General features: G+C 42.5%; 2 protein-coding genes across 8 annotated transcripts; both read left to right on the top strand.

Moving 5' to 3' along the window:
* The first annotated feature begins 46940 nt into the window (after nt 1-46940).
* LOC110530203 (protein FAM110B) lies at nt 46941-97145 on the top strand. Of its 7 annotated transcripts, none has more exons than XM_036985758.1 (4): nt 46941-47272; nt 85798-85894; nt 93848-93881; nt 94593-97145. In XM_036985758.1, the coding sequence occupies exon 4, from the start codon at nt 94781-94783 to the stop codon at nt 96041-96043; it is 1263 nt and encodes a 420-aa protein (XP_036841653.1). In that variant the 5' UTR covers nt 46941-47272; nt 85798-85894; nt 93848-93881; nt 94593-94780; the 3' UTR covers nt 96044-97145. The 7 variants fall into 7 exon arrangements, with proteins under 7 accessions (XP_036841653.1, XP_036841651.1, XP_036841654.1 ...); XM_036985756.1 differs by having other exon boundaries at nt 94590-97145; XM_036985759.1 differs by having other exon boundaries at nt 94578-97145.
* A 14753-nt stretch (nt 97146-111898) lies between these two features.
* Nucleotides 111899-122530, top strand: bpnt2 (3'(2'), 5'-bisphosphate nucleotidase 2). Its single transcript, XM_021613079.2, has 5 exons — nt 111899-112655; nt 114951-115110; nt 117416-117511; nt 118136-118297; nt 120947-122530. Exons 1-5 carry the CDS (start codon nt 112317-112319, stop codon nt 121216-121218), a joined length of 1029 nt encoding a protein of 342 aa, XP_021468754.1. The 5' UTR covers nt 111899-112316; the 3' UTR covers nt 121219-122530.
* The last annotated feature ends 21649 nt before the right edge of the window (nt 122531-144179 follow it).

Raw genomic sequence — 144179 nt, 5'->3', positions numbered from 1 at the left:
AGAAAGTCCAAGCGTCTTCGACAGAGAGGATCAGGCTGATTCTATTCCAATTTACAGAGGCCAGGTCATGAAGGAAGGCTTGCTCATTTAAGTTTTTTAGCAAGCGTCTATGACAATTAAGGACAGGTCGTTTCACTGAGCAGCCATTACGTACACAGGCTGTAAAACAGTGATCACTAAGGTCATTACAGAAAACACCAGACGGACACCTTTCAGGATTATTTGTAAGGATAACATCGAGGAGAGTAGCCATTTTTGGGTGTTTGGAGTTATACCTTGTGGGATTGGTAATAATCTGAGAAAGATTTAGGAAGTCTCATTGCTTTAGGACTTGGTCAGGAGGTTTAAGTATGTCCCAGTTTATGTCACCTAGCAGGACACATTCAGACTTAGTGTAAAGGGCCAGGAGAGAGCTTAGAGCAGGTAAGGTGCAGGCCGGTGCTGATGGTGGATGATAACACCTAGCAACAGTCAACAAAGAGCTATTTGAAAGTTTAACGCTTAAAACCAGCAAATCAAACAGTTTGGAGACAGACTTGGTGGAGACAACCGAGCACTGAAGGTGTTCCTTGGTAAAGATTGCCTCTCCACCACCTTTGGAAGATCTGTCTTGCCGAAAAAGGTTATAACAGAAAGGATAATATCAGTGTTCAAAACACTCTTTCTTAACGACGTAGCTGAATGATGACATGGATAACATACAGCTGGCTGGGTTTTCGGTCGATCGGCAAGATAGAACAGCTGCCTCCGGTAAGACAAGGGGTGGCGGTCTGTGTCTATTTGTAAATAACAGCTGGTGCACGAAATCTAATATTAAGGAGTCTCAAGGTTTTGCTCGCCTGAGGTAGAGTATCTCATGACAAGCTGTAGACCACAATATTTACCAAGAGAGTTTTCATCTATATTTTTCTTCTGGTAGCCGGGGACTTTAATGCAGGGAAATGTACATCCGTTTTACCTCATTTCTACCAGCATGTTACATGTGCAACCAGATAAAAACAATCTCTAGACCACCTATACTCTACTCACAGAGACGTGTACAAAGCTCTCCCTCACCCTCCATTTGACAAATCTGACCATAACTATATCCTCCTGATTCCTGCTTACAAGCAAAAACTAAAACAGGAAATACCAGTCACTCGCTCAATATGGAAGTGGTCAGATGACGCAGATGCTAAGCTACAGGACTGTTTTGCTAGCACAGACTGGAATATGTTCCGGGATTCTTCCGATAGCATTGAGGAGTACACCACATCAGTCACTGGCTTCATCAATAAGTGCATTGATGAGGTCCTCCCCACAGTGACTGTATGTACATACCCCAACCAGAAGCCATGGAGCTAAAGGGTAGTGCTGCTGCATTCAAGGAGCAGGACTCTAAACCCGACGCTTAAAGAAATACACCTATGCCCTCCGACGAACCATCAAACAGGCAAAGCGTCAATACAGGACTAAGATTGAATCGTACTACACTGGCTCTGACGCTCGTCGGATGTGGCAGGGCTTGCAAACTATTACGGACTACAAAGGGAAGCACAGCCACGAGCTGCCCAGTGACATGAGCCTACCAGATGAACTAAATCACAGCTATGCTCGCTTCGAGTCAAGCAACACTGAAGCATGCAACAGAGCATCAGCTGTTCCGGACAACTGTATGAATATGCTCTCCTCAGCCTTTAAACAGGTCATAATTCACAAGATCGCAGGGCCAGATGAATTACCAGGATTTGAACTCAGAGCATGCACTGACCAACTGGCAAGTATCTTCACTGACATTTTCAACCTGTCCCTCCTGTATGTAATAGCAACATGTTTTAAGCAGAAAACCACAGTCCCTGTGCTTAAGAACACTAAGGTAACCTGCTTAAATTACTACCAACCCGTAGTGCTCACGTCTGCAGCCATGAAGTGCTTTGAAAGGCTGGTCATGGCTCACATCAACACCATCATCCCAGAATCCCTAGGCCCACTCAATTTGCATACCGAAACAGTGGACTGTAACTGGAACAGAAACAATAATGCCTAGGGAAAGAACCAAAGGGAGTGACATATATAGGGAAGGTAATCAGGCAGGTGATGGAGTCCAGGTGAGTCTGATGAGGCGTTGGTGCGTGTAACGATGGTGACAGGTGTGTATAATAATGAGCAGCCTGGTGACCTTGAACGCTTGAGAGGGAGTACACACAACATAATCATTGACTATAGCTCAGTGTTCAACTCCATAGTGCCCTCAAATCTCATCACTAAGCTAAGGACTCTGGGACTAAACACCTCCCTCTGCAACTGGATCTCCTGGACTTCCTGACGGGCCCCGCCAGGTGGTAAGGGTACGTACCATCACATCTGCCACGCTGATCCTCAACACGGGGACACCACAGGAGTGTATGCTTAGTCCCCTCCTGTACTCCCTGTTCACCCATGACTGCATGGTCAGGCACGACACCAACACCATCATTAAGTTTGCTGACAACACAACAGTGGTAAGCCTGATCATCGACAACAATGAGACAGCTTATAGGGAGGAGGTCAGAGACAACCTCTCCCTCAAGACAAAGGAGAATGATTGTGGACTATAGGAAAAGGAGGACCGAGCAAGCCCCCATTCTCATCCACTGGGCTGTAGTGGAGCAGGCTGAGAGCTTCAAATTCTTAGGTGTCCACATCACCAATGAACTATCATTGTCCAAACACACCAAGACAGTCGTGAAGAGGGCACAACAATGCCTATTCCCCCTCAGGAGACCAAAAAGATTTGTCATGGGTCCACAGATCCTCAAAAAGTTCTACAGTTGCACCATTGAGAGCATCCTGACTGGTTGCATCAAACAACTTGTATGGCAACTGCTCAGCCTCTGACCACAAGGCACTCCAGCGGGTAGTGCGTACAGCCCAGTACATCACTGGGGCCAAGGTTCCTACCATCCAGGACCTCTATACCAGGCGATGTCACAGGAAGGACTGTTCTCTCTGCTACCGCACGGCAAGTGGTACTGGAGCGTAAAGTCTAGGTCCAAAAGGGTTCTCAACAGCTTCTACCCCCACAGCTTATCAAATGGCTACCTGAACTATTTGCCCCCTCTGAACTATTTGTGTGACAAATAACATTTGATTTATTAACGTGCAGAAAACCCAGGCTTTTACGAAAGCAGAAATCAGTGAAGCAGATATCAGAGCACAAGTCAGAATTGGGGCTAGCAACGGTAGATGGGCCAGGGTGTACATGCACATTTCCAGATATAATCAACAGTAATACAATCAGGCCACGGCAGAGGACAGGGAGAGCTCTGCAGTGTTGATTTTTTTAATGGTATTTGAATGTAAATCAGAAGGTAACAAGATCATATTGTACAGAAATTTCATTAGGTAACATGAATACAAAGCCGGCGAGAGGTTGTTAGAATAGGATGGGAGGCCAAGAGTCCATGTAACCAATAGAGAGTTATAGACATTGTCTGTCCCACGGTTGGGTAAACAATCAAGTTTATACTCAACAAAGCACACAGGAGTCATGGGGCAAACAGCATAGAATAGAACAGAATAGAATAAAACTTTATTGTCTATCCAGGATGGACATTTTTCTTTGGAGTCACCTTCCATTACAAGAATCACATACACATACACTCACATCATACACATTTAAACCAGTCAGTCCATCATGTTGCATACACTAACAACATAGAGGACACTTAATACATTCACTCACAAATGACCACTGTCCCAACTGCACTAGAAAGATAAGTAAATATACCGATAAAATGTACTTTGCATTTCGTAGTCCAGCCGCACAAGAAACAAATGAATGTTTGAACACGTTCTTCTTGGCCATGGGCATTCTGAAGCTCCGGCCAGAGGGAAGCCTCTCGAACTGAGGGTGTAGATGGTGTTAGGGGTCGCCAACGACAGCCAGTGTCTTCTTTTTGGTTGGCTTGTGGAACAGAATGCTCAAATGTGCCTGTGGTCGACCAATTACTTTGCTGACTGTGTTTACTATTCTGGTCAGTTTGCTTTTGCTCATCACACTCAGATTACCAGACTGTCATATTGAACGTGAGGATGCTCTCCACCATGCTGCTGTACACCCTCTCCAGAACATGCTGGCTGATCCCGTTGGCTTGCTTTAAAAAAAAAAAAATACACAGCATTCTCTGTAAAAAGCCTGTTATCAATTTGTGTCCCTAGGTATTTGTTATGGGATTTATATGAATAATGACTAAATTATGTATACTTTTAACGTAGAACTATAACTAAACAGAATACTACCTTGTCACTGTATGAATGTATGAATCTTATAATAATCATAACACCGAATATAATGTGTGTAGTTTTAGTCAAGAATTAGAACAAGGACTTTCTGTTCCTTGTTAGAAACTAATGGAGCTATCGTCAGACCGGCTGGAATACTGTGTTACTTACAGGACATTCTGTCCCCACCCAGGGAGGGGAGAGACTTTGGGCTTGTAGTAGATTGTTCAACAGGTGGCAGACAATGTGAGAAGGCTTGTGAACTATATTGCCATTGTATCTGAGAGGAGGAGGGACATTTATGACGAAATGTGAAGTATATAAACCAATGTACATGGTATTATGACCAGAGCTCTCGAGAATAAACGCTATTGGCAAATTTTGGTGGCTGGTCTCTGTTCATTTTATGCAAATAAGAACCTTACAAATTCTTAGAAACTGAGTGTTTTAATTGAATTGGTTAATGAACAAATAAGAACTAAATTCCTCTAACAGTATTTAAAAACACTCAACCACCTCCACTGGTTGGTTGTTCAGAGAGAGGGGTTGTTCATCATGAGAGGGCCCCATTCATATTCAATTAAATAAATAAAGCACAAGAAAAAACCTGGGGCTTGAGGCTAGCCATTGTAAGTTCAAAGGGTCACTCGCCCCAACAAGATAACTTTGCACACCTGGATTGTATAATATTTTCTCATTGTTTTTTTAAACTCGTCAAGCTCTGTCAAGTTGGTTGTTGATCATTGCTAGACAGCCAAGTCTTGCCATAGATTTTCAAGCCGATTTGAATAAAAACTGTAACTAGGCAACTCAGGAACATTCAATGTCGTCATGTGGTGATGCGCAAGTTGATTTATAACCCACCCGTGGTGCGGACGGATTTAGGGTAATTAAATATTGTGTGGATGAATTGCAATTGGGTGGCAAGTGGGTTGAATGAAGAGAAAACAATACCTTAAAAATCCCTTAAGTGTATAATTCTTGTGCAATTTATATCTATAGGCTACATTGATGTTTTTCTTTCATTATTTTAGGCTAACTGACATTACTGCATAAGCCTAAACTTTAGGGTCTAACTGTGTGCGAGCCAAATAACCTATAAGCCAATTGTCAATCGCCAAATGCTTTTGGAAGGGGCAGAAAAAGTTTATCTCAATCCGTGGAGACATTGACAATGTCTGAGTTTAATTCAATAAGAGAAAAGCTGCGGAATGGAGAGTTGAAAATAGAGATGGGAGGGCCAGAAAAGTAATGTTTGGGAAAGATTTGGTGAAGTGGTAAAAGAGGATGATAGCAGTGTCCGCTATGTTATGTGTGATGATTGTGAGGCGCTGAACAAATTCAACAGTCACAAGATGGGGACATCAAATAGAGAAGTTCAAGGGAACTGTAGCCTACTGTTCAGATGGATTAAATGGAACCTAAAATCTGGACACTGACTGTATGTCAGTAACTCACATAGTCTTAATATTAATTCCTGCAGAATTAAGCACTTCTTGCAGTAAAATTATACACCAAATGTAGGCAACATTTTGACTAGGGAACAGGAATGGAGAAATATGGCTTCTTTCTTAGAATGCTAATGCTCAGTTAGATGTGTTATCTTTATCTGCACCATATAAAATATGCATCCAAGCCAAACTGAAACCTTATCAGGTACATATTGGGTCGTTTTGACAGCTTTCTATTTCCTTTTAGACTATGTCATTTGGACATTTGGCACAGAAAATGTTTGCATTTTCTCCGAGGTCCCTAAACGTATTTGCTCCGCATAAGATGACAGAGAAAATTACAGATGTCAACTAGATGAAAGCATTCATTATATGCATTTATGACACTATTCTGGTGACCAATGTTTTTTTTGTCTTCTTGGGCAACATATAATGACAGAAGAGAAGCCGCATGTATTTAATTATAGACAAGTTGACTAGAAATGAGCTTACCAAAACGTTGGAAATTATAAAGAGAAACATTTCCAAATCAGGCAACAAAAAATACTGTAACCCTTTCAAAAGCCGTTCTGCAGTATTTGACTGTAGCCTACAGCACATTTTCTATATTAGCGCGTTAGGGTTGGGTGCAGGCCTCAGATTTTCACTTTATCACATAGGTTTTTATGAAATAACACATATGGAATCATCTTGTAACCAAAAAAGTGTTAAACAAATGATAACGGAATTTATATGTTTAAAGTAATGATTAGAATATTCCACCCTGAAACCATGTCATTGTGTGAAATTGATTAGAATCATAAAGTTACTAGTAATGAGGTGTGTGGGTTTAGTTTGTAAAATTATATATCTGTACAATATATATTTATAGTATCTTAAACACAGACTGTCTGAGCAAAATTTGGTGCCGACCTTGCTAGGGGCCTCTGAGAGATTTGGGAGAGGGCAGGGAGTATTTCTCACATCCTCCCTAATCTTGAGGGAGGACAGGGAGTGCTTCCCACTGTCTCCCTAATCTTTGTCGGCTGGGTAGTGATACCGTGTGTGCATAGGATACCTACTGTTCGTGTATATGTATGTGCGTATGATATCTGCTGTTTGTGTGCGCCGCTATGGATGTCTTTGTGGATGTCTTTGTATTGTGGACTTCAGAACGTTCTCGTGAATAAACTGTACTAATATTTTGCATAAGCTGAGTCTTTGACTAATTATTATTAAACCTATGGTCTTACAAACCTCGGGGATTGGTCAAAGCTATTGATTGATTGTTATTATCATTGGGATTGAAAATTCTCGTGGCAGCAAATCAACATATATTTGATATTTTTAAAAGTAGCCATCCTTTTCCTTGATGACAGCTTTGCACACTCTTGGTATATGTGTTATTTCATACTTTCGATGTCTTAACTTAATATTCTACAATGTAGAAAATTGTAAAAGTAGAGAAAAACCATGGAATGAGTATGTGTATCCAAACTTTTCACTGGTACTGTATGTAGTGACTGGGTGTAGTGATACATCGTCCAAGGCGTAATAAATGACTTCACCATGCTCAAAAAGATATTCAGTGTCTTTTTTTTTACAATTCTCCTTTTTTTGGAAAACCTCCCTGGTTTTTGTGGTTCAATCTGTACTTGAAATTCACTACTCGACTGAGAGACCTTACAGATAATTGCATTTGTGGGGTATTAAGATAACATATGGAATTGTTTTAAGACGGTTATACCATGGATCATTTTGCTATTTCATTTTGAATTTTAGAACACCTCAATATTGAATTTGGCCCTTACTGCTATAACCCATAGAATACATAAGAAAGGTACGGAAATATTTGTTTTTTCGACACATTTAGCCCCTTTTTTGGGACGCTGATTCCTAAGGTTGCAAGTTCAAATACAGTGTTTTAAGCTATCCCAAACCTTAACCCTTACCTTAACCATTTGGAGTTAATGCCTAACCTTAATATGTCAGAGTTAATGCCTGAACTTAACCCTAACCTTAAAAATTAGTTTGCAACAATTTTGACATGTGACGTTTGAGAAACATAGATGAACGTCTAATTCTGACATGAGAGAGAGCTAGTTGCCACCTGATCAATGGAACAAAAAAACAAAAGGCACATGTTTTATTACACTACTAGGTACAATTTCTGAATTGCCAGACATTTATTAGCCTGATGATTACTGGGGAGGTTCAATAAAGATATGAAAACAATTTACCAGTCCGATCTGATGTGTCCCTTGTCAAGCTGCCATGGAGCTTTGGTTCAGACTGTTGGCCGGATAGAGAGAGATAACCCACTGCACCCTACTCCCCGATCAACAGTCATAGCGATTAGCAAGCAGTCCAGGGCACTGTTGTAAAATGGAGATACTTTAAAAAGTGAAAGGAATGCAAAAGGGAAGAGAGAGAGGAGCCCTCAGGGCAATTCATATTGACAAAGCTATTGCAGTCTTGTGCTATCTTGTGCTCCTGAAGATGAAGCATACATTACACTTGAGGGGATTATTTCAGTGGTATTATCCTGTATTTTGTTTTACTAGACAAGAATGACTAGAAACAGTTTTGACGTGGATACTTTATCCAATCATATTGAAGTTTGAGTTTACAGTAAATCTGTAGCTGTTACATACCCAATATTTGTTCAAAGATTACATGATAACAACATGATAGACTACTTTTTTGAACTTCAATTTAAGTAAGTACTGTAAGTATAAGTAATTCAATAAACAGTAATTATGTCACTCAAATAAGTTAAACAACAAGTAAGTAATTAAACAAACATATTGTTGTTTCAGGGAAACCAGAAGAAACCAAAATGATTTGTTTGGTTATAATGACATTGCAGTTACTTTTACAGTGCACTTTTAGCATATTGTTAAAAGTAAATGACATTAAGGGGACAAGAGAGCTGATGTCCACAATCGGTGCTGCTCCACTCTCTATGATTCACAGATAGACTTATGGGTGTAGTAGGGTTATCATAAGTCTTGGATGTGTTCATCTTGAACAAGCAAACAATAGGACTGGATAGAAAAGGAGGTGGGATTAGCATTGATACAGCTGGGCTGATGATGGAATTACTTTGACACTATGTTGATTTTGTTATGTGATCATTTATGATTACTTATGATTACTTATGATTACTTATGATTACTTATGATTACTTATGATTACTTATGATTTTCATACTTTCAGCAAGTTTGATGTAATGGAAGACCTACACTGTCCCATCGAACAACCTCTACTTTGACACTGACCCACGCACGCACACACGCCCGCCCGCCCGCCCGCCCGCCCACCCACACCCCCCCACACACACAGCTGCACCTTGACACAGACAACAGATGATAGCTGTGGATAATTGGCCTTGACAGTAATGCTGTGTGGAGGATAATTGACCTTGACAGTAATGTTGTTTGACAGATAAGAAGCTGTAGAGTTATCTGCCAACTAGAAATGTATGTCAGATATTCTTCCTCTGAAATACAGTAGTACTGTGAAGCAGGCAAAGATCTGGATAAGAAGAGTGAACGCCTCATGTAATGGTGATCCACAACCTCGTATCGATCTCTTCCTGAATTCTGCAATTCAGATCTAGACCTGGAAGAACTGTGGACTTCTTAGCTAATCAACGACCTTGATCAGTTACAGTTGAAGTCGGAAGTTTACATACAGTGTACACCTCAGCCAAATGCATTTAAACCCAGTTCTTCACATTTCCTGACATTTGATCCGAGTAAAAATTCCCTGTCTTAGGTCAGTTAGAATCACCACTTTATTTTAAGAATTTGAAATGTCAGAATAATAGTAGAGAGAATGATTTATTTCAGCTTTTATTTCTTTCATCACATTCCCAGCAGGTCAAACGTTTACATACACTCAATTAGTATTTGGTAGCATTGCCTTTAAATTGTTTAACTTGGGTCAAACGTTTCAGGTAACCTTCCACAAGCTTCCTACAATAAGTTGGGTGCATTTTGGCCCATTCCACCCGACAGAGCTGGTGTAACTGAGTCAGGTTTGTAGGCCTCCTCGCTCGCACACGCTTTTTCAGTTCTGACCACAAATGTTCTATAGGATTGAGGTCAGGGCTTTGTGATGGCCACTCCAATACCTTGACTTTGTTATCCTTAAGCCATTTTGCCACAACTTTGGAAGTATGCTTGGAGTCATTGTCCATTTGGAAGACCCATTTGCGACCAAGCATTAACTTGATTAACTGATGTCTTGAGATTGCTTCAATATATGCACATAAGTTTCCTCCCTCATGATGCCATCTATTTTGTGAAGTGCACCAGTCCCTCCTGCAGCAATGCACCCCCACAACATGATGCTGCCACCCCCGTGCTTCATGGTTGGGATGGTGTTCTTCGGCTTGCAAGCATCCCCCTTTTTCCTCCAAACATAACGATGGTCATTATGGCCAAACAGTTCTATTTTTGTTTCATCAGACCAGAGGACATTTTTCCAAAAAGTACGATCATTGTCCCCATGTGCAGTTGCAAACCGTAGTCTGGGCTGGGCTTTGTGATGGCCACTCCAATACCTTGACTTTGTCGTCCTTAAGCCATTTTGCCACAACTTTGAAAGTATGCTTGGGGTCAATGTCCATTTGGAAGACCCTATTTTTGTTTCATCAGACCAGAGGACATTTCTCCAAAAAGTATGATCTTTGTCCCCATGTGCGGTTGCAAACCGTAGTCTGGCTTTTTATGGCGGTTTTGGAGCAGTGGCTTCTTCCTTGCTGAGCGGCCATTCAGGTTATGTCGATATAAGACTTGTTTTACTGTGGATATAGATACTTTTGTATCTGTTTCCTCCAGCATCTTCACAAGGTCATTTGCTGTTGTTCTGGGATTGATTTGCACTTTTCACACCAAAGAACGTTCATCTCTAGGACACAGAACGCTTCTCCTTCCTGAACGGTATGACGGCTGTGTGGTCCCATGGTGTTTATACTTGCGTACTATTGTTTGTACAGATGAACGTGGTACCTTCAGGCGTTTGGAAATTGCTCCCAAGGATGAACCAGACTTGTGGAGGTCTACAATTATTTTCTGAGATCTTGGCTGATTTCTTTTGATTTTCCCATGATGTCAAGCAAAGAGGCACTGAGTTTGAAGGTAGACCTTGAAATACATCCACAAGTACACCTCCAATTGACTCAAAAGATGTCATTTAGCCAACCAGAAGCTTCTAAATCCATGACATCATGTTCTGGAATTTTCCAAGCTGTTTAAAGGTACAGTCAACTTAGTGTATGTAAACTTCTGACCCACTGGAATTGTGATACAGTGAATTATAAATGAAGTAATCTTGCCAAAACTATATCTTGCCAAAACTATAGTTTGTTAACAAGAAATTTGTGGAGTGGTTGAAAAACAAGTTTTAATGACTCCAACCTAGGTGTATGTTAACTTCCGACTTCAACTGTATATGCAAAGGAGGAAGGGAAACACATAGACTAGAGTTGAACAATGTGAGCTATGAGATGCCTCATATAGGTTGTGAACTATTGCTCTTCATTCCTGATCCTTGGGACCCATAGGGCGTTCAGGCTTTTGTTCTATACGAATTCTAACACATCATCAAGCCCTTGATTAGTTGAATCAAGTGTCTTACAACAATGTAATGTATAGGTCGCGTATAGTTTACCCATCTCCTTATTTTGGAATTTTTGTATTTGAATCTGTGCTTGAAATTCACTACTCGACTGAAGGACCTTACAATTATTTGTATTTGTGGGGTAGTAAACTAACATATGGAATTGTTTTAAGATGGTCATACCATGGATCTATAGCTATTTCATTTTGAATTTAGGACCCCTTTAGGTATCCCCAAAAAATATTGATCTTGGCCTTTACTACTGTAGCCCAGAGAAACGCACTGAATAACACATTCATAAATGGCAAAAAAAGACAGTCAAAAAATAAATAATATGGAATATTGTTTTAAAGTGTCTATCCTATATCTAGGATATATAAGAAAGTTCAGGATTTAAAAAAAAAAATTGACACACATTTTTTTTTTTTGCCACAAAACTACCTTCATACTTCAATTTGTTTGTATGGGTTACCTTCAGGTGAGACACTTGTGGGGCTCGGATTTTGATGGGGATTATTTTATTGTGTTAATTCATACACCACCATGATATTCAATAAGGTTGTGACAACAAAAAGACAAAAGTCACACAGTGGTGGAATAAATGATTTAGAACCACAGAGTTACCGCAAGTCAGCACAAAGACAACAGGAGCACTGCCTCCGCTATTCAAGCACCATTTCAACTTAAACATTTAAACATCATCAAACCAACAAGGCTATATATGCTTAAAAACCCCTAGAGTTGATTGATGCACCGGTGCGGGCAATCTAAGTAACCTAATAAAAAATCCCCATCAAAATCCGTCAATTTAAGCTAGAGATATCTGTTTTTTCCATTTGGATGCATCTCAATCCACCACATCCGCCTATGTCACACTTCCTTATCTGGGGTGAAAGGTGACAGAGCTCAAGCAGTGTTTGTCCATGAGACATTCCGAAAATCAGTCTTCTCAGTCTGTAACATTCCGAAAATCAGTCTTCTCAGTCTGTAGCTTCTGAACTGTTTGACATTCCGAAAATCAGTCTTCTCAGTCTGTATGTCATGTATTGTCATGTTGTGTCCTGTTCCTGTTCTTTCTCTTCACCCTGTCTCCCTCTGCTGGTCGTATTAGGTTACCTTTTCTTCCACTCTTTCCCCCAGCTGTTCCTTGTCTTCTCTAACTACCTCGTTCACCCCTTTTCCCACCTGTTCCCTTTTTCCCTCTGATTAGGTCTCTATATCTCTCTCTGTTTCTGCTTCTGTCTTTGTCGGATTCTCGTTTGTGTTACTTATGCCTGAACCAGACTATCGTCGTGTTTGCTGCAACCTTGTCCTGTCCTGTCGGAATCTGCCTGTTCATCTAACCTTGTCCTGTCCTGTCGGAATCTGCCTGTCCATCTGAGCCTACGTGTGTTTCGTCATTAAAGAAACTCTGTTTTGTTAATTCGCTTTTGGGTCCTCATTCACGCACCTGACAGAAGAATCCGACCAAGAATGGACCCAGCGACTTCGGATCCTCTCCACTCAGCCGTCGAGATCCAGGGAGCGATGCTAGGCAGACACGAGCAGGAATTGTCTGCTGCTCGACATGCCGTTGAGACCCTGGCCACCCAAGTCTCCAACCTCACAGAACAGGTTCACCATCTCCGCCTCGATCCACCGGCCACTTCCAGGGCTTTCGAATCTCCGGAGCCCAGAATCAATAACCCGCCGTGTTACTCTGGGGAGCCCACTGAATGCCGCTCGTTTCTCACCCAGTGTGATATTGTGTTTTCTCTCCAGCCCAACACTTACTCCAGGAGCACTGCTCGTATCGCCTACGTCATATCTCTCCTTACTGGACGGGCTCGTGAGTGGGGCACGGCAATCTGGGAGGCAAGGGCTGAGTGTACTAACCAGTATCAGGACTTTAAGGAGGAGATGATACGGGTTTTTGATCGATCTGTTTTTGGGGAGGAGGCTTCCAGGGTCCTGTCTTCCCTATGTCAAGGTAATCGATCCATAACAGACTACTCTATTGAGTTTCGCACTCTTGCTGCCTCCAGTGGCTGGAACGAGCCGGCTTTGCTCGCTCGTTTTCTGGAGGGTCTCCGCGCAGAGGTAAAGGATGAGATTCTCTCCCGGGAGGTTCCTTCCAGCGTGGATTCCTTGATTGAACTCGCTATTCGCATTGAGCGACGGGTTGATCTTCGTCACCGAGCTCGTGGAAAGGAGCTCGCGTTCTCCGTTGCCCCCCTCTCCGCATCACTACCATCTTCTTCTGCCGGCTCGGGTGCTGAGCCTATGCAGCTGGGAGGTATCCGCATCTCGACTAAAGAGAGGGAACGGAGAATCACCAACCGCCTCTGTCTCTATTGCGGTTCCGCTGGTCATTTTGTCACTTCATGTCCAGTAAAAGCCAGAGCTCATCAGTAAGCGGAGGGCTACTGGTGAGCGCTACTACTCCTGTCTCTCCTTCAAGATCCTGCACTACCTTGTCGGTCCATCTACGCTGGACCGGTTCGTCAGCTTCCTGCAGTGCCTTGATAGACTCTGGGGCGGAGGGCTGTTTTATGGACGAGACCTGGGCTCGGGAACATGACATTCCTCTCAGACAGTTAAGGGAGCCCACGGCCTTGTTCGCCTTGGATGGTAGTCCTCTCCCCAGGATTCAGCGTGAGACGCTACCTTTAACCCTCACTGTCTCTGGTAATCATAGCGAAACCATTTCTTTTTAAATTTTTCGTTCACCTTTTACACCTGTTGTTTTGGGCCATCCCTGGCTAGTTTGTCATAATCCTTCTATTAATTGGTCTAGTAATTCTATCCTCTCCTGGAACGTCTCTTGTCATGTGAAATGTTTAATGTCTGCTGTCCCTCCTGTTTCCTCTGTCTCTTCTTCACAGGAGGAGCCTGGTGATTTGACAGGGGTGCCGGAGGAATATCACGATCTGCGCACGGTGTTCAGTCGGTCCAGGGCCACCTCTCTTCCTCCACACCGGTCGTATGATTGTAGTATTGATCTCCTTCCGGGAACCACTCCCCCCCGGGGTAGACTATACTCTCTGTCGGCTCCCGAACGTAAGGCTCTCGAAGATTATTTGTCTGTAGCTCTTGCCGCCGGTACCATAGTCCCCTCCTCCTCTCCCGCCGGAGCGGGGTTTTTTTTTGTTAAGAAGAAGGACGGGTCCCTGCGCCCCTGCATAGATTATCGAGGGCTGAATGACATAACAGTGAAGAATCGTTATCCGCTTCCTCTTATGTCTTCAGCCTTCGAGATCCTGCAGGGAGCCAGGTTTTTCACTAAGTTGGACCTTCGTAACGCTTACCATCTCGTGCGCATCAGGGAGGGGGACGAGTGGAAGACGGCGTTTAACACTCCGTTAGGGCACTTTGAATACCGGGTTCTTCCTTTCGGCCTCGCTAACGCTCCAGCTGTCTTTCAGGCATTAGTCAATGATGTCCTGAGAGACATGCTGAACATCTTTGTTTTCGTTTACCTTGACGATATCCTGATTTTTTCACCGTCACTCCAGATTCATGTTCAGCACGTTCGACGTGTCCTCCAGCGCCTTTTAGAGAATTGTCTTTTTGTGAAGGCTGAGAAGTGCACTTTTCATGCCTCCTCCGTCACATTTCTCGGTTCTGTTATTTCCGCTGAAGGCATTAAGATGGATCCCGCTAAGGTCCAAGCTGTCATTGATTGGCCCGTCCCTAAGTCACGCGTCGAGCTGCAGCGCTTTCTCGGCTTCGCAAACTTCTATCGTCGTTTCATCCGTAATTTCGGTCAGGTGGCAGCTCCTCTCACAGCCCTTACTTCTGTCAAGACGTGCTTTAAGTGGTCCGTTTCCGCCCAGGGAGCTTTTGATCTCCTCAAGAATCGTTTTACATCCGCACCTATCCTTGTTACACCTGACGTCTCTAGACAGTTCGTTGTCGAGGTTGACGCGTCAGAGGTGGGCGTGGGAGCCATTCTTTCTCAGCGCTCCCTCTCTGACGACAAGGTCCACCCTTGCGCGTATTTTTCTCATCGCCTGTCGCCGTCGGAACGTAACTATGATGTGGGAAACCGCGAACTGCTCGCCATCCGCTTAGCCCTAGGCGAATGGCGACAGTGGTTGGAGGGGGCGACCGTTCCTTTTGTCGTTTGGACTGACCATAGGAACCTTGAGTACATCCGTTCTGCCAAACGACTTAATGCGCGTCAGGCGCGCTGGGCGCTGTTTTTCGCTCGTTTCGAGTTCGTGATTTCTTATCGTCCGGGCTCTAAGAACACCAAGCCTGATGCTTTATCTCGTCTCTTCAGTTCTTCAGTAGCCTCCACTGACCCCGAGGGGATTCTCCCTGAGGGGCGTGTTGTCGGGTTGACTGTCTGGGGAATTGAGAGGCAGGTAAAGCAAGCACTCACTCACACTCCGTCGCCGCGCGCTTGTCCTAGGAACCTTCTTTTCGTTCCCGTTCCTACTCGTCTGGCCGTTCTTCAGTGGGCTCACTCTGCCAAGTTAGCCGGCCACCCTGGCGTTCGGGGTACGCTTGCTTCCATTCGCCAGCGTTTTTGGTGGCCCACCCGGGAGCATGACACGCGTCGTTTCGTGGCTGCTTGTTCGGTCTGCGCGCAGACTAAGTCCGGTAACTCCCCTCCTGCCGGCCGTCTCAGGCCGCTTCCCATTCCCTCTCGACCGTGGTCTCACATCGCCTTAGATTTTGTCACCGGACTGCCTTCGTCAGCGGGGAAGACTGTTATTCTTACGGTTGTCGATAGGTTCTCTAAGGCGGCTCATTTTATTCCCCTTGCTAAGCTTCCTTCTGCTAAAGAGACGGCACAAATCATCATCGAGAATGTTTTCAGAATTCATGGCCTTCCGTCAGACGTCGTTTCGGACAGAGGTCCGCAATTCACGTCTCAATTTTGGAGGGAGTTTTGCCGTTTGATTGGGGCTTCCGTCAGTCTCTCTTCCGGCTTTCACCCCCAGTCTAACGGTCAAGCAGAACGGGCCAATCAGACTATTGGTCGCATCTTACGCAGTCTTTCTTTTCGCAACCCTGCGTCTTGGTCAGAACAGCTCCCCTGGGCAGAATACGCCCACAACTCGCTTCCTTCGTCTGCGACCGGGCTATCTCCTTTTCAGAGTAGCCTCGGGTACCAGCCTCCGCTGTTCTCATCTCAGTTCGCCGAGTCCAGCGTCCCCTCCGCTCAGGCTTTTGTCCAACGTTGCGAGCGCACCTGGAAGAGGGTCAGGTCTGCACTTTGCCGTTATAGGGCGCAGACTGTGAGAGCTGCTAATAAGCGTAGAACTAAGAGTCCTAGATATTGTCGCGGTCAGAGAGTTTGGCTCTCCACTCAGAACCTTCCCCTTAAGACAGCTTCTCGCAAGTTGACCCCGCGGTTCATTGGTCCGTTCCGTATTTCTCAGATCATTAATCCTGTCGCAGTGCGACTTCTTCTTCCGCGATATCTTCGTCGCGTCCACCCGGTCTTCCATGTCTCCTGTGTTAAGCCCGTTCTTCGCGCCCCCGCTCGTCTCCCCCCCCCCCCCCCCATCCTTGTCGAGGGCGCACCTATCTACAGGGTCCGTAAGATTTTGGACATGCGTCCTCGGGGCCGTGGTCACCAGTACCTAGTGGATTGGGAGGGGTACGGTCCTGAGGAGAGGAGTTGGGTTCCCTCTCGGGACGTGCTGGACCGTTCGCTGATCGATGATTTCCTCCGTTGCCGCCAGGTTTCCTCCTCGAGTGCGCCAGGAGGCGCTCGGTGAGTGGGGGGGTACTGTCATGTATTGTCATGTTGTGTCCTGTTCCTGTTCTTTCTCTTCACCCTGTCTCCCTCTGCTGGTCGTATTAGGTTACCTTTTCTTCCCCTCTTTCCCCCAGCTGTTTCTTGTCTTCTCTAACTACCTCGTTCACCCCTTTTCCCACCTGTTCCCTTTTTCCCTCTGATTAGGTCTCTATATCTCTCTCTGTTTCTGCTTCTGTCTTTGTCGGATTCTCGTTTGTGTTACTTATGCCTGAACCAGACTATCGTCGTGTTTGCTGCAACCTTGTCCTGTCCTGTCGGAATCTGCCTGTTCATCTAACCTTGTCCTGTCCTGTCGGAATCTGCCTGTCCATCTGAGCCTACGTGTGTTTCGTCATTAAAGAAACTCTGTTTTGTTAATTCGCTTTTGGGTCCTCATTCACGCACCTGACACTGTAGCTTCTGAAAGGTTTGACCTACAAACTATTACAAACTGCCCAGTCTATGGAGAAAGGATACTCTCACGAACACGATGGTGTTATCTTTTGCTCTACAACCCTAACAAGTGTCACGGGACTCGTCTGGTAACCGGTACTGTATTTTTTGCCATTTATGAATGTTTTATTCAATGTGTTTCTCTGGGCTCTAGTAGTAAAAGCAAAATTCTATTTTTTATCAAATCATTTATTTTTTTATATTTTTTTGATAACCCCCCAACGGCTTAGATTTACAGTGGTTTTAATACACTGAAAGCAAACTTAAAGGTACCAACACCAATTTGGTCCAATCAATGTTGCTAAATATCATGTGGCTGTCCATGGCACTGATTTCTGTCTGTGTGGGCATGTGTGCTTGCATGTGCAAGTAAAAAAATAAAATAATACTCAGTTAAATGCCAATGCCATCCTCCTCTCTTTCATGTTGGCAAAGCGGTCTATGGCTCTGTCATACAGTACACTTTTAGTTGTTGTTTTCATAGGCTACCTAGCTAAAATGCTTGCTAGACTAACTTCCTCTCATGGGCAACAATAAACCAGCTATGTTAGCTAGCTATACTGAATAAAAATATAAACGCAACATGTAAAGTGTTGGTCCCATGTTTCATTAACTGAAATAAGAAATATAAAAAATAATCCATGCACACAAAAAGCGTATTTTTTGTACGTATGGATTTTGGGCACACATTTGTTCACATCCCTGTTCGTGATCATTTCTCCTTTGCCAAGATAATCTGACAGGTGTCATATCAAGAAGCTGATTAAACAGCATGATCATTACACAGGTGCACCTTGTACTAGGAACAATAAAAGGCCACTCTAAATGATGCAGTTTTGCCACACAACACAATACCACAGATGTTTCAAGTTTTGAGGGAGTGTGCAATTGGCATGCTGACTGCAGGAATGTCCACCAGAGCTGTTGCCAGAGAATGTAATGTTTATTTCTCTAACATAAGCTACCTCCAACCATAAGCCGCCTGGCTCCCAAGTGCTTCTCCCAGTCCCAGCTGCTGAAAAACATTCCCACAGAATTATGCTATCACCACCATGCGTCACCGTACGGATGCTCTCAGGCCCACCCATGGATGCACCCTTGTCCAATCATGTGATTAGGGCCTCATTAAGGCTACATATTGCACTTCAATCATCTCAGGCCAGTGGCACAACATATTCATGTATGGTTAGATCAGAATTGCCGTTATGATCATTGGCCTGTACAGAGAATTAAGTCTAAACCACAAGTCCAAATCCCCATCTACAACCATGGTTTAGGAAAGGGCCGATTTAGCAAGCTAACTACTGAAAGACATCGACACAAGCAGACTAGAAACAGACTAGAAACAGACAACATTTTCTGATAATGATGACGTTTCGCTTAGGATGTGATTCGCCAGGACAAAACACAGTTGAGCTCAGCTTAGCGCTGATTGGTTAATTGTTTAATAAAAATGCTATCATTGGAGGCCAAATTCTGGTTGGCATCAATCAATCAAATACGTCATACTCTTTTGTTCCTGACAGAGGAGCGCTGTTTCCCTTACTCGGATGATTTCTCCGGTGAGATTCAGCCACTTTCGAATTGACCGAAAATGATAAAAACACAGAGAGAAGAAAGATAAATTATTTATATATTTTTTTTATTGTTCATATTATATATATTGTATATTTATATTGTATATATATTGTAATATATTGTATATATATATTGTATATTTTTTTTATTGTTTATTGTTTGTTTGGGGAAGTCTGGCTTCCCTCGGCACCCATGAATACACACCACTGCATAAAGGTTCCTTTTTATAAACTCTAATTAGATTCGGATTGTCTGAAGGACTAGTCTGGAGGAAAATAACACTGCATTTTATGTATAGTAGCCTATGTCTATAATTCATTATCTTTGTTGTTAGATCTCTTTATCAAAACATCTTTCAACTTTGTTAGGCTACTTTGCAAAATGAAACATATTATTTGCTAAATTCTTTCAATATGTAAAATGTGTCAAAATGTTATTCTAAAACAGATATTTGGGAATTGTACCAATGGCAGTATCAAATGCCTGGATTAGCACATTCATTCCCTGTAGCTGCTGATGTGAAATCAGTATCGCATTTCCTTCCCTTACGATTAAGGTTCCAATTTGGGGATGGTAAACTGATCCTACATCAGTGCCTAAAAGCAACCACAACTGGCAGCGTGTAGGGAACTCTGGGTTGGATTGTCATGTTACAAACTTGTTTTTCTTTGTGTGTGTGTGCTGCCCCCTTCTGTTGAAACAGTATAACATAATCAAGTATAACAGATAAGAGCACAGCAGTGAACCCCCCTGATGATATCTGATTCTGTGTGCAAAACCAACATCTCTGTGCTCTAAACATTGCATAACATTCCCAATGTTGTGTTTGTCCACCAGTGTGTCTTCATACAGTCATCATGACCTTCAATGAACAAAATCATTTAAAGAACATAATGTCAAAGTATTGTTGCCTGCATGTTTTTTTTACTTACTAAATAAACAATAGAAAAAATAACTAGCTTGCTTGTAGATTATTCATCTCCAATTCATTATATGGTCTCCTATTAATATATTAATTGCATAGATCCATTGCTCATAGCTGTTATGCCCAAAATGACACTTTGTCAACTCAACATGTTGTCAAACTGAGGATGTCAAATTGATACACCATTTCGGTGCTAAAGGCCTTGCAGAGTAGGGGTTGGATTCTGGACTCTGGACTGAAAAGAAAGCTTTTTAGGTCAATTATACCCTGCATGACTGCCCCTCCAGGATTTAGCAACCTCGGACACACAACCGTATCAAACCTCATTGATTCCTACCCAGTCTGTCTGAGAAAAATGGATACAATTGAGAAAAGTACATAAAATATGAATAATACTTCATGTGTTAAGAATCTAATGGTTTTGGCTTTTTTTAGGCTCTTTGGAATTATAGATTTATGTTTGAATGTGAGGTAGAATTAAAAAAACAAAAAACATTTTCAAAAACAAACTGTATCGTTGGTGGTCCTGATTCAACACACCATGTTTGAATCAAAACACAGATACACCAATTCCACTACAGAATTACCCATGAACCCATCTCCTGTCACCCACTGACATCCTAAACGGGGCTGTGGTCAGTGGTTAAATTCTCCTAACAGCCACTAAATAACAGTCACCGTATTTATCTCTCAGTGTGTTTACAAATGTAACCTGCAGCAGTAGCGGTTGACTGTGTATCAGCTAGTCATTTCAGGATGATCAGGCCATTTCCTCAGAAACGGCATCTAACAGCCCGTAATTCCGATGTACCTTCATGTAGTATTCCAGAGCATCGTGGGAATTCTTTGGAATTGTAGAACATTGGTGGGAATCCTGTTTCTTGGAAAGCATGTTCCCAGAAGTATAGTCTGAAACCACATTGTATTGTTTCTTCATAAATCCCAATTCCCGATTTCTGAAATTCACCCAACAGTCATTTGATTTAATGCAATTCATTATTTTACATAAACCATAATCATATGTCGTAGGTCATAACGGAATTACAGCATCTGCATCCAACCTAAAGTATAGAGACAAACACTCATATTACATCACCTGTATTAACATGTATATCACATCTACATACCGTATTTAATCATCTATATGTTTATTTTTTAAATCACATGGATTATCTCAATCATGTGATGTGACTATCTAATGTCGTGGTAGTCTTATCCATGCAGTTATTGTTGTGCTGTTTCTATCTCCATGTATTCCTTGCTGGATAAAAGTGTGTCACAGTAACCACGGCGACATCACATTAAACTTGAGTTTATCCCTCTGGTGACAGAAACACTTACAGCAGAACTGCCATCTCCACAGCTTCACCCTTCAACAGCATTGGAGCCAAACGGCTTTTGATGAATTCAATAGTTTATTCCCCTCCCTGCAATGTTTACAGCAACAGTTCAATACTTCACTCCGTTAGGAAAAGTTTCACACCATATTGGATCTGATCAACTGATTTATAGACCCATTGTGTGACATGGCATTGTCAGTGGTGAGGCCCGAAAATCTGTCTGTCTGTCTGTCTGTCTGCCTGCCTGTCTGCCTGCCTGTCTGCCTGTCTGTCTGCCTGTCCATCGGTTTTACGCAACAACACAAAGGAGGCATGCTGTTGAGTGAAATATCTGCTGAGTCTCTTGCATAGCAACGGAAGATCTATAGCACTCATCTGTTAAAGTCATTTAGCCTTTTTGAGGTTAACCTTTCTCCTTCAGAATGGAGTTGTTGATGGATAAACGAGCAGACAGACAATATTTAATGCCTTTTAACTGAAAAGCAAGCTGAAGCTATCAAGTTGATACGATGGCCAACTGTGATTATTACAAATCATTGTACAAATCTGAACAAAACCCCTAATCTCCCAATGCAATGAGGTAAAGGCCTATATGTAAATCATGTTGCAAAATGGCTACTAACATTCATCAGCAAACAAACCTCTTAAAGGATCAAATAGATAGATAGGCTTACTTATGCAGACACACTTACAGTACAGTATACAGAAACCAAGACAAACAAAAACGATCTGTTGAATGATTACAACAATTACATACAGTACAGTGCATTCGGAAAGTATTCAGACCCCCTTGACTTTTTCCACATTTTGTTACGTTACAGCCTTATTCTAAAATGTTTTTTTAGAAATGTTTGCAAATTTATTCAAATAAAAACAGAAATACCTTATTTACATAAGTATTCAGACTCTTTGCTATGAGACTCGAAATTGAGCTCAGATGCATCCTGTTTCCATTGGTCATCTACAAATTGATTTGAGTCCACCTGTGGTAAATTAAATTGATTGGACATGATTTGTAAAGGCACACACCTGTCTATATAAGGTCCCACAGTTGACAGTGCATGTCAGAGCAAAAACCAAGTTATAAGGTTGAAAGAATTGTCCTTAGAGCTCAGAGACAGGATTGTGTCGAGGCACAGATCTGGGAAAGGGTACCAAAAAATGTCTGCAGCATTGGAGGTCCCCAATAACACTGTGGCCTCCATCATTCTTAAATGGAAGAAGTTTGAAACCACCAAGACTCTTCCTAGAGCTGGCCGCCGGGCCAAACTGAGCAATCAGGGGACCAAGAACCTGATGGTCACTCTGGCAGAGCTCCAGAATTCCTCTGTGGAGATGGGAGAACCTTCCAGAAGGACAACCATCTCTGTAGCACTCCAACAAGCAGGCCTTTATGGTAGAGTGGCCAGACGAAAACCACTTCTCAGTAAAAGGCACATGACAGCCCGCTCGGAGTTTAGCAAAAGGCACCTAAAGGACTCTCAGACCGTGAGAAACAATATTCTCTGGTCTGATGAAACCAAGATTGAACTCTTCGGCCTGAATGCCAAGCATCACATCTGGAGGAAACCTTGCACCATCCCTACGGTGAAGCATGGTGGTGGCAGCATCATGCTGTGGGGATGTTTTTCAGTGGCAGGGACTGGAAAGATGAACAGATCAAAGTACAGAGAGATCCTTGATGAAAACCAGCTCCAGAGCGCTCAGGACCTCAGACTGGGGCAAAGGTTCACCTTCCAACAAGACAACGACCCTAAGCACACAGCCAAGACAATGCAGGAGTGGCTTCAGGACAAGTCTCTGAATGTCCTTGAGTGGCCCAGCCAGAGACTTGAACCCGATCAAACTCTCTGGAGAGACCTGAAAATAGCTGTACATCATCCAACCTGACAGAGCTTGAGAGGATCTGCAGAAGAATGGGATAAACTATCCAAATACAGGTATACCAAGCTTGTAGTGTCATATCCAATAAGACTCGAGGCTGTAATCATTGCCAAAGTTGCTTCAGCAAAGTACTGAGGAAAGGGTCTGAAAACTTATGTAAATGTGATATTTCAGTTTTTTACTTGTAATACATTTGCAAAAAATTTTTTTAAACAGTTTTGCTTTGTCATTATGGGGTATCGTTTGTAGATTGATGAGGGGAAAAAAAACGATTTAATATATTTTAGAATATGGCTGTAACGTAACACAATGTGGAAAAAGTCAAGGGGTCTGAATACTTTCCAAATACACAGTGTGTGTGTGTATGTTTATATGTGTGTGTGTGTGTATATATATATATACATACATACATACATACATACATACATACATACATACATACATACATACATACATACATACATACATACATACTTTCTGAATACTTTCCGAATGCAGTGTATATGGTCATGTTAAGTAGCCCTAACCTCCTGCAGAATAAAGTCCTTTCCACTCTTCATAGCATTCCTATGTTATTAGACTCGTTGTACTGGGGTCTGTGTGGATCTGCCTGGTCCTGGATGAGCCCTGATCCTGGTGATACTGACCAGGGAACAAGCCCTACTATAGAGGGGAGATTACGCTAAATCATTCTGTATAGTGTTTTTGCTGTTGGACTACCTACATTCATCATTAACGTAATTACAATCCTCTCTCTTGGATTGGCACTGACTGACTGTACTGTACCGTGCTCTTCTCCTCTGTGGAAAATGCTGTAAAAGTTTTTGTGTGAGGCAGAAATCTGTCAGGGTCTCACAACTCATCATCACTAATGATCTCCATATGGGGGGACTGCAGCTCCATGCCGCTTTACTCACTTCCTGTTCTGACTAACCACAGGGAGTAACACCAGTGAAAAAATTCCTGAACTTCTGGTGTAGAAAAAACTAATACACAGATTTGTTTCTGACCATGTGATTTGATAAGGTTGAACTCCATGCACACAAGAGAAACTCAGATTTTCTCTATAATGTGACAATCGGTTAATAAATATCCACTAAATGCGGTTGTGACAAACACAGAGTGTTCTGTTAAATTCCTACAATGTGGCTCTAACTTTTGAATGGTTGGAGCTATAACCCAGGGGTACTCGAGTACTATTTGAGAAGGTTCAGTCACACACATTTCCTAGGTGGCAAAGGTCTGAATGGATATTGTCATTTATCGACGTAGTAACAAATCCCAACCTGGCAACCCATGCGACCCCAAACTGTTCAAACCCTTCTTGTTGGCAGAGAGAACATTTTGCAGTTTTCAAACTAATTGTCTGTAATTCTACATGTTTTGCCATGGGGCTGGGAAAAAAATGTTGCAGTTTGAAAGGTTAATTTCCAGTAATTCTACATGTTTGGTCTTATGTGGGCTTATATGACACCAGTGGTCGAGGCCCGACTGACCCCCCCCCCCCCCCCAAGAAAATGGAATAAACAACCCGCGGTCTGTTTTGACCCCGTTCTGGGTCCGAATCCAAATTGGATTTGATTTGGTCCGCCTGTTGAGTACGTCTGCTATAAGCTATTATGAACCCATTCCTGAAAACTAAGACTCCCAGGAACATGTATACTACCTGTCAAAAGTTTTAGAACACTTACTCATTCAAGGGTTTTTCTTTATTTTTACTATTTTATACATTGTAGAATAATAGTGAAGACATCAAAACTATAAAATAACACATATGGAATCATGTAGTAACCAAAAAAGTGTTAAACAAAACAAAATATATTTTATTTTTGAGATTCTTCAAATAGCCACCCTTTGCCTTGATGACAGCTTTGCACACTCTTGGCATTTTCTCAACCAGCTTCATGAGGCAGTCACCTGGAATGCATTTCAATTAACAGGTGTGCCTTGTTAAAAGTTCATTTGTGGAATTTGTTTCTTCTTTTTTCTTCTGCGTTTGAGCCAATCAGTTGTATTGTCACGAGGTAGGGGTGGTATACACCCTATTTGGTAAAAGACCAAGTCCATATTATGGCAAGAACAGCTCAAATAAGCAAAGAGAAACGACAGTCCATCATTACTTTAAAACATGAAGGTCAGTCAATAGGGAACATTTCCAGAACTTTGAAAGTTTCTTCAAGTGCAGTCGCAAAAACCATCAAACACTATGATGAAACTGGCTCTCATGAGAACAGCCACAGGAATGGAAGACCCAGAGTTACCTCTGCTCCAGAGGATAAGTTCATTACCAGCCTCAGAAATTGCAGCCCAATAAATGCTTCACAGAGTTCAAGTAACAGACACATCTCAACATCAACTTTAGAGGAAACTGTGTGAATCAGGCCTTCATGGTCGAATTGTTGCAAAGAAACCACTACTAAAGGACACCAATAAGAAGAAGAGACTTGCTTGGGCCAAGAATCATGATATCCTTTGGTCTGGAGTCCAAATTTCAGATTTTTGTTTCCAACGACTGTGTTTGTGTGATGCGGTGTGGGTGAACGGATGACCTCCGCATGTGTATTTCCCACCCTGAAGCATGGAGGAGGAGGTGTGATGGTGCTTTTCTGGTGACACTGTCTGTGTTTTATTTAGAATTCCAGGCACGCTTAACCAGCATGGCTACCACAGCATTCTGCAGCAACACGGTATCCCATCTGGTTTGGGCTTAGTGGAACTAAACTTCTTTTTCAACAGAACAATGACCCAACACACCTCCAGGCTGTGTAAGGGCTATTTTATTGAAAGCAATGATGGCGTTCTTTTCAGATCGTAAAGCAGTCTTACAGTCAGACTGATTTGTAATAGACGGTCATAGCCCCAAATAAAAAAAGTCAACATTCACTGTTGATTGTGTCACTTTTCTTTTACCAGGTTTAAAATAGGGTCACGGACCAAAAAAAGTTTGGGAACCCCTGCCACAGGGTCTATGACTAACCTGGTCTCAGAGTTTTTCTTGTCAGAAAAGAACTGGCCCCCCAAAAATGCCCTCTGTCTCTCACATAGACACATTTTCACTTAGCTACCTTTTACCACAGTGTAAATACCAAATATATACTTTATTGGAGGGCAAGACTAATAGCACGCAATGAATAAAAGAGTGAAAAGGACTAGAGTGCCCGCTAAAAGCAAACCTTTGGTGAGTGCATCGCGGGCGGTTTATGCAATTTTCAGCCACAATACTGTTTTGATATCAATCTTTCATGATTCAACACACTGTCTCTCTCTTCCCAGAATGTCCTCTGGATGTACTCTCTGAACCCTCTTTATAAATTCATCATCTCTGCTGAGCTGAGGGAGAAGGCACGGTACAGTTCCTCATGTTGGCCACGCAGTTTAGTCCCCCCCCCAACCACCCTTTTCCTTTGTAAACCTTTAACCCAACTCTATGACCTTTGTCCTAGTTGTTTCGGTTATTTTAGACAGACTGAGAGAGATGCTTAACTTGGTAAAATACAAATTAAAACCCTGTAAGAGGCCAATATAATAGTTTTCAGACCAAAACAAAACAGATTCTGACTGTAGTTCATTCATTTTGTTTTATTCCAAATGAGATTAACATGGATAGAATCTAGATTACTTAGATAAATCTTGTGTATCACCGCAACATGCATGCCTCCTGCACGTGCGCTCTCTCTCTCTCTCTCTCTCTCTCTCTCTCTCTCTCTCTCTCTCTCTCTCTCTCTCACACACTCCCTCTCTCTCTTATCTCTCTCTCCCAGATTTCTTTCCCTCTCGCCCTCCTCCCTCTTTCTCTCCTGGTGCTAGTTCAGCAGACGCTTCCTCCTTGAATGAGCACTTCCTCCTCGGGGCCCTGTGATCAGTGGGGCGGCTGTTATGAGGAATGTGGAAAGGAGAGCATCAGCACAATGATCTCTCTCTCTCTCTCTCTCTCTCTCTCTCTCTCATTCTCTTTCACTCTCCCCTCTCTCATTGTTTTCCCTCTCCTTTTCACCTCATCACTCTATATAATCCCTCTACACTCTACCCTCCCTTTCCTCTCTTGCTCTCTACTTTTCTTTACCTCACATGCTACTCTGATCTTATGAACTGCATGGTCAGGACACTGTGGATATTAACATGGCTTTGAACTACTCTAACCACCTGGTATTTCTGGTATAGCACTGCACAACGGCACCATACCTTTGCATTGTGTATTCTTACTCTCCTACAATAGCGTGTCAGCGTGAGTTTTTCTAAAAACAAGATCCAAGCAGGGATATGATGAGCAACCTCAAATGTTCTCCTCCGGTCTCGAGCAATACCCAATGTTATGAATAATACATCATATATGCTCCATACTTACAAATCATTAGTTTACTGTGACCTTAGAGAACATCTCTACTTTATGAATACCAGACAGAGCCCAGCACCGGCCCTGATTGGTGGATGCGTGAGTTTCTGTGAGTGGGGTCCGTTCAGTACTGTTGTCTGCCAGTTCTCTGGGAGAAGAGAGTGTGGGAACATGACCTACATTATACTGGGGATTGGTTGCAGATGCAGCCTCGGTGCCGTTGTAGCAGGGAGCTGCTATTGAATCAGCAAAAACCCAGGCTTCCTCTGAGGTTTGCCCCCAAGCACGAGCTCTCTCCCTGGGAGGAGGTGTTGTGTGTCTCTTTATGTGTACTCTATCTTACTGTGCACGGGACATGAGGAGGGAGAGAGACAGAGACAGAGAGGGACATAGAGAGAGGGAGGGGGAGAATGCGGAGAGATGAATCAAATCACATTTTATCCATTCAATGCATTGTAAACAACAGGTGAGAGAGAGATAGAGAGAGAGAGAGAGCTTCCATCATACTATAATTCACCGCTGCGGGAAATGCCCTCACACTGATATCTGTCTAATACACAAGACACTTGTAATTTCATCCATTTGATATGAAGTCGTTCATTGAAATATATACAGTCAAATCAAATCAAATGTTATTTGTCACATGCTTCGTAAACAACAGGTGTAGACTAACAGTGAAATGCTTACTTACGGGTCTTTTTCCAACAATGCAGTGTTAAAGATAATATATGAATAAATACACAATGAATAACAAATAACAATAATGAGTAAAAATAACATGGCTATGTGCAGTGGTACGATGTGCAAGGGTACGAGGTAATTGAGGTTAGCTATGTACATATACTGTAGTTAGGGGTGAAGTTACTAGGCAACAGGATAGATAATAAATAGACTGAGCTGTAGCGTACTGTATGTGGAGCAGTAGCAGCAGTGCATGGTGTAAGTGTGAAAGTGTGTGTGAGTGTGTGTGTAGCATCAGTATGCATGTGTGTGTGGGCGTATGTAGTGTGTGTGTGTTTAAAAAAAAAGTAACCTTTATTTAACTAGGCAAGTCAGTTGAGAACAAATTCTTATTCACAATGACCGCCTACCCAGGCCAAACCCGGACGACACTGGGTCAATTGTGCGCCGCCCTATGGGACTCCCAATCACGGCCGGATGTGATGCAGCCTGGAATCTAACCAGGGACAGTAGTGACGCCACTTGCACTGAGATGCAGTGCCTTAGACCCCTGCGCCACTCGGGAGCCCATGTATGTTGTATGTCAGTTTAAGTACTGCATATGTGAGTTTGTGTGCATAGTCAGTGCAAGAGAGGTAGTTCAAAATAGAGTTGATGCAGGTAGTTCAGGTTGCCATTTGATTAGCTATTTAGCAGGCTTATGGCTTGGGGTAGAAGCTGTTCAAGAGCCTGTTGGTTACATACTTTGTGCACTGGCACCGCTTGCTGTGCGGTAGCAGAGGGAACAATATATGGCTTGGGTGACTGTAGTCTATGAAAAATGGTTGCGCCTTCCTCTGAAACCGCTAGTTATAGAGGACTTGGATGGCAGGGAGCTGGGCTCAGTGATGTACTTGGCCGTACTCACCACCCTCTGTAGCCCCTTGCGGTCGGGTGCCTTGTAGTTGCTGTATCAAGCGGTGATGCAGCCAGTCAAGATGCTCTCAATGTTGCAGCTGTAAAACATTTTGAGGATCTGAGGGCCCATACCAAATCTTTTAATCTTTTAAGGGAGGAAGAGCCGCTGTCATGCCGTCTTACCACGTCGTGGTGTCAGAAAATGTGATGGTGGTTTTGGAATCGTGCGCAGTCACACAGTCTTGGGTGAACAAGGAATAAAGGAGGGGACTAAGCACACACTCCTGAGGGGCCCCCGTGTTGGTGGTCAGTGTGGCGGATCTGTTGCTGCCTGTCCTCACTGCCTGTGGGCGGCCTGCCATAAAGTCCAGGATCCAGTTGCATAGGAAGGTGTTCAGTCCCAGGGTCCTGAGCTTGGTGATGAGCTTAGAGGGGACTATGGTGTTGAATGCTGAGCTGTAGTCAGTGAACAGCCTTCTTACAGAGGTATTCCTTTTCTCCAGGTGGGTGAGGGAAGTGTGGAGTGCAATAGAGATTGTGTCATCTGTGGATCTGTTGCGGCGGTATTCGAATTGGAGTGGGTCCAGGGTGTCTGGGATAATGTTGTTGATGTGAGCCATGACCAGATTTCAAAGCATTTTATGGCTATAGATGTGAGTGTTGAAGGCAAAAGGCATTTAGGCAGGTTACCTTGGCATTCTGGGGCACAGGGACTATGGTGGTCTGCTTGGTATTACAGACCAGGTCAGGATTAGGTTGAAAATGTCAGTGAAGACACTCATCAGCTGGTCAGTGAAAGCTCTGAGTACACATCCTGGTATTCTGTCTGGCCCCGCTATGGAAAGTGAGATAACACAGTCATCCAGAACATCTGATGCTCCCACGCATGGTTCAGCGTTGCTTGTAGGAGGCATTTAGCTCATCTGGTAGGCTCATGTCGCTGGGCAGCTTGTGGCTGGGTTTCCCTTTGTAATCCATGATAGTTTGCAAGCCCTGCCACATCTGTCAAGCATCAGAGGATTCAATCTTAGTTCTGTATTGACCTTTTGCCTGTTTGATGGCTTGTCGGAGGTATAACGGGATTTCTTATAAGCGTCCGGATTAGTGTCCCGTTACTTGAAAGCGGCAGCTCTAGCCTTTAGCTCAGTGCGTTTGTTGCTTGTAATCCATGGCTTCTGGTTTGGGTATGTACGTACAGTCACTGTGGGGATGTTGTTGTCAATGCACTTCTTAACTACTAAAGCTGGTGATCGATGTGATAAACTCCTGAATGTTATCGAATGAATCCTGGAACATTTTCCATGCTGTGCTAGATAAACAGTACTGTAGTTTAGCATCCTCTTCATCGGACCACTTCCGTATTGAGTGTGTAACTGGTACTTCCTTTTTGAGTTTTTGCTTCTAAGCAGGAGGATAGAGTTATGGACTGATTTGCCAAAGGGAGGGCAAGGGAGGACCTTTTATGTGTTTCTGTGTGTGACGTAAAGGTGATCAAGATTTTTGTTGCCTCTAGTTGCACAGGTGACATTCTGGGAAAAATGTGGTAAAACAGATTTCAGTTTCCTTGCATTAAAATTACCGGCCACGACAAATGCCGCCTCTGAAAGTACATTTTCTTGTTTGCTTATGGCCCAATACAGCTAGTTGAGTGGAATCTTTGTGTCGGCATCGGTTGTGGTGGTAAATAAACAGCTACGAAAAATATAGATTAAAACTCTCTTGGTAAACAGTATGGTATGCAGCTTACTGTGAGGTATTCTAACTCAGGTGAGCAAAAATGTGAGACCTCCCTAACATTAGAGATCGCACACCAGCTGTTGTTAACAAAGAGACACACCTCTCCTTCCTTCGTCTTACCTGAGTCTGCCGTCCGGTCTTGACAATGTCATTTTCAGGTTATGGGAATTTGTTTCATTAGGTTAGTTATTTTGATTTAGAAATGTTTGAGGGGATACCACTTATTCCAACCAACATAACATGTTGTCATAATGCTTGTGTCCATAAAAACAACATCTCAATTTATACAACAGGTGGGTCCAATCCTGGATGCTGACTGGTTAAAACCGCATTCCAGCCGGTGTCTATTCCACAAGTTACCACCGGCTAAATCTATGACGTTGAAATGCTTATTTATTCTGTTCCATCTGACTGTGCAATCCAGTGTCTCATCAGCTCAGCCAGGCAATTTACAGTGCCTTGCGAAAGTATTTGGCCCCCTTGAACTTTGCGACCTTTTGCCACATTTCAGGCTTCAAACATAAAGATATAAAACTGTATTTTTTTGTGAAGAATCAACAACAAGTGGGACACAATCATGAAGTGGAACGACATTTATTGGATATTTCAAACTTTTTTAACAAATCAAAAACTGAAAAATTGGGCGTGCAAAATTATTCAGCCCCATTAAGTTAATACTTTGTAGCGCCACCTTTTGCTGCGATTACAGCTGTAAGTCGCTTGGGGTATGTCTCTATCAGTTTTGCACATCGAGAGACTGAAATTTTTTCCCATTCCTCCTTGCAAAACAGCTCGAGCTCAGTGAGGTTGGATGGAGAGCATTTGCGAACAGCAGTTTTCAGTTCTTTCCACAGATTCTCGATTGGATTCAGGTCTGGACTTTGACTTGGCCATTCTAATACCTGGATATGTTTATTTTTGAACCATTCCATTGTAGATTTTGCTTTATGTTTTGGATCATTGTCTTGTTGGAAGACAAATCTCCGTCCCAGTCTCAGGTCTTTTGCAGACTCCATCAGGTTTTCTTCCAGAATGGTCCTGTATTTGGCTCCATCCATCTTCCCATCAATTTTAACCATCTTCCCTGTCCCTGCTGAAGAAAAGCGGGCCCAAACCATGATGCTGCCACCACCATGTTTGACAGTGGGGATGGTGTGTTCAGCTGTGTTGCTTTTACGCCAAACATAACATTTTGCATTGTTGCCAAAAAGTTCAATTTTGGTTTCATCTGACCAGAGCACCTTCTTCCACATGTTTGGTGTGTCTCCCAGGTGGCTTGTGGCAAACTTTAAACAACACTTTTTATGGATATCTTTAAGAAATGGCTTTCTTCTTGCCACTCTTCCATAAAGGCCAGATTTGTGCAATATACGACTGATTGTTGTCCTATGGACAGAGTCTCCCACCTCAGCTGTAGATCTCTGCAGTTCATCCAGAGTGATCATGGGCCTCTTGGCTGCATCTCTGATCAGTCTTCTCCTTGTATGAGCTGAAAGTTTAGAGGGACGGCCAGGTCTTGGTAGATTTGCAGTGGTCTGATACTCCTTCCATTTCAATATTATCGCTTGCACAGTGCTCATTGGGATGTTTAAAGCTTGGGAAATCTTTTTGTATCCAAATCCGGCTTTAAACTTCTTCACAACAGTATCTCGGACCTGCCTGGTGTGTTGCTTGTTCTTCATGATGCTCTCTGCGCTTTTGACGGACCTCTGAGACTATCACAGTGCAGGTGCATTTATACGGAGACTTGATTACACACAGGTGGATTGTATTTATCATCATTAGTCACTTAGGTCAACATTGGATCATTCAGAGATCCTCACTGAACTTCTGGAGAGAGTTTGCTGCACTGAAAGTAAAGGGGCTGAATAATTTTGCACGCCCAATTTTTCAGTTTTTGATTTGTTAAAAAAGTTTGAAATATCCAATAAATGTCGTTCCACTTCATGATTGTGTCCCACTTGTTGTTGATTCTTCTCAAAAAAATACAGTTTTATATCTTTATGTTTGAAGCCTGAAATGTGGCAAAAGGTCGCAAAGTTCAAGGGGGCCGAATACTTTCGCAAGGCACTGTATATACTAAATCTACACTGTAAAAACATCTAGACATTATCTCCTAGAATTTGTTTTTCAACAGCGGAGATTTGTATAAACCTTGCTGTCTGTCTCTACAACATTTGCAGCATTGTTTCAATATTGCAATTTGATCTCCAGCTGTCCTGTGGTAATGAACGTTTCGGGAGTCGTGACAAGACAGACAGGCTGGCAGCTTTTCTCAGCCAGTTGAAATCATTAATCAGCATCATTTTTATGGATATACACAAAGAAATGTCAATAGAAAATGCAGTTAGTTTGCTGTCATTCCAGCTTTAGTTTGAAGTGATTGTGTTAGCTGTGTAGTTGGCGATCTCTTCTGAACAGTGAACTGGCAAGAGAGCAAATGTTCTATGCCAGGCAAAAATGCACATCATTAGCTCATTATTATGGATGTACCCACAACAATAACTAGAAACAAACTTACACAAACGCAAATGCAGCTACTTTGCTGTTATTCTGACTGCACAGTTTGACGTGACTGGGTTAGCCAAAATTGGCTAGCCAGCAAGCAAGGGTTAAGAACGTTTCCAGCCATCATGGCAACAGAACATTTAGAACAAAAAGACTTAACGACTGGGTCGCGTCTCTGGCAACCGAACCAATAGAACGAACGACCAGCTGGCGTGGGTAGGAGTCCTACATTTGTTGCCGGACTATATCTCATGGAAGGATGAAACAATAGGAATAAATTCATCAAAATAACGTTTTTAAGGAAAACATGTCAATAGTCTCGGGCCTAACAACACCTGTGCTTATATATCCTCCAAACACTGTCTTCTCGGGCATTATCACAAATAAACCTCCTCCATCCAACTCATGTGAGACTGAGTGAGACATCTCCTCAAAAATAGACAATAAAAAACGACTTCTTCACAGTTTTTGCAACGACATAAACAACTTATTGTAGAGGTGACGATAGTGACGGTGACATAATTTATCGTGCGTTGTTGTTTACATGTTTCGGATGAAAACGGACGTCATATAACCTGTACCTCTTTTCTCCAAAGCATAGCCTTTTCAACAAGGTTTGAGTTCAATTATCCGCCGGCAAAACGAACCAGGGCCCGTCTTCCATGGAAAAGGACTTACTGGATTGTGAATGCGGCCCAGAATGTACCACACACTGTAGTTTAATCTACTGTTGTACGACGATTGACAGCTAATGATGGTGCTGTCACTGCTATCTATAATTGCTCCTGTAACCACCCTAGTTTCAGGGCTTTTAAACACATTTAGACTGCACTGATGAACTGCTTTGCCAGGGAAAATCGAATCAACATCTCACATACCATCTCACATTGCCAGCAGCATGCCAGCAGCATACCACCCTGCATACCACTGCTGACTTGCTTCTGAAGCTAAGCAGGGTTGGTCCTGGTCAGTTCCTGGATGGGAGACCAGATTCTGCTGGAAGTGGTGTTGGAGGGCCAGGAGGAGGCACCTCTGGTCTAAACAAATATCCCAATGCCCCAGGGCAGTGATTGGGGACACTCTCTAACATTTGCAGCATTGTTTCAATATTGAAATTTGATCCCCAGCTGTCCTATGGTAATGAATGTGACAGGCTGGCAGTTTTTCTCAGCCAGTTGAAATCATTAATCAGCATTATTTTTATGGAAATATACAAAGAAATGTCAATAGAAAATGCAGTTAGTTTGCTGTCATTCCAGCTTTAGTTTGAAGTGATTGTGTTAGCTGTGTAGTTGGCTATCTCTTCTAAACAGTGGCCTGGCAAGAGAGCAAATGTTCTATGCCAAGCAAAAATGCACATCATTAGCTCATTATTATGGATGTACCCACAACAATAACTAGAAACAAACTTACACAAACGCAAATGCAGCTACTTTGCTGTTATTCTGACTGCACAGTTTGACGTGACTGGGTTAGCCTAAGTTGGCTAGCTAGCAAGCAAGGGTTAAGAACATTTCCAGCCATCATGGCAACAGAACATTTAGAACAAACGACTGGGTTGCTTCCATAGATTTAAAACAAAAATACTTAACGACTGGGTCGCGTCTCTGGCAACCGAACCAATAGAACGAACGACCAGCTGCCTTCCATGGATGGTGCTGTCACTGCTGATGAACTGCTTTACCAGGGAAAATCGAAACAACATCTCACATACCATCTCACATTGCCAGCAGCATACCACCCTGGTGTCCTGACTCTCTGAGGTCATTAAAGATCCCATGGCACTTATCGTAAGAGTAGGGGTGTTAACCCTGGTGTCCTGGCTAAATTCCCAATCTGCCCCTCAAACCATCACGGTTACCTAATAATCCCCAGTTTACAATTGGCTCATTCATCCCCCTCCTCTCCCCTGTAACTATTCCCCAGGTCGTTGCTGTAAATGAGAACGTGTTCCCAGTCAATTTACCTGGTAAAATAACAGATAAATAAAAATAAATCAAATAAAACATAAGGAGCACAACATACAGTAAACCCCACACACCTGGATGAAGTGATGTCACTCGATAACATTTCCAGGTTTTAAAAAACAAGATTGAAGTTCCTAACTCACTAAGGTTCATGCGTCGGTTTAAAGGGTGTCTGGTATTGTTTTTGTTGTACATCTCACTGCATTCCTGAATGCAGACTTAATTTGACAATGCCTGCTCTCCGTATTAGCGTTCAATGAACCAACAACACGTGCTTTGGGCCAATCGATATGGGAAAACTCAGTCAACCGTGTTGGTCTACATTCACACCCCTCGGCTCTGACGTTTAGAATAGATTAATCCTGATATCAACAGGGTCACTGACCAACTTCAATTCGTTTCATTAATGATTTGTTGTGTAAGCCTCAATGGAGTGTCATTGGAAATGGATCCTCTTCATTTGAACCTGTCAATTATTCTCAAGTGTCCTTCATGTCCCCCTAACACCCGTGTTACATATTTCTAACATCATGTGACATGCATTTTTCTTTTCTTGATCAGAATAATGTTTGGGCTTTTTGTTGTGTATGTTCCTATCAAATCAAATCAAAACAATCTGTATTTGTCCCATGCTTCGTAAAAAAAACAGGTGTAGACTAACAGTAAAATAAAATGCTTACTTATGGGCCTTTTCCAACAATGCAGATAGCAAAATTCTTAAAAAAGTAACAATGTCATGACAATAATTCTGGTGTTCCAGCCGGGTTGTGTAATTGCTAAGTAACAATGTATAGGGTGGAAAACAGCCCTCCCTTTCAGCCCAGCACATGTACTTACTGTAATGAATCTCGACACATTCCCCATTCCTTTACATCTCCCTTACCAAAATGAAGAGACAGGGCCCTACACTGAATGGCTACGAGGGGAAGTCTAAATTAAATTAGATATTGTGTTGATACTATTGGACTTCCTGTCTGTACAGTATATTGTCTGCTTTCACAACATCCAGTAACACAGTGGGTCATGCTGCGATATTAGAAGATAAGGGATTTAGATCTGTAGCTGCTACAGTATGTCTATTGTTTGAATAAATATTAATTTCATCAACATTGTGATCTCTCTTTATGAAGTCCGCTTATAGGCACTGGGAGAACACGATTTGTGAGGGCCATACTATGCAATGAATGTGATCTGACACCCAACCCACAAGCACAAGATGAGGCCACAAGTTCAGAATCCTAGATGTCGCAATTCCTTTGGCTCAACTGCAGTCTATAGGTTCAATGAGGCATTTGTCTTGGTGATGTAAACCAAGACAAATGCATATCTATTTCCTTTCAGTTTATGCAACATTTTAGACCCTCTCTGTGATTTGTGTAAAAGAGATGAGAGCACCCGCCTTTCCCCAAATACCCTGCTGTCTAATCAAGTCTGTAGACAGACAATAGGCTGCCTGACTTAACCGTTAATAGATAAAAAGTGTTAATAGACTGTAACTGCAGCCATCTCTCTCTCTCTCTCTCTCTCATCCATCCATCCATCCATCCATCCATGCATCCATCCCTTTCTCAATGCAACACAATTTCAATTTAAGGGCTTTACTGGCATGGGAAACATACTGTATGTAGATAATAAACAAACGTGAAATAAACAATAAAAATGTACTGTTAACATTGCACCCACAAAAGTTCCAAAAGAATAAAAACATTTCAAATGTCATATTATGTGTAAATAGTTTAAGTACAAACGGGAAAATAAATTAACATAAATATGGGTTGTATTTACAATGGTGTTTGATCTTCACTGGTTGCCCTTTTCTTGTGGCAACAGGTCACAAATCTTGCTGCTGTGATGGCACACTGTGGTATTTCACCCAATAGATATGGGAGTTTATCAAAATTGGGTTTGTTTTCAAATTCTTTGTGGGTCTGTGTAATCTGAGGGAAATATATGTCTCTAATATGGTTATACATTTGGCAGGAGGTTAGGAAGTGCAGCTCAGTTTCCTCCTCATTTTGTGGACAGTGTGCACATACCCTGTTTTCTCTTGAGAATCAGGTCTGCTTACGGCGGCCTTTCTCAATAGCAAGGCTATGCTCACTGAGTCTACATAGTCAAAGCTTATCTTAAATTTGGGTCAGTGACAGTGGACTGGTATTCTCTGTCCAGTGTCTGTGTTCTTTTGCCCATCTTAATATTTTATTTTTATTGGCCAGTCTGAGATATGATTTTTATTTGCGACTCTGCCTAGAAGGCCAGCACCCCGGAGTCGCCTCTTCACTGTTGACGTTGAGACTGGTGTTTTGAGGGTAGTATTAAATGAAGCACCAGTTGAGGACTTGTGAGGCGTCTGTTTCTCAAACTAGACATATGGGGCGGCAGGTAGCCTAGTGGTTAGAGTGTTGGGCCAGGAACCGAAAGTTGCTAGATCAAATCCCCGAACTGACAAGGTATAAATCTGTCGTTCTGCCCCTGAACAAGGCAGTTAACCCACTGTTTCTAGGCCGTCTTTGTAAATAAGAATTTGTTCTTAACTGACTTGCCTAGTTAAACAAAGGTTAAATAAATACAAATATATATACTTGTCCTCTTGCTCAGTTGTGCACCGGGGCCTCCGACTCCTCTTTCTATTCTGGTTAGGGCCAGTTTGTGCTGTTCTGTGAAGGGAGTAATTCACAGCGTTGTACAAGATTTCCATTTCTTGGCAATTTCTCACATGGAATAGCCTTAATTTCTCAGAACAAGAATAGACTGACAAGTTTCAGAAGAAAGTTCTTTGTTTCTGGCCATTTTGAGCCTGTAATCGAACCAACAAATGCTGATGCTCCAGATACTCAACTAGTCTAAAGAAGGCCAGTTTTATTGCTTCTTTAATCAGAACAACAGTTTTCAGCCATGCTAACATAATTGCAAATGGGGTTTCTAATGATCAATTAGAATTATAAAATGATAAACTTGGATTAGCTAACACAACATGCCATTGGCACACAGGAGTGATGGTTGCTGATAATGGGCCTCTGTACGCCTATTCCAATACAAATCAGCTGTTTCCTGCTACAATAGTCATTTACAACATTAACAATGTCTACACTGTATTTCTGATCAATTTGATATTTTAATGGATAATTATTTTTGCTTTTCTTTTAATAACAAGAACATTTCTAAGTGACCGCAATCTTTTGAACGGTAGTGTATGTATATTTTTTTGTGTGCTCTAGAGGAACAGTGTCTAGATGTCATTTGTATTTGTGGTCCTGGCAAATTGACCTTTTTTAGAACACCATTATTTTTGTTTTACTGAGATTTACTGTCAGGGCCCACATCTGACAGAATCTGTACAGAAGATCTAGGTGCTGCTGTAGGCCCTCCTTGGTTGGGGACAGAAGCACCATATCATCAGCAAACAGTAGATTGACTTCAGATTCTATTAGGGTGAGGATGGGTGCTGCAGACTGTTCTAGTGCCGTCGCCAATTTGTTGATATATGTTGAAGAGGGTGGGGCTTAAGCACACTTGTTGTTTGTGTACATGGATTTTATAATGTCTTAATGTCCCTCAACACCACTTTCCATCAATTTGTTTCGCTGACCCTCATGCCAAATTGAGTCAAAGATTTTTGGAAATCAACAAAGCATGAGAAGACTTTGCCTTTTTTTGGTTTGTTTGTTTGTCAATTAGGGTGTGCAGGATGAATACGTGGTCTGTCGTACAGTACTTTGGTAAAAAGCCAATTTGACATTTGCTCAGTACATTGTTTTCACTGAGGAAATGTACTAGTCTGCTGTTAGTGATAATGCAAAAGATTTCCCCAAGGTTGCTGTTGACACATATCCCACATATTATTGGGGTCAAATTTGTCTACTCTTTTTTGGATTGGGGTTATCAGTCCTTAGTTCCAAATATTGGGGAAGATACCAGAGATAAAGATAATGTTAAAGAGTTTAAGTATAGCCAATTGGAATTTGTGGTCTGTATATTTTATCATTTCATTGAGGATACCATCAACACAACAGGCCTTTTTCGGTTGGAGGGTTTGTATTTCTGTCCTGTAGTTCATTCAATGTAATTGGAGAAACACCCACCACCCATTTCTCTCTCTCTCTCCCTCTCTCCCTCGCTCCCTCTGTCTCTACACCTCACCCTCTCTCTTTCTCCAACTCTCCACCCCTCTCCATCCCTCACATTCTCTCCCTCACGCTATCCCTCTCTCTCTAATCACTGCACAGTCATGGGCTAGGCATGGCAGCATGCCAGTGGGATTGATTTTCAAGACCCTCCTCCTGACAAGGAGGACAAGGAGACCAACGGGGTGGTTTTGTGGGGGCTCACTTCTGATTAAATTCCACACAATCTTTGACTTTTCCTCTGAGGGTTCCACTCCCCCACACGTACCCGTCCACCCCCTCTTTATCCCACACAGCAGCTGGTCACAATGATTACAATAACACCCTGGGTGCTTTGTGACAAAGCCTAGATCAGACCTGGTAATGCCAGCAGTCACTTGTGAGGGAGGTGAGATAGTAGCATAGCAGAGGGTGATCTCACTGTCTGGTCTCTGAGGTGTTGTTGTATTGAAGGGATGTGATACCAGGCACACTGTTGATGCTTGACTTATTAAAGGTCCTTTGACATCCAATTTATGATCTCTTTATGATTGATTCATTATTTTTTGAGTGAAAACCTTGGACATTATACTGTATGTCTGAGAGAAGCAGTTGTTGTCAATGCCTTGCTCTCTTGCTGTGTTTTGTGGGAGAATCAGTGGTGTTATGGTACCACCTTAAATGTCCCGAACTCTTTGTCATACACCTGTAAGTCATCAGATGTGGTTGGCCCACTTCCGGTTGATCCATTTCTCCAGGTGGACATCAAATCTCACATAACACCTTGTTGCCCAAATAATTCAATAGAGAGCTCTAATGTCACTCTGGTCAAAAGTAGTGCACTATATGATACAGAATATGTTGTGAATTGAGATGCAGAATGAGAGAATAGTATCTGACACCCTTTCCCATTATATTAGATATTCAATACCAAAAGCCTCAATGTCTGTCCTGAGATGTCCTCTGTCAGAGAAGCAATCTAAGGATATCCTTGTCAAAGGAACGGCTCATTGAGTCTGAAAATCCAGTAAGATCCTTTTGCTGATTTCAGTCCAAGCATTGTTTAATAGATTTCAATTTTCATTGTTCCTCACTGACAGTCTCCCAGCAATACCCCCGCCCCCCATGCAGTCATGGCAACCCCTGGAGTGTCTGTGCCCATGGTACCCATCCCCCTCAGCTCAGAGGGAGCTGATGCCATTGTAGGACAAGCCTGGCACTGGTAGGGTTCCAGCAGGCCTGGCATGGGACACATGGGGTAGGCGTCCTATATGGTTATTTGTGTGACAGTGGAACAGAGCTTAGTGCCATGTGTTTCTGAAGATCCCTTTAGTGAGAGGGGGAATAAAGGAGCTGTAATCCTGTTGCATCTCCATAAATCCTGCAGCAATTAACATCAAAGAGGCTGGTGAAAAGGCAGATGGGATGTTTACTAAAGCCCCCGAGACAAAAATAGGTAATTAGTACCAATCTGTGATTGGCATGTCTAAATGACAAGGAAACTAGACTCTTAATAGTTTTCAAATGAGTCTGCTTGTATTCACAGTGATATAATTTGAGGATTTCACTTTTGAGATAAAACTATACTAAATATATATTCATTCACATGTCACCAAATAGCTGATTAAAACACATTGTTTTGCAATGAAGGTCTACAGTAGCCTCAACAGCACCATCTAGGGTAGCACCATGGTACAGCCAAGGGACAGCTATTTTCTGTCCTCTGTGTACATTATCTTCAATACAAAACCTAGGACGCTTATGGTTCTCACCCCTTCCATAGACTTACACAGTAATTATGACAACTTCCGGAGGACGTCTTCCAACCTATCAGAGCTCATGTTGTCCATCCAATCAAATGATCAGAGAATGAATATAGTACTGAAAGCATAAGCTACAGCTAGCTAGTACTGCTATGCATAAAGTGTGGTGAGTTGTTGACTCAAAGAGAGAAAAAGACAATAGTTGAACAGTTTTTAAAAGATGCTTTTTATTTATTTAAAATAATTATAGAGATGCAGCAAAGTGAGAGTTAGCTATATTTTGTTGTATTTTTTAAATTCACTTAGTTTACCATTAGCTTACTTAGCTAATGCAGCTAATTTAGCATACTCAACAACCTGACTAAAAAATGCCAGTTATGTTAGGTAGCTGGCTAAGGCTATGTACACATGGATTGGATTGTGGGTTTCCTAACGTGTTAGTTATAGTTTGTTGACTATGACGTTAGCTAATATGGTGACAACAATGTAGGCTAGCGGTTAGCGTTTATGTTATGAAGGTTTGGCTTGGATAGGGTTTTGCGCCTGGGCACAGACGGCTGTTGTGGACTGAAAGTCCACAAACGAAGGGAAATGGTGAAAGGAGGAGAGCGCGTAGATGTGAGAAGGAATTACACAACAAGCAAAATTATGATGCTATATGTGGCTGCTATGAAAGTGAACTGTGTGTGTGGGTGATCAAGGGTGTATTCATTCTGCCGAATATGTTGCAAAATATTTCTTAAACGGAACCAAACGGGGATGGACCTACCTGAATTTGTCAAAAAAAAACTTGTTTTAGTTGCTAATCAAAAAGTTTTGCAACTGTTTGGTCTAATGAATACACCCCAGATCAGCTAGACGCAGGCAAGAGTGTGCAAGGTGGTATTTAATGCGTCACTGTCTTTCACCTTGATTACTCCAATTTGTCTCTAGACCAGTGCACCTACGATATAAACTTAAATTTGTAGGCTAGGTTGTAGCAACCTCGTGATGGGTATAGGGAAAATTAGAGTATTATGTAGTAGCTTAAACCTATCGATGTTACATAGAGCTGGGAGAATGGAATATGAATGACAGTCATCCAGTTTGCTATAATACTTGTCAAACTCATTCCACCAAGGGCCGAGTTTCAGTGGATTTTCTCTCCTCCCTTGTACTTGATTGATAAATGAAGGTCACTAATTAGTAAGGAACTCCTCTTACCTGGTTGTCTAGGCCTTAATTGAAACTAAAAACCAAAAACCTGCAGACACCCGGCCCTGTGTGGAATGAGTTTGACACCTCTGCTGTAATAGAAATAAGGCCATGCTCATAAAAAAAACAATTGTCCCCACTAATCTTAAATGGCACCGACTGACACTGACATTATCATATCTTGTTAAAATGCACACCACACAAAGGCAAGTCACAAGGTACTTCTTTCAATTCAAGGCACAGATTGGATCATGCTCCCTAATGAATTCAATTTAGCATGAGATGGAAAGAATAATTTATGTGTAAAGCAATGTATATGCCAATGCCTGAGGATCACTGGGATATGGTTAGGGAAAAGGTTAACTGAACCATTAAATGATAGTGTCAAATATATATATATATATATATATATGTTTTTTTTACTTCCTCTATTAAAGTAACTGCCTACTGAAAATCACACTTTTAAAAGTTAATATACTGTTAACTCAATGCACAAATAATTTTGTTGACTCGTCCCATTGTCGTATTTGTGGCCAAAGCATAAAATGGAGAAAAAACACTTAAAAAAAACCCACCTATCTCGAACAGACTGCTTGCTATCTCCTCATAGAGGATGATGTCATCCTCCTGAGGATGAGCTGGCCAATCAGAGGTTGACTTGCGTTAATATTTTTAATGACCATTATATCCCCACACCATTCTGTTTTTAGGGTACACCCCAACCATTCAAACACAGAAAAACAGCTTTTTAATGTACTTAATCATTTTTAGAAGGAAAACCATTTCACTCATTGTAATTAAATTGTAATCACTCATATTTAATGGAAATCTGGAAACACTGGACAGTTACTTTAATGCTCTGATTAATGTGCATACCAGGCCAGCATGATTTGCCCATAGAAATAAAATGGATAGAAGGGGCCTCCCCATTCAAGTCAATGATGGCATAATGGATGGACTGGCAGCGTTTGCAAGTGTACCTTTCGGAGCAAAGCAGGAAGTAAAAGCAGAAAGTGTACCCAACCAATATGTGCTGTGAATTGTTGAAAAAACAAACATTCAATTTCACCTCAGTTATCATAATATGAATTAGCATTCTACATTACCATGGAAAATTATTGCATCACAATACCAGGCAGCCATAGGGAGTGTACCCATGAGTTGACCCTTCGCTAAGCCCCACCCCTTTAGTTACTGTTGCAACCTTCGACAACATTTTCCCAGGAAGCCAATTCCCCATTCTAACTAGTGGAGAAAACCCTTCACAATTATCTCAAAATGTGCATCTAAACTATTACATCTAAACACAATTAAACTAAACACAGACTACCCCTTGCTAATCAGGAAACCCTTGGGTATGTTATGGTGAACTGTCATTACAATTGCTTCACGGGCTAGTGTAGCCAGCCACTAAATGTCACTGTCAGCACCAGTGGCGAATTTAGCATGTAAATCTTGGTGGGGCAAAAAAAAAAAACTACACAACATAACACTAAACAATACAATAATTGCACTATAAGGGTGATACAAACTGTTAGGGCCTACATAAAGCTGTCCCAACAACAGTCCCAACACCTTACTACTGCTACACCTCGCTATCTGCGGAGCCTTGTCTTGCAGCGAACCAGTTCATTCAGCCTCATTTACTGCCTTTTAAAAAAAACATAGCTGATACGGCTGACATTAAACAAATGTGGTTTCTACTGACAATTGAGATGCACAAACTATGGAATAAGGGAGTGGATAAGAAATCCGTAAATTAGATTAAAACATTAATGGATGAGCTAGGACGGACGTTGTATATATAACTATTTGTTCAGCACTTTTGAAATATGCAGCAACAGAATTCAGCAAAATAGGTCTTTCTAAAGGTATTCTCCCTGGAAACCAAGTCAGAACCGTAGGATAAATAAAGGGGGCATATAAGCAGACAATGAAAGCTCTTACAATATTTGATGATGACATTTCTCTAAAACAGGCTATAAGCTATATGTGCACCACCAAGTTTGAACAGTAGGCTAAATTATGTGGGGAAAAGGGACCAAATGATTAGGGTGAGGCACATGGGCTACTAACAGCTTACTACACAACACACACGTAGTATTGCTTTCTTAGCTACAGTATACATACCTCTCTGGCATATTACATCATTTATGCAGTAGCATACAAGACATTTTTGGACACACCTTGTTGTGCTTTGCTCACTTGAACAGGAAGGTGGCGTGACAGTCCTTCGTGGACAAACTTTGTCTTCAAAGTCTGGCATTATCTGGATTTATGGTGCTTTCAAGACAACTGGGAACAAGGTCGAATCATGATGACATCAGGGATCTTCAGGTCGGAGCTCTAGAAAGAGGCCCGAGTTCCCGACTTGCAAAGTTCTGAGTTGAATGACCGTTCAAAACGTATTTTCCCAGTCAGAGTTCATTTTTTTCCGAGGTCTCAGAAGTCCAAGATTTCCCAGTTCTGAGTTTTGTTGTTTTGAGCATGGCAGAAGTCATGCTGGATTGACAGCATGGCCGATGTTGAATGTTTTTCTCTCCAATTTTGTGGTATCCAATTGTTACTATCTTGTCTCATCGCTACAACTCCCATACTGGCTTGGGAGAGACAAAGGTCACAAGCCATGCGTCATCCGAAACACAACCCAACCCAACCCAACCAAGCCCCACTGCTTCTTTAACACAGCACGCATCCAACCCAGCTGCATGGAGGAAACACCATGCACCTGGCGACCTGGTTAGCGTGCACTGCGCCCGGCTCGCCACAGGAGTTGCATGCGGCGCATGCGACGCTAGGCCAATTGTGGAGGTCCCCATGGACCTCCCGGTTGAGGCCGGCTGCGACAGAGTCTGTGCCCAGTCTCTGGTGGCACAGCTAGCACTGTGATACAGCACCTTAGACCACTGCGCCACCTGGGAGGCCCTTGTTTGTCCTTTTTAAGCTTGGAAAAGAGACCCTTAAACCCAGACTTGGACCAAACACCCATTCACCTGAATAGCAGGCTAGTGATTGCTTTGCAATGCTTGCAGTTAGCCACTGATTCATTCCGAACCACTCATTGTTAAATGTGCAAATTTCCAACTTGTTGTGTAATGTTTATGTCTAATGGTCGATGAGCACAGACACGTTTTATCTATAATTAATATTCATTATTAATTTTCATATGACAAGGATTGTGGACTTGATTCATGATGAGGACTGCTTGTCTAGCTAAGATTTTAAAAGGGAAAGGGGATACCTAGTCAGTACAAGTACAACTGAAATGTGTCTTCGCATTTAACCAAACCCCTCTGAATCAGAGAGGTGCAGGGGGCTGCCTTAATCAACATCCACAGTGCCCCCGGGAACAGTGGGTTAACTGCCTTGCTCAGGGGCAGAACGACAGAGTTTTACCTTCTCAGCTCAGGGATTTGATCCAGCAACCTTTTGGTTAATGGTCCAGCACTCTAACCAGTCCAATCAAAGCTACTGTAGATATAACATGATTTGATGTCATTTTATGTGTTGCAAATGACCTTGAGCCTTCATGGATGGGAACTTCTAATGTAACTCTATGGCAGAACCCAAGGGGCTTGAATTTTCTAGCTCTACCTGTAGAGCTCACTGCAGTGACGTAGTGTCCCGGGAGTGACAGAACACTGAGCCAATCACGGCGCAACTAAAAAACATGACCAACCCTTACGCTTCGTGTTTTCCAACGGCTGCCTCACCACCACAGAAAGCACTGAGCTAGGCTGAAACACCTGCATTTTAGAGCTGCCTTAATCAAGAAAGCAAAAAAGAGTCCAAGTTTGTATGCGGCTTTATTAACTCAATTATTTATATATATATATATATATATATATATATATATACACATTGTTTGCAAACTGATATGTGACACGTATTAATGCCAAGATAACATGCAAAACAGGCAACACATTATTTTTTTTTTTTTTTTAGCTAAACAGGTGGGGCTCAAAACAGATGGGTCTCTGCCCTACCCGAGGGTCGCTATTGGTCAGCATGCAGTCAAAGCTATAACCACTTTTAGAGCTAACTAGTGCTCTCCAATCGTATGCTGATGTCAACAGCAGATGGGAGTTGTAATCATAACATTGCTAACACACATTTTGAGAAAACAAGTTATTTTAAGTGGTTAGTGAGACTGAGCTAGCAAACAATAACAAAAGTATAATTTCATATTAGAAAAATATTCCATCAACAGGCTGCATTTCAGGAGTCACAGTAGCAAGTACTCCTGGTTCAGTGTTCAATTATTTAGCCATTTAAACATGTATTTAAAAAAAAAAGAAGGAATTTACCAAAGGCCTCGCTGGCTTTCATGCGATGTAAACGTGAGCTTGACCGAGGTGTCGGACTCGATCCATTGGAGCGCTGCGATTGGTTGCCCAACATTATGAAGCGGGGCATAGCGAAGGCTCAGGGTTAGAGGTTCAAAGGCCGTTCTATTCATTCTATTTCTATGTATCTAACTGTGCCTTGCGTTCATAAAAAAGAGGTGTATCTTTTAAGAGAAAATGGAACACATCATATGCAATGGTAGGGGTGCACAGATCGACTGAGAATAAAACATACTCTCGAATCTCAAACACAATCATGTATCGTTAACAATCCATAGATATTAACACGAAATAATGTAGGAATAAGAGTTAATCACTCTTAGATGATTTATATGCAAGATAACTCGGAATATTGTCCTAGCACCCCCCCCCCTTCCATGGCGCAGGGATACAGACTGTACAGTCGCTTGTAGATTGCATTGAATGAGCTTGTTTGGCGTTTCTCTTGAAGCTTTGAGGACATCCCCACACATTCCGTCTAACGGAAAGATACCGCAGCATCTTTTGTTTTCCTCCGCTGGGTATCAAGGTAAGTGTTTTACCTATGGTTTACCTGCTACGATTATATCTTCCGCACTGACTGACGTGGACATACATTCTTATGTCCAGTCGTTATTTTCCCAGAATTATCCACCAACGTAGGCTATACATCAACATGGCTGTTTGACTGATGTCGGGCTAGTCACTTACATTTTTACGACAAAAATATGATAAGGTCAGTCTGAGTGAAAATTTTAAAGTGTCCGACGTCGTGTTTTAACAGCCATGCAATCACGAGCCAACGTTCGTACGTAGCCTACTCGGGTTGTTTTTAGGCTCACATTGCACCATACAGGTGGCTGTCATTTAGCTAAACTGGTGATCGAACGTTGCATCTTTGCGTTGTGCATCAGCCTGAAGCAGCAGGTCACAATGAAACGATGCTCCTAAACCTCAATGTCGTTCTTTGAGGTTTTAACATTTTGTCATGATGATGGTTCGGGTGGCTCGAGCGCTGGGGGGATTGCAGAGTCAGCATCGTTATTGTATGGGGTTATGAGATGTGACATAATTCGAGTAATTGCCCACTAGCAAGCAAGAACACTTGGACTTGCCAGTCCACTGGGAACATGGCAATGTTATGGCTCCTCTGAGATATTATTGTGGTGTTTGTCTGTTTTGTCTGTGTTTTTAGGCTGAGACACTGTGTCATAAGATAAGTGGGAAATTAAGAGCAAGTGTAAGTTTGCATTGATCATTCTTCAATGTAATATATTAGCATCAGGGCTGTAGCATGGAATGCATATAGTAACGAGTAAATATAGGCTACCGTGTTCACTTGTTCTGTTTGACATGTCATATCCGTTAGTTCACCTGTCTGTATACCCACTCCTCACACTTCACAATGAATAGCTGCTGGGACCCTTAAACTCTGTCTGAATCATTTGATCTAGAGAGCCTGGTACACAGCTACACACAACAGGTTTATGAATATTGAGATTGGAGTGTGTGTCTGTGTCCGTGTGTTCGTTGGGAGGTTGGAGTGGTAAAATGATTTGGGTAAGTGTCGATTGTCATGACAAAACGAGTGAAAGGCATTAGGCTTGGATGACTTTAGCAGGAGCCCTTTATTTGAATGTTCCATCATACTGCCTGCATAAGTCATAAACATGACTTAGCTTGACAGAATAAGTAGCCTAATGACAGTATGTGAAGCATGATTCACTCATAATAGGTTTATAACAGAGACCAGCGAAGAGAAGCAAGTGGTCATAAACAGATGCATTTGGCCCAGGCCTTATCATTTTTAAGCTGGACACTGTTGTGATGCATATTGCATAACATCAATAGCTAACCATTTAGGCTAAAACCCTGACTGTGTGTGTAGTTTACCAACTCGAAGCAACACATTATGACAACGTCAACACATTCCATCCCTGATGTGTAATTAACCAATTTGAATTCCCCTGTTGATCACATTAAGATTAAACACTTCCCAGTCTCTCACCGATAAACTCTTCCCCTTTTTGGCTTGACCAAACACACACCCAGGCTGGCACAGTCAAGACAACAACAGCTGTTGATTCTAGTGTTTCTCACAAAAACGTGTTAGCTGTGAGGAATGCTGAACAGTGAAGAATACGGTTTGTTACGGGCATGACTGGCACGGACACCATGCCTTTGTTTGAGACAGAGAGAGAAAAGACTGCAGTGTTGTGTTCTGGGTCCAAAACTATATCTCTAACATATGGCCTCGAGATCAATGCCAGGTCAATGATGTTTGGGGTCACCGTGGTTAGATTATATTTATCCCACTATTCCCACAACAATGGATATGAAGTTGAGAGTAGATGTCGACCGATTTAATTAGGGCCGATTACATTGCATTCCATGAGGAAACTGCGTGGCAGGCTGACCACCTGTTACGCGAGTGCAGCGAGGAGCCAAGGTAAGTTGCTAGCTAGCATTAAACTTATCTTATAAAAAACAATCAATCTAAACATAATCACTAGTTAACTACACATGGTTGATGATATTACTAGGTTAACTATCTTGTCCTGCGTTGCATATAATCAATGCGGTGCCTGTTAATTTATCATCGAATCACAGCCTACTTCGCCAAATGGGTGATTTAACAAAAGCACAATCGTTGCACGAATGTACCTAACTATAAACATCAATGCTTTTCTTAAAATCAATACACAGAAGTATATATTTTTTAAACCTGCATATTTGGTTAAAATAAATTCATGTTAGCAGGCAATATTAACTTGGGAAATTATGTCACTTCTCTTGCGTTCATTGCACGCAGAGTCAGGGTATATGCAACAGTTTGGGCCGCCTGGCTCGTTGCAAACTAATTTGCCAGAATTTTACATAATTATGACATAACATTGAAGGTTGTGCAATATAACAGCAATATTTAGACTTAGGGTTGCCACCCGTTCGATAAAATACGGAATGGTTCCATATTTCACTGAAAGAATAAACGTTTTTGACACTATTAATGACCAAAGGCTCGTATTTCTGTGTTTATTATATTATAGTTAAATCTATGATTTGATATTTGATAGAGCAGTCTGACTGAGCGGTGGTAGGCAGCAGCAGGCTCGTAAGCATTCATTCAAACTTTACTCCGTTTGCCAGCAGCTCTTAGCAATGCTAACGTGCTGTTTATGACTTCAAGCCTATCAACTCCTGAGATTAGGCTGGCAATACTAAAGTGCCTATTAGAACATCCAATAGTTAAAGGTATATGAAATACAAATGGTATAGAGAGAAATAGTGGATGCGTCATAATTCCTATGATAATTACAACCTAAAACTTCTTAACTGGGAATATTGAAGAACTGGGAATATTGAACCACCAGCTTTCATATGTTCTGAGCAAGGAACTTAAACATTAGCTTTTTTACATGGCACATTTACACATTACACTTTTACTTTCTTTTCCAACACTGTGTTTGTGCATTATTTAAACCAAATTGAGCAAGTTTCATTATTTATTTGAGACTAAATAGATTTCATTTATGTATTATATTAAGTTAAAATAAGTGTTCGTTCAGTATTGTTGTAATTGTCATTATTACAAATATATATATATTTTTTAAATCAAAATTGGATGATTTAATTGGAATCATTTTTTTGGTCCTCCAATCGGTATTGGCATTAAAATCATACTCGGTCGACCTCTAGTTGGGAGTAGTAGGCTACTCTGTGCTGTGCTATAATACACTACATGTTTGTTGCCCCCCCTGCAAAAGGATATAATTTAGGCTACCCTACACTCTTTGCAATGGCCAGCAGCGAGTGCCAATGTCAAGATGAAAACACAATGTGCATGCTAACACAAATAATGTGCTTGCTGCCTCTCCATCCCATAAAAATGAGTCAACATGACCACCATAATATAGCCTACAAATTTGCTTGCGCAGGAAAAAAAATCAATAGGTCACTTGAAATATGTTCCGAAGCCTACATTTAGCTTAACTATTTGCCTAAATACTCAACCCCATATTAGCCTGCCTATAGTGAAAGACCAGTAGGCTAAATCCCTGTCATGTGCGGTACTAGCTCAGGGATCAGGGGATGGTGGAGCCCTGGCTTTCTGAGGAATGCCATGAGGGTCAAAGCAGAGAGGCTCAGTAGAAATGGATGCTGTGAAGCGGGAACAGTTGAGTACACAGTCAGTCAGACAGACAGAACATGAACAGAACAGTAGTCAGTATGCAGCTCTGCCTGAGAGAGCGCCAAGGGACAGGGAGGGAAAGAGGACGTGGGGATGCTCTGTGGCTGAGGTAGAGATACTTTTTGTTATGAATACTGACTAGGCTGTGCCCCCCCCCCCCCCGAGTCATTCTTTCGAGTGGTCGAAATGTTTAAACTCATAGGCTATTTTTCCATATATAGACACACCCTATGTGTTTTAATAAAATCAACTACTGTATATGTAAGCCACTGAGCTTGTCTGATGCTTTAAGCACACTGTGATTAAATAATTAAGACACACAAATGACTCAAGGGAGCCAGAGATCAAGATCACCTAACTAAACAAACCAAAACATTGTTCCCGAACCACCACCTGCTACTGGCCTTCGCAGATTCTGCCATTACTCTCCCAAAGTTGCCGGTAATAGGCTAAACCAGGGATTGGCAACCTTTTCCATTTGGAGTGCCAATTTATCTTACAATTTCTACCGATCTGTGTGCCAGTTATGATTTTCTTATGCACATTTTCGTAGAACATTTATTATATAATAAAGTCTTGATCTCAATCATTGTCGTGGTTAATAACAATTATATCTAAATGAAAATGCTACAAATCTAAAAGCAACTTCAATTGCCATTGCCAACTATGTAAAAATAGCCTACATAAAGCATTGGCATTGGGCGAACCAAGTACTCAAATGGATGGCAGTTCATCAAAAACATATTGCAAGTGGAACATGGCAAATACCAAGTGTCATACTCCAAAAATCCCAAAGGTGGCGAGCGCGCTCCACCTTCCATTTGCCATATATGATCATAGGAAGTCGGCTTCCGAACCCAAAAGTCAGTGAACCATGTCCAAATGGCATATATACTATTGAAAGTACCAAATCAGGATGTTATGTCCATTTGCCATATATGATCATAGGAAGTCCGTTTCCGAACCCAAAAATCAGTGAACCATGTCCAAATGGCATAGGAAATGTCCAAATGGCATATATATAATGGCCAAATTATATATATCACTATGGTAAGCCCTGAATCAACCTAGAAGGTCTATTTGTCATGTTTGATCATAGGAAGCAAGAATTTCTCATTGATGTTGATTCAGCATGTCCATTTCCTAATGGGAAGTCATTATGGATTTACATTGGCAATGGACACTGTCAACTTACAGAAGAGCATGTTCACACTGACAATATAGCATATGTGTAATGGACACTGTCCAATCGCTCGTTGGTGCTGATTTCAGCCTGTCCATTTGGTGATGTTAAATCCCTCATTAAATATATTGGAAATGTACAATTTTACACTGTCCGTTTGCAATGTCTTACAATGGGCAATTACCATGACGACTTGGACATGCTCTAATATACTGCAGAAATGCCCAATTGACTGGCTCGTTGAACTCGGGATGGCCGAGCAGTGATAGTGGTTCCTCTCCATTGCTTGTTGATGTTGATTTCAACTTGTCCATTTGGTGATGGTAAATCCCTCATAAAATATATTGGAAATGTACACTGTCCATTTGCAATATAAAATGTACAATGCCAATATATTATACTGCCATCAGGCCAGCCATCAGTCAATAAGATATCATACTGACACCAAACTTATACATACTGACACCAAACTCACTTTGTCCAACTTTTTTAGAAGCAAACTATCACATATTTCAGAGTCGGCCCACAATTCATAGCGCATTCTGTTAAAACCATAAAAAAACCATAAAAAACATAGGTTCATTCGAGCTGTGAATCCAGGGTCCATTTCTGACATTATGTGTATGCCTAACTGAGGCGACCCCGAATCCTGAATTTTGTCTCGATGGGTCATTCGTAGACCGACCAGCAACCTTAACTAGTGCTGAAAATTCACATTTTCCAGGCGTTGCTACGGGGTCCCTGAAAGAGCTATTGGACAGAAACTTTAGGGTCCGTCTCTATGGGCCGAGGAGGTTTCAATGCACCTAGTCTTGTGATTCTGGGACTTCTCGTCATTTTCGCGACGTTAAAAAGGAATGGAAGTTATTGCAAATGGACAAGGCTGTTTCTCAGCCTGAGAACCTTCTAGAACCACATAACTCACCGTGCACTACCGAATGAAGTTATGAAGTTTCAGAGCTCTAGGTCTGACGGTTCTGTGATGGTTCATACGCAGGTAACTATTGCAGGCTCTGTGTGTCCGTAAGCCCCACAGTGTCACTCCACATTGACTGTGTGTGTGTGTGTGTGTGTGTGTATACAAAAATCAGGTAGAGCTCCGAAACCTGCCGTAACTTGATCTATAACTTTAAAAAAACGATTTTGTTTAACCATCATCAAACGGACTTTAGATAAATGGCTGATTCTATTTTTCCTTACACTGTAGGTTTATGTACTTTGACGTGAAGCTGTCAAATTAGCACTGTATTACCGTTTTCAACCTTTAATCCCAGAAAATGGGCATTAACTCAAAGAGCATTGAGGCCTCAACGACATCTTGTTTCTGGGCTAAAAGTACATTTGGCTAAACCTGTGCTCACCGAATTTCGTCTTCGAAGTCTTTTCAGTTTACGAGAAACTGCCATGTCCATTTGGTGATGTTTTGTCCATTTGCAATATACAGCCAGTCGCCACCTGGTGGAATTTTCCAGTACAGCAGAAAAATGTCCCAAAATTGTACAAAAATATAACGCGGAAACCAAATGTCCTAGAGTCTTCATTTGATGACTTCCAGGAAGACCGGGCCCTGGAGGATGACCGAGAGGCGGTTGGTTAATTTAAAAAACACCCACGGACGTCTAGTAAGGGACCGTACATTTGTAATATGGAGATCCTCATCAAACATACGGGAAATGCCACTTGCATCACTTAATGTATAAACTTGAAACTTCAACTTGGTCCAGCCGTAAGCTAACAAACTTGCAACATTGTATAAAATATTCTAGACCCTCAAGAGTTTCCCCTGCCAGTGAGCTCTGGACAGACACAGCTGTAGGCTATTTGCGCACGGGATAAGAAGTAATCGGGTAGGCCTATTTTATGACATTTCCACCGGATCAGAGCATGGATCAGAGCATGACGGGCTGTCGAAAGGGAGCAGGCTGGAAAGATTTTTCAAATAGGCTACATTGAGGGAACTATTGTCATTCTCAATGGATGTAAAAACAGACTTTGTTTACTTGCTGTTTGAGGTGAAGAAAAAATTACGACAGAAATACTGTCAGATCCCCAAATGGGCACATTTATACGCCTACATGTGCACTCAAGCCAGGTAGCCTAGGCCTACTTCTATGCGTAGTCAGGTGTGCGTCCTTAGTCAACATTGACAGGAGCGCTCCAAACAAAACACAATGAATGACCTCGTAAATGGAATGAAATAAACCAAAACGTGTTTCTCACAAGTGTAGCCTAGTATGTGTTCTCTGCATACAACATGTCCACTCCAAAATGGAGAACAGTAAAAGAATAGTAATATATTGAATGCATTAACAGAAATGACTGTATCCAAACAAACATTGTAGATTAGAAATTATGTGAATTAACGGTAAATGTACTACTGATATGCCACTGAGACATGCATCAATCAAGACATGTCCTATACGTGTTTTGGGAATTTTCTGCAATTCTACACATTTTGCCACGGGGCAAAGGGAAATCTGCAGTTTTATAGCTAATCTCATGCTATTGTACACATTTTGCCATGAGGAAGTTTATCATTTTTAAAGCTAAATATAAATGTATTTCCATGACAGAATTAAAAAGCTATTTTGGACTGACCAATGTAGATAGTTTCAAAAAGTTACATATCAGGAAATTTAGATTAGAAATCTTTTGGATATCAGAGCAACCTTCATGGAATCTTATTTGAGTCAGAAAGGATGTTCATATGATAAGGAAGATATGCAAAACCTTGCGGAGAGCCTATCCAACTGACAATCCCTTAGAAAAAAAATACACTTTTGGAACTTTTGGGACTTAAAACAAACTGATGTTGGCACAAGATGGAGGGAATGTTAGAACTAACAAAATTACAGTTAAAGAAAATGTACCCGTGCTTAATGCGGTATAAACTAATGTATAGAAGGTTTTATACGAGAGACAAAATTCACAAATTCTACAGCACAACGGCATAGTCATGTCTTCAGTGTTAAACTAATAATGACTCGATAATCCATGCTTTCTGGGAATACTATAAAGCCCAAAAGTTATGGGCGGAGCTGAAAGTTGTCAGATGTATTACAATATAAACATCTTTTTAATTTGTCTGATTGCATATTTCAAGACATGGCATTATGGGGGTGTAGTGAGATACCCAATGGGCTGGACGATTCTCTTCTCATCTTGAAAAACGTCTGCTAAAAACGTGGACATCAATCAATCCGCAATCATTAACACAATGGAAAAATCTAAAGATTTATTATTGAAACATCATTGGGTGACCTAGAAAAACCAAATTGGTACAATTTAAGGCTATGTGGCAAACACTAATGCAGGCACTAGGGACGGGGGTGTGAGCATGCAGGTCTGGGCAGATGAGATGTAGTCATTGTTCATATAAGTTTGTATATGGAGTTTAAAAAACAATGGAGGGAAAAAAAGGAAGAATATTATAAAAACTATCAAATAAAGCTAAAATATAGGTTTATTGACTGTGATAAAGGCACAGGATTATGAGCTGTACTGTTTGCTAAATGAACAAGTGAAGTAGGCAGTGGCATAGAGCATATAGCCATAGAAGCACAATGAAATGCCTCAATGCGGTCATATTCATCGTTTATTGGGGGGGGGGGGGGGGGGGACTTTCAGTTATTTTGGGCCTCCCATAACATGAGTGAATTCAATTTCATTTAATCAGAATGTCATTCCAGTACACTGCTTGCTATGGATTTTATCTGATAGTGTTTGCATGTTTTGGTAAAGAGACAAATAATGTCAAGTGTTCCAAACGGGGACAAGTAGAGAGCATGCGAAAGATGAATTGGTCACACAGTGTGAAAATGTATCTTGATAGTGATGAGTGGGTCGTCATCCTCCAGGCCTGACCTTGTGCCTGCAGCGATGGGATCTAGGGCTGCAAGATATATCAAATGAATTAGATTAATTCAAATGTATGTTTTTTTGCGCAATATTCCAAATACCTATATTGCAAGGTACCTGTATCGTATTTACATTTTTTAATGAGCATTTATGTCCGCTTGTTCCCATGTTGTCTTTTTGGTCTCGTCGTCTTTGCTCCTTCTGTGCTGTGTTCACCTTCCCATTTACACCAAAGATCTGTATATAATGACAAGATGCTCATCTCTCCGCCCTAACAATGGGAGTCGTTGTCCCAAAGGCGGCAAGGCAGGTGACAAGGTTAGGTTCAAAATAAGCCCATAAAAATGCATTGGGCTTATTTTGGACAGATTTTGGCGAGAATGAAACCTTACCTCACCTCTTCCTCTGTTTACACACAGACATTAAGCCCTCCCCCCTGACACTCGCACAACAAAGATGAGAGATCACTTCTTCCTCTCTGACAAGCGGTTTCAACTCACTGTTTGCATTTGAGATTTGGTCCAACAGAATAGGTAATACGGACACCAACACATTGAGACATTATTTTACTGTAACAGAGGAGACGTTAACTTTTCTAACCATACCCTCAACTCTTCAAATTGAGCTCATATTAGACACTACTAAAACAGGAGTATCAATGAACATTGATTCTGGAAAATGAATTCTCAGTTTGTCGCGCACGGCATTGGGGTACCACGTACCACTTGTAGCATTTTAGCCAAAGACTGTTATACAAGCTGCCTAGTCCAGTTTTTTATGCTTATTGCATATTTATAAAACACAAAGGATTTGGCAACTCATTCTGAGAAAGAAGGTAGGCCATTTGATTTCAACATCTGAACAAAGTGGACAAGCTAGCCTGCTGTTCAAACAGTTGGAGAAGGACAGAAGGGTGTGTTCATAACAATTCAACTGTTCTGCCTTGTTAACTAGCAAATAGATCGAAGTTGGCTAAACTTGAAATATAAAGATTAACTGGCTACGTCCTAGCAGGTGGGCTTGTGCTTGAGAGATTGTTTGAGACCTGTGGTCATTTTCTATAATGCCTGCTACAAGATGTGAGTGGTTGCATGGTTCTGGTTACATTGGTAACACAAAGGGCATTTACATAGGCAGAGTTTTGGTTGTGGAAGGCTTTTATTTAGCCAAGGTATAATTTGAAGAAGCCCTGAATTCATTAGATTATTGTTGACTGTTTGAAATGCAGTGTATTTGACCTTTAATTGTACAACAAAGCTTATTTAGAGAGAACATAAAATCTAGATATACAGTCGTGGTCAAAAGTTTTGAGAATGACACAAATATTACATTTCACAAAGTTTGCTGCTTCAGTGTCTTTAGATATTTTTTGTAATTTGTTACTATGGAATACTGAATTATAATTACAAGCATTTCACAAGTGTCAAAGGCTTTTATTGACAATTACATGAAGTTGATGCAGAGAGTCAATATTTGCAGTTGTTGACCCTTCTTTTTCAAGACCTCTGAAATCCGCCCTGGCATGCTGTCAATTAACTCTGGGCCACATCTGATGGCAGCCCATTCTTGCATAATCAATGCTTGGAGTTTGTCAGAATTTGTGGGTTTTTGTTTGTCCACCCGCCTCTTGAGGATTGACCCATGGACCCAAAATATTGATGTTTTGTTCCGCGGGCCACTTAGTTATCACTTTTGCCTTATGGTAAGGTGCTCCATCATGCTGGAAAAGGCATTGTTCGTCACCAAACTGTTCCTGGATGGTTGGGAGAAGATGCTCCCGGAGGATGTGTTGGTACCATTCTTTATTCATGGCTGTGTTCTTAGGCAAAATTGTGAGTGAGCCCACTCCCTTGGCTGAGAAGCAACCCCACACATGAATGGTCTCAGGTCTAAGTATATGTAAACTTGAACTGTATATTGTGAATCACCCATAAGTTTGAAAAAATCAAGATATTCTTTTTTGTTCATATAACCCAGCCCTAGATGGATTATCCAGTAGGTTAGCCAGGGCGAGTTTCTTTCTCAAACGTGGATACATCTCCCTGCTTTGTCTTCATTCCAGCGATATGCGGAGGTGAGTCTGATTCACACAATGAAGTGGGATTTTGATGACATTTAGTTTGCTTGAAGCGATCTTTAGAAGTGAAGCTCTCAGCTGCTGCAAATGCCTGACCTGGAACAATCTGCAAATCACACGAGAATCTTTACATCATATTACTCTGAGAATCAGCAGACTACTAAGAGTATGAGTATTATGTAAAAGACCAGCATTCCAACGAGGGGCTGAGTGGACCTGTGTTCATCAACCTTTTCTGTGCCAGGGACTGGCCTTGTACCTGAGATTAAAACTAGTTCTTGAGAGCTGATGAAATAGTGTCATCTCCCTATCTGATAGAGCAGGAAGCTACATTACAAGGACTGGTGTTGGTCAACGGACCAGAGGGTTGAGAACTTTTGTAAGCCTACTTTCCCACTTTTTTTTTAAACATTTTTTTCCTCCAAAGTTCATGTTCTTCCTCAGGAGAGAGGGACAGGTCTTTTGGGATGTTGATGTTTTATGTTCAACATTCTGTTTTATTGCTTGGCGTCCTGCTGAGTAGTAAGATCTGCACCAGCTGTGAAAGGTTGCGTTTCTGCTGTTTTTTTGTTGTTGAAAGAGAGAGCCTGAACAGAGACATGAACAGAGACAGCCAGGCCTTGTATCTAGGGTTGGGAATTGCCAGGGACCTCGCAAAATGATATTCGCACGATATTTAGGTGCCTATTACGATTACGATTCTCACCATTCTGTATGTATTGTGATTCGATATTGCGATTTGATGTTCCAAACATATTGCTCACTATATGTCTGCTGCAGAGGGACCAGAGAGCACGAGAACATGAGTTTTGATCAGTCATGGGGAAAAAAGCGCTGAAAACCTGTTGGCTCACTATTTAAAAAGATGGAGGATAAGCTATAGGATGACATACCAGAGTTTTGTCTCAGGTACAGCCGACTAGCGCCAGCTAACGCTACCTCGCAAAATACAATATTATAATAATTGACATGGAGTCAAAGTATCGATATGTCATTCAAAATAATATTGCGATATGAAAAAATCCATATTTCTCTCCATCACTACTTGTATCCCCCATGGTAGGCCCCCATCATTCTGCTTGTCTGATGTAAAATTGGGTGCATCTTAATGGTCTATAAGAAGCTTCCTTTCCCCCTCACTCTCCTCTTCATCTGCACTAATCTGAAAAGATAGGGTAGGTGAATCATGAAAGGAAGACGCTGGATGCCTACTGGAAATGATCTTTCACCAGTCCAGAGCTTTCAGATCAGGACCAAAGACCATAGTAGCCATCTGAAGTTTAGACTTGCCTGTGGTGATTTTGGTTATTATAAAAAAAAAAAATGGAACAAATTATTGTAGCACAATCACTTGCCACTCAATAAGGTTTAGGCCTAACAGATTATGCCTTTGGCTATATGAAATAGCAGAGGGAAATCTATGATGTACATGGTGGTCCATTCCATCTACCACTGATCTCAAGAGACACAAAGCAACTTATGGTGACTGGTACAGAGGTTAGTCTGGGGTCCTTGGAATACATATCACACATCAAAAAGCTAGTGGATTGCCATGTTCGACAGCACCTGTACCACATTTCCTCTTTTCTATAATGCAGCCAGGTCCTTTCTCTGCCCCAGGGATGGAGGCTGCCAGTGACATGCTGAGAGACCAAGTCAGTCGTGACTAATCAGACATGATGTGGTGGTCAGCGAGACGCCCCCCACGTTTTGATGAGGACATTTGTTAAGACTTAATTATTTGGGCCTTACTTGTTGAGTGTGCAGCTGGCTATGTTTGTGTCATGGACATTTGGAGTCAAGGTGTGGTTGCCACTGGCAGTGGCATCAAATAGTCAAGGTTCCTGGAAATGTGCACAAATTACAGTCATAGCAGCATCTCTTAGAGCAGTTATGTTTAGTCAGTGTATCTACAGTGGGGGTCAATCCTGCTAACCAAAAAAAACTCTGTTTCTGTACTCAAACAATAGTGCACTCTTGTACACGAGTAGGCCTACATGGTACAGTGGCTGAGGTATGTTAGTTTGCAGTCTGAGGATCAGTAGATAAGAGACTGGGTCAGACAGCGTTCACTAGGACAGCTCCACTGATATGAGCCATGAGGGAGCAGACAAACGGGGAGAGAGGGCAAGGTAAAGAGTGAGGGAGAAGGGTGTGTGTAATAAAGCCCGTCAGCTTTCAGCTGGACCCCCACTTCTCACCAATGGATTTAAAGTAGCAGTGGAGTTTTACTGAGACTAGTATAAAGCTGGCACTCAGAAGGGTGGAGGAGGAGAGAAATAACAGTCCAAACACTTTGGGGAGGGGGCATTCACTGTAGACGGTGGGGGCCTTGAAGGTTGACCAGAATCCTCTCTAACTATACTAATTACAATGGGCCTGGTGTGATGGCGGCTATCTGGCGGATGCTCAATGCATTAAAACAAGCTGTGATAAAAACCTTGCAGCTGCTGCAGTTCGGGAATGTTCTCTGCTGGTTGTAAGTTAGGATGGTGACTGTTATCTCAGACCTGAGTAAATGTACTGTTTACAGTGCATGATAATGGCTAGGTTGAATAGTACCACAGTTATAGTTAGTGTGGCTGTCATCTCAGCTAGCCTGATTTATGTTTGAGTTCGCTGGGCTACTTCTGAGATTGCGGTGGCGATAACGTGTATTTTGGATCATTTGAATGCTCTGGCAGGTTAAGCGACGTGATAATGTGGCCGTGTGCTGTCAAGTTAGGGTTGTAATATTGCGGCTATTGGTTGTGATGGCGTAGCTTATGTCTGTGTCATGTTGTGTATGTCGTATCATATCGGAGATGATAAACCATGTGGTTCGAGCCCAGAATGCTGTTTTTTTTTTTTTTTTTTTTCTTCTGAAAGATGTGGTATATCAGACCGTATACCCAAACAAAGGACTTTTCACTGCTACGCGTTGTCGTGTCTAAGAACGACCCTTAGCTGTGGTATATTGGCCATATACCACACCTCCTCTGGCCTTATTGCGTAATTATAGTGTGGCCGTTTCAGTTCTGATAATGTTTCTGTTGTGTTAGTGTGTATCCTACTAAGTCACGTTTATAGGCTCAGTTTTGATAGTGTGGCCCTAGTCTCATGTTTCCCCTGCTCATGTGAATCCTCTGGAGGCGGAGGATTCGCATGAAACCCATCTGTCTGATTCCTGACACATCAATGGAGAGGAGCCGCAGCTGCGTCGTGGACCCAGCAGGCCTTTTCCACACTGGGTGAACATGTCTGTTTGTTCTGTCTTTTGCCTCCAGTCAACGGTTGCCCTACCTGCAGTTTAAACAAATATTTTTTAGTCGAGTGCGTCTGCCTCCAGAGAAACAAGAGAACTAGCTGGTCTGATCATGTGGCCTAACACTCACCAGTGTGAGGTGTCCCAGATGGCAATTTGACTACAAAACCCCAGATACCCCTAATAACCATCCAACACATTATAACATGCCGATCAAACACACCTGAGCTCTGGCAAATAGGCCAACTGAACATCTGCATATTGTACTAACACATTGACGTTGAGTAGTGCTGAGCCATTAGTGCTTTTTGAGGTCAGTTTTGGTTAGATTATACAAAAAATGATCACAGTAAAAATTAAATGCACTATGCATTATGTGGTTTGATTTCTCAAAAATATAACAATTAATAAAAGTCCCATGATGGTAGTGACTGCCCATGACTGCTTATCACTTATTAACCATAAGTTATTCACAAATCTTTAATAAACTATTTCATTTGTTGTGTATATTCGATTACTTTTTGTTATTTCATTCCAAGTCATCTCATCTCTATAGAGCTGCTTCCCTATGCTGTCTGATTTTCAGTCGCCCTTCAAAGTAAATAAGGTATACTTTTATGACTGCTGAATACCTTCTATCAGTCACTTGGATAATGTTTTTTCAGGTAGAGATACCTCGTGAAGCAACCGCTCTCTGTCCCTCTCGATGTCTCTTCTCTCCCTCTCCTTGTCTGCCTCTCACTAACCTAACATAGCAGCCATAAAGGAAACGCACAGACCGGATAAGTAGGTGCGCAATGGATTATGGTCAGTGTAGTTAATTACCACATTTTCTCCTCTAAACTATGTAGAATATTGGCCTGCACAGTTTTAGCTTGATTTGATTTGATTTATCTTTAGAGAAACTGCAATGTGTGCATTGAGCTCGCAGAAAAAACCCAAACCCAAACAAAATGGAATTCAAATAATTGAACCACATTTGTCAGTTAGTTGTTTGACATTTTGGATAATCGCTCAGCACTAGTGTAGAGCCCTCCACACGGACTCCTAGGCAGACGCAGTCTGTTCATTTGTGCTTGATTGCGAGGAGAGCTACTTTCAGGGACATTCAGGAACCTCCTTTTTTCTGTGATGTAGGTCAAGACCTTTTCATTTTAGTGAGTGTACTTGTAAGCTGCTTGAGTTCTGCTGTGCTGTTATGTGAGGGTGCACATCATGTCCCTTTGTGCACACACTGACTGATTTTCAAAGTCCCGAAGCCTTGGCAGTGTATAGTCTTAGGATTAGATCCGGTGTGACATTTGTCCTGCTGAGGTTGTGCTTATGCCTCACCTTTGCCCTGCTTCTGCTTGGCGTTAACCCTTCCTGGGTCTCAGGCTGTCTCTCTAGAGGTCTCTCAGGCAGACCTGTTCATATGCATGAGGTCAAATGCCACTCTCGACTGTTTTCACCCTCTAAGAAACAACAAACCCTGATAGGCCTACATAGGGCTGGACTATTTGTGTGACATTCATGGCTGTGTATTAGATCCGTGGTTCACAAACTGTGGGGGGCGAGCCATTCTAATAGTAGAATGCACAAGGTGCAATTTTGAAATTGGGTAGTGCATCATCAGTTTTCCTCTCGTCATTGCAGACCTCAGAGAGCTATTTATAACTTGTCAGAAATGTCCAGATCAACTAGTCTATGTCAGCTAACGTTTTTTTAGCTAGGTCTTTTAGCCCATTGATTTTGTTGTAATGTTTGAGTCATTCAGATATCACATGAACACGCATAAGACATCACAAAATGTGTAGAATTGCATGAGGTTTGCTTTAAAATGTTCTCCGCCAACAAGAGGGGTGTGAACAGTTTGTCATCGACAGAACTTGTGCCAAATAGACGTCACACTTTTTTGAGTGAAAAAGTTTGGGAACCCCTATCTTAGATGTTTTGTGACATTCATATAACCTTTAAAATGTTAATGTTAATGGTGATTCCATTGAGATTAAACATCTTGTTTACAAAGGCTTTGTGCCAAACAGGAAGTAGCAGTATTACCCTGTAACTCTGCTTTATTTATCTGCACCCTGTAAGGTGTATTTGTTTGTTGTCCTCCGTCGTTGTCTGGGTGTTGTGTAAAGGCTTATTTACAGATGGCTGGGATTGCTACCGGAGTCGTGAGATTATTCCAACATCAAGTCGAATGAAGGGGGATTATACAGCAGCACTGCTGTGAGTGTGAACGACCCGCCAGAAGGTACTGATGAGACGGCCCTATTGTACCAAGCCTGAGCAGATGGTCTCAACCAAAGGTCGCCACAGGAACAGTTGAAGGGTGCCAGGTCACGAGCAGTTCCCTATTTCCCAAACGCAAACAAGCAGTGCAGAGGGATAGAGAAGAGCCGTGTCTACAGTAGCACTGCGGACGATTGTGACATTGACAGTATTCGGATAAAGTCACTAACTGCTCTCTACCTGTAAGGGCAAATTGTTTTAGGTTTCGAATTAAGTCAGCCTTGTCCAAGTGTTGGAACATTATTTATCATTTTTGCTGAAACCAGACTCTACATTGCTGCCGATAAATGAAATACAGGAGAGAAAAAAAATGGTGCCTGATTTTACAAATGTTTTGTCCATTGACAAAAATGACTTGCAATTTGTGGCAAATAACCTACATCTGTTGTTATTGTTTTTCCTTCAGCACCTGAGGCATCCTGTAACCTCAGCTGTAGCAGCAGAATCTCAGAATCAGAGAACTAAAGGGCCTGTCATGGCAGGTGGATGCATACAGGTGAACACACCCGGTGCTCTTCAATGGACTCCTATCTTCAGTAGGACTTCTCGTTCCAGGTGTCGTTGACAACTGAAGACCTGTCCTAACTATGACTTGTAACTATGTTTTCCCGTCTTGTAGCGGACTTGTAGCTGAAAGAGCCCTTGACCTTGAACCAGTTAGAACTTGTTCTTCTCTGCCCCCTCCCCGACCCAGCCTGCTCCTCCATAAACCTATTTTGTTATGTGCTTTGCTGTCGTCCCTCAATGTAAAATAAAGATGCCCAAAGAGCAGTATCAGTATCCCTGCCCCCTAATGTTGCCTCCCTCACTTTTTCCAGTCACAACTCCACCTGCCCGTATCCAGTAACTTAGGGACAAAGAGATCCTTGCTGGTGTTGTTATGACGATGAGTTGTGATCTCTGCAGTATTTACCAGGGAATATATAACAGTAATAGGAGAAAGAACCCAGACAAAAACCCACCTTCCACCTACCAGTGTGCATCCTCTGTAGTCAAAATATTTGACAGAACTGCTCTTAGTGGAGACAGTTCTTCCTGGGACAGGATTGAGCTTACTTCCATTTTAACTCAATAAAAAGAGAAAGAAGAAATTAGCTGTTTCTGTTCTGCCTCCGGACTGACTGGTCCCCAACCCTGTCTGTAGGATTACTCTGAGGTCACGTCATGGTACACTACAGTACCCCTGCTTCACCCATACTGTTTATCTGTGGTATAGCATCGTAACCTCTTAATCTTAAGACCTTTTGGGTCCATGATCCGGTTGTCTCTCTAAGACTTTCAGACTGAGACCACGGCTGTTTCAGGAAGGCTCTGCTTTCTTTTTGAGCTTGTGTGCATTTGTCCCTAGTTATTAGCCCTCTGAGTTGAGCCAGGGTTGTTTTGTTAGCCTATTATTTGTGAATGGGACATTTTTGTCTGATCTTCCTCCGTGAACTCTGTAACCCGGTGTATTGGGACAATAGGCAGTGATTACGGTGCTGTACAGTCGATCTTGGTGAATTAACCCCAGGGTCAGTGAGATCAGTCTGACGATGGGATTAAAGGGTGACCCAAATCCTCTGAACGGGGGGTGGGGACGTAGTACCTGGTACAGTAGTACTCTTTAACTATTTTTGTTTTGTTTCCGCATCATCTGACCTTTGTTTCACAGTCAATCACTCTTACGTAGGTCATAACGAGGCCAGTTGTCTTTAAAGACAATGATTCGTTTTTAGGTGGTGTCCATTGACCACTGTCCATCTACTATTGGTTTTCCTGAGGTAAACTGCTGCATCAAGCACGACGCTGACAAAATAGTTGAAAATATGAATTGACTGGATGCCAAGTGTTCTCTGTACAAATGTACCATATACAGTATATTTTGCTCAGCAACGCCCTCAATATGTGAAAACGCCTATCTTCAGTTTTGCTTGGACGTCCCCTGGGATGAAGACTGACTGTCGTCCAGACTACAGACTTTCCGGGGATCCAAAACAAGAGGATTACACTTATTCAGGTTGGTGGATACAGGTCCCCTCAGCCAAATAGGTTTCTCTGCCATAAAAAAACATCCTGTTCAAGTTAATACTCAACTATTTTGGCTAATGGACCCTATGTCTGGAGGGAAGGCTAAATGTAGGCTAGTACATTAGTACATGGGTCCACCTTGGTCGATCAGGTTGTCTCTCATAGTTCGGGGAGTAGGGCTTTAAGTAGGATGCAGTTGCTCATACAGACACTGACTTAAGCTTTTCTCCCAAAATGCTTCAGGTTAGGATTTTATGGAAGCCAGCTGCTGCTAGGTCTGTGCTTATGGGCAGCTTTTACCCTGAGTGTTAGAGTGAAAGGGCTCTGAAGGGTAGTCAAAAAAGCAGGGTCAGGTTATGCAAAAAGTGGATTGCTGAATTTGGAGAAGCAATTAGGCTAGCGAGGTCAGGTACAGAGTGGCCTGAATGACCGCGTTTGAAGTTTCTCATTTTCTCTTTTGAAGATTTCTGTTATTTTTATAATGATATTAGCCCACACCAGTTTGTTTCAAATGAACCGTGCTAACTTTGCCAGTGTAAATAGAAAGCGGTTTGCATTGTGCGTCTTAACTCAGTTGGGATCCTCATTCTCTGGTCTGAGTGTTCTCTTATCTGGCTGTCAATCTGGGTGTGTTCCTCAGGCTTCACCTCATGTAGTCTTTCGGACCTGTGGACAGGGTCAAGGTTAACTCAAGTTTTGGCCTTTTGTTATGTCGTTATCTCTTCAGAGAACATTACCCTGAGAGTCATTGGCCTAATCTGTGTTGAGGGCTGCAACAAGAGGATTATTTCTCTCTCGTGCACCTTATCAGAATGTCTAAGTGATCTTATCCTTCCCGTGTTCAAAATAAAGAATACGATACCTTTGCTTGTCTTTCCTGTGTTGACTTGTTGAGGTTAAACAAGGGCCTTGCCAAATCTGGTCATAAGGGTCTTGCCACATGGTTTGGCTAGCATTAGCATTAGCATTAGCTGGCCCGGGGCAGGATGTTAAGCTGTGATTAAGGTGGCAGGTAGATCAGACTGTATTAGTTTAATGGGGTCTGACAGCAGGTTCTCATGTCCTACTCAGTTATTTTCCTATGTGTGGTTGTACCATTTGGGTTGTAAAAGGCTCCAATTCGGGCACCCTTATGAAGGACGCCAGTCTACGATGTGTACCGTGATTCTGTGTTTCCTGATACGGCAGCTCTGGAAAGTGCTTGTCAACATTTGGGCTGCCAAGAAGAGCTGCTCAAGCAGTAAGTTTGTCTGCTAATTTGCTTGTTTCTTGTATCAGGCAAGGTGTTAGGACAACAACCTGTTAGGAATGTTTATTTTCCTAGTAAGATATGGCACATAGTTTGACGGTGTTGAAAGTTTTTATTTTTATACAGGCTAGTAGAGCTGTTGTGACTATTTAGCAATTGCTATAGGCCCTACACAGGTCTATCTTCACCCTTGAATTCCTGCCAGTGTACCAGTATCTATGGCTAAGCCTTAAGTCCCTTTCCAAGAATGTCAGTCTCATGGCCATGTTCAAACCAATATTCAGGGGTTTTCAGTCTTAGGCAAAATAGCCACAACATTGCAAGAAAGTGCATGAAATTGACACACATTCAGTCAACTTGATATTTGTTTTACTCCATAGCCTATAGTTGAATTCTGTATTATTTATGTGCGAGAAGTGTTATTTTCTCACACCCTTTTAACCTCTAGATACCACTTGACTGTCGTGTCGATCTCGATTTCAGTGTGGCTCAAATGTGTGACCAGTACAACTGTCACAGCACAGGGGGGGCGTCCCTCTCTCCTTCAGTTTTCAATAAAAGCAGACGGTTAAAGACGTCATAAAATACAGAGGCGGAGATTGATCTCCTCTTTTATTGTTGAGTGTCTGCACTGGTTTACATGACGGATGAATCACCATGCAGCTGATTGATCGGGACTAACCTCCTTTTTAACAAAATAAGATAATCCGCCTGCATGGGCCTCCAGTCGAAATAACATGACTCACCTTACTAAGGGATCCCTGTATTGGCTCTTACTACACGGATGGTTATTTTCCTGTGGTTCTGTAGGTCCTTTGTTGCACAGAAGGCTCCCCAGTTCTCACATGTTAATAATGAACTGAACCATCAGGTATGGTTACTGTTAGGGAGAGTCTTAAGACGGATGTTCTGGGCATACGTCTTACTGCCTGCTTGAACTAGTGCAATGACTCTTGAGAATGTTGGGTCACTGTGCAAAAGGAAAATCTTAAAAGAAGAGGGGGGAAAAATGTTTTTACGTAGACCTAGCCGTTCCTACAGGGTCGTGCTGTATCTTTGCACACGCGACACCACACGCACACGTGCTCTGGAGTGCTGTTACACTTGCATTCACTGCTTCGTGAGGTCATGGCAGGCAGACACTTTCCGTCGCCATTATGTTCTGGCTAACTAGTCTACATACACACACACACACTTACATATAGGGACACTGGGGCTGACGTTGGGTTCTGAATTCCTTTTTTGGGTGCAATAAAAATAGTCTGGAATCAGAGCATGCAAAAACCCAAATAAGAACAAAAAGTCTTACCCTACTAAGGCTCTGATATCACATGGACAACACCAGTAAGCCTGCCGCTCTCCGCACTTAGCGCATAAACATTGAACGCATGTACGCACACCGTAAGGACAGGCTCGGTCTGTCTACGGGGGCTGGATTGAGATCATTGTGTCTGTCCTCTCGGCAACGTTATGAAAAGAATGGCTGCTTCACTTCGTCTCCTGATGATTCCATTTCTGAAAATATAATACTGCTGCGGATACCCTGCCTGGCTCACCCTCACGTCTGACTATAGTAACAGTCCACTGAATGCCCATAATCAGATTAGAGAGGGAAAGGGGTGAAAGAGGGGTTATAAACATCCTACAGAAAGGGAGCGAGAGAAGGTCAAATTATTGTATTAAACAGAGGTCATATTACATAGGAAAAAACTGAAAACACCATCAGTGGAATATATTGCCTAGGCCTGGCTTTTTAAATGTCATTTTTTGTTTGTTTTATTTAACCAGTCAGTCAGTTAAGAACAAATTCTTATTTACAATGATGGCCTACCCCGACCAAACCCTAACGACGATGGGCCAATTGTGCTCTGTCCTATGGGACTCCCAATCACGGCCGAATGTGATACAGCCGGGAATCAAACCAGGGACTGTAGTGACGCCTCTTGCACTGAGATGCAGTGTCTTAAACCACTGCGCCATTCGGGAGACCAGCCTGGCTGCAGCCTACAACATCTCAACTCTCAGCAGCATGTGTTTGCCTGGTGCTGCAGGTGTCAGTGGCACGCGTCAGCTGATGTCACGGTCTGACAGGTGGACTGCTCCCCCCTCCCTTAATCCTGACACTGCGGGTCCTTGCTGGTGGAGGCCATCCATCTCGGTGCCTGCGGGGAAACCATGGGCAGGAAAGGGGGGGGGATTTTGTTTTCATCTCTCCCTAAAGGTCAGAAAGAAAGCAGCGGCAGTAAGAGAGGTGTGTGTGTGTGTAGGGGTGGGTGTGAGCGGGGTCAGGTAGCCTAGCGGTTAGATGGTTGGGCCAGTAACTGAAAGGTTGCTGGTTCAAATTCCAGAGCCAACAAGGTGAGAGAGAGAAAATCTGACACTCTGCCCTTGAGTAAGGTACTTAACCCTATTTGCTCCCGTATGTCCCTTTGGATTAGAGCGTCTGCTAAATGCCTAAAGTGTGTGTGTGTGTGTGGTCCGTAACAAGATTCTGGGCCACATTGATTGTCTAACCCGAGTCATCACTGTATCCAATGAAATGTAATCAGGCACATGCCATGATCTGGTAATGCCTGCGTGTGCGATCGTGTCTGAGTGGGAGCCTGTTTCCAGGCGCGTGTGTCAAGTGACTGTTGTTTATGTGTGTGTTTCAGCACTGGGAGCTTGTAGATAAATAACCCTAAGAGCTTTTCAGACGGTGCTGATCTGTTTTTCTTGTGTGTGTTTGTGTTGGTGAGATGCGGAGTAGCCCTAATCGTATTACTTAATACTGCTGCAGAGGTCAATCTAAAGCAGTGGAACCTGTGTAATGGAAATTCATTGAGGCTTTATCTAGATATGTTTTTCTTTCAGTGTTGTCATAAATGATGTAATGAAGCCTGAGCATAATTCGAGTAACACTTTATGGATTGAACCATTGATGTTTTTACCTGCCCGCTATTTCACAGTTGAGCATGTTGTTCCTCTTTTAAAGCGGCACTAAAACAAGCGTATGTTTTGGGTTCTGATGGGGTACGACAGTGGAACTTAAGCTCATGAGGCATTTATAAGTTCTATTCTTCAAGAATCAATGAGTAGACCTACATATTATTCACTTACAAGTCCACAAATGGATGTAGCAACTGCTGATTGCGTCTTTAAATGTCCTTAGACGTGCGACTCTGACTGCAGGCTCATGGTAGAGGATACGCCACATGTATCAAGGCTTGTTTGAATAAGACCGAGCACTGTTTCCATGCCAAAGCTGTCTTATTTGGATGACTTGTTGTATTTAAAAATAATATTAATTTCACCTTTTATTTAACCAGGTAGGCCACTTGAGAACAAGTTCTCATTTACAAATGTGACCTGGCCAAGCTAAAGCAAAGCAGTGCAACAAAAACAACAACACAGAGTTACACATGGGATAAACAAACACACAATCAATAACACAATAGAAAAATCTATATACGTGTGCGCAAATGTTGTAAGATTAGCAGGTACCACACACACAAGGTACCTTTCAAAAGTTTGGACACACCTACTCATTCAAGGGTATTTCTTTATTTTAATTATTTTCTACATTGTAGAATAATAGTGAAGACATCAAAACTATGCAATAACACATGGAATCTTGTAGTACCAAAAAAGTGTAAAACAAATCAAAATATATTTGAGATTCTTCAATGTTGCCACCCTTTGCCTTGATGAAAGCTTTGCACACTCTTGGCATTCTCTCAACCAGCTTCATGAGGAATGCTTTTCCAACAGTCTTGAAGGAGTTGCCACATATGCTGAGCACTTGAATGCTTTTCCTTCACTCTGCGGTCCAACTCATCCCAAACCATCTCAATTGGGTTGAGGTCGGGTGATTGTGGAGGCCAGGTCATCTGATGCAGCACTCCATCACTCTCCTTGGTCAAATACCTCTTATACAGCCTGGAGGTGTGTTTTGGGTCAGTGTTCTGTTGAAAAACAAATGATAGTCCCACTAAGCGCAAACCAGATGGGATGGCGTATCGCTGCAGAATGTTGTGGTAGCCATGCTGGTTAAGTGTGCCTTGAATTCAAAATATATCACAGTGTCACCAGCAAAGCACCCCCCACACCATCACACCACCTTCTCCATGCTTTACGGTGGGAACCACACATGTGGCGATCATCCACACCGCGTCTCACAAAGACACTGCGGTTGGAACCAAAAATCTCACATTTGGACTCATCAGACCAAAAGACAGGTTTCCACCGGTCTAATGTCCATTGCTCATGTTTCTTGGCCCAAGCAAGTCTCTTCTTATTGGTGTCCTTTAGTAGTGGTTTCTTGAACTCTGTGACGCATTTATTTGAGCTGCAATCTGAGGTGCAGTTTCTTGTGGCGGTCGTCATGAGAGCCAGTTTCATCACAACGCTTGATGGGTTTTGCGACTGGAAGGAACTTTCAAAGTTCTTAATGTTCCGTATTGACTGACCTTCATGTCTTAAAGTATTGATGGACTGTCATTTCTCTTTGCTTATTTAAGCTGTCCTTGGAATAATATGGACTTAGCCCTATTTGCTAAAAGACCATCTTCTGTATACCACAACTGATTGTCTCAAACGCGTTAAGGAAAGAAATTCCACAAATTAACTTTTAAAAAGGCACACCTGTTAATTGAAATGCATTCAGGGTGACTACCTTAGGAAGCTGGTTGAGAGAATGCCAAGAGTGTGCAAAGCTGTCATCAAGGCAAAGGATGGCTACTTTTTAAAATGTGTTTATTTGTTTATTTTTTTAACCCCGCTTTTCCCCCCCAATTTCGTGGTATCCAATTGTTAGTAACTACTATCTTGTCTCATCGCTACAACTCCCGTACAGGCTTGAGAGAGACAAAGCTCACAAGCCATGCGTCCTCCGATACACAACCCAACCAAGCCGCACTGCTTCTTAACACAGCGTGCATCCAACCCGGAAGCCAGCCGCACCAATGTGTCGGAGAAAACACCGTACACCTAGCGACCTGGTCAGCGTGCACTGTTTAACACCATTTTTGTTTACCACATGATTCCATGTGTTTTTTCATAGTTTTGATGTCTTCGCTATTATTTTACAATGTAAAAAATTAAAAACCCTTGAATGAGTAGGTGTGTCCAAACTTTTGACTGGTACTGTACAGTGTGTATTATATATATATATATATATATATATATATATATATATATATATTGATTGTACAAAACATTATGAACAGCCTTCCTAATATTGAGTTGCACTCCCTATTTTTACCCTCAGAACAGCCTCAATTCTTCTGGGCAGGGACTCAAGGTGTCAAAGCGTTCCACAGGGATGCTGGACCATGTTGACTCCAATGCTTTTGTCAAGTTGTCCGTATGTCCTTTGGGTGTTTTTATTTTTTATATATTTTTTGTTTTACCTTTTATTTAGCTAGGCAAGTTAGTTAAGAACAAGTTCTTATTTACAATAACGGCCTACCCTGGAAAACCCGGACGAAGCTGGGCCAGTGTTTGCGCCGCCTTATGGGACTCCCAACGGCCGGATGTGATACAGCCTGGATTCAAACCAGGGACTGTAGTGACGCCTCTTGCATTGAGATGCAGTGCCTTAGACCGCTGCGCCATATGGGAGTGGTAGAACATTCTTGATGCACACGGGAAACTGTTGAGTGTGAAAAACCCAGCAGCATTGCAGTTTGGTGCACATACAGTGCATTTGTAAAGTATTCAGACCCCTTAACTTTTTCCACATTTTGTTACGTTAGTCTTATTTCCGGGGTGGGCGTTAATATCACATTTACAATAGTATTGAGACCCTTTGCTATGAGACCAAAATTGAGCTCCGGTGCATCCTGTTTCCATTGATCATCCTTGAGATGTTTCTACAACTTGATTGGAGTCCACCTGTGGTAAATTCAATTGATTGGGCATGATTTGGAAAGGCACACACCTGTCTATATATGGTCCCACTGTTGACAGTGCATGTCAGAGCAAAAACCAAGCCATGCGGTTGAAGGGCACCAGATAATGTCTGTAGCATTGAAGGTCCCTGAGAACACAGTCGCCTCCATCATTCTTAAATGGAAGAAGTTTTGACTCTTTCTCGAGTTGGCCTCATGGCCAAACTGAACAGACGCTTGGCATTGCACGTGGTGATCTTAGGCTTGTGTGCGGCTGCTCGGCTATGGAAACCCATTTCATGAAGCTCCCAGTGAACAGTTCTTGTGCTGAAGCCGCTTCCAGAGGCAGTTTGATTTTTACGCGCTTCGGTGGTCCTGTTCTGTGAGCTTGTGTAGCCTACCATTTCGCGGCTGAGCCATTGTTGCTCCTATACGTTTCCACTTCACAATAACAGCACTTACAGTTGACCGGGGCAGCTCCGTCAGGGCAGAAATTTGATGAACTGACTTGTTGGAAAGGTGGCCTCCTATGATGGTGCCACGTTGAAAGTCACTGATCTCTACAGTAAAGCCATTTTACTGCCAATGTTTGTCTATGGAGATTGCATGGCGGAGAGCTTGATTTTTATCCATCTATTAGCGACAGGTGTAGCTGAAATAGCCGAATTTACTAAATTGAAGGGGTGTCCACATACTTTTGTGTGTGTGTGTGTATATATATATATATATATATATATATATAGTGTACATGTGAAGTGTAAACATTATTAAAGTGACCAATGTTCCATGTCTATGTACATAGGCAGAAGCCTCTAAGGTGCAGGGTTGAGTAACTGGGTGGTAGCCGGCTAGTGACAGTGACCAACCCTCTGTGTTTAGTATCAGCATAGTAGAGTTTTTTTTTTTTTTTGCGTTTTCCTCAGATTTGCTTTATTAAAGTCCCCAGCTACAATAAATGCGGACTCAGGATTTGCGGTTTCCAGTTTGCATAAAGTCCAGTGTAGTTCCTTGAGAGCCGTCATGGGATCAGCTTCAGGGGGAATATACACTGCTGTGATGATGACCTAAGAGTATTCTCTCTGTAGGTTAATGCGGTCGGCATTTGATTAGGTATTGTAGGTCGGGTGAACAAACGGACTAGAGTTCCTGTACTGTTATCATAATCACACCATGAGTCACAATCACACCTCCGGCTTTCTTTTTCCCAGAGAGTTCTTTGTTCCTGTCTGCACAATGTAATGAAGACCCAGCTGGCTATATGAATGGGGACAGTATATCCGGAGAAAGCCATGATTCCGTGAAACCAAGTATGTTACAGTCCCTGGGTCTCTGGAAGGAGATCGTCGTCCTGAGCTCGTCTACCTTATTGGGATTGAATATTAGCGAGCAATATACTCGGAAGAGGTGAATGGTTTGCATGCCTCCTGAGTCAGACTAAAAGTTGTACCATCTAAACCGCTGTGAAATATATTTTCCATAACCAAAAACATTGTATTTTCAACTGTTTGAAGCTTGTCTACAAAACTAAAAGTAAAATACGCAAAAACTAAACATCACGGGAAGCATAGAAATAGTGCACATAGAACACATCTAATGGTTTTTAGACTTGCTCTTAATGAGAGTGACAAATCTATAACTCACATTTCTATGTGGATTTGGTCGGGTCTCCCAAAAAGTTACATATTTCAGCTTTTCGGGCAGAAAACATTGAATAACTACAATGACCAGAATCCGTTGCGCCTACAGCCTACAGCCTGTTCTCATCGGTTCGTGCCCGGGCAAGCCTGTGTGGAGCCTGCAGACAGACCAGGAGAGCAAGCGTGATAGACACGATGGATAGAGAGCAGTTGCTTAGGTATCTCTACCCGACAATACATCTAATTGATTGATTTTTGTTATTCAGCAGGCTTAAAAGTATGCCTTATCAACTTTGAAGAACCACTGAAATAGTGATTTAGTCAGGCAGCTCTGCAGTACATGCAGCTGCTAGCTAGCAGAGATGAGATGATGACTTTAAGAAATGAAATTAAGTCATTCAATAATTAAAGGAATATACACAACTGAAATATTGTATTCAAATAATGTGAATAAATGATGGTTAATAGGTGATAAGCACACAGTAATGAGCAGTCACTACCATCATGGGGCTTTTGTTTTCTTCTGTGTTAGACAATATTTGGCTTTGTAATAATTGCAAGGTCATATTTCATAATGTATTTTATTGAAATCAAAAACCTTGGTAAATTGCTTTTAACTGAATCAACCTCAAACAGCACTAATTCAAAACAATATTAATGACTGGAGATTTGGTGCCGATTCAAACTCTATTTTCCACGTTTTTAAAACAAGACATTCTCCCCTTTGATCAAAACCATGAAAAAGAGCAATCTATCAAATCCAACCACTATCGTACTCAAACTGGTCAAAACACAGGATTCAGGGATAAATTGTTCAGTGTCATCCATCAGCCCAAAAACCGTATCTGTTTGCCTCTTCGTCTAAACACCTTAAAAAGTAGTTGTGATTTAACATTCTCTCGGAGATCCTAAGCAGCCCTCATTCCTTTCTCACAGTTCACACCCTCTGCTGCCAAACCCTGAAGTACTGTAGCTAGCTAGGCCTAGCGCTGTTGGCCAAAGGAGCATCATCCCAGATGTTCCTTCCTTGCTTCAGTGTTTTCACTGCTACAGAGCTACAGTGTTTTTCCACTCTACACTGAGGCCAACAGGCAGCTAGCTACCAGGCAAGCAGCAAGGTTCTGCAGAAGAAGAAAAAGACCCCAAATTCTCTAAGTTTGTCACTCACTGGTGATGAGGATGACATTTTTCCACTGTTAGACACTGAGGCTGGTTGGAAGTTCTCCTTTTAGCCAGCCGAGTTCTCTTGCATTTGGGATGCATTTGCTTTCATCTGAGACAGTGTTCTATCTATGGCAAGGGAAGGCTTTCCTGTCAACCGTAAACTGGTATCTGTACCATAAGCTGGTATCGCTGACAGAGCAATACACTGATCGCCCACTGAGTCAAGAAGGGATTTTCAAACACGCCCACCTTTCTGCATCTGCTGGTGTTAGTAAACAAACAGATAGTCACAGTTGGGATACATTATCTATCGCTGCTAAGAACAGCATGGATTTAACTGTGACAAGGAAAGCTGTTATGAACAGAGTAGAATGCTACTGATCGAAGTTAGTTCTGCGTTTGGTTAGGATTTGATCAGGTAGGCCTAATATCTTCTACCTTTTTTAGAGTTTAGAACAGGGAACAGAGGAAGCCAACCATTCTGGGGAGCCATACGGTGCATGTAGTGCAACCTCCTTTGTTCCAGAACACTAAACACCTGACTCAACTAGTTGGGGTTTTGAACCAGTTCTGTCAAGACCATGAATAGTTGAAGCAGGTGCTACGGTGAAACCAAAAAACTTGAATTTCCAAAAGGATCACTGCCTTGCTCGGTTCTAAACAGTCTTAAGTCACAGTAACCTTTAGCCTACATTGTCTAATTGTACACTGAAAAATCATTACGGCCAAGATTAGATTTGCAAAACCTGGACCCGTACAAATCAGCTGGGCTTGACAATCTGGACCCTCTATTTCTGAAACTATCCGCCGCCATTGTCGCAACCCCTATTACCAGCCTGTTCAACCTCTCTTTCATATCGTCTGAGATCCCCAAGGATTGGAAAGCTGCCGCAATCATCCCCCTCTTCAAAGGGGGAGACACCCTGGGCCCAAACTGTTACAGACCTATATCCATCCTGCCCTGCCTATCTAAGGTCTTCGAAAGCCAAGTCAACAAACAGATCACTGACCATCTCGAATCCCACCGTACCTTCTCCGCTGTGCAATCTGGTTTCCGAGCCGGTCACGGGTGCACCTCAGCCACACTCAAGGTACTAAACGATATCATAACCGCCATCGATAAAAGACAGTACTGTGCAGCCGTCTTCATCGACCTTGCCAAGGCTTTCGACTCTGTCAATCACCAAATTCTTATCGGCAGAATCAATAGCCTCGGTTTTTCGGATGACTGCCTTGCCTGGTTCACCAATTACTTTGCAGACAGAGTTCAGTGTGTCAAATCGGAGGGCATGCTGTCCGGTCCTCTGGCAGTCTCTATGGGGGTGCCACAGGGTTCAATTCTCGGGCCGACTATTTTCTCTGTATATATCAATGATGTTGCTCTTGCTGCGGGCGATTCCCTGATCCACCTCTACGCAGACGACACCATTCTATATACCTTCGGCCCGTCATTGGAAACTGTGCTATCTAACCTCCAAACGAGCTTCAATGCCATACAACACTCCTTCCGCGGCCTCCAACTGCTCTTAAACGCTAGTAAAACCAAATGCATGCTTTTGAACCGATCGCTGCCTGCACAACTAGCATCACCACCCTGGATGGTTCCGACCTCGAATATGTGGACATCTATAAGTACCTAGGTGTCTGGCTAGACTGCAAACTCTCCTTCCAGACTCATATCAAACATCTCCAATCGAAAATCAAATCAAGAGTTGGCTTTCTATTCCGCAACAAAGCCTCCTTCACTCACGCCGCCAAGCTTACCCTAGTAAAACTGACTATCCTACCGATCCTCGACTTCGGCGATGTCATCTACAAAATGGCTTCCAACACTCTACTCAGCAAACTGGATGCAGTCTATCACAGTGCCATCCGTTTTGTCACTAAAGCACCTTATACCACCCACCACTGCGACTTGTATGCTCTAGTCGGCTGGCCCTCGCTACATATTCGTCGCCAGATCACTGGCTCCAGGTCATCTACAAGTCCTTGCTAGGTAAAGCTCCGCCTTATCTCAGTTCACTGGTCACGATGGCAACACCCATCCGTAGCACTCGCTCCAGCAGGTGTATCTCACTGATCATCCCTAAAGCCAACACCTCATTTGGCCGCCTTTCGTTTCAGTACTCTGCTGCCTGTGACTGGAACGAACTGCAAAAATCGCTGAAGTTGGAGACTTTTATCTCCCTCACCAACTTCAAACATCAGCTATCTGAGCAGCTAACCGATCGCTGCAGCTGTACATAGTCTATTGGTAAATAGCCCACCCATTTTCACCTACCTCATTCCCATACTGTTTTTATTTATTTACTTTTCTGCTCTTTTGCACACCAATATCTCTACCTGTACATGACCATCTGATCATTTATCACTCCAGTGTTAATCTGCAAAATGTTAATTATTCGCCTACCTCCTCATGCCTTTTGCACACATTGTATATAGACTCCCCCTTTTTTTTCTATTGTGTTATTGACTTGTTAATTGTTTACTCCATGTGTAACTCTGTGTTGTCTGTTCACACTGCTATGCTTTATCTTGGCCAGGTCGCAGTTGCAAATGAGAACTTGTTCTCAACTAGCCTACCTGGTTAAATAAAGGTGAAATAAAAAATAAATAAAAAAAGATTTAGCCTAGATTTAGCGATCACAGAGGCCTGCTGGTTAGGGAAGGGTCAGTGTAGGCCTAACCACCTGAATGGCAGACCCTCCGACAACTAGGCTTACTGTTGTGTGTAGCAAAACAGCAGAGAGTCAAAGTAGCTAAATTTAAGCAATAACCTATCAGATGGAGTGCCCCAAGGGTGAGTCCTAGGGCCAGTTTCATTATCCCCACTGCTAAAAGTCATGGTCTTTCAATAATGTTTGGGGATACAGATCCCGGACCTACTTTTCTACATCAAGGACATTATTCAGCCACCTTATTTCTCCCATGACTCCCACTGTCCGGGACTGTTTTTGTGGAGGTGGGGTCAAGAAGGAGAGGGGAGTGCTACTCTCCTCTCTGTTTTCCTCCTGTGCCATAATTAACACCACCGACACACACAGCATTCTGTGAGATGTTAGGGATGGGGATGAGGTGGGGTGAGATGAGATGTAGTCAGGTGGGTTAGCGACTCAAGGTGATGCAGCGTGTGTGTGCGTGTGTGGGGGCGTCTGCCAGGAACCCTGTTTATAAATAGCCCTGCCTACACTGCTGCATCGTGGGATGCTGAGGCAAATTGTGTGGAGGCTGTGCTCTTTGCAGTGTGTGAGATAATCTGCTGTTTCTTATGAGGGAAGAAGAACAGATATGAGGCTATATAACTATACTGTTACAAAATTTAGAGAACAGATTTGAAAAAGCTTTAGCCTACTTAATTTGCATCAAAATTGAAAAAGTATTTCTTATTAGGCTTATTTGTCAAGAAAATAGCCCATACCGCTATTTTACTCTCTTGATTTAATTGCATTCTCTCAAAAGTCCTCCATGTGAAACTAAAGTAAAATAAGTTATGCTTAATTATAAACTAGGTGGTTCGAGCCCTGAATGCTGATTGGCTGACAGCCGTGGTATATCAGAGACTGTATACCATGGGTATGACAAAACATGTATTTTTACTGCTCTAGTTGTGTTGGTAACCAGTTTATAATAGCAATAAGGCACCTCTGGGGTTTGTGGTATATGGCCAATATACCACGGTAAAGGGCTGTTCTTTAGCACGACGCAACGCGGAGTGCCTGAATACAGCACTTAGCCATGGTAGCCGTGGTATCCCTGCTTCTTGACTCAGTGGGGGATCAGTGTATTGCTCTGTCAGCAATACCAGCTCCACCCCCTCGTGCCTTATTGCTTAATTAGAATATACCATTGTAAAATATTGCATATATTTTTGAATTGCAAATACCAACTTCAAAATAAGTTCTAACATACAGTACCAGTCAAAGGTTTGGACACCTTTTTTTTTTTTTTTTTTTTACCTTTATTTAACCAGGCAAGTCAGTTAAGAACAAATTCTTATTTTCAATGACGGCCTGGGAACAGTGGGTTAACTGCCTGTTCAGGGGCAGAACCTACTCTTTCAAGGGTTTTTCTGTATTTGTACTATTTTATACATTGTAGAATAATAGTGAATACATCAACTACGTCATTTCACAAAGTTTGATCTCTGCGTGTCTGGTTCCCACCGTGAAGCATGGAGGAGGTGTGATGGTGTGGGGTGCTTTGCTGGTGACACTGTCAGTGATTTATGTAGAATTCAAGGCACACTTAACCTTGATGGCTACCACAGCACTCTGCAGCGATACGCCATCCCATGTGGTTTGCGCTTAGTGGGACTATCATTTGTATTTCAAAAGGACAATGACCCAACACACCTCTAGGCTGTGTAAGGGCTATTTGACCAAGATGGAGAGTGATGGAGTGCTGCATCAGATGACCTGGCCTCCACAATCACCTGACCTCAACCCAATTGAGATGGTTTGGGATGAGTTGGACAGCAGAGTAAAGGAAAAGCATCCAACAAGTGCTCAGGATATGTGGGAACTCATTTAAGACTGTTGGAAAAGCATTCCAGGTGAAGCTGGTTGAGAGAAGGCAAAGTGTGCGCAAAGCTGTCATCAAGGCAAAGGGTGGCTACTTTGAAGAATCTGAAATATATTTGGTTTTTGTTTAACACTTTTTTGGTTATTACATGATTCCATGTGTTATTTCATAGTTTTGATGTTTTCACTATTATTCTACAATGTAGAAAATAGTCAAAATAAAGAAAAATCCTGGAATGAGTAAGTGTGTCCAAACTTTTGACTGGTACTGTATATACAGTGCATTCGGAAAGTATTCAGACCTCTAGACTTTTTCCACATTTTGTTACGTTACAGCCTTATTCTAAGATTGATGAAAAAACAATTTAATCCATCTACACAATACCCCATAATGGCAAAGCAAAAACAGTTTTTTTTAAATGTTGCAAATGTATATAAATGTAAGTATTCAAACCCTTTACTCAGTATTTTGTAGAAGCACCTTTGGCAGCGATTACAACCTTGAGTGTTTTTGGGTATGACGCTACAAGCTTGGCACACCTGTTATTGTGGAATGTCTCCCATTCTTCTCTGCAGATCCTCTCAAGCTCTGTCAGGTTGGATGGGGAGAGTCGCTGCACAGCTATTTTCAGGTCTCTCCAGAGATGTTTGATGGGGTTCAAGTCCGGGCTCTGGCCGAATGCCAAGACGTGACGCTTGGCATTCAGGCCAAAGAGTTCATCTTGTTTCTCATTGTCTTAGGTGCCTTTTGGCAAACCCCAAACAGGCTGTCATATGCCTTTTTACTGAGGAATGTCTTCCATCTGGCCACTCTACCATAAACGCCTGATTGGTGGAATGCTGCAGCGGTGGTTGTACTTCTGGAATACTCTCCTATTTCCATAGAGGAACTCTGGAGCTCTGTCAGAGTGATCATCAGGTTCTTGGTCACCTCCCTGACCAAGGTTCTTCTCCCCCGATTGCTCAGTTTGGCCTGGCGGCCAGCTCTAGGAAGAGTTTTGGTGGTTCCAAACTGCTTCTGAGAAGGATGAACACCACTGTGTTCTTGGGGACCTTCAATGCTGCAGAATTGTTTTGGCACCCTTCCCCAGATCTGTGCCTCAACACAATTCTGTCTTGGAGCTCTACAGACAATCCCTTCGACCCAATGTCTTGGTTTTTGCTCTGACATGCACTGTCAACTGTGAGACCTTATATAGACTGGTGTGTGGCTTTCCTGTCTAATCATGTCCAATCAATTGAATTGAATTTACCACAGGTGGACTCCAATCAAGTTGTAGAAACATCTCAAGAGTGATCTATGGAAACAGGATGCACCTGAGCTCAATTTTGAGTCTGAATAGTTATGTAAATAAGGTACCTATTTCTTTATACATTTGCTAAAATTTCTAAAAACCTGTTTTGGGTTTGTCATTATGGGGTATTGTGTGTAGATTGATGAGGAACATTTTTTATTTAATACATTTTAGAATAAGTATAATGTAACAAAATATGGAAGGGTCAAGGGGTCTGATTACTTTCCGAATGCATTGTATTCTGTATGTGTATATACACTGAGTATATCAAGTTGCACCCATGCTGGCCCCATGTTGGTGGCCCATGTTGACTCCAATGCTTCCCACAGTTGTGTGAAGTTACCTGGATGTCCTTTGGGGAGTTGCAGCGATGAGACAAGATTGAAAAAGGGGGTAAAATACAAAAAAATAACAACAATCTCCAGCATTGCAGTTCTTGACACACTCAAACCGGTGCGCCTGGCACCTACTACCATACCCCGTTCAAAGGCACTTAAATCTTTTCTCTTGCCCATTCACCCTCTGATTGAGACACACGCAATCCATGTCTCAGTTGTCTCAAGGCTTAAAAATCATCTCCTCCCCTTCATCTACACTGATGGATTTAACAGGTGACATCAATAAGGGATCATAGCTTTCACCTTGTCAGTCTGTTGTGGAAAGAGCAGGTGTTCTTAATGTTTTGTACACTTAATGTATAGAGCCATGTCATCATGGAATGCTCTGCCACCAAATCAAATCAAATCAAATGTATTTATATAGCCCTTCGTACATCAGCTGATATCTCAAAGTGCTGTACAGAAACCCAGCCTAAAACTCCAAACAGCAAGCAATGCAGGTGTAGAAGCACGGTGGCTAGGAAAAACTCCCTAGAAAGGCCAAAACCTAGGAAGAAACCTAGAGAGGAACCAGGCTATGTGGGGTGGCCAGTCCTCTTCTGGCTGTGCCGGGTGGAGATTATAACAGAACATGGCCAAGATGTTCAAATGTTCATAAATGACCAGCATGGTCGAATAATAATAGGGCAGAACAGTTGAAACTGGAGCAGCAGCACGGCCAGGTGGACTGGGGACAGCAAGGAGTCATCATGTCAGGTAGTCCTGGGGCATGGTCCTAGGGCTCAGGTCCTCCGAGAGAGAGAGAGAAAGAGAGAAGGAGAGAAGTGGAGAACGCACACTTAGATTCACACAGGACACCGAATAGGACAGGAGAAGTACTCCAGATATAACAAACTGACCCCAGCCCCCCGACACATAAAATACTGCAGCATAAATACTGGAGGCTGAGACAGGAGGGGTCAGGAGACACTGTGGCCCCATCCGAGGACACCCCCAGACAGGGCCAAACAGGAAGGATATAACCCCACCCACTTTGCCAAAGCACAGCCCCCACACCACTAGAGGGATATCTTCAACCACCAACTTACCATCCTGAGACAAGGCTGAGTATAGCCCACAAAGATCTCCGCCATGGCACAACCCAAGGGGGGGCACCAACCCAGACAGGATTACCATATCAGTGAATCAACCCACTCAGGTGACACACCCCTTCCAGGGACGGCATGAGAGAGCCCCAGTAAGCCAGTGACTCAGCCCCTGTAATAGGGTTAGAGGCAGAGAATCCCAGTGGAAAGAGGGGAACCGGCCAGGCAGAGACCGCAAGGGCGGTTCGTTGCTCCAGAGCCTTTCCGTTCACCTTCCCACTCCTGGGCCAGACTACACTCAATCATATGACCCACTGAAGAGATGAGTCTTCAGTAAAGACTTAAAGGTTGAGACCGAGTTTGCGTCTCTCACATGGGTAGGCAGACCATTCCATAAAAATGGAGCTCTATAGGAGAAAGCCCTGCCTCCAGCTGTTTGCTTAGAAATTCTAGGGACAATTAGGAGGCCTGCGTCTTGTGACCGTAGCGTACGTGTAGGTATGTACGGCAGGACCAAATCAGAGAGATAGGTAGGAGCAAGCCCATGTAATGCTTTGTAGGTTAGCAGTAAAACCTTTAAATCAGCCCTTGCTTTGACAGGAAGCTAGTGTAGAGAGGCTAGCACTGGAGTAATATGATCCAATTTTTTGGTTCTAGTCAGGATTCTAGCAGCCGTATTTAGCACTAACTGAAGTTTATTTAGTGCTTTATCCGGGTAGCCGGAAAGTAGAGCATTGCAGTAGTCTAACCTAGAAGTGACAAAAGCATGGATTAATTTTTCTGCATCATTTTTGGACAGAAAGTGTCTGATTTTTGCAATGTTACGTAGATGGAAAAAAGCTGTCCTTGAAATGGTCTTGATATGTTCTTCAAAAGAGAGATCAGGGTCCAGAGTAACGCCGAGGTCCTTCAGTTTTATTTGAGACGACTGTACAACCATTAAGATTAATTGTCAGATTCAACAGAAGATATCTTTGTTTCTTGGGACCTAGAACAAGCATCTCTGTTTTGTCCGAGTTTAAAAGTAGAAAGTTTGCAGCCATCCACTTCCTTATGTCTGAAACACATGCTTCTAGCAAGGACAATTTTGGGGCTTCACCATGTTTCATTGAAATGTACAGCTGCGTGTCATCCGCATAGCAGTGAAAGTTAACATTATGTTTTCAAATAACATCCCCAAGAGGTAAAATATATAGTGAAAACAATAGTGGTCCTAAAACGGAACCTTGAGGAACACCGAAATTTACAGTTGATTTGTCAGAGGACAAACCATTCACAGAGACAAACTGATATCTTTCCGACAGATAAGATCTAAACCAGGCCAGAACTTGTCCGTGTAGACCAATTTGGGTTTCCAATCTCTCCAAAAGAATGTGGTGATCGATGGTATCAAAAGCAGCACTAAGGTCTAGGAGCACGAGGACAGATGCAGAGCCTCGGTCCGATGCCATTAAAATGTCATTTACCACCTTCACAAGTGCCGTCTCAGTGCTTTGATGGGGTCTAAAACCAGACTGAAGCCAGAGGTTACTCAGGCAAAAAGCAAGTTTAGCTTTAAAAAACAGATAAACATATTGTATCAGAGCGCCTCTCATCTTTCGAAAGATCTAATTTAACTGCACTGTATATAAGAATATGAATATTTATATACGATTGTTTGTAGTATTTTTGTCGTCTCTTGGCGCCTTTTCAATAGATATCTCTTATTTGTTTTTCTTGTCTATAACTGTTCTGTACTCTGTTCATGTATTTGTACGTTTCATGTGGACCCCAGGAAGAGTGGCTGTGCAGTAGCTAATGGGGATCCTAATAAACATAACTACGCTGTGACTGTTTCACTCAATGTTCCAGATGTAGATTCTCAAGAGTAGAGCACTAAGTACACAGTGTACTCTTTCACAGGCTATGTCTCCTCTCTTCCAGCGGGGTATGCAACTGAAGTCCTCGAGGGCCTCCTTGCATGGTGCTAGCCCACTCTTTTTTCCCTACAGCCCAGCACACTAGTTCCCCTGTTTTTTCTGCAGTGCAGAACCATTGTGATTTCAGATAAATAATCTCTCTTTTTATAGACCTGTGATTGAGGCCTATCACTCAGCTTTGAAATGTGACAGGCTTTTAGAATGTCACACGCAAGCCATAGCACCTATCCACAACATTCCCTGTGAAATGTGTTGTCTAACTTGATTTCTGAAATGCCTCTGGTGAGAGAGTGGAGCTTTTCGTCTTCCTTTTGGAGTTTGATGTATCTCTGTGTTCCCTGCATCTAGACAGCTCGCAGCGCTAGTGTCTGATCGGTCTGCACAAGTGCTACTCACACAGCGAGAGCATCTGCATCTAGGAGAGTGGTTGATGGACTATGTCACTGAACCTGACTAGACTGAGTTGCGATAATGAAGACACAGTAGTTGTATATCACAGAGTTTCTAAACCCAGAGGTGCAACTTCGCAAGACTTCCGGGAACGCTTGCGAAGCAGACCAAAACAGACCAGGTTAGGGAAGTCAATGAGAGAAGTGAAACGTTCCTTTAGTTGTTCATTTTCTCAACCTAGATTCCAGCCAATGTCTTAAGTAGTTGAACATGTTATTACTCCAACCTCTTGGAAGTGACAAACTGACACGTTTTCATTTTCGTCAAAAACAACGTTATATCGAATGAGTGGCTTTGATTTGACCACCTACACATGCGCAGGTTGGCACGAGACGACCGTTAGACCCGATGGCATGTTTCTGCGGATGAACGCAGCTAGCCATCGTCACCATGACAGCACCTACCAGCGTGACCAGGGATTTCTATTGGAGAAGCAGTTTCTTCCGCTCTTCATATCGTCTTTGGTTGTACCCATAGACCTATCAGTTTCTTGGATTTCGTTAGTGTTAGTTTACTCAGTTTGTCCGATTTGATTTTTCAGACCTCATGGTCTAATGACATGAGTCCATGTCCCACACCATCTGTTGAGTAGCCTAAATTAAAAACTATTCTACTTCTTGCTGTTTAGAGCTAGAGTATTCCTCTAGTACAATATAGCCTATGTGTCACCTAAGAGTGTTTCCTGATCTAACCAGACGTATGTGTTATCACAGCTGTTTCCCCTGCTGACAACCTGCAGCGGTTGGAGGACAAGGGGGACTCAGAGTTGCCCAATGGACCAGAGTCTGCCAACACCTGAGCTCTGAACAGGTGAGCCCCATCATCATCTCCGTGTCCACCCATGCCTACACACCTGATTCAACTGAGTCTAGCCAGCCGGCCTGCCAGCCCCTGCTGGTATGCAGCTGCACCAGCCTCCCTCAAACTAGACTACTTCATCTTAGTCCATCTATTGGACCAGATCTATCAATTACAAAATGATCTTTGTGTAGGGCAGACAAAATATAAGACTACCTTTTGTGATTTGGTAGGCTTGTTAGGGCTAGGCCTATATTACTATATAGCCTATCTACAGTGCAGTCTGCTTCCTAGTGCTGATTAGGCTATGCGGTGTACAGCAGCTATGAAACATTGTTAATTAGTGTGTCTTAGAGGGTGTATTCATGCAGTAGAAGACCTAGCATGTCCGCTCATCTTGATGATATTGGAATGGGACTTGCGTAGACACCCTTACTGACAGTTGTGGCTGCTTCACGTTGTGTATTGTTGTCGTCACCTCCTTGCCCTTTTGCTGTTGTCAGTGCCCAATAATGTTTGTACCATGTTTGTGCTGCTGCCATGTTGTTGTCATGTGTTGCTGCCATGCTATGTTGTTGTCTTAGGTCTCTCTTTATCTAGTGTTGTGGTGTCTCTCTTGTCGTTATGTGTGTTTTGTCCTATATTATAATTTATTTTTAAATCCCAGCCCCCGTCCCCGCAGGATGCCTTTTCTCTTTTGGTAGGCCGTCATTGTAAATAAGAATTTGTTCTTAACTGACTTGCCTAGTTAAATAAAATAATTGTGTTCAAATGAGTCTGTCTTTATGGCTTAAAATCAGTATGGATAAGCAATGGACTATCTAGGCTATCGACTCCATTACACGCTCTTACAACGTGGTGAGTGACAGAATACGATATCTCTCAATGCTTTTCCAGAAGAGTGGTCCGCCATAACAAATGCAGAATTAGCCAACGGGGGCAGTAAAGTTTAAGCAATGCACTGTTTGATTCCATTAGTCTTACACCGACTAGTCTCTGCATTCACCCAGACCAGTTTGAGTAAATTAACATTACTGCTGGCGTGAATAAAGCTGTCAAAGGTGATGTGCTGGCAGCATGCAGCGTTGTAAAGAAGTGTCTGTGCTGAACAAACTGTCCCAAAACAGCCTCTTCCCCTGCCATCCCATTAGCAATATCTGTCAGTAGCTGTTAGGCCTGCTGATGGTGGGATCACATTCACCTAGCGTGTGTGTGTGTGTGTGTGTGTGTGTGTGTGTGTGTGTGGAGGGGGAGGTTTGTGCGTGCAAGAAGTAGAGAGGAGAGGGAGAGATGGTCAGAATTCATTTAGGATAGAGAGGGTCGTCAAATCACCCAGGGTGTAAGTACACATAACCCCACTACACACAAACAGTACACGTATTAAAAAGTCCTATGTCCTGATACTGGAGACCTACAGGGTGTGTAGGCTTTGGTTTTACACTCCTAGAAAAAAGGGTTCCAAAGGGGTTCTTCCATGTAGGACCCTCTGTGGAAAGGGTTCTACGTGGAACCAAAAAGGGTTCTTCAAAGGGTTCTCCTATTGGGACAGCCAAAGAACCCTTTTTGGTTCTAGATAGAAATAAAGGTGCTAAGAGTGTAGCCCACCACTAACACTGCTGATAACTCTAATCAAGGTCTTGTTGACTTTATGCATGCTATATAAAGCCTTTGTAAGTTAGTTTTAAAGTGGGACCAAGCCTCAACACCCTGTGGGACTAGGAGTGACAATGTTATCCATCAACTTGGTGTAGTACACAGTATTGTGGACGATAGTCTCACTACTATGCCACATGAGACTCAGTTTAAAGTGGGTCACCGCGTGTGGTGTGGGTGTGTGAGCGTATGTGTTATTCCCATAGAGACTGTGGTGCGTGTGTATTTGTCTCTCTGTCTCTCTAGGAAACCCTGTCTGTCTACCCTTTTACATCTGTTTGCCTCGGACCACAGATGATTCATTCATAGCTTTACCTCCTTCTGTACCGTCAGCATCGATTATCTCAACATCCAAAATAAGTAACATAGGACTGCTAGTAGTCGTATCAGCACAAATATGCTTTAATGGAAACGCTGGCACATTTCGCGGAACGTTTTTAGCCTGCTTTCGCTCCGTTCTTCCAACGAGCATCAAATTAAACGGACTGAGATTCCTTTATTTGTTAAAAATAGCAGAAGGCCTGAAAGAGTCTTTTCCCTGTTGTAAGATTTAACTGAAATTCTAAACAGTTTTCAGACTGGATGGTTGAACGTTTATTTACGCTGCGGGGACGGCCAAGATGTAACGGGATAGCTGCAGTGTACAAGAACAACAGATCTATTACAGATCTATTTTAGTGTCTGTTGACCGAGGACACAATGTCCTGGCTGCCGTCAATATCTCCTCAGAGCGATAGAGATCATCCAAAGTCTTGTATTGAGATTGAAAAGTATTGACATAACCGTCACTGCAATATTTTGGGGGAAATAAAGCAATTTTCTATTCTACCCACAAAAATCTACCATAGACCCCCCCCCCCCCCCCCCCCCCCCCATCCCCCATTCCTAAATTACCTTTCTGGGCCTGGAGCCAAGAAATAACAAACCTCCCCCTTTAAAAAAAACAGTCCCCCTTAACCACACTGAGATGAGAAACCTGGGAATGACAGTCCTGTTTCCTGTGGTAACAACATCTGCATGTGAACTTCAGAGAAGTTGTAGCTGGATTGAACCATGTTCCCGAGAACCACACACAGAGGTGATGGGAGATGGGGTCTTACCTCTGTCAGGAGTCCAGTGAAGCAGTGCCAGCACATATTCAATAAAACCCGGTATCTTGAAGGAAGGCTTGCATAAATCTGTAACATTTTGGGGAAATAAGGACACATGTTTTGGGTCACAGGGTGTCTTTTGCATTCAAGTGAATTGAAATGACTTTAAAATGACTAATGAATAATCTGGCCCGTATTTTGGCCCACCATCTCCGCTGTCTGTTGCCGATTTGTGTACAAGACATAGACAGATGGTTAGGGTTCTGAACCCTATTAACGTTCAACCACCAGTTGAATGACTCAACACAGAGACTGTCATTATGTGGGGGTAGGGCTGGGCGGTATGCCGTATTTTACTATATGCACACCCGAAGGTACAGACACATGAATGCACACACATTGTTGTATGGTGGTTGTCTCTTCTTAGCAAGTTGTAGCTAAGTCATGCTAGCTAGCTAGCTAGCTATCAAATAAGTGTACTGAGTCAGAGCAAATGTAGCTAGCTATACAGCCTGATACCAGTAACGGTGTAGGCCTAAATCAGCATGTTTGTGCAACAGTATCTTCTAATTCAAATAGGAATTGGGAATGCATGAATATGTTAGCTACATGGAGTAGCTAAGAGAAAGCATTTAATATTGACAAAGATTATAGGGTCCGCAAGGAAACACTAACCAACACTTTGGTTACTACCCTGTCAAGGTAAGTCCTCCCTGGCATTTTCATTCATTATCATGTCAAACAATACTGTATTCAAAGTAACCGCTTATATTCTAACTATAGAATTAGAATAATCATTATTTTTCCATGATTCCAACAGTGGCAATTGCAACATTTGGTTAAAAATAAGGCTTAGATTGTTTGCCAGTATCGTGCAGCCCTACTTGGCCGTGTGAAAATCATCTCAAATTAGTGCAGGAAATGCAAACATGAATGAAAATGCTGAAAAATACTTTTTTGTTGAAATATAATTGAACAGTATAAAACCATCAGAATGCAGAGAAACCTATTAACCTCTATTATTAAAAACATAACAGATTTGCAAACATCTGAGTCTTGAGAATTAGCGACAGCAAAACATTTGTCTAACCCCTTGCGCCTTAAAGCTGACCGTGTGTTTTATAATCAAGCCAAAGTGATTGAGGAAGGTGCTTTAGCTCGTTAGAGTATAATTGAGTAGCCTAGTAGTAACATTGTGTACTTCCGTTGTAGTCTGCAGCCACCAGGCCTCCCTTGCTTTGAAATGAGTTAGGATTTTGCATTCAGTACTTCCCTGTGCATGATGCATTAGTCCTGCAGCTATATTGGATGAAAGTCTTACTCCGTCTCACTTCGTCACAACAATAACATGATTTAACTGAACATGGGCCTCTAGCCATATAAGTCCAGTCATTCCATAATGCCTGACTGCATAGTACGTAACACCCTCTTGTATGACCGTCATGTGTTTAGGGCCTAGGGGTGAAAAGAGAAAAGGATTGTCTCCCAGAACCAGCAATGGATTTGACCTCTTGGCTTTATGTGGGGTTTTTCTATTGGCCTTTCATTTATTTTCAAGGAGGAGACAGTCTGTTATAGAGGTGGCCTATTAGGGAGAAAGACAGGGCACGTGGTATTAATTAGGGGGAATCGGTATCTTCAGACATAGGAAGAGGGGGAGAGAGCGGTTCGTGTGCACGCGTCACATTTGTGTGTGGACTTATCTGATATAGGTACTTTCGCTTTGATTACTGGAATCATGACTGTAGGTAACTGATTGAAAACAATTATCATACATTCTCTATTCTCTAGATGCTGATTGAATGCCTGGAGAAAAGGTACTGAACTCTGTGATGACATCATGCATATACTGTACAGTACATACAACACAAATTCACTCCCCCCCCCCCCCCCTCCCCCCCCCCCCCCCACTAAACAAGGAGAGTGTTGCAGGGCAGTCAGGGGACAAAAGCCCACCAAAGGCTGATAAGGGGTAAGAGGTTAACCTCTATGGGATTGTTGTCGCTATACCGGGACGGTTGAGCTAACGTGCGCTAATGTGATTAGCATGACATTGAAAGTAACAGCAAACTTTCCAGGACATAGACATGTCTTATTCCATTGTGGCGGCAGGTAGCCTAGTAATTAGAGCGTTGGGCCAGTAACCGAAAGGTTGCTAGATCGAATCCCCGAGCTGACAATCTGTCGTTCTGCCCCTGAACAAGGCAGTTAACTGTTCCTAGGCCGTCATTGTAAATAAAAAATTGTTTTTAACTGACTTGCCTAGTTAAATAAAGGATAAATAAATAGAAATATTGTTAAAAACTGCACTGTCCAATTTACAGTAGCTATTACAGTGACAATACCATGTTATTGTTTGAGGAGAGTGCACAACAACAAAAAACGTATCATGGCGACTAGTTTGATACATTCACCTCTGAAGGTAAATGAATTAACTTACATTCAGTAATCTTGCTCTGATTTGTCATCCTGAGGGTCCCAGAGATAAAAATGTAGCATAGTTTTGTTTGATAAAATAATTTTTTATATTCAAATGTAGGAACTGAGTTCTACAGTATGAACCCCTGCTGTCTCTGGCTCCACACCCCCCCTTCCCGGCCATCTAGATGTGTGAAAGTTAGTGTATAAGCTAATGATCCATGTATGACATTCCTGGGAGTGTGTAAATGTAAATTTAGTATTACCATATCATTTTTGTATGTTCTCTTTAGTTATGTACTTGAAAATGTATCAATTGACCAATTCAGCACATTTGGACAGACTTGATACAAAATATTGGCCTGTATTGCAGCGCTTCACTGGATCAATCTGAAACTTTGCACACACTGCTGCCATCTTGTGGCCAACATCTAATTTCCGCCAAAACTGCAATATTATATTATGGCCTTTCTCTCTCTTTCCCAAAGATGAAAAAAAAAGATAGAAAACGCATATTTTTGGTTTGTATTATCTTTTACCAGACCTGTGTTATATGCTCCTACATTAATTTCACATTTCTACAAACTTCAAAGTGTTTCCTTTAAAATGGTATCAAGCATATGTATATCCTTGCTTCAGGTCCTGAGCTACAGGCAGTTAGAGTTGGTTATGTCATTTTAGAGGAACATTTTTTTTAAAAGGGTCCGATCCTATTAAGACTAGCCTAGTAGTCAAGGGGGAGGATCATAGTCATTTGGTATATTGGGTAGAGGAGAGCCTGGCTTCATTCACTGTTATTACTGTGTATAGTGCTGGCTCTGACCCCCTCCTGCTCCTTAATTACAGTATGGGGTAGTGTGTGTGACTGCAGACAGTGTGGTGGCAGATTGCAGCCTCATTGTATGGGCCCTGCCACCGACCCACCCCCTTCTAATGAGAGATCAGTTGCCTGTTGTCCCGCTGTTTTACATGGTCCTCTGTCTCCCGTAACATTCATAGGTCATAGTTTAATATGCCTCTCTTGTGTTTACATCATAATACAGGCTATCTACAGGGTCCTGTAGATCTAAGGTCTAACCATGACCTTATCTATAGTCAAGACTTGAGGAAATTGAGCCTGGCAGTGTTTCTGTTCATTCAGACGTCCTGCTATGTGTTTTCATATAGCCGGGTTTGAGGCCCCTGAATCTGTATCCAAGGCTAACCAAACAAATGTCTTTCATTGAACCGAATTTGATAGAAAAAAAATGTAGGTGGGGGCAATGGGCCTATGGGCAAGGCAGGCCGCCTTGCCTAATTCGGTTTATTACCTGGAGTGTCTTACCGTTAGATGATGAAATTGGGTCCCTACGGTTACCCCGTGGCCAATGGCGTGTCTCGGCTGGAGCTGTGTCGTTGCTGGATTGAGTTTTGCAAATATGTCTGTGCAGATTGCTGTGGGACTCCCCAGGCCCCTAACAATATACTTATATTTCTAAATAGAGGGATGCGGGCTCACTTCAGGTCTTTGAGTGGTTGACGGGTCAGGATATAAGCTGTAGTGGTGTGTTTCTACACCGCACGGCGGGGGGGGGGGGAATTGGGAGTGAGTATTGGATGATCTATATCTAGTCTGGGACTATAGTCCCACCCCCATCCCGTTTGGATTAATTTGATTATGAGAAAGCGTGAATGATCACAATGATTCGGCTGGGTAAAATCAGAGCTATTGGATTCAGGCATTTCTATGAAAAAATAATTGCTGATATGTTGGGGTGGGGATAGTCACATGTTTGCAGATTGCGATTACATTATGTTGTAGTTTATGCAGTAAAAAAAAAACTGTCAATTTCAGTGATTTTGAGACGGGAATAGTCAAACGGTGCCTCTGTAAATTGAAGCCCCCCCCCCGGTCCAGGACCCCATCACACCATCAGTTTACAAACAAGTCCCAGGCAGGGTGAAACGTACAGGTTGCGCCTTTGTAATGAACTCATTAATCTACTCTTTAGTAAGCCAGACATTAGGGCCACCACCAGCCATGTGTTTTACGTTTTACTGAATCAGTCCAGGCGTCTGCCCCGCATCGCCCCAGACTCCCTCCCTCCCCCTCAGTAATGTATGACGTGTCGCAGGCAGCGCAACCACACACTCGTGCGCACACACACACACACACACAGTGGGTCCATAAAACTGCTTTGTCACTGCAATTTCCCTGTCCATTGGCCGGCACACAAACGGCCCTGTCCCTGATGCCACTGTAATTACTTTTATTTATCATCCCCCCACCCCCCCAACATCCTTGAGGTTCTTCGGTCTATATTTCACTCTGCACTTTCTCGATCTCTCTCTTCTGTCTCTCATTCCTTTTCTCTTGCCATTCTGTTCCTGTGTCTGATCTCACTCTCGTAGTCCCTTTTCTCTCTCTGGCTCTGTGGTGGGGAAAAAAACACACCACTGGCGGCTGTGTCAGCACTTTCTCGTGTGCGTGTGTATCTGAGGGAGAGCTGGAATAATCGCACTCCTCACTTTGACAGACAATGAGGTTCTTCATAACACTTGCGATGTTAGAGCAGTATGCAGGGAAAAGACATGGCTAACTGTATGCTTTTCTACTCAGCCTTCCTCCTTTTGACTAGGAGCATATTTCCCTCTGTGTTTGTGTGTGTGCGTTTGCGTGTGTGTGTGTGTGCATGTTTGCGTCTGCATGTGTTCCTATAGGTGTGTACCCCTCAACAGTCAAGTACATGCATGTTCTTCATGTTGTTGCTATGACTGTGATATCACCTGATCCCCTAATGCGATTGGTCTCTCTTTGTTTCAGATCTGCTGCCTCCAGTTGTGGGCGAACAAAGGAGGTGAGACGAGGTTGTTCCTTCCCACAATCCTACACCCCGGTGCCTACTGATCCGGACCACTGCTCCTGCACTCGCTCTGCCTCTCCCTTCTCCCCACTCTCCCTCTCTCTCACTTCTCCCCACTCTCCCTCTCTCTCACTTCTCCCCACTCTCCCTCTGCCTCTCACTTCTCCCCACTCTCCCTCTGCCTCTCACTGCTCCCCACTCTCCCTCTGCCTCTCACTGCTCCCCACTCTCCCTCTCTCTCACTGCTCCCCACTCTCCCTCTCTCTCACTGCTCCCCACTCTCCCTCTCTCTCACTGCTCCCCACTCTCCCTCTCTCTCACTGCTCCCCACTCTCCCTCTCTCTCACTGCTCCCCACTCTCCCTCTCTCTCACTGCTCCCCACTCTCCCTCTCTCTCACTGCTCCCCACTCTCCCTCTCTCTCACTGCTCCCCACTCTCCCTCTCTCTCACTGCTCCCCACTCTCCCTCTCTCTCACTGCTCCCCACTCTCCCTCTGCCTCTCACTTCTCCCCACTCTCCCTCTGCCTCTCACTTCTCCCCACTCTCCCTCTGCCTCTCACTTCTCCCCACTCTCCCTCTGCCTCTCACTTCTCCCCACTCTCCCTCAGCCTCTCCCTTCTCCCCACTCTCCCTCTCTCTCACTCCTCTTGTTTCTCTCTCTCTCTGTCGCTCCACCCTGGGGCAGGCAGGCTGTGGGGCAGTAGGAGCAGGGCAGCAGTAGGGGCTGATTGATGCTCTGTGGGGATGAGACCTGGCTGTTGAAGGCCAGTGGAGACGGCCCCCATTCTCCGCTCGCCTGGCTTCATGTGCGTGCCTGCAGGCTGCCCTACGCGCAGCAGCAGAGCCACCCCCCGCGTCAGCCACCACGGCGGCCACCCCGAGCCACCCAGACATGCCCACCGAGACCCTGACGCCGCTGGCAGATAGCAAGCCCCCCGGCCACGGGGCGGCCTTTGCCTCCACCGTCCCCCTGCGCATACTCAACAAAGGGCCCGACTACTTCCGGCGCCAGGTGGAGCCCAACCCTAAGCGGCTGAGCGCTGTGGAGCGGCTGGAGGCGGACAAGTCGAAGTACGTCAAGAGCCAGGAGGTCATCAACGCCAAGCAGGAGCCTGTTAAGCCCCCACTGCTGGCCAGGCCGCCTGTCTGTCCTGCCGTGGCTAAGAGAGGGGCGAATGGGGGCGGTGGTGGTGGGGTGGACCTCAAGGCATCCAACAACAACTCCAAGTCAGACACATGCACCACCACCAGCAAACGGGAGAACCTCAACCTGGAGATCCTTAAGAACCTCCTGAACAGCTCCGGCTCGACCTCTGAGGGCCACACTAAGAGCGCTACTCTAAAGCCCGGGGCCAGGAGCTGGGCCCCCCACCGCTCCATCCCCACCACAACGGACTGCTCTGAGCCCACCAGCCTCCGTTCCTTCTCCGAGTCCCTTAAGGTGCCTCCCCCTGTACCTGGCCGACGGAGCCCACATGGGGGCAACGCCCAGGGGAGCAACTTGAACCTCAGCCGCCGCCTGTTGGAGGAGCGGGGTGAGGGCGATCGTTCACCCCTCCACGCCTCCCACAGCTCCTCCGACATCCGCAGGCTATGCAACGGTAAGCCACTAAGGGCGGCCCGAAGTAGCAGCAGCTCCGCACCTCCCTTACCCCCCAAACCCAGCCCCAAAGTCCTTGCCCCTCTCTGCGACAACGCCCCCCAAGCCTCTGAGAGGGAAGCCAACCCCACGCTGCCCTCCTCTGCCGCTCCAGCTGAGCAGTTGGAGCTAGAGCTGGGGAGCTCTGTGGCCCGCCGGCCATCCCTGCATCGCTCCAAGTCGGACCTGAGCGACCGTTACGCACGAGCCGGCGCCGACGTGGAGCGCTTCTTTAACTACTGTGGGCTGGACCCCGAGGAGCTGGAGAGTGTGGGCGTAGAGAGCTTCGCCCGTGCCAACTCCGACATCATCTCACTCAACTTCCGCAGCGCCAGCATGATCAGCTCGGACTGCGACCAATCACGGCACAGCAACGAGGACATGACGGACGAGGAGGAAGATGCGAGCGAACGCGTGCCTTACGGGATCTCGGCCGTAGAACGCAACGCCCGCGTCATCAAATGGCTGTACAGCATCAAACAGGCACGCGAGTCGCAGAAAGTATCTCATGTCTAAAACTGAGGGAAGAAACAAACTAAAAAATATATATACTACCGATGCAATGAAGGTCTTTGGACACTTGCGCACTGAATCTCTATGAATGTCAATGTATTGATCTGGCAAGGCACCCGTGGATGGCTCTTGCGGTCGCTTTCGCGTTCAGTGTTTGTTGTCCTCTGAATCTGCATGACTCCTTTCACCCAACCCGCCAATGCGGCCTCCAGCTAAAGCAGCAGGTTTAGGAAAAAATAGCCTTTTTCAAGATGGCTGCCGTTCAGTGCCGTCTCTTCGAGCAGCGCAGCTCTCTCATCGTTTTGCTTTCTCTGTTTAGACCAGCATTATGATGCCAGCTCTTTTTAGGTGTGTCTTCTTAATGTCCTTACGTTCTGAACAACACTAAGCCTGGAAGCCATACGGGTGTGAATGCAGCGCTTCAGTGTGTAACCAGTCTTTAGTCTGATAATTCTCTCTGATGCATCTGAGCTTTGTGTGTGGAAAAAAACTCCCCTGAAAAAAGGACTGTGGAAGCATGGTACAGTCCAAACCTGCCTCACCCCTTTGGTACCAGGAGAGTTTGTTTGGTACATTCCAGACCCAGACCCTGCCCCCTTCCTGGGGAAACCCCAGCTTAACCCCTCTCTCAGCATTACTATGGTGATAACATTCAGGCAGCATCATGAAACCATTCAGCATTACGTGGTTTTTGCATCTGTTTAGTTTGTTGTCCATAATGTTCTTATTGACAGTTGGATTTTGTGGTACTGGCTTTTCTTTAAGATCTGTGTAAATGCTGTAAGAAAATGTACATACAATTTTTTTTTAATTGATTTTTGTCAAGAGGGCGCCTGTCAAGCTAACTTACTACATTGTTCAGTCTTCTCTCTGGGCTTGACTGTGAGACTGCGTCAAACCCTGTTCATCATCAAATGTGTATGACGTTGTTATGATGACATACATGGTTCAGTATATGGGGGTTGGAACTGTTACAGTACTTCAAAATTTAAGGCAATTAATTGTTTTCAATGTTATTTTGCATTATTTTAATAAATGTCTTGTTTTGCCATCTACGTTGAAAAATGTGAGTATTATTTCATTAAAATTATATTTGATGAGGAAACACTAAGCTCTGTTCATTTTCTGTACTACAATACTTATGGTTACCGTTACATCACCCATCTAACCGCTGGAGGATCAGAAGAGTACCCATGTTAGTCAGTGTAGTCTGTTGATGTTAGCTCATAGATCAGAGGTCACCAATATCACCTTCCTTGTGCGGTCCTATAAAGCGAAAAGCTGTCAAGATGTATTTTCCATGCTTCTATGTATCGCTCCACTGACAATACAATGAACCTGAGCTAGTATGTAAAACTGAAAAAGAGTCTGTTTACAGTTACTCCTATCTCCACTGTTCATGTTCCAGGTTTAAAAGGCTGTGGGATATGGCAGGAGAGTGATTCGTTGTGGGTAATGCAGTTTCTTTATGTAAATTGTTACTCCCCGAGTTCAGAGACGAAGTGATCTAATCTAAAACCAATGTGGAAAGGACAGATTTCCTCATCTTTCAAATACAGTTCATACATTCATACTATAGATCATTTAGCTATTTGAGTTTGAATTGTAGGACCCCTTTAGGTATAAAAATATCGAATTTGGCCTTTACTACTATAGCCAAGAGAAACACATTCATAAATAGTCAAAAAAAATCTGTATTTTTTGCCATCATAAGAAACAAGGTTTTGAAGTGTTTGTCTTATGTCTAGGAGATATAAGAAAGCTCATGGAAATATATATATATACAGTGGGGCAAAGAGTATTTAGTCAGCCACCAATCGTGCAAGTTCTCCCACTTAAAAAGATGAGAGGCCTGTAATTTTCATCATAGGTACACTTCAACTATGACAGACAAAATGAGAAAAAAAATCCAGAAAATCACATTGTTTTTAATGAATGAATGTATTTGCAAATTATGGTGGAAAATAAGTATTTGGTCAATAACAAAAGTTTATCTCAATACTTTGTTATATACCCTTTGTTGGCAATGACAGAGGTCAAACGTTTTCTGTAAGTCTTCACAAGGTTTTCACACACTGTTGCTGGTACTTTGGCCCATTCCTCCATGCAGATCTCCTCTAGAGCAGTGATGTTTTGGGGCTGTTGCTGGGCAACACGGACTTTCAACTCCCTCCAAAGATTTTCTATGGGGTTGAGATCTGGAGACTGGCTAGGCCACTCCAGGACCTTGAAATGCTTCTTACAAAGCCACTCCGTTGACCGGGCGGTGTGTTTGGGATCATTGTCATGCTGAAAGACCCAGCCACGTTTAATCTTCAATGCCCTTGCTGATGGTAGGCTTTGTTACTTTGGTCCCAGCTCTCTGCAGGTCATTCACTAGGTCCCCCCTGTGTGGTTCTGGGATTTTTGCTCACCGTTCTTGTGATCATTTTGACCCCACGGGGTGAGATCTTGCGTGGAGCCCCAGATCGAGGGAGATTATCAGTGGTCTTGTATGTCTTCCATTTCCTAATAATTGCTCCCACAGTTGATTTCTTCAAACCAAGCTGCTTACCTATTGCAGATTCAGTCTTCCCAGCCTGGTGCAGGTCTACAATTTTGTTTCTGGTGTCCTTTGACAGCTCTTTGGTCTTGGCCATAGTGGAGTTTGGAGTGTAACTGTTTGAGGTTGTGGACAGGTGTCTTTTATACTGATAACAAGTTCAAACAGGTACCATTAATACAGGTAACGAGTGGAGGACAGAGGAGCCTCTTAAAGAAGAAGTTACAGGTCTGTGAGAGCCAGAAATCTTGCTTGTTTGTAGGTGACCAAATACTTATAATAATTCATAATAAATCCTACAATGTGATTTTCTGGAAAAAAATTTTCTCATTTTGTCTGTCATAGTTGAAGTGTACCTAGGAAAATTACAGGCCTCTCTCATCTTTTTAAGTGGGAGAACTTGCACAATTGGTGGCTGACTAAATACTTTTTTGCCCCACTGTGTATATATATACATACACACACAGTTGAATTCGGAAGTTTACATACACTTAGGTTGGAGTCATTAAAACTCATTTTTCAACCACTCCACAAATGTCTTGTTAACTAACTATAGTTTTGGCAAGTCAGTTGGGACATCTACTTTGTGCACGACACAAGTCATTTTTCCAACAATTGTTTACAGACAGATTATTTCCCTTAATTCACTGTATCACAATTCCAGTGGGTCAGAAGTTTACATACACTAAGTTGACTGTACCTATAAACAGCTTAGAAAATTACAGAAAATTATGTCATGACTTTAGAAGCTTCTGATGGGCTAATTGACATAATTTGAGTAAATTGGAGATGTACCTGTGGATGTATTTCAAGGCCTACCTTCAAACTCAGTGTCTCTTTGCTTGACATCATGGGAAAATCAAAAGAAATAAGCCAAGACCTCAGAAAAATAATTGTAAACCTCCACAAGTCTGGTCAATCCTTGCGAGCAATTTCCAAATGCCTGAAGGTACCACGTTCATCTGTACAAAGAATAGTACACAAGTATAAACACCATGGGACCACGCAGCCGTCATACCGCTCAGGAAGGAGATGCGTTCTGTCTCCTAGAGATGAATGTACTTTGGTGCTAAAAGTGCAAATCAATCCCAGAACAACAGCAAAGGACCTTGTGAAGACGCTGGAGGGAACAGGCATTGAAGCAACATCTCAAGACATCCGTCAGAAAGTTAAAGCTTGGTCGCAAATGGGTCTTCCAAATGAACAATGACCCCAAGCATATTTCCAAAGTTGTGGCAAAATGGCTTAATTATTGGAGTGGCCATCACAAAGCCCTGACCTCAATCCCATATGAAATTTGTTGGCATAACTGAAAAAGCGTGTGCGTGCAAGGAGGCCTATGAACCTGACTCAGTTACACCAGCTCTGTCAGGAGGAATGGGCCACAATTCACCCAATTTATTGTGGGAAGCTTGTGAAAAGGCTACCCGAAACGTTTGACCCAAGTTAAACAATTTAAAGGCAATGCTACCAAATACTAATTGAGTGTATGTTAAATTCTGACCCACTGGGAATGTGATGAAAGAAATAAATGCTGAAATAAATCATTCTTTCTACTATTATTCTGACATTTCACATTCTTAAAATAAAGTGGTGATCCTAACTGACCTAAAACAGGGAATTTTCACTAAGATTAAATGTCAGGAATTGTGAAAAACTGAGTTAAAATGTATTTGGCTAAGGTGTATGTAAACTTCCGATTTCAACTGTATACATAATATTTCTCCCCATAGCCCCTTTTTTGGGTAAGCACAAAACTACCTTTATACTTCCATTCATTTTTTTTACATGGTACTTGTATCTTCAGACGAGTCCCGTGACACCACCATCGTGTTTGTGAGAATCTCCCCTTTCCACAGTGGGGTCACATTAGTTTGTAGATCAAACCATTCGGATGCCGCAATCGTTTTCATGAGAAGACCGATTTTCGTCTCATGGTCTGATAAACACCACTCTAGCTCTGCCACGTTTTACCGCAGATGCAGAAGTGCAACAGGCGGATGAATGCGCAGGATTGAGATGCCGTTCAATGCAAAAAAAAGATACTGTATCTTAATCTTAAACCGACGGATTTTGATGGTGTTACTTAGATTGATTCACCGATGCATCAATTGACTCTAGGGGGTTAATCAACACTTGAACCACGAGGTTACACAGTGAAACATCACTGATGGACCCCCCCCCCCCCCCCTCGCATTGAATGAAAGTGCTCACCCTCAGATTATTTATCCTATTGTAATTGGGTGGTGAAACCTCCAAGATAAAACGGTCGGTCTGTCAGATGTTTTTAACCACAAGTCTAGTCACCACACCCGAACATGTTTCACTAAGGGGTGAGTATGAACGCACATACCCATACTTTAAAACTACAACTGCTAGATAGACAATATGATTATAGTATTATATAGTAATATGATTAAGCATTTCCAATCTTCATCCCCCACAACTGGTTGTTTTAAAAACAGTATGATCTCCAGCAAGACCAAGCATGACCTTAGCCTCACCCTTGAGTCACAAATGGTTAGTGTCTGTCTGCTAGTGTGCTGCCAGGATACTTCTAGGGTACCTTTTAGATGGCCTAGAATCTGGAACAGGACAGTTGCCAAGACAGTAAATATGAGTGTTTGACAATGAGGGGTGTAGATAATCACTGTAACATCTAAACCGCCGTGAAATATTGTTTCCATGACCAAAAATATTGTATCTTCTGCTGTTTGAAGCTAGTGTACAAAAGTGAAAGTAAAAGATGCAAAAATGAAACATAAGAACGGGAAGCATAGAAATAACGCACAAAGAACAGATCTACCGCTTCATATACTTTCTTTGAATGAGAATGACAGATCTATAAATTCTGATTTTATACACCTGCCAGCAACGCTCGATTTTATACACCTGCCAGCAACGTGTGTGGCTGAAATAGCCAAATCCACTAATTTCAAGGGGTGTCTACAAATTTTTGTACATATATTGATATCAGAATAACCAAATGTAGCCTATTAATAGCTTAATATAGAGAGAAGCATGCCAACGTATAGGCCCTGTATGACCCCAATGCATTTAAAAACTACACCATGTCTGTGTGCGGAATGGTAGATTGTTGGCCAACTGGCCCGACCGGGCCAGTGAGATAAAAAGGGAGGCTTTGGACTTCACTCTAACATCTCTGGATTTGGTATTGGATTTGGAAGCTTCTCTCCTCCTGCACTCCTCCACACACAGTAGAGAACCGCCTGCTGCCTTTGAAGCCTTTGAGTCATTCTACTCAACTGCGGCAGCTTAGCCGAAGCCCGTTCGCCGTGCGAAACAGAGAGGAGACGTTTAGCTCTGAGTAAAGAGCTGACAGACTCCTTAACTCAGAAACGCTCTGTCACCGCCACCATCGTGGAGTCTCCTCCACTGAGCTTCAGAGCCGCAGTTGTGTGTGAAGTGGTGAAAATAATGGAGCTTTCTGTGAGGCAGCGCTTAACTGGAGGGGGAAAAGGCCTAAAAGGTCTGTTTTTTTCGATAAGCCTACTATTCCCAATGTTAACCATTATGAGGTTCCCTGCACTATCACTTTAGGGCCGCAGTCACCCAGTCAGGTTTTAGCTGTTGGCAAGGCTCCATATAAATAGACATCTTATAAGTAGAGCCAGGAGTTCTGCCTGATCAAATGAACTGGCCAGGCAAAACTCAAGGTCCTAGTTATAGGGTATTTTGCCAACAGGTGAGCAGGTCATGTGAACCATGGGAGGTAGGCAATACCAGTGTTCGGTTGATACTTTATGAACCCCGTTGCACCCAAATGTGTGTTACACCATCCATAGTCATTTCTACGGAAACAATTAAGAAATCGAAGGTCTCAGGTTCAAAAGTTGAATCTCTAAGGATTTGTGTTTCATACCATTCCTATGTTAAATGGATAGATGGAATGTGTTGTAAAGAAATCTAGCTACTGTAGTCTGCCCCACTAAGCAAAAGAGCAATAACTGCTCATAGAGTGAAACTGAGAAAAAATATATATTGTCCAGCCAAATGAATTGGTGGCAGGTCATTGGAGATATGGTTATCTTTATGTCTTAGTATGAGGTCATTTTTTATTAAATTGACCCTGACCTCTGACATGACCTTTGTCCCTACTGCCTTCTTGCTTGATACACCCACTGGAATACGTTTCCATGACGATTGTTCTTAACACAAACTGGTGTTAATATGTTTATTTGTATGTGGCTGTCAGTGTCATATAGTTTGACACTTGTGTCAGCGAAGAACAATAACTAATACCAAGGTCAACCGTAGACACTGCAGCACAAAGCTCAGTGACACCAAGGTAAAAGGCAGTAACTCACGTGTGATGGCAGTTACTACCTTTTTCCTTGGTTTTGCTGTAGCTTTTTGCAGTTACTGAAAACATGACCCCAAATGTTCTCCATAACACAACACAATGGAGGCGGGATATTTATCCACATGATAAAGCATGTATTTAATGTACAAAAAAAGTAAATAACTACTTTTTGACCAAATGCACAGTTACTGCTTTTTTTTGCTTGGTAGGCCAGTAAGGATGCGTACAACTCCAAAAAATGTTGTCTATTAGTCAACTAATGAGTGGAGCCTGCTGAAGAGCATCTCATACAGCACTACCTCGAGTGTTTTATGCTATTAGACTGCAGTGTTACAGCTCTCCCACGTGTAAGTCATGTGGGCATAGCTATTTTCAATGCCATGCCTGTGTGTCAAGTAATTTCAATGGTGATATGGCCCTATTACATCACCTGAAAGGATTGTAAGCCAAAAACCTATACTCATTTCTATGGGTGTAGGGGTGCATGTTTCACCTCATTCCGCCTTTGTACAATCATACCATGTGTACAAAATGCCAGCCCTCTCAATCTGATTCATCCAACCAATAAGGGAACTTGGACGCTTTCCAAGGCTTCGCCCCCGACACCTCACGTTAGTGCCTGTGTTTACATGCCGCTGCAAGAAGAAGAAAGTGTTGTGCTGATGGACAGTTCGCATGCTGTTTCCTAAACCCAAGTGTTTTGGGCGTCAAATGGCATAATCACAATCACATGAAGAACTATTGCCGCGTTCAAAACAACTGGGAACACAGAAGTCGCTGACTTCCGACTTCAGTGCATTCAAGACAACTAGGAACTTGGAAGAAAACACTAATTTTTCCAGTCGGAGCTTGTTTTCAGCGGTCATCCAACTCGGAATTCCAAGTCGGAAACTCGGGCATCTTTCTAGAGCTCCTTTACAACCTAAAGGTCACTGACATCATGATTTTACCTTATTCCCATTTATCATGAAAGCACCATATGAAACAGCTGTGTTTGCATATGTGTGGTAGTGACAGACAAGGGTATAGTTATGGGCCTCAACATCAAGTTCTAAGCAGACACCACTATAGTGGGATGAACCAAAACCAATCAGCATTAAAAACATAGCGGGTGAGGGCTCCGAAGCCAACCACTCAGAGGAGCTCCAGCTAGCTGTTTTTTCATGGTTCTAGTTTTTCGCCGGATTTAGTGACCAACCGCTTTTATCACCATGAAGACCTGATGGCTACACTGATTCAATGACTCAAGACTGATCCTTGATCATACCAGTAAACATCTAGTCCCCTCTCTCTCTGTCACACATTCACACATAAATCAAACCCCCTCTCAACACAGCACTCACCGGCATGTATGGGGCCAGCAGACAGCAGGACAGGACAAGGCAGAGACAGACAACTGACTGTTTACCACAGAATAACCTGCCCCCATTCCCATGGAGTAACCTATATATAGGGCCAGAAGTTTGGGGGCACTTTTTGAGGCACTGTGCTTTTACTGGTATTTCCACCATTATCCACTAGCGTTGCTGTAGGTAAGAAATCCTATGAAATGTTCTGTAATTGACAAGCTGTCTCCAATCAATGTCTGGTTGTGCATGTGTGTTTGGCAGGGGGATTGCCTAAGCCAGGGGAGGTGTAGCTCTGTAAATCTTAAATCGCACAAAAGCTATTATTTGGCAGGGAATACTATTTGTAGATCAGTGATTCTACACCTCACTTTGCTCAATTAAACCTCTCCGACAGACTCGGAAGATGTAACTAAAAATGGGTCAATTAGGGGCAGTTAAAGAGGAGAGTCAATGAAACCAACCATGGAAGTACAGTATATTGTACAGAATTCAGGGGGGTAGCCCCAAACGGGACTACATTTTAACTGTTACCATAGTGTTTTTGCTGACATGCCTGTAGTATAGTGTAGTATTTTCTGTAGTGGTTTTGTGGACATTACTATAGTATACTACAGTATTCACTGTAGTGTTTTTGCAGACATGGCTACTACAGTAAAGTCTGTAAAAGTCTTTAATCGGTTCAACACCCGCAAGGCCACGACGGTATTCGAGTTCTGAGAGAATGCGCAGAACAACTGACAGGCACATTCACTGTAATTTTCAACCTCTCCTTGTCTCAGTCTGTAATCGCCACATGTTTTAAGATGACCACCATCCTTCCTGTTCCCAAGAACTCAAAGGATTGATGCCACAATGACTACCGTCTTGTAACACTCACATCTCTAATCATGAAGTGCTTTGAGAGGCTGGTTATGGCACACATCAACTCCATCATCCCAGAAACGCTAGGACCCAGTCCAATTTGCATACCGCCCCAACAGATCCATAGACGACGCAATCTCAATTGCATTTCACGTGGCCTTCACCCACCTAGATAAGAGGAATACGTATGTGAGAATGCTGTTCATTGACTATAGCTCAGCATTCAACACCATTGTCCCCTCCAAGCTCATCACCAAGCTTAGGACCCTGGGACTGAACACCTCCCTCTGCAACTGGAACCTGGAACTCCTGACGGGCTGACCTCAGGTGGTGAGGGTAGGTAATATCACCTCCGCCACAGTGACCCTGGACACTTAGGCCCCACAGGGGTGTGTGCTTAGTCCCCTCCTGTACTCTCTGTACACCCCCGACTACGTGGCTACGCACGACTCCAACGTCATCATCAAGTTTGCTGACGACATGATGGTGGTAGGCCTGATAACCGGCAACGATGAGACAAACTACAGGCAGGGGGTAAGTGACCTGGCAGTGTGGTGGCAGAACAACAACCTAGGCTTCCACATCAGTGAGCCCAAGGAGCTGATCGTTGACTACAGGAACCAGGGGGGGCACAAGACTGCTACAATGGCTAAAATGGCTACATGGACTGAGTTGACCATTGTTTTTTTAATTTATGCACACTCACGCACTTCATAATTTGCTCACACACACAATTCTTTATTTTGATTATTTTCTACATTGTAGAATAATAGTGAAGGCATCAATACTATGAAATAACACATATGGAATAATGTAGTAACCAAAAAAGTGTCAAACAAATCAAAATATATTTTATATTTGAGATTCAAAGTTGCCACCCTTTCCCTTGGTTACAGCTTGGCACACTTGGCATTCTCTCAACCAGATTTATGAGGTAGTCACTTGGAATACATTTCAATTAACAGTGTCACACCCTGATCTGTTTCTCCTGTCTTTGTGTTCGTAGCCAACCTGTGTTCTGTTTCTGTTGTCAGTTCGTCTTGTCAGGTCTTACCAGTGTGCTTTCCCGTCTTCCTGTTGCTCAAGTTCTGTTTCCTAGTTCTGACCATTCTGCCGTACTGTACCTGCCTGACTATGACCTGTTCACGAACATCTGCCTCTTTTGTGAGACGCAGAGTAGGTGAACGGATGATCTCCGCAAGTGTGGTTCCCACCGTGAAGCATGGAGGAGGAAGTGTGATGGTGTGGGGGTGCTTTGCTAGTGACACTGTGATTTATTTACAATTCAAGGCACACTTAACCAGCATGGCTACCACAGCATTCAGCAGTGATACGCCATCCCATCTGGTTTGCGCTTAGTGGGACTATTATTTGTTTTTCAACAGGACAATGACCCAACACACCTCCAGGCTTTGTAAGGGCTATTTGACCAAGAAGGAGAGTGATGGAGTGCTGGGGGCGGCAGGTAGCCTAGAGTGTTGGGCCAGTAACCAAAAGGTTGCTAGATCAAATCCCCAAGCTGACAAGGTAAAAAGCTATCATTCTGCCCCTGAACAAGGAGGTTAACCCACTCTTCCTAGGCCATCATTGTAAATAAGAATTTGTTCATAACTGACTTGCCTAGTTAAATAAATAAAAATCAGATGACCTGGCCTCCACAATCACCCGACCTTAACCCAATTGGGATGAGTTGGACCGCAGAGTGAAGGAAAAGCAGCCAACAAGTACCCAGCATATGTGGGAACTCCTTCAACACTGTTGGAAAAGCCTTCCTCATGAAGCTGGTTGAGGTAATGCCAAGAGTATCTCAAATATAAAATATATTTTGATTTGTTTAACAATTTTTTGGGTTACTACATGATTCCATGTGTGTTATTTCATAGTTTTGATGTCTTCACTATTATTCTACAATGCAGAAAATAGTAAAAATAAAGAAAAACCCTTGAATGAGTAGGTGTGTCAAATTTTGACTGGTACATTTATACTGACTCTACACACACGCTCACCCACTCACATACAATCATCAAATACGCTGATGCTACTGTGTTTATCATATATCCAGATGCCTATTCACCTTACCCCTATACATATCTACCTCAATCACTCCAGTATCACTGCACACTGTAAATATGGTACTGGAACTGATTGATTTACTGCATTTATATGTTTAGAGCTTGCAAAAAAGGCATTTCACTGTACTTGTGCACGTGATATTAAAACTTGAAACTAGTAAGTAGTATATAAATATAGTAATACTATAGTATTTGGACCATGGTACACCATAATATTTTTGGAATTAGATAGATTAGCTGTAAATGTGAGACATGTTTATGTTCGAACTAGGACCACAATGGAAATAGATACTTTTTTTGTGTTATTCTTGACGAATTTCTAAATGAATTGTATCTATACTGATCAAAAATATAAAAGCAACATGTAAAGTGCTGGTCCCATGTTTCATGAGCTGAAATTAGATATCCTAGAAATGTTGCATACACACGAAAAGCTTATTTCTATACAATTTTGTGCACAAATGCATTAATGTCCCTGTAAGTGAGCCTTTCTCCTTTGCCAAGTAAATCCATCCACCTGACAGGTGTGGGATATCAAGAAGCTGATTAAACAGCATGGTCATTACACAGGTGCACCTTGTGCTGGGGACAATAAAAGGCCACTCTAAAATGTGCAGTTTTGTCACACAATATAATGCCACAGATGTCTCAAGTTTTGAGGGAGCGTGCAATTGGCATGTTGACTTCAGGATTATCCACCAGAGCTGTTGCCAGAGAACAGAATGTTCATGTCTCTATCATAAGCCGCCTCCAACGTCGTTTTAGAAAATTTGGCAGTACGTCCAACCGGCCTCACAACCGCAGACCAAGTGTAACCACGCCAGCCCAGGACCTCCACATCCGGCTTCTTTACCTGAGGGATATGGAAAGACTGCTGTAATTAGTGCCAAAGATGCATCTACAAGGTATTGACTCAGGGGGTGTGAATACTTTATGTAAATTATATATCTCTTCCTTTTCAATACATTTGCTAAAATTTCAAAAAACATGTTTTCACTTTATCATTTTGGGGTATTGTGTGCAGATGGGTGAGAGATAAAAAAAATATTGTATTAATTTTGAATTCAGGCTGTAACACAACAACATGTGGAATAAATCAAGGGGTACGCCTGCATATGGATCATGATGAATCATAGTGTATGCTTTCTGTCAAAATCGGACCACTACTACCAGTGTTGTAGTACTCGAGTCCGGTCTCGAGCCCACATTCAGTGTCTCGGTCTTGTCTCGGTGTCGGATACATTTGTACTCGGTCTTGACTCTGTCTCAGGCAGTGAGGACTTGTAATTTTTTTCCCAGAGACCAACCGAGACCAGCGGAGCAAAAACTCAGAATTATCAGCTTCCATTAAGTCTCCGCATAAAACTGCTTCTCCAGCCCAAATATATACACTCCTTTCTTGAAACATGAATATCTTAACAGCCTTTATATCTATTATAGACATGTCTGTCCTATAGGATTTCAGTGTGTGACAGGTTCCTGATTCCAAAAGGACAGCAACCCTAATACCAGTGCACTAACGTAGGAGTGCACTTTTTCTAAAACACAAAGGCCCAGTGGTGTAGTGGAGGGTATACAGAAAGTAAACAGACCCCTTGAATTTTTACACATTTTGTTACGTTAAAGCCTAATTCTAAAATGGATTACATTTTTTTAAATCCTCACAATACCCCGTAATGACAAAGCGAAAACAGGTTTTTAGAAATGTCTTCAAATAAAAAGTATTCAGACCCTTTGTTATGAGGCTCGAAATTGAGCTCAGGTGCATCCTGTTTCCGTTGATCATCCTTGAGATGTTTCTACAACTTCATTGGAGTTTACCTGTGGTAAATTCAATTGATTGTACATGATTTGGAAATGCACACACCTGTCTATATAAGGTCCCACCATTGACAGTACATGTCAGAGCAAAAACCAAGCCATGCGGTCGAAGGAATTGTCCGTAGAGCTCCGAGACAGGATTGTGTCGAGGCACAGATCTGGAGAAGGGTACCAAAAAATGTCTGCATATTGAAGGTCCCCAAGAACACAGTGGCCTCCATCATTCTTAAATGGAAGAAGTTTAGAACCATCAAGCCTCTTCCTAGAGCTGGCCGCCAGGCCAAACTGAGCAATCAGGGGAGAAGGGCCTTGGTCAGGGAAGTGACCAAGAACCTGATGGTCACTCCGACAGAGCTCCAGAGTTCCTCTGTGGAGATGGGAGAACCTTCCAGAAGAACCTCCATCTCTGCAGCACTCCACCAATCAGGCCTTTATGGTAGGAAGCCACTCCTCAGTAAAAGGTACATGACAGCCTGCTTGGAGTTTGCCAAAAGGCACCTAAAGGACTCTCAGACCATGAGAGACAAGATTCTATGGTCTGATGAAACCAAGATTGAACACTTTAGCCTGAATGTCAAGTGTTATGTCTGGAGGAAACCTGGCACCATCCCTACGGTGAAGCATGGTGGTGGCAGCATCATGCTGTGGGAATGTTGTTCAGTGGCATGGACTGGGAGACTAGTCAGGATCAAGGGAAAGATGAATGGAGCAAAGTACAGAGAGATCCTTGATGAAAACCTGCTCCAGAGCGCTCAGGACCTCAGACTAGGGCAAAAGTTCACCTTCCAACAGGACAACGACCCTAAGCACACGGGCAAGACAATGCAGGAGTGGCTATGGGACAATTCTCTGAATGTCCTTGATTGGCCTAGCCAGAGCCCGGACTTGAACCCGACTGAACATCTCTAGAGAGACCTAAAAATACCTGTGCAGCGAAGGCTCCCCATCCAACCTGACAGAGCTTGAGTAGATCTGCAGAGAAGAATGGGAGAAACTCACTAAATACAGGTGTACCCAATAAGACTAGTGGCTGTAATTGCTGACAAATTTGCAAACATTTCTAAAAACCTGTTTTTGCTTTGTCATTATGGGGTATTGTGTGTAGATTTTAGAATAAGGCTGTAACGCAACAAAATGTGGAAAAAGTCAAGGGGTCTGAATTCTTTCAGAATGCACTGTAAGTCATTATTCTTTTAATTGCATTGCACACATTCTTTTAATTGCATTGCACACAGGATATAAGATAAACAGAGTAGCAGCAGCTTGCATATGATTGGGTGTGTGGGTACGTAGAGTCAGTTTAAATGTATGTACATGTTATGTGTGAGTGAGTAAATTGTTTTATGTGTGTGCTTGTGTGTGTGTTGGAATGAAACAGACGGTAGGGCCCTGTGAGTGTGCATAACAGTCCGTGAAGCCATTTTGTTAGCCATTTTGTTATTAGCAGCATTATGGTCAATAAAGATATAGTATTGCTTTGGGATAGAAGCTGTTCAAGACCCTGTTGGTGTCAGACTTGCACCGTTACCTCTTGCTGTGTGGCAGCAGAGAAAATAGTCTATGGCTTGGGTGGTTGGGGTAAACGATTTTCCGGGCCTTCTTTTCACTCCGCCTGATATAGAGGTCCTGGAGGGCAGGGAGCTCTGCCCCAGTAATGTACTGGCCTGTCCGCACAATGTTATTTATTTAACCTTTATTTAACTAGGCAAGTCAGTTAAGAACAAATTCTTATTTATAATGACGGCCTACCAAAAGGCAAAAGGCCTCCTGCGGAGACAGGGGCCTGGGATTAAAATAAATAAATAAATACGACATAAATATAGGACAAAACACACATCACGACAAGAGAGACAACACAACACTACATAAAGAGAGACCTAAGACAACATAGTTGCTGCAGCACATGACAACACAGCATGGTAGCATCACATGACAAAAACATGGTAGAATCACAACATGGTAGCAGCATAAAACATGGTACAAACATCATTGTGCACAGACAACAGCACAAAGGGCAAGAAGGTAGAGACAACAATACATCACACAAAACAGCCACAGCTGTCAGTAAGTGTCCATGATTGAGTCTTTGAATGAAGGGAATGAGGAAAAACTGTCCAGTTTGAGTGTTTGTTGCAGCTCGTTCCAGTCACTAGCTGCAGCGAACTGAAAAGAGGAGTGACCCAGGGATGTGTGTGCTTTGGGGACCTTTAACAGAATGTGACTGGCAAAACGGGTGTTGTATGTGGAGGATGAGGGCTGCAGTAGATATCTCAGATAGGGGGGAGTGAGGCCTAAGAGTGTTTTATTAATAAGCATCAACCAGTGGGTCTTGCGACGGGTATACAGAGATGACCAGTTTACAGAGGAGTATAGAGGGCAGTGCTATTGCCATACCAATTAGTGGTGCAGCCAGTCAATATGCTTTCAATGGTACAGCTGTAGAACCTAGAACCTTTTCAGGATTTGAGGGCCCATGCCAAACTTTTTCAACCTAGACCAGAGCTGTTAGTATTTGCTGACATCTAGTGGTTGATAAACGCAGTTAAATAAAATGCAACAATATGATCATTCGGCATTAACAACATATATGAAGTACGGAATGATTTCGTAAAAATAAGTATTTTGCACTCGCACTTGTCTTTTACTAGCACTAATTTCACTGAAACTACTATTTTTTGGGGGAGGGAAGTAACGTTACTTACTTGTAATGACTGTGATATGTGGTTGTCTTACCTACCTTAGTTAAATGCAACGACTGTAAAGTCGCTCTGGATAAAAGCGTCTGCTAAATGGACAAAATGTAAAATACTCGCAAATATTTTTTTATGTGAACCTAAATTGAACAGGCCATGTGATATTCGTGACCCGGAAAAGAAACAATCAGATACTTTGAACTCTGACCACGCCCACCATGTACGTGGAGCAAAACAATTACTCATATGCTGCTCGTTTTCTCTTCTGACCTTAGTCGTGCAATAATTTTTGAGAAATAGGTACTGACCGGTGGTATATTATTTAACAAACTATATGGGGAAGCTGATGTTATCTTTAGAAGTCATGTTTTCTACGTTTGCTTGACAGCCAATGATAGCACTCCAGGTAACGTTAGCTAGCTAACTAACGTCGCTAGCAAGCTAGCTAGGTAACCCATAAAAAAACACAGGTAAATTGTTCAACTGGGTAAGCTAGGAATGTAAATAACTTTTGAAATGAAAACTAGCTAGCAATCATTATCATTGTCTTGCATTTACGAACCCCGGCAGTGGTTGTGTGTAACATTTAGCTAGCTAGCTGATTAACTAAACCGATGGCTCCTATGGGAATCCGTCTTTCGCCACTTGGAGTGGCCGTGTTTTGCTTATTGGGACTCGGCGTGATCTACCACCTATATGCCGGAGTTATATCCAGCCGCATAGCTGCTTTCACGTCGAAGAGAACAGTGAATCTCCGCGACCTGCTCGCACTGTCAGTGGAGGCTGCAGTCCAGGGCGGTCGGGAGGTGAAGAGGGTGAGAGAAGAGGACAAGTTAGAAGAGAAGACCAAGGGGAAAACGAAGGAAGGGGCGAGTGAAAAGCTCACTCAGGGGGACTTAAACTCTCACAGAAAGATGTATTATCTTATCAAGAACACTTATCCATATGTACAGGTAAAGAGGAAATTATATTTATGTGTATCAGTGCATGAGTAGTTGGAAAAGGGGGGTACCTAGTCAGTTGTTCAACTGAAATGTGTCTTCCATTTAACCCAAGCCCTCTGATTCAGGGGGCTGCCTTAATCGACATCCACGTCATCAGGCTCACACTGTGTACCACATTGTTTATTTATACCCTTTATAGATAGACTTACCGGTATGTTGCCTGTAAAAAAAAAAATATCTGTTAATGTTTTTTAGTGCCCAATTCACACAGACCAATTTTTACCACATTCCCGGGATAAGCCTTTTATATCTCCCGTGCATGTTTAGGAGCTGGAGTAGAAGTGGGCCGATTTGGCTGGGCATCTATTTGAATAGATCCATTGAATATACACTATCACAAAGAAGTCCATTCTTAATTATTTTTAGACGGGCCTAAGAAACATAAGAATAATACCATTTATTTTCTAAATAATAGTGTCATATTGTGAGTAGAATAGTGTTACTGGTCTGTGCAGCCTGTATGCTAAATCAAATTGTATTGCTCCATACACAAGTGTAGCAGTTATTGCGGGTGTAGTGAAATTATTTTGTTCCAAGCTCCAATAGTGCAGTAATATCTCGCAATACACACACATCTACAAGTAAAATAATGGAATTAAGAAATATAGAAGTATTAAGGTGAGCAATGTTTGAGTCTGGAATATGTGTGTATGTTCTATCCACATACTGTTCATGTCTGAAGAATACATAGAATAGTATATGTACAGCAATAGTTGAATAGGATAGGCCTTGACTAGAATAGTTTATACATATGAAACGGGTAAAACCGTATGTACATAAGTCACCAGTGTTCCATTATGAAAGTGACCATTGTTCCATGTCTATAGGGCAGCAGCCTCTAAGGTGCAGGGTTGAGTAACCGGGTGGTAGCCGGCTAGTGACTGTGTGTGACTAAGTTCAGGGTAGGGTACTGGGTGGAGCCTGGCTCAGTCTGATGACCTTGAGGTAGAAGCAGTTTTTCATGTAGCTAGGCAAGTCAGTTAAGAACAAATTCTTATTTACAATGACAGCCTACCCCGGCCAAACCCAGATGACACTGGGCCAATTGTGCGCCTCCCTATGGGACTCCCAATCACGGCCGGATGTGACGCAGCCTGCATATGTCACTAAATACTCCAAAAGTAATCCGATTTTTGTAATACATTTCAAGCAATATTTCAACAGCTAACATTTCTACAGCCTAATTGTAGCCTAACCAACATACGAACGGAGATTCAGTGGGGGGAAAAAACATTCGGACATTGATTGACGTATCAAAACGAGTCCCCACACTTGTCTCAAAGCAGCGTGAAACGGTGCTGTAATAGTTGAACACGCGGGCAGGCTATTGCTTCAAATGTGTTATAACAATTGGATGACTGGGAGTTTCAGTAAGCAACAATTTGATGCCTTCCATGGCATTAGCCTACTTTATTCCAATATTTGTATAATTCAGAAATATTTATTCCCACAGTTATTCTTTATAAATCCGTCCAGTTGTGGTTAAGAAAACAATGCATATGGTGGGCTATGCAAAGAGATGGGTGAAGTGACATGCTTCGCAAAGTTAAGAACTAGCAGAAGGATAGTAGTAACGGGCACAGCCTAGCAACCATCAAGAGCGTAGTATGTGCCAATGCATTGCATTACGGCTACATTTCATACTAAGCCGTAGGCAGAACTTCACTGCAATCATGATTAGGTCGTTTAGCGGAAATATAATTAGAGGCTTTGTCGCCGACAATACCTTTCATGTATAAAGAAAAGTCGGCAAAGAGTTGGTAGGATCCTTTGGGCTGCAGGTAGCCTAGAGCGTTGGGCCAGTAACTGAAAGGTTGATGGATCGAATCCCAGAGCTGCCTAGGTTAAAAATCTGTCCTTCTGCCCCTGAGCAAGGCAGTTAAACCACTGTTCCCCGGTAGGCCGTCATTGTAAATAAGAATTTAAATAAATAGTAGATAAAGTTTAACTTTTTTTGTTTTGTTTTTAAATTGGTGGGAAAACATATTGGTTTGAAAGGTGTATTACTGACACATACCATGACTTATTGTAGTTCCATTGTCTACGCCCCAGAGAGTTTGCAATGTAAAGCACACCCTTATTTGTCCCTGTATTGTTCAGTGTCAATCACCATAAGAGGCATTGGTCTCTTTTCATGTCGACATTACTAATAACATAACCACGTGTTCAACAGAACAGCCTTAGTCTTCATAGATAATTATTTTTTACACGCTGATGTTTACGTGTGTTCTGTCCCTTTTGTAGGTGAACTCTGAAGAGCATGATGAGACCAACAATGAGCTGGGGGTGTGGAACAGAGACATCCCTGCTGACATCCTAAAAAGCGTGGAGGTGGGCAGGGATGTGCCTGCTGACAGTATCACCATCTGGATAGACCCACTGGACGCCACTCAGGAGTATACAGGTATGGTGTCATGTAGCAACCCACTATGGTCGGTGTTCTGAAGGGTCATGCCACCTCACCAATTCCCTATTTACCCTCTGGACACGCCCAACTCTTGCCAACTCACCTTAACTGAACTCGCTCTGATAATCACCATTCCACTCCCTTCCTCAGTAGCTTGTTTTACCTTATTGTTTGGTGGCATGGGGCGGCCCAAGTCCTTATTCCTTTTCCTTTGTTGTACGTGACCCGACTAAAAACCACAACATCCTAGAACAACCTCTTATCACAACTTGTATCTCAAATGTACCTACTGGCATTACAAGCCATCAAATCTTCATCCTAACCAGAGCTTGAAACCTACCCTAAGATGGTCCATCCTAGTCCTTTTATTTAGTCGGCCAAACCCATAAACCTGCGCCGAAACCACACGTGTACACTGGTTTGCCTAATGCCGAACGTTCTCAATGATTTGATTATCTATATTAATGTTCAGACTTGTACTAAGCTTTCCCGCTAGATGCCATGTCAAAATGGAGCCCTACTGTAGATGTGCCAAAGCAATAGGAGGCCAACAGATGGGTTTACTTTCACCAGTCCTGTTATACCATGTCAATGTTAGCCATTGTCAAGATAAGAAATACAGTGCCTTCAGAATGTATTCACCTCCCTTGACTTTTTCCACATTTTATTGTTACAGCCTGAATTTAAAATGGATTCAATTGAGATTCTGTGTTACTGATCTACATGCAATACCCCATAATGTCAAAGTGTAATTGTGTTTTTAGAAGTGTTTACAAATGAATAAAACATGAACAATTTAAATGTCTTGAGTCAACAAGTATTCAACCCCTTTTTATGTCAAGGCTAAATAAGTTCAGTAGTAAAAATGTGCTTCACAAGTTGCATAGACCTACTCTGTGTAATAGTGTTTACCATGATTTTTAAATGACTACCCCTCCCCTGTAACCCACATACAATTATCTGTAAGGTCTCTCAGTCGAGCAGTGAATCTCAAGCTGAGTCAAATCACAAAGTCCAGGGAGGTTTTCCGATGGTTCGCAAAGGGCACCTATTGGTACATTGAATATCCCTTTGAGCATTGTGAAGTTATTAATTACACTTTGGATGGTGTATCAATACACCCAGTCACTACAAATATACAGGTGTCCTTCCTCACTCAGTTGCCGGAGAGTAAGGAAACCGCTCATGAATTTCACCATGCGGCCAATAGTGACTTTAAGACAGTTAGAGTTTAATGGCTGTGATTGGAGAATTGAGGATGGATCAACAACATTAACATAGATCCAAAATACTAACCTAAATGACAGTGAAAAGAAGGAAGTCTGTACAGAATTAAACTATTCAAAAACATGCATCCTGTTTGAAATAAGGCACTAAAGTAATACTGTAAAAAAAAGTATGGTGGCGGCTGCATCATGTTATGGGTATGCAAAATCCTAGAAAACCTGTTATCTGCATCCCAACAGACACTGGAAGACAAATTCACCTTTCAGCAGTACAATAACCTAAAACATAAGGCCAAATATACACTCGAGTTACTTACCAACACAACATGGAATGTTCCTGAGTGGCCTAGTTAATTTTTAGACTTAAATTGTCTTGAAAATCTATGGCAAGACTTGACAATGAAAATGGCTGTTTAGCAATGATCAACAACCAATTTGTCAGAGCTTGACAAATGTAAAGAATAATCAGCAGATATTGTACAATCCAGGTGTGTAAAGCACTTAGACTTACAGCTGCAATCGCAACATGTATGGTCTCAGAGGGTTGAATACTTATCTAATCAAGATACGTTTACATTTTAGTCACGTAGCAGACACTCTTGTCCAGCGCTACTTACAGTAGAGTGCATACATCTTCATACTTTCTTTCCATACTGGTCCCCCGTGGGAATCAAACCCACAACCCTGGAGTTGCAGGAGCCATGCTCTACCAACTGAGCCACATGGGATATATTTGTGTTTGTGTAGATTGTTGACAGAAAATTACAAATCTATTTTAATCCCACTCTGTAAAAAAATGATAGGGGTGTGAATACTTTCTGAAGGCACTGTAGTTTAGGACAGATCTATACTATAGGACAAGATGGAAGAAAAAAAAACTATATATATATATGTATGTATATGTACTATTTAGACACAGCTTAAGTTTGATCTCTACTCCTCTTTGTGTGGGTGATTGAAATGAGACTGTGGGGGCTACCTATACTCAGCTACAGAGTAGTTGTCTTAGCAGTGTCCTGTTTCCTAAGCTGTATCCTGTTTCAATGAGCCCATTGTTTTCTTTCTCCTATTGACAGAGAACCTGCTCAAGTATGTCACGACCATGGTGTGTGTGGCCGTGGATGGGAAACCTGTCATAGGCGTGATCCACAAACCTTTCACAGGATACACAGGTGGGTTTTTCACTGTCACCGATTGTATACAAGGTGTGTACGTGTGACACTCCCTCAATGGTTTAAAGCATGGGATTTTTTTGAGTAGGCAAAATGCTCACCATATTTCCTACACCAATCTAATGCTTTTAAATCTGTTAGGGGAGTGAATGAGTGCAAGCTTTGGAGAGAAGGGTGAGAGACATCATTTGTGTTCAGGACAGAGCAACACTGTTCTACTGTAAGATATACCAGTCAGTGGACTGGTGACAGCAGGGGCTAAGTCACTCCTTTGAGAATTCCCCTGGGAGGGGAGCTCACTATAAGGTGGCTTCATTGGTGATTGTGAACGGCTGCATTGTGTCCATTGAATGGCGAGACGATGGATGTGCGAACCCACTGTAAGGAGAGTGTGGGGTTTGTGTTGACTTGCAGTGTCCCATCCATGCCCAAAGAAAATGATTTCAATTCATCTTTATTGTTACAGCCTAAATAAGTCATGGCCTAGCCTCTACCCACAGGTGTTTCTTTCCTGACAGTTATATCTGTTTCTTGCATTCTATATTACATAACTGTAACCAGTCCTGTTGGCGTGGAACTAAAAGTCCATCTCCAGCTATTTAAAGCATGTGTTTCTGTCCACAGCTTGGGCCTTGGTTGGTCATGGGTCTAACATGAAGCCTCGCACCACCTACAACATGAACCCCCCCAAGGTCATCGTGTCCCGGTCGCATGCCGGGAAGGTGAAGGGTTTCATCGAGGAGGCCTTCGGCAACACTACAGTTATTCTCCCAGCAGGGGGCGCAGGTACAGCGCTGTGCATAAGCGTTCACCCACATTTGTTATGGTAGTAGTCTATCGCCTATGATTGAAAGCAACCTATGATTAGTCATTACTTAACATTTTGAGAGGCATATGTATTTCTGCGGATGTTAGTTTCATGCAGAGACATTAAACTTCACTTCACCCCGTTTAATTTGCACTATATGGATCAACATTTTTTTCTGTGATCATATTGGCATTATATCAGCCCCTTTTTCAATGCAACAAACCAAAACAAATCTAACTTTGCAAGATTGAGTCTGTGATTTTGTTCTAGGCAGATCCAGAGTGCAACGGATTAGAATTCTATTGGCGGGGGAGTAGCCCACGAGCGGTCTTTCAATCACCCTTGAGTGAATGCGCTTTTCAGATCACTTCATATCAGAGCGCAGAGCTGCGTGTGCACATTTGTTGATATTCTTTGCTAGTTAGTGAGTTATTAGCCCTGTTACAGATCAGTATAGGTCAGAAATGGGGAGTTACTGCTTCCTGCAAGAGCACAAAACGTCTAGGCTACATTTCAAGCTGTCTTTTTGAAAAGCCAGTCAAGCTTAATTAAAGGGGCGGTGTTGTATTTTGAGACCGGCTTGAATATGCAAATAAGCCAATAGGCGGAGGGGTAGTCTACATTGTCTAATTCTCTATATGGTAATAATAATTGTATTTTGTAAAGGGGTTTCTTGCAACATGCAACACAGTACCATGCAATTTTTGTCATCTATTTGGCCCATGGTATTAGACCAAGTAAAAGAAAACATGAATTAATGTAAAATCGGATTTAAGTCTCATGCAATGTAGGCCTGCATTGAACACCACATATAGGCTACTGTAGGCTATATCATGTACATTTCAAATGTGTTTCCATTCAAAAATGTTATCTGATTTTCTCAATTGGTTTTGTTGGTTGGCCTACGTTATGCTCAGATAGCCGCAATAGCCTATTGGCTACTGTCTAAACTGTAAGGGTACAGCCTAGGTGTTCACTGTAAACGCGTGCCGGAAGTTGCACAAAATTCCACTCACAAGACCAAGAATTTGCTACTTACTCACAAAAAGTTTGAGGGAACATTGGTTTCAAGTGTTATGAAATTTTGGAATCAAATTACTTCAGGTATGTAAACTCAGCAAAAAAAAGAAACGTCCTCTCACTGTCAACTGTGTTTATTTTCAGCAAACTTAACATGTGTAAATATTTGTATGAACATAAGATTCAACAACTGAGACATAAACTGAACAAGTTCCACAGACATGTGACTAACAAAAATTGAATAATGTGTCCCTGAACAAAGGGGGGGTCAAAATCAAAAGTAACGGTCAGTATTTGGTGTGGCCACCAGCTGCATTAAGTACTGCATTGCATCTCCTCCTCATGGACCGTACCAGATTTGCCAGTTCTTGCTGTGAGATGTTACCCCACTCTTCCACCAAGGCACCTGCAAGTTCCCTGACATTTCTGGGGGGAATGGGCCTAGCCCTCACCCTCCGATCCAACAGGTCCCAGATGTGCTCAATGGAATTGAGATCTTGGCTCTTCGCTGGCCATGGCAGAACACTGACATTCCTGTCTTGCAGGAAATCATGCACAGAACGAGCAGTATGGCTGGTGGCATTGTCATGCTGGAGGGTCATGTCAGGATGAGCCTGCAGGAAGGGTACCACATGAGGGAAGAGGATGTCTTCCCTGTAACGCACAGTGTTGAGATTGCCTGCAATGACAACAACCTCAGTCCGATAATGCTGTGACACACCGACCCAGACCACGACGGACCCTCCACATCAATCCCGCTCCAGAGTACAGGCCTTGGTGTAACGCTCATTCCTTCGACGATAAACGCAAATCCGACCACCCCATGTAAGACAAAACAGCGACTCGTCAGTGAAGAGCACTTTTTGCCAGTCCTGCGAGGGAGGGTTTGTACCCGTAGGCGACGTTGTTGCTGGTGATGTCTGGTGAGGACCTGCCTTACAACGGGCTTACAAGCCCTCGGTACAGCCTCTCTCAGCCTATTGCGGACAGTCTGAGTACTGATGGAGGGATTGTGCGCTCCTTGTGTAACTCGGGCAGTTGTTACCATCCTGTACCTGTCCCGCAGGTGTGTTGTTCAGATGTACCGATCCTGTGCAGGTGTTGTTACACGTGGTCCGCCACTGCGAGGACGATCAGCTGTCTGTCCTGTTTCCCTGTAGCGCTGTCTTAGTCGTCCCACAGTACGGACATTGCAATTTATTGCCCTGGCCACATCTGCAGTCCTCATGCCTCCTTGCAGCATGCCTAAGACACATTCACACAGATGAGCAGGGACCCTGGGCATCTTTTTGTGTTTTTCCAGAGTCAGTAGAAAAGCCTCCTTAGTGTCCTAAGTTTTCATAACTGTGACCTTGCCCACCGTCACTGTAAGCTGTTAGTGTCTTAACGACCGTTCCACAGGTGCATGTTCATTAATTGTTTGAACAAGCATGGGAAACAGTGTTTAAACCCTTTATGATGAAGATCTGTCAAATTATTTGGATTTTTACGAATTATCTTTGAAAGACAGGGTCCTGAAAAAGGTCTTTCTTTTTTTTGCTAAGTTTATATAGCTCATTATTACTATGGTTTGCAATTATTGCTGTTGTATTTTCCATTGATCCCAGGCTATAAGGTGTTGGCTCTGCTGGACCCCCTTGATGAGGACATTGAGAAGGCTGACGTGTACATCCACGTCACCTTCATCAAGAAGTGGGACATCTGCGCCGGCAACGCCCTGCTTGCGGCCCTGGGAGGTCACATGACTACGCTGAAGGGCGAGGAGATAGACTACTCGGGGGCCGCGGGCAACAGGGAGGGTCTGCTGGCCAGCGTCAAGGTGGACCACCAGGACCTGGTGGCCAAACTGCCGGCATGGGACTCCTCTGACAAACACTGAGGAACACACACACACACACACACACACACACACACACACACACACACACACACACACACATATATATATATATATATATATATATATATATATATATATATATATATATATATATTCACAGACACAGATATTTACACACACACACAGATGATCAGAGACAAATGGACAAGATGACCATAAGCCTTGAAGACCTAACAAGCACAGATGAGAGGACAAGACAATAATGCAATATATCACAAAGCCCGCCAGTCTCCTTCAAACTCCTTTCTCCATCTGTTAATGTTTGTTAAGCTAGATAGGTTAACTGTTTGAGGAGATAAATTGTTTAACTCTCGCTTAACACCTTACATGATAGGGGTGGGGTTTTGGCTGCTGCAATGCGAATCGAGTTTGAATATTGGAATGGTAGTTTGAGTAGATCTTTCCTTTTGACACAGTCCCAACGTGAAAATCCTACATCTTGGAAAGTCTTAACTGCTGACATGCAAGACATTTTGGGATTGTACAGTGGACTAATGGAAAAAATACCAAAAGATTGTTTGAGTGGATTTGTCCTTTAATGCATGGTACTTCCTTCAGATTCACATTCATTTGATTGTTCTGTATGCATGTGAAGGTACAGTTTCCTTATTTTTTTTCAAGTTCACTTTGAATCGCAGCCTCCTTCGCCTCCACCTTTTGGGGAAAAAGGCTATACAGTGTGTTAAATCCATATGTGGCTTATTTAGTCAATGCATTTGTAAGTCTACTCTACTAGAAACCATGCTTTTGTACGTATGTTAAGTGGAAATACTTATTAGGTAAACATGCTAATTTAGCAACAATATATTGGAGATCTTTGGTAATGATTTAGATTGTCAACAGAACACCCCTACTGTATATTGACATTCGGAATAGACCCATCCATACATGGATATCACTAACACTGTGAATACTAACTGTATTGTCCAACTGCGCTTTCTCAAAAGGACTATTTTTGTGCAGTGTGTGCAGATGTTTTGTGTCTGAACTGGATGTGATTGCTAAGCCTGTGCATATAGCTGTCATGTAGCTGTGTCTCTCAAACTCCCCCCTTGTGTTTCAAATGAAATGGCGGTGTGCATGACATCAGTGACGGGGTTATGACTGCTTCATACGTGATCGAGATAATTTCTGTTTGACGTAGGTTGCACTGTTGAGAATTACAGGTTCAAAGCTGTCCCTGTCCGTTAATTGAACCCGTTTCTATAAGCACTTGTCATGTTTTCAAAAGATAGTGTATCTTTGAAGAGAGTACAGCAAAAATAAAGAAGCAGAATGGTGGAATCCTAAACGATCAAGTCTGTTCACTGTACATAACCCATGAAGGTAGATTCAAAAAGTCCAAACTACAGTACAACGTGTATTGTTTTACCAGAAGAGGGAGACGTTTGCATGGCCATTCTGTTCGTCGGGACGAAATTGGTTTAGCGGAGTTCTCTTGAGTGTACTGGAGTCCATCTATTGTTTGAACCGATTTGTTGTCGGAGATTGAACTCTGCATTCAAGTAACAGGCCACTATAGGCACACAATGGCACGACGTACCACGGTACAACTAAAATCCTGAGTGGCCCAAACAGTTATCCACCAGCAAAGTCCAACGTTCCAGCACCCCTGACTTATGAGGCACAGACTACCCACTGGGCACAAACTGGTTGAATCAATGTTTCAGTGTTGTTTTGCGGGTGAAATGTCAACCACAGGATAATGTGGTTACCAGTTTTCAACATAGACAAACCTTTTATAAAATATGTGGAATTTGTACGTTTGAAACTAAGTCAGAGCTTCAACATTATATCCACTATCAAAAAAAAACTATAGGCTGGGCAACACCTCCCTGTGGAGAATTGATCTATCTACAGCACGTGTCAAACTCATTCCACAGAGGGCCTGAGTGTCTGTGGGTTTTTGCTTCACCCTGGTACCTGATTGATGAATGAAGGTCACTAATTAGTAAGGAACTCCCCTCACCTGGTTATCTAGGTTTTAATTGAAAGGAAAAAACTAACACCCGCAGAAACTCGGCCCTCCGTGGAATGAGTTTGACAGCCCTGATCTACAGCAATCCCGTTGGTCTCCCATCCAGGGCTTTAACTAAGCCCTGCTTAGCTTTGATACAGTATATGCCACTGTCTGACTATTACCAATGTGCTATCGCGCAAAGGATTTGAGAGATCTCCACTTAAAAACAAAATAGATTCAATGATGTCATTTGAAAGGGTAGGTTAAACTTTGGTTGATTTCAAATGGAATCTACAAGTTAATAATTAGTTGGATTCACATCTTCATCTCAACCAAAAATCGAAGATAAAGAATAGGCCTTGAATCAAACTTTATATCAAGTGCATTTAAAGTTTGGTCTGATTTAATTTAGTCCTTTTCTTTAACTTTCCTTTTTGATTGAGATCAAGATGTAAATCCATCATATAAATTATTCATTTGTAGCTAAACTGGAATTAAACACAGAATAATTCAGTTGTACAGATGGGACTATTCAAGGAGAAGATAATCTCCTTTAAATGTTGATATTTGGCTTTGTCAACCAAATACAATTCAATATTACTTTTGTAGTAGGGGGGAGTGGGGTATGTTGAGAACTGTTTTTACATTCAGCATCACTACGTCATGGGAAATATAGTATTCTTTAACCAAGATATCTGCATATATTTCAGGATGTTGTGTATCCCTAGAAATATAACAATTATGCTGTTAGAGTGGGCTACATAAACAGTGGTGTGGCCTGCTGAACATGATGCGATTAGTTTCCCCTTTATTATGCTGCGTTCATAACCAAGTTGAAGGTGCTATTTACCATATACGACTGGGAAAATCCACTTGAACGCCCCTCCAACTCGAAATTACTAGTGGGAAACTATTATCATCCCTGAGCTCTGACTTCTCCCACATGCTGATGTCTGACGTCACCTACTAAGGAAATAACCTTGATAACAGCATTTTCGGCACTTAAATGTAACAACAAAACACTTCTAGAACGCTAACACATTCTAACTGTTCTGATTTGTCCCAGAAACTGATGAGTTGGGCCCAGAGCAGAACACGTGGGTAAAGTGATGTTTTGAAAATGTGTCCTTGGCTTTGATATGCTGATTAGTTAGAGATGATCCAATCGCTGATGACTTTGTGTTGAACAACGCCCCTCATTTTGACGTCACCACAACTTCAGCGATGGCAGCCTCAGACTGACGTATGTAGCGAACATAAAGCAGCGGAATAATTCAGTTTGATTTGTCAGGCAAACAATCCCATGAAACTGGTCCTTGACATGTTTATCAAGCTGAGACTCCATGTCCTCTGCTACTCTGTCATAGCCTCTCTTTATCAAGCTGAGACTCCATGTCCTCTGCTACTCTGTCATAGCCTCTCTTTATCAAGCTCAGACTCCATAACCTCTGCTACTCTGTCATAGCCTCTCTTTATCAAGCTGAGACTCCATGTCCTCTGCTACACTTGTCATAGCCTCTCTTTATCAAGCTCAGACTCCATGTCCTCTGCTACTCTTGTCATAGCCTCTCTTTATCAAGCTCAGACTCCATGTCCTCTGCTACTCTGTCATAGCCTCTCTTTATCAAGCTCAGACTCCATGTCCTCTGCTACTCTGTCATAGCCTCTCTTTATCAAGCTCAGACTCCATAACCTCTGCTACTCTGTCATAGCCTCTCTTTATCAAGCTGAGACTCCATGTCCTCTGCTACACTTGTCATAGCCTCTCTTTATCAAGCTCAGACTCCATGTCCTCTGCTACTCTTGTCATAGCCTCTCTTTATCAAGTTCAGACTCCATGTCCTCTGCTACTCTGTCATAGCCTCTCTTTATCAAGCTCAGACTCCATGTCCTCTGCTACTCTGTCATAGCCTCTCTTTATCAAGCTCAGACTCCATGTCCTCTGCTACTCTGTCATAGCCTCTTTCAGACAGGTACATGTTCATGTCTTTATTGTCAATGTACCTCTTCAGGGTCCTTCAGTCTGTTTTTTCCTCCCTTGCTGCTGCTTCCCTTCTCTCACTTCCTTGGCTGCTCTTTCAAGAACCTCAAGGGTGGCTAGACTCCTACGTGTTTTACTAGACTATCTTGAGTTCATATGCATGACACATTGCAAAAATACTCTGCATATTATGCATAAAACTGACTAAATGTAATAATTTGTATGGGGTATGGTGGCCATTGGCACAACTTACCTAATGAGCGTTGGCTCAATTTACCACAAGGAAAACATTTTGACTATGTAAGCCCACTCAGCTACAAAGATGCAATTTCATGCTAGGTTTAGGACCGCATATTGTCGCTTATACAATCTAAAAATTATGTGTTCAACAAGGGTTCTTCTAAGATCCTCAAAGTTCATCGAAGAACCTTAGGGTTCTTGGCACTGAAAACGGCCCCCAAAAGGTTCTTCCAAGAACCTCATTAGAGGTGGGGTTCATCAAGGAACCTCCTTAGTTGGTGGGGGTTCTTGTAGGAACCTAACTGCCCAACTGAAACATTTAGATTTGAATGTGAAAGGAGAGCAGGTGCAGGCACTTAACTGAAAAATGCAAAGATCTCCTCAATTTAAGGTAAGGTTTCTCCCTTGTATGATCTAAATTGATATTGTTTTATGATGATACCATCTATCTTTACAACAGAAAATGGACACAATTCAATGAATATCAATCAACAAAGAGGTAAGGCTATGTAGGCTGTAAGAACATGTTGAAGGCTAACTGTATTGGGTGCAGATGACTGAACTGCTCAATTTTGTGTCTGTGTCTGCAGGTATACAGACGAGGAGGCATACAAAGGTATGTCAATTGGTATTGGTATGTAATGCAGATCACATTTACCATCCTCCTCCCTTTCCTCTTCAATGAATATCCCTTAGGCCTCTACATTATGGACAAGGTATGTGTATGAAAACCATTATCAAAACAGTTTTATTCATTTACCACAAAAACCAGGGTATGAATACTGTCGTGTGCATATTTTGTTAATCATCTGTATAATTACTATTTTGGGGGGTTCACAGACACCCTTCCTACACTTCTGATGAATATAACAGGAAACCTGTTCGATCACCATGCCCTGCAAAATCATTCTGGCTATGGATACGGAGAACATCAACACATTAACATCAGCACGCCAGATTCAAAAGTGTTTCAGGTGGGCAGTTAGTTAGGTTCCTGCAAGAACCCCCACCAACTAAGGAGGTTCTCTATTGAGGTGCTTAGAATAACCTTTTGGGGGCCATTTTCAGTGCCAAGAACCCTAAGGTTCTTCAAAGTACTTTGAGGATCTTAGAAGAACCCTTGTTGAACCCCTACATTTTAGGGACTTGGACTTGGGGCTCTGCTGAGAGTTTACATTATATTTATATATTTTTTATTCTGCTTTGCCACTAAAATCATAACACTGAGAACTAAAATATTGTGTTATTGTGAAAACATTAACCTCAAAATGTTCTTCAGATAACTTATAAGGGTTCCCCCATAGTTTCAACTTGAAGAACTCCTAAAGGATGCTCCAGGAACCTTTTCTTTTTAGAGTGTGGAGACCCCAAATGATATACTGTATAACATGTCTACTTTGGTTTAGAAACAAGCATCATGAAACCTACAACACAAAACATTCATATGACTTTGTGAGAATCCGCTTTTTGGACCTATCTAAAAAGTAATGGTTCCCAGAGTATCCTTTATGGGTTCTTCAAATTGAAACTGTGGGGGGAACCCTATAAATTCTTCAAAGAACCCCTTTTTATGGATTCTCAAATAACATTTTGAAGAACCTTTTATGGTTTGTTTTTGAATACCCCCCCCCCCCCCCCCCCCCCCCCCCCCAGTTAAGATTATTAATAATAATAATAATATGCATAACAACAATAACACAATATTTTAGTTCTCAGTGTTTGTTATGATTTTAGTGGCATAGCAGAATAAAAAATCTTAATATGAGGAAAAATCCCAGCAGAGCCCCAAGTCCAATGGGTATATCCTCTGGTGTGTTGATGTTAATGTGTTGATGTTCTCCGTATCCATAGCCAGAATGATTTTGCAGTGCAACGTGATCAAACAGGTTTCCTGTTATATTCATGTGTGGGAGGTGTAGGGAGGGTGAAGTCTGAATCCCCAAAAATGTAATTATACAGATGATTAACAAAACACATGACAGAATTCATACATTGGTTTTTGTGGTGAATGAACAAAACTGTTTTGATAATGGTTTTCATACACATACCTTGTCCATAATGTAGAGGCCTATGGGATATTCATTGAAGAGGAAAGGGAGGAGGATGGTAAATGTGATCTGCATTACATAGCAATACCAATTGACATACCTTTGTATGCCTCCTCGTCTGTATACCTGCAGACACAGACACAAAAGTGAGCAGTTCAGTCTTCTGCACTCAATACAGTTAGCCTTCACCATATTCTTATAGCCTACATATTCTTACCCCTTTGTTGATTGTTAACCATTGAATTGTGTCCATGTTCTATTTTAGAAAGATTTGCACAAATATGAAAAGATAGACGGTATCATCATAAAACAATATACGTTTAGATCATACAAGGGACATAACTTACCTTAAATTGAGGAGATCTTTACATTTTTCAGTTAAGTGCCTGCACCTGCTCTCCTTTCACATTCAAATCCAAATGTTTCAGTTGGGCGGTTAGGTTCCTGCAAGAACCCCCACCAACTAAGAAGGTTCCTCGATGAACCCCACCTCCTACGGGGTTCTTGGAAGAACCTTTTGGGGGCCATTTTCAGTGCCTGGAACCCTAAAGTTCTTCCAAGAACTTTGAACATCTTAGAAGAACCCTTGTTGAACCCCTAATTTTTAGAGTGTAACATGCTTACCACTTTTCCCATGTGGTTTCTTCCTTCACACACTCCATTAATTATAATCTCTTCCAAAATATTTGGTCATATGATACATTTTCTGTATGGTTTCCTAGAAACAAACCTTTGGCTCAACTTACCCCACTCTCCCCTACAGTAAATAGCCTGAAGTTAAGGAATGTAACAGTATTTTTTCAACCTTAAAGTGAGCAACACATCCATGGCCACAATTTGAGGTTACTGTTACTAGCATACCACCCTGCATACCACTGCTGGCTTGCTTCTGAAGCTAAGCAGGGTTGGTCCTGGTCAGTCCCTGGATGGCAGACCAGATGCTGCTGGAAGTGGTGTTGGAGGGCCAGTAGGAGGCACTCTTTCCTCTGGTCTAAAAAAGATCCCATTGCCCCAGGGCAGTGATTGGGGACACTGCCCTGTGTAGGGTGCTGTCTTTCGGATGAGACGTTAAACGGGTTTCCTGACCCTCTGAGGTCATTAAAGATCCCATGGCACTTATCGTAAGAGTAGGGGTGTTAAACACCGGTGTCCTGGCTAAATTCCCAATCTGGCCCTCAAACCATCACGGTCACCTAATAATCCCCAGTTTACAATTGGCTCATTCATCCCCCTCCTCTCCCCTGTAACTATTCCCCAGGTCGTTGCTGTAAATGAGAACGTGTTCTCAGTCAACTTACCTGGTAAGATAACGGATAAATAAAAAATACATGTCTTATGTAATCATAGAAAGAATGCATGTTCAAGATAGCATGCTAGGGTTGTAGGTCTGTAGAGACAATTGCAAAAATAATCTGTGCAGAATCTCAAACAGCATTGATCACTTGCACCATGTGTATACTTTTAATGTCATCTCAACAGCAATCCAGGTCATTTGGTTCTGCTGTTAGATGAAGCACAGTGATAACACATTGGTGTTGTTGTATAAAAAAAACGAAATAACTGACATTGTATTCCCATTTGAACTTTTTGTGCCTTTAAATGGTTGAAAGCGCAGTGATAACACATTTAAGTGACAACTACACCAGAATTCAGACATCGTTTTTCCATTGGAATTTGGTTGTGTTTTTAGATGTTTGACAGCATTGTGAAAACACATTGTGAATTCAAAAACCATTTGCCTGGGTGACAATAGGCTGTAATCTCATTGATCACAACGTCTCAACCAAATATTACCCAACTGTCCACGTTGAAATGACGTGATGTGTCCAGTGTGTAACAGTTTTCAATACTGTATTCTCTCATTTCAATTTACACATCAAACCCCAACCCACGCCCTCTTTAACCGGGCTCACTTTTAAGTGCAATTATTCTCTGCTTCCTCAATGGCTCTGGAATGAAAAAAGTGAATTAGTAACCGCTGTGATGACAGATTTTCCTATTAAAAATGAGCCCAAAAGTATGAATAGAGCAGATTTGCTTGGAATGGATTGACTGTGAATGTCAAAAGCACTGTGGTTTTCTTCCTGCTGTGTCTGAAGTTGAGCGAGAGTACTTCCTTTTAAGTGAATTAATTCCTTGAATTAAATTGCCTGGTCTTTCGGACCCTCTTTGCCCTGAAAGAGCAGCTTAGCTACTGTGACTTTGTTCACATTGTGAGCAACAACTAAAAGTGCATCAAACTTTCATCCCCAGAAACTTTCCTGTGGCGGTAAAAGTCTTCTTTCTATGTTGGTCTGTGTCTGTCTTTCTCTCTGTCCATCTCTGTCTCTCTCGTCTTCTCTGTCGCTGCCTCTCTCTCTCCCATTCGCTCTCTCTCTGTCCATCTGTCTCTCTTGTCTTCTCTGTTGCTGCCTCTCTCTCTCTCTCCCGTTCGCTCTCTCTCTGTCGAGAGTTACACCTTGTATCCTATGCTCTTTAATTCAAATGTTCAGGGTTTCAACCCTGAGCATATTTTTTATAACGCATTGGCGAGAGACCCCCCCCCCCCCCCGAACACTGGTCTGGTCTGGCGAGGCCATCGACTGGTCTCAGAGAGTGAATATCTGTTGCCTGGCAACAAAACACAGGTCACCTTGTCAGCTAATGCTTAAATCTATCCAATTTAGTACCGAGAGAGCTCCTATAGATGTTTCAGTCATTGAACATGCACTGTTCTTTCGCTGACATTTTGTTGTTGTCATTGATGTCAGCACACAGATTGTATGTGTTCAGATATATTTTTATGGCTACTGAAATCATCCCTGACCACAAATTACTTTAGATTTTGGGAGTTTTTGTTGCGATTGCAGTCCATTTCGTTATCATTTCCTCAATGAAATGGCTACATGCTGTGGAAATATGTATCAAGACTATATATCTCAGCCACCTGTCCAGAGGTACTTTAGTGTAAAAAAAAGACCACAATTTATGTAAGATTATATACATTAGTGATGAGTAACTCCAAGCGCTTCTGTCTTTCAGTAACAATAACAGTTCAAATGAATGTACATACAATCTAAACTGATCTCACATTGGGAGGTAATGTTTTTGTTTTCTGTGATTAAAAAATCAAGTCTTAATTTTGCCCCAAGTGTGCATGGTGTTGTGATGGCGTTGGATTTGATTTATTCCTCGTATCTTATTTACAGTGTTGGGGAGTAGTGAACTACATGGAGTTTAACTAGTAATTCAACTACATTTTGCAGTATTTTGGTGATGGTTGAATTAAATTAAAATCTTGGTGTGTTCAGTAGTTAATTACTTGTTAGCCATGTAGCGGTCTAGCTAACTACTGGAACTACAGACTACTTATTTTTGCAAAAAGATCATTCAATATGCGTGAAATGTGCAATTATTTCCTTTTTTGGCATCAGACCTGCCTTATTCTCACTTGAAACATAGTTTTGTATTTAATAGTGTAAATGACACATTCTGTTAACACCTGAAATCACACCCTGGCCATAGAGAGGCTTTTATTCTCTATTTTGGTTAGGCCAGGGTGTGACTAGGGTGGGCATTCTAGTTTCTTTATTTCTATGTTTTCTATTTCTTTGTTTTTGGCCAAGTGTGGTTCCCAATCAGAGGCAGCTGTCTATCGTTGTCTCTGATTGGGAATCATACTTAGGTAGCCTTTTCCCCACCTGTGTTTTGTGGGTAGTTGTTTTCTATTGTTTATTTGCCTTACAGAACTGTTTGTTTTTCTCTTTGTTATTTTATTAGTGTTTTTTGAGTAATAAATAATCATGAACACTTACCACGCTGCGCTTTGGCGTCGATCCTCATTCCGACGAGAGCCGTAAACACCTGACTCCAGAGTGATATGTTCTTGCAATTTGCAGTCTATGAAATTTCAGATTTATATATGATAATTTATCACAAAGTAGCTTGGGTTAAGTAAACTATATTTTTCTTAAGGGTAGCATTAGTGTAGCTTAACAGCTTCTAGTGTGAAGTAATTGGTAATTTGGTGAACTACCAATTATCTTGAGTATATCAGAGTATCTTCCCCAAGACTGCTTATTTATTCTGCATTCGTAAGTGGCTACACGTGCTTTCATTGAGCATTACTTCTCCTTCGGGGGCCTTTCCCAAGGAAGAAGAACATTCAAATGTTCAAGTATGAAACACCCTCAAGTGTTTATCTGAAGAGGGAGTTCAATCAAAGAGTGAGGTCTTCTTGAGATGGAGAATCCGATGGATGTGGAGGGTGAAGGAGCTTTCAAATCAAATTTTGTTGGTCACATACACATGGTTAGCAGATGTTAATGCGAGTGTAGCGAAATGCTTGTGCTTCTAGTTCCGACAATGCAGTAATAACCCATGAGTAATCTAACCTAACAATTTCACAACTACCCTTTACCACAATATGTACATAAAGATATATGAATGAGTTATGGTACAGAACGGCATAGGCAAGATGCAGTAGATGGTATCGAGTACAGTATATACATATGAGATGAATAATGTAGGGTATGTAAACATATAAAAGTGGCATTGTTTAAAGTGGCTAGTGATACATGTATTACATAAAGATGGCAAGATGCAGTAGATGGTATAGAGTACAGTATATACATATGAGATGAGTAATGTAGGGTATGTAATCATAAGTGGCATTGATTAAAGTGGCTAGTGATACATTTTTTACATCAATTTCCATTATTAAAGTGGTTGGAGTTGAGTTAGTATGTTGGCAGCAGCCACTCAATGTTAGTGGTGGCTGTTTAACAGTCTGATGGCCTTGAGATAGAAGCTGTTTTTTAGTCTCTCGGTCCCAGCTTTGATGCACCTGTACTGACCTCGCCTTCTGGATGATAGCGGGGTGAACAGGCAGTTGCTCGGGTGGTTGTTGTCCTTGATCTTTATGGCCTTCCTGTGACATCGGGTGGTGTAAGTGTCCTGGAGGGCAGGTAGTTTGCCCCTGGTGATGCGTTGTGCAGACCTCACTACCCTCTGGAGCAGTTGCCGTACCAGGCGGTGATACAGCCCTGACAGGATGCTCTCGATTGTGCATCTGTAAAAATTTGTGAGTGCATTTGGTGACAAGCCGAATTTCTTCAGCCTCCTGAGGTTGAAGAGGGGCTGCTGCGCCTTCTTCACCACACTGTCTGTGTGGGTTGACCAATTCAGTTTGTCCGTGATGTGTACGCCGAAGAACTTAACTTACTACCCTCTCCACTACTGTCCCGTCGATGTGGATAAGGGGGTGCTCCCTCTGCTGTTTCCTGAAGTCCACAATCATCTCCTTTGTTTTGTTGACGTTGAGTGTGAGGTTATTTTCCTGATACCACACTCCGAGGGCCCTCACCTCCTCTCTGTAGGCCGTCTCGTTGTTGTTGGTAATCAAGCCTACCACTGTAGTGTCGTCTACAAACTTGATGATTGAGTTGGAGGCGTGCATGGCCACGCAGTCGTGGGTGAACAGGGAGTAAAGGAGAGGGCTCAGAACGCACCCTTGTGGGGCCCCAGTGTTGAGGATCAGCGGGGTGGAGTTGTTGTTACCTACCCTCACCACCTGGGGGCGGCCCGTCAGGAAGTCCAGTACCCAGTTGCACAGGTCGGGGTCGAGACCCAGGGTCTCGAGCTTGATGACGAGTTTGGAGGGTACTATGGTGTTAAATGCTGAGCTGTAGTCGATGAACAGCATTCTCACATAGGTATTCTTCTTGTCCAGATGGGTTAGGGCAGTGTGGTTGCGATTGTGCCGTCTGTGGACCTATTGGGGTGGGAAGCAAATTGGAGTGGGTCTAGGGTGTCAGGTAAGGTGGAGGTGATATGGTCCTTGACTAGTCTCTCAAAGCACTTCATGATGACGGAAGTGAGTGCTGCGGGGCGGTAGTCGTTTAGCTCAGTTAACTTAGCTTTCTTGGGAACAGGAACAATGGTGGCCCTCTTGTAGCATGTAGGAACAGCAGACTGGGATAAGGATTGATTGAATATGTCCGTAAACACATCAGCCAGCTGGTCTGCGCATGCTCTGGGGACGCGGCTGGGGATGTTGTCTCGGCCTGCAGCCTTGCGAGGGTTAACACGTGTTAATGTTTTACTCACTTCGGCTGCAGTGAAGGAGAGTCCGCAGGTTTTGGTAGCAGGCCGTGTCAGTGGCACTGTATTGTCCTCAAAGTGAGCAAAGAAGTTGTTTAGTCTGTCTGGGAGCAAGACATCCGCGACGGGGCTGGTTTTCTTTTTGTAATTTGTGATTGACTGTAGACCCTGCCACATACCTCTTGTGTCTGAGCCGTTGAATTGCGACTCTACTTTGTCTCTGTACTGATGTTTAGCTTGTTTGATTGCCTTGCGGAGGGAATAGCTACACTGTTTGTATTCGGTCATGTTTCCGGTCACCTTGCCCTGGTTAAAAGCAGTGGTTCACACTTTCAGTTTCACGAATGCTGCCATCAATCCACGGTTTCTGGTTTGGGAATGTTTTAATAGTTGCTGTGGGTACGACATCGCCGATACACTTGCTAATAAAGTCGCTCACCGAATCAGTGTATTTGTCAATGTTGTTGTTTGACGCAATGCGGAACATATCCCAATCCACGTGATCGAAGCAATCTTGAAGCGTGGAATCAGATTGGTCGGACCAGCGTTGAACAGACCTGAGCGCGAGAGCTTCCTGTTTTAGTCTCTCCCTAGGGGGAGAGGGGCAACAGAGAACCTCCACTCTGCTACCCTGGCCCTGCTACTGGTTCTCTAAGGGCCAAGAGTCACCCTTCATTCCTCCATCAAGACCTTGTTGATTTGTTCAAGCAAAGCTGGGGTGAATAAAAGCACACACCAAGAGCGCCTACTGTATGTGTTAACCTTTATGAACCTGTGTAACCTGTTTCTTATCTTTGTTTCAGGGTATGGATGTGTTCTGTTTGAAATGTGGGGATCCACATAAACAACCTGATCAGTTATCCTCTCCAGTCAAAGTACAGTCAGGTCTATTTTTCAGTTCTTTGGTTGAATCCAACATTAGTCCTATCTGAGCAACAGATTTGCAGAGCTTTGGGTGGTTGACTGTATTTGAAAGTGGAAATATCTTACTTAAGGGCTCTATTCAAAGTTCAGCTTTACAGCGGGATTGAAATGTAAAAGCAACTGTCTTTAGCGGAGACTGCATTCACAGCAAATGCTGCAGATGGAGACTGCATTCACAGCAAATGCTGCAGATGGAGACTGAATTCCCAGTAAATGCATCAGATGGAGCCTGCATTCCCAGTAAATGCATCAGATGGAGCCTGCATTCCCAGTAAATGCTGCAGATGGAGACTGCATTCCCAGTAAATGCTGCAGATGGGGACTGCATTCCCAGTAAATGCTGCAGATGGAGCCTGCATTCCCAGTAAATGCTGCAGATGGAGACTGCATTCCCAGTAAATGCTGCAGATGTCGGCTCAATCGGAGTAACCTGTACATTTCTAACGCGGAATGTGTAACGCTTCATCTTTACAGACTGAATAGAGCCCCTACAGTATTGCCTATTATCATACAATACAGTTCATTACAGTACCGTCCCCATTCCAGGGCCTTGCGCAGTGAGGAGTGACACTGTCCTATCTGCCTGGTGATGTGCCTTTTAATACTACAGTATGGCAGCTTTTAAGTGCTGATATATTAACTGTGCTAAATTAAATTCTGCCCTGACCCAATAGTTGATGTCACCCTACATTTCCACGTCATCACAGGTGGAGAACACCTGGATTGTGTCAAAACACACATTTTAATTTGCCTGGCTACACATTTGGAGATGATAATCATACAGGTTACATAGCCGGTCTGTCACTTTATTGGCCTCTGACTCCAACTGGTAATTAACTTCCTCCTGTGCTGCTGTTTGCTCTTCATAGGGAGGAACCATAAAGAGATATTAGCAATGGGGGACAGGTCAACTCTTTGTTTTTCCATGGAGATGAGGGATGAGTGGGAGAGGAAATGCCTGTAAATGTACACCATGCCCCTTCCTGGACCTACTACCTACTAACATACACCACCCTGCTCCAGAGGCCACAGCCAGAAAACCTTGCACCTCTTGTCTCCTGGGCATATGTCTGTCTGTAATAAAGCCTTTTTGTGGGGAAAAACTCATTCTGATTGGCTGAACTGTAACTCAGCAAAATATTTGAAAATGTTGCCTGTTGCGTTTGTATTTTTTGTTCAGTATAGTTGTATATTGTGTGCGTCTAGTTTTTTTTTATTGTGTATATGAGAGAGAGAGAAATACACAGGAAACAAGAAAGACGGGAAGAAAGAGGTTGGTGTAGAATAATGTGTCAGTGTACTCCTCAGGCATATAGTGTAGTAATTATCTAAACCATCTGCATGTGCTGTGAAGCAGATGGGGAGACCCAACCCAACCCTGAGTTTATGCCTGAAAGGAATAAAACAAAAGGATTCCTGGAGAAGTTGAGTGAACTCATGTATTTCACGAGACTGAAGTGAGAGGACTCACAAGGTCAGGGACAGGGTTTCCAACAGGATTCCAATGTGCATTATGGTCAAAGCCATACTAGTGATATGCTACATAACATCAATAGCAATTGTATTATGGTATACAGAATGTCTAGTCTGGTTTGAATATACCCAGTGTTCAGTCTTGAATGTTTGAAATGTTGCTGTTAGCATTGAAATATTGCTATAGTCCAAAAACGAACATCGTAGAGCATGGTGCTTGCAACTCCAGGATAGTGGGTTTGATTCCCGGGACAACCCGTACATAAAATGTATAAATGCGTGACTGTAAGTCACTTCGGATAAAAGAGTCTGCTAAATGGCATATATTATATATATTATGTTTCAATATTTTCACACATACAGTGGGGCAAAAAAGTATTTAGTCAGCCACCAATTGTGCAAGTTCTCCCACTTAAAAAGACAAGAGAGGCCTGTAATTGCATCATAGGTACACTTCAACTATAACAGACAAAATGAGAAAATAAATCCAGAAAATCACATTGTAGGATTTTTAATGAATTTATTTGCAAATTATGGTGGAAAAGAAATTGCCATAGAGTTACATTAGAAGTGCCCATCCAAAAAGGCTCAAGGTCATTGGCCACAGATAAAATGATGTCAAATCACATATCTACAGTAGCATTGATTGGACTGATTATGTCAACATCATACTTTCAAAATATTAGCTAGCAGTCATCATCATGAATCAAGTCGACAATCTCAAAACAACTGTTAATTCAGAACTGCAAAATCTGACTTTAGTGAGTTCAAGACAACTGCGAGCTACGACTGGGAAAATACGTTTACAATTTTCTTCCAACTCGGAATTGTAAATCGGGAACTCAGGCCTCTTTCTAGAGCTACAACCTGAAGATCACTGACGTCATCATGATTCAACTTTTTTTTCTTCAAGTTCCCAGTTGTCTTGACAGCACCATAAATCCAGAGAATACCAGACTTTGATGACAAAGTTTGATGACAAAATTTGACCACAAAGGACCACCACACCACCTTCCTTTTCAAGTGAGCACAGCACAACAAGGTGAGTCCAAAACTGTATTGCATGCTGCTGCATAAATTATGTAATATGCCAGAGAGATATGTATACTGTAGCTAAGAAAGTAATACTAAGTGTATGCTGTGTAGTAAGCTATTAGTAGCCCATGTGCCTAATAATTTGGTATATGTTCACCTCTTAATTCCACCTACTGTTCTGACTTGGTGGTGCACATGTAGCCGCTAACCAGTTTTTGAGAAATGTAATCATTGAATATTGCAAGAGCTTTCATTGTCTGCTTATATGCCCCCTTTATTTATCCTATGGTTCTGACTTGGTGTACTGTTTCGCTGCCCGACAAGGCTCGGCTGATAGCCAGGTGAAGCAGTGATAATGTGGTGGGACTGCTGTTGGTGTAACAGTTTAGCTTCCGTCCCTCTCCTCTCCCCTACCTGGGCTCGAACCAGGGACCCTCTGCACACATCGACAACAGCCACCCTCGAAGCATCGTTACCCATCGCTCCACAAAAGCTGCAGCCCTTGCAGAGCAAGGGGAACAACTACTCAGAGCGAGTGATTTCACCGATTGAAACGCTATTACCGCGCACCCCGCTAACTAGCTAGCCATTTCACATCGGTTAGACTCACCCCCCTTTTGACCTCCTCCTTTTCCGCAGCAACCAGTGATCCGGGTCACAGCACCAATGTAACAAGTTTAGCTTCCGTCCCTCTCCTCGCACCTATCTGGCCTCAGAACCAGGGACCCTCTGCACACATCGACAACAACCACCCTCGAAGCATCGTTACCCATCGCTCCACAAAAGCTGTGGGGGGAACAACTACTTCAAGGTCTCAGAGCGAGTGACATCACCAATTGAAACGGTATTAGCTCACACCCCGCTAACTAGCTAGCCATTTCACATCAGTTACATTGGGACAGCGTTTTGTAGGCCCTAACAGTTTGTGGGTACCGTTTGTCAGTTATAGTGCAATTAATGTATTGTTTGGTGTTGTGTAGTGGCTTTGCTGGCATCCATCCCACTTTTTTTTTTTTGCCCCACCAAGATTTACTTGCTAAAATCGCCACTGGTAATGATCATGCTGTTTAATCAGTTTCTTGATATGCCACACCTGTCAGGATTATCTTGCCAAAGGATTATTATTTTATTTTTATTTTTATTTAACCTTTATTTAACTAGGCTAGTCAGTTAAGAACAAATTCTTATTTACAATGATGACCTACTAACAGGGATATAAACAAATGTGTGCACAAAATTGGAGAGAAATAAGGTTTTTGTGCCTCTGGAATATTTCTGGGATATTTTTATTTCAGCTCATGAAACATGGGACCAACACTTTACATGTTGCACTTATAGTTTTGTTCGGTGTATACTATAACTTCTTTCAACTGAACAGCAGCAAAAGTGAGGCCATACTTGTTGGCACCTCCCACCAGGTCCAGCACTCACCAATACCTCACCAAGACAGGACATCCCTCTCTCCCCCTCAGTTTCCACTCTGGGTGTAAAGCTTGATTCCTCCCTGAACTTTGACAACCCCATCAAACAACTGTGTAAAGTGTCATTTTATCACATCAAGAACATTGCCAAACTTCGTCCCACCATCAATCAGTCTGATGCAGAGAAGCCTGTCCATGCCTTTATCTCCTCAAGGCTACTGCAACTTGCTCTTCATCGGGATCTCTGGCAGGAGACTCCAGAAGCACCAATACATCCAGAACAGTGCTGCCAGGATCCTGATGAGAGCGTGGAAACACCATCACATCACCCCGATCCTGGCATCTCTGCACTGGCTCCCCGTCTCATTATGGATTGAATTCAAAACCCTCCTGCTGGCTTTCCAGTGTATTCATGGCAATGCGCCTCCTTATCTCAAAGAACAGCTCTCCCTCAGTTCAAGCGATAGCCTGCTCCTCCACTCCCCCAGGACCACGCTACGCTCCTTGGGGGATCCGGCTTCAGCTCGACTGCCCCCATCCTCTGGAATGGCCTCCCGGACCACCTGAAGGCACCGCAGACACTGGGTTCCTTTCAAACGGGCCTAAAGACCTTTCTCTTAAGGAAGGCATTCTGTTGATAGCTGTATTCCTTGGTGTTCTTGTCCCTTGTAGTGTCAGCTGGGTTCTTTGTGTCTGTTGCACTATCTAGTTGTCATCATTTTTTTCTATTTGGTTTTTATTTTATGGAACTATGAGATTATTCTGTATAATGAAAAGCTCTTTACAAATGTAACAAATTATTATTATTAGATATAACCTTGTACCCTCCACCTCTTGAATTTGTTATGTCATTGTTAAGGTTGTTTGTGTTCGATCAAAAGGTGTTAACAATATGCAAAATAATGTTCTCAGCCCGGTACGTTCTATTTAAAAAAAAAATAAGAAATCAGACTCGAGCCATAATCTCTGCTCTTTAAACGTGATTTTATTTTTTGTGTGTGTTGAATTGAATGTGGTAGGAATTTCCAAGACCTCTTCAGTCTTGGGACATGTGTAAATTGTCTTTGTAGATGTGTGAATGTAGAAGCAAATGGATGGTGGCTGTCCTTCAGCCATCACTTGTCTCCTCGGTAATTGTACCTATTTGGTAGACAGAAAACAGTGAAAGGTTTTCCTCCTCATACATATTCAAGAAGTGGATGAAAAGACAGAGGAAAGATAAAGAAACGTAGTCATCGGAGGCTGCAGAGAGAGAACCCGGCAATTACATGTCCTTAAATGAATAGAGAAATGTTCCGGGAAGATTTTTTTGCCCAATCACTCTTGATAGAAGAATTATGCAAATCTACAGTTCCATTTGACTTTCCCCTATTATCATGGTTTCCACTGAGACAGGTCTCATTCCGAGCTGAGGATGACTGTCAATACTCTTAATAGATCATTTAGGTATGATCGTGTCTTCAGAAATTATTCACACCCCTTGACTTTTTCCGCATTTTAAAATGGATTAAATTGAGATTTTGTGTCACTGGCCGACACATAATACTCCATAATGTCAAAGTGAAATGATGTTTAGGGATATTTGATAAATTCATTACAAATGAAAAGCTGAAATGTCTTGAATCAATAAGTTGTTAGGTAAAGCCTAAATAAGTTCAGGAAAAATGTGCTTAACACATAAGTTGCATGGACTCCCTCTGCGTGCAAAATAGCTATTTTTGAATGACTACCTCATCTCTGTACCCCCCACATAGAATTATCTGTAAGGTCTATCATTTGAGCAGTGCATTTCAAACACAGATTCAACCACAAAGACCCGGGAGGTTTTCCAATGCCTCGCAAAGATGGGCACCTGTTGGAGATAGGTTTTTATTTTTAAAGCAGTCATTGAAAATCCGTTTGAGCATGGTGAAGTTATTAATTACACTTTAGATAGTGTATCAATACACCCAATCACTACAAAAATACAAGTGTCCTTCCTAACTCAGTTTCCGGAGAGGAAGGTAACCACTCAGAGATTTCACCATGAGGCCAATGGTGTCTTTAAAACAGTTACAGTTTAATTGCTGTGATAGGAGAAAACTGAGGATGGATCTACAACATTGTAGTTACTCTACAACAGTAGCCTACATAACAAAGTGAAAATAAGGAAGCCTGTACAGAATACAAGTATTCCAAAACATGGATCCTGTTTGCAATAAGGCACTGAAGTAAGATGTGGCAAAGAAATGTACTTTATGTCCTGAATGAAGAGTGTTATGTTTGGTGCAAATCCAACACAACACATCACTGAGTACCACTCTTCATATTTTCAAGCTTGGTGGTGGCTGCGTCATGTCATGGGTATGATTGTCATCGGCAAAGACTAGTTTTTTTTGTGTGGATAAAATGAAACAAAATAGAGCTAAGCTCAGGCAAAATCCAGTCTGTTTTCCAACAGAGACTGGGAGTCAAATTCACCTTTCAGCGGGATTTACAATTACCAAAAACACAAGAGTACCTGAAACACAAGGCCAAATATAAACTGGAGTTGCTTACCAAAATGACATTGAGTGTTCCTGAGTGGCTTAGTTAGAGTTTTGACTTAAAATGTCTTGAAAATCTCTGGTATGACTTGAAAATGTCTGTCTAGCAATGATCAACAAGCAACTTGACAGAGTTTGAATAGTTCAAAAAAAAGTACAATGTGCAAATATTGTACAATCCAGGAGTGCAAAGCTCTTAGAGACTTACCAATAAAGGATCACAGCTCTTAGAGACTTACTAATAAAGGCTCACAGCTGTAATCACTGCCAAATGTGATTCTAACATGTATTGACTCAGGGATGTGAATAGTTATGTAAATGAGATATTTCTGTATTTCATTTTCAATAAATTAGCAAAAAGTTCTAAAAACTTGTTTTCATTTTATCATTATCGGGTATTGTGTGTAGATGTTTGAGAGAATAAATCGACATAATCCATTTTGAATTCAGGCTGTAACACAACAGAATGTGGAATAAGTAAAGGGGTATGAATACTTTCTGAAGGCACTGTACCTGTTTACCTCAGCCGGTTGATCTGTAGCTCTCAAGCAAATAGCTCTAAGGCAAAAACACTTATGCAACAATGAATCTTCGTTGTTATTCAACTTTGGAAAAACTATTTTATTATTGGATCCCTGGTGATCATAGACACTGCCCACGGGACACACGCTGGTTGAATCAATGTTGTTTCCATGTCATTTCAATAAAATTATGTTGAACCAACGTGGAATAGATGTTGAATTGACGTCTGTGCCAAGTGGGTGTTGATTTTGTTAATTTAATTTAATCTAATCTAATTGCTCCTTATGCAGTGTGGTAATTATCCGGCAGCCATAGCTCAGTGGACAGTCCCGGATTCAGACTGACAGGTAACCTTACTAAATGTCAAAGTGGCTAATATAGAGGGTTTTCATTTATCAAAAGGTTGTAGCACTTTGCTATTCCAATTCATTTCATAAAGGTCATCCTGGTTTTGATTTGCCTTGACAGAAGTTTACTTTTGTTTCCAGGAATACCTGGAACCTGATGCTAATTTGTTGTTGCATGTACATGTAGAATCAAACACATGTTAGTGGTCAAAACCCTTTGTTCCAATGTTTTAGACATGTTTTGTTAAACATGTACTGACACTTGCGCCTTAGATGCATTAAAAATAATTATGAAACAAGATAAGGCAAAGAACTCACCTAATTTCTCAGGTCTAAAGCAATCACTTATACAAAGGCAAGAGCTGAAAGCAGCGGATATTGTGGCCCCCGGGGAACCTTTATCTGTAGGGGATAATCTGTTAAACTGGGCTTTCTACTCTCAAATTCACAACTCTCAATCCATTTTTCTATATTTCTATCAACTAATGCCAACATTCATCTCCACATTTAGGGTCATTCACAAACATGAGATGCAGGTGGAAACCTGTCAGAATAAAGTTAGTATACTCTATAGATGTTGTGTGCATCAATTTGTTTACTAATTGAAAAATATATATTTTTTAATGGTTTGTCCTTAAAAAATAATATTGAGTGGGATTGCATTTAATGTCCCAATATTGAATAATGCATAAGTGAGCTGTGTGGACGAAAAAACCTTCAGCAAAGTCACAAACGTCTTTAAGTGTCGCTGACCCCAAATGGATTTTCAGGATTCAAACCAAAAATGTTTTTCAGGTTCTGCCTCTTACTCAAATGGCATCTTGTTTTCACATTCTATTAGACTGGGGGAGTTGAATCACTCTGTGTCATTGTGACATTTCTCTTTATTCCTGGGTGGGTTTGCTGAATATATCTGGTCCAGCTAGGACAAAGCCCCCGGAGTCTAGACTCTAAAGCAAGTTTTTCCACCTTAGTCTGAATTCCAACAGGCAGTTGAATGAAAAGACCAACATTAAATCGTGTTGACTCCTTTTTAGTATCCCCTGAACCATGTTCTTTCTGTTAATTAAATGTTTCACTTTCCCTTTTCATAGACACTCTTCTCCGGTGACCCAAATGCAAATGTGGCAATAGGGCCTTACACATGTGTGTCCTGCACGCATACAGATTTGTTATTATTGCATCTTTTATGTAAATGTTGAACTTTGAATTAATACATTAAGGCAACAGACAGCCGCATTTCTAAATAAGGTTCCAATTAAGACTGCAATTGAGGTTACTACAATTATACAAATCAGACGCCTTCGGTAGAAATGGATTGTGTTGAGGACATTTAAGATACCATTAGAGTGATCCGAGAGGATCCTCTATTAAAACCTGGGCAGTGGAACAGTGTAAAGTGGTTGGTTAGATAGAGCAGACCCCTTTGATGGCTAACCATATGACGCATCTATAGTACAAAACATATTCGGGGAAAACAGTTGAGCTTGAGCGAAGCTCTTTGCTGATGAAAATGGTGAATACATCAACTATGTTTAAGTTCCTTTTGATCCATTTCTTTGCGATATGAGGTCCAACCTTCCCTATTTAACATACAAAGCACACTCAGATGATAATAAGGGATGGATTCAATCTGTATCGCAGAATTATCACGGAAGATCTGCGTTGTAGCTCGACTGAAATGTAAAGGCAATGTTCCCGCGTTCGCTGAAAACGCTGCGTATGTCAGCTCAATCGGAAATGTATATACAGTGGGGCAAAAAAGTATTTAGTCAGCCACCAATTGTGTAAGTTCTCCCACTTGAAAAGATGAGAGAGGCCTGTAATTTTCATCATAGGTACACTTCAACTATGACAGACAAAATGAGAAGAAACAAATCCAGAAAATCACATTGTAGGATTTTTAAATTAATTTATTTGCAAATTATGGTGGAAAATAAGTATTTGGTCACCTACAAACAAGCAAGATTTCTGGCTCTCACAGACCTGTAACTACTTCTTTAAGAGGCTCCTCTGTCCTCCACTCGTTACCTGTATTAATGGCACCTGTTTGAACTTATCAGTATAAAAGACACCTGTCCACAACCTCAAACAGTCACACTCCAAACTCCACAATGGCCAAGACCAAAGAGCTGTCAAAGGACACCAGAAACAAAATTGTAGACCTGCACCAGGCTGGGAAGACTAAATCTGCAAAAGGTAAGCAGCTTGGTTTGAAGAAATCAACTGTGGGAGCAATTATTAGGAAATGGAAGACATACAAGACAACTGATAATCTCCTTCGATCTAGGGCTCCACGCGAGATCTCACCCCGTGGGGTCAAAATTATCACAAGAATGGTGAGCAAAAATCCCAGAACCACACAGGGGGACCTAGTGAATGA

This window comes from Oncorhynchus mykiss, chromosome 8 (genome assembly GCF_013265735.2).
Source record: "Oncorhynchus mykiss isolate Arlee chromosome 8, USDA_OmykA_1.1, whole genome shotgun sequence".
NCBI classification, from domain to species: Eukaryota; Metazoa; Chordata; class Actinopteri; order Salmoniformes; family Salmonidae; genus Oncorhynchus; species Oncorhynchus mykiss.
This window is presented reverse-complemented; position numbering and strand designations above follow the sequence as displayed.

Bases quoted from the DNA above. Each gene is read 5' to 3' on its own strand.
- bpnt2 (XM_021613079.2), top strand. From the start codon at position 112,317: ATGGCTCCTATGGGAATCCGTCTTTCGCCACTTGGAGTGGCCGTGTTT. The intron at 115,111-117,415 runs GTATGGTGTCAT...TCCTATTGACAG, and splicing joins CGCCACTCAGGAGTATACAG to AGAACCTGCTCAAGTATGTC. The intron at 118,298-120,946 runs GTACAGCGCTGT...CATTGATCCCAG, and splicing joins TCTCCCAGCAGGGGGCGCAG to GCTATAAGGTGTTGGCTCTG.
- LOC110530203 (XM_036985762.1), top strand. From the start codon at position 94,781: ATGCCCACCGAGACCCTGACGCCGCTGGCAGATAGCAAGCCCCCCGGC.